This window comes from Bos grunniens, chromosome 13 (assembly GCF_055505025.1).
Source record: "Bos grunniens cultivar Pamir isolate PY7600 chromosome 13, Bosgru_T2T1.0, whole genome shotgun sequence".
Classification (NCBI taxonomy): Eukaryota; Metazoa; Chordata; class Mammalia; order Artiodactyla; family Bovidae; genus Bos; species Bos grunniens.
The window spans coordinates 1,926,886-2,070,586 of record NC_141177.1 but is presented as its reverse complement, the minus strand read 5'-3'; the positions used below and the strand labels follow the sequence as shown (position 1 = coordinate 2,070,586).

The window sequence follows — 143,701 nt, the reverse complement described above, 5'->3', positions numbered from 1 at the left end:
GAGGACCTTCTTGGGGAGCTGGGAGTGGTTCAAAAGGTATGGGATATATTTGAACAGTGAGAATTCCAGAGTGAGATCTCAAGAGGAAACTTCCTTGTGGGTGTCTGCAGGCTTAATCTATGGAGGAAATGATAGAATTCCTTCCCAAGAGTTAGTAGGTGAAACAGGAAGAGAAATGCAAGCCAAACAGATGATGTGATTTTGTTCTTCAGTGAGTGTTGCATGAGAACTTAATAGAGTGGGTCAGCTTCTCCCTGCCCTGGGGTGAGAAAGTGTCTGCTCTAAACCACACTGTAGGGGGGACCTTGATTTGAAGGGAAGGGAATTCACATTGTATCTGAGGCTAACCAACAACAACGACATCATGTAGAGTAAGGGTTGGCAAATTTTCCACAAAGAGACCGATTGTAAATATTCTGGGGCGTGTTGGTCTGTGTCAACTGCTGAACTCTGCCTTGGTAGGTTGGAGGCAGTCACAGACAATATGTAAATAATGTGCATGGCTGTGTTTCAATAAAACTTTATTTATATAAACAGAGCCCAGGAAGCCTGGGAGAGTCTGAGAGGTCTGAGCTGGCTGTGTGACCCCAGACCAGTTAATTAACCCTTCTGAACATCAACTCTGAAAGAGGAGTACTGGAGTGCCCACCATGTGAGTCTGCTCTCTGAATCAAATAGAACCATGCCTGAGTAGCGTTCAGCATAGGACTCGGCACATGTAAGTACTGTAATAGAAGAAAGGCGGTAAAAAGGAAGGCAGGTGTTGTTACAATTCTTATCTCATTGTGTGTGGGTTTATGTAACTCCAGTTTCCTCCAGTTTCTTTCTCCTCAAGTTCAAGGACCTGCTGCTTTGGCACATAGTGGGTCTCTAGAAGCAGAAGTAGGGAGGTAGATTTGGATGCCCGGGATTTAGCCGGGCGAGGTGGGGCAGGGCAGCCGGACAGGACAGGGAGGGGTTTAAGCCGAGGTTGTCTTAGCTGCGGTCCACCTTCCTCCCTATCCCGCTGGAACCTCGGAGCCCCCCATGGCACCACAGTGTCACCTGGAGGCAGAGGGGCTGTCCCTTCACACCCTGAGCTGCTCAGTTGGTTACTGGCTGTGAGCCAGTTGGTGGGGGGACAGTCCCCCAGGTGAGCTAGCACCTTTCGCGCTGATGGCAGCTCCAAGGAGGAGCAGCTGAAGCTGCCGTGAGCAACACAGCGGCTGGGCAGGTGCTCTGCCTGTTGGGAGCTGGGAGGCGACAGCTCCAGCCTTGTACACCGTGCCTGGTGATGCTCTGAGGTTGTGCCCTAACCACCCACGAGACTAGGCTGCTTACAGGAACAGGGAGAGGCGCAGAGCCGAGGTGACTAACTCGTCATCTGTCAGTTCAAGGATAAGTCATTTAGCTTAGAGGCTGGACCCAGGGATGGCGAGGACCTTGACGGGGCTGTTTTCGTTCTGCAGGGACAGGAAGTGGCTTCTTTCCCAGTGACTCGTGGCATTTCCTTTGCCCAGAGGAGTGACTGGCATCACCCCGACGACCTAATCCTGAGCGTGGCACAAGCGCCGATGACACCACCGTTAGCATCTGCCCGGGCTTCTGGGGTCTAGTGGGTCTTAGCCTGGTCCCTGGGGCCAGGCCACCGTGAGCCGGTCGCTTGGTGTTCCTAAGCCTCAGTTTCCTCATCTGTAAATTGGGGATAAAAAATATTTTTTAATTCATAGGGTTTTTGTGAGTATTAGAGTTAATGCTCATAAGATATTTTACAAACATCAAGTGTCTGGCTCCCTTTAAGGAAAGTTGAATGTATGGTAAATTTTTTTTCTTTTTTACTTTCTTCATGGTGGTGGTATGTTCTGTTTTGTTTTCATTTTGAGAAGTGGTGTTGTCCAGTTCACCGTTTCTCCATTGTCATTTGCATATTACTTTGGATTTTTGTCATACCTCTCACCACCTAATATTCGTTAACTGACTCTTTAAAAACAGCCTTAAACACTGTAGACTCGCAGGTCAGACCAGTACGAGAACGGTACAGATGAACCAGTGCCTGGCACAGGGCGAGTCTGCCATGGTGAGAGTCATGGTCATCATCAACATTGACATTAAATGGCGTGTTTTGCCCCATCTCAGACCTTTCTTTTAGAATCAGCTCTCTTGCATTCCTTCCACTGAATGAGGTCACATCTTTGCTCCTGCATGAGCTCACGGATACGTTCTTATAGTGACTGGCCGAGCTAGGAATTCTGTGCATAGTATCAGGGGATTTTCTCTTCCTGTTAAATGACTTGGACTCTGACAGATTCTAAGGAAGTGGTTACTCAGGGCAGAGTGTTCATGGCTGATTAGAGGGAGGAGTGGAAATTCCCCTTCTTTGCCTAAAATAACTGGAACTGGACCATGACAATATGAGCTTTGTCCAGGCTTGAGATGGTATCCTTTCCAAGTGAACTTGGTACGGAACTACTTACCAATATATGCTGATGGTTCTCACTGGCAGGCTAGAAAAAGGTTAGTCCTTCTGTGTTTGCAGTTAAAAAGGGCCATTGTTAGGAGCAACGAGTCCCAGAGGAGAGAACTAGAAGTAGGTGGACCTGGTAATATTGGATTCACCTGACTTCTCTCTGCTCCTTATCCCCTTGGGTTTCTTTCCTAGCATACAAAAATTCAAATTCCAGAAATGGACCTGCTCTCCATTTATTTGATTATTTTTATGACAAGTTTGTTTGTAACAACCTTCTCCCGGACACTCCCAAGCAGATTCTGAGGAAATGAGAGAAGGAAATGCCCAGATTGTTCGAGTGGAGCAGAGTTCAGACTCCAAAGCAGCTTTAATCCTATGCCTGGAGCTGGGTCAGAAAGTTCATAATTAGAACAAGGGCGGGGGTTCAGCCTGGGTCTGACCTAGGATGAAAAGAGCTGAGATTTGGTTTGGATGAATATCCTAACCCTCAACTGTGATTCTGACTACTGTAAACTTAAAAAAAAAAAAAAAAAAAAAGGACTGGGCAGGATCTCCAGGAGGGCTTCACTCTCTGTTTTTTAAAAAATTTTATCATCATTTACAAAAATGTATTAAAGGCTAAGAGGAGGGGGGGGTGCAGGAATGAAAGTGGGAATTCATACATCAAAGTTTTTTGGGGGCTCCAAGAAATTCTGTTATTGCTGGTCAAGTTAGCCAGTGCTAAGATTTTCTCAAGGCCTGAAGTCTACTGCATATGACTCATTAAGATGAAGCACCCACGTCAGGGACAGTTTCCTTCTAAAGGAAGAAGGCAGAGTAGAAACGTCATTTTGACTCTTTTTCCTGGCCTAGTGCTGGATCTGTTGGCTCCCTGGACTCAGGACTGCCAGCAGGATCCCCTGGCCTCCAGCTTCAGGAACCAAGTGCTCAGGGCAAGGATTGGTTTTACCCACAAAAGGAGGCTCTGTGTTGCTGGCATGGAGCAGAGTTGTTGCTGCTGCTGCTAAGTCTCGTCAGTTGTGTCCGACTCTGTGCGACCCCATAGATGGCAGCCCACCAGGCTCCTCTGTCGCTGGGTCTCTCCAGGCAAGAACACTGGAGTGGGTTGCCATTTCCTTCTCCAATGCATGAAAGTGAAAAGTGAAAGTGAAGTCACTCAGTCGTGTCTGACTCCTAGTGACCCCATGGACTGCAGCCCAGCAGGCTCCATGGGATTTTCCAGGCAAGAGTACTGGAGTGGAGTGCCATTGCCTTCTCCTGGAGCAGAGTGGCAGGTAGAAATTCAGAGTTCACTCAAGCCTTTTCCCCTCTCTTACTTCTCTCACAGTCTTCTCCTCAATGTAGCGGCGTTGCATCATTCTGCTCATTGAACACATCCGTTACTCAAACTCTGACCCCAGCTTGGCCAGGGATAGTCACAGGGGGAGCAAATGACAGTGTGTGTGATGCTGGAGATGGTGGTTCCAGCTCAAGGGAACTTGCGCTGGGAGGACATGCCTGTTCTTCCCAGAGGAAGGGAGAGCCCCCTGGCTCCTTGGGGTATAAACACGGTCTACAGATTCATAGTGTTTTCTTAGACAGTGGCTCCTAGAGATAAGCCAACTATAGTGCATCTGGTGTTCAAAGACATAGTCACCTCTCTACTCCAGAGTAACCTTACATGAATGTCTAAGGAGACCTAGAAAAGAACTGACTTGTCAGTCTGCTTTAAAAAGGGCTTCCCTGGTGACTCAGTCATAAAGAATCTGCCTGCAGTGCAGGAGACCTGGGTTCGCTCTCTGGGTGGGGAAGATCCCCTGGAGAAGGGAATGGCTACCCACTCGGGTACTCTAGCCTGGAGAATCCCATGAACAGAGGAGCCTGGTGGGCTACAGTCCATGGGGTCATAAAGAGTTGGACACTACTGAGCAGCTAACACTCACATTTTTTTTCCTGGTTTGTAATGCTAAACAACTGGATATGCATGGAATGGCCAGCTAAGAAAGCATGCGTTCTGGATTGTGTATGTGCCTCAAGCATGTGGTCAGTCAGATTCGCACCTGGGACTTTTGTTAGAGGTCTTAGGACAGGTGTGTGTTCACACGTGTTTACTTTGGACTCGCCAGCCATGAGGATCGTTTAGGCCTGAAGCTAGAGATGACCACTGTCCAGTCCAATGGAAGGAGTCTACCTGAAGATGACAACAACGTAGAGGAAAAGAGAGCCGAGAAATGCAGAATGGCGTGCGCCTGCTGACCACACTGGATGCCTGGACCCAGCTGTGCCCGAAGTCAGAAGTCAATCTGGATGTGTCAGTGACGACAACAATGAATTCCTTTTTATTCCTAAAGCAGATTGACAGATGCTGCTGTTGCTTGCGGCTGCAGTGGTCTTGCTATTACACCCTCCTCCATCTGATCTGAACTCCAAATGGAGAGGTAAATGCTTATCTTGGTTAATAACCAAATTCTGCAACAGAGGAAATCCACAAGAATTAAGTGCTAAGGACAGACTTTCATTCTAAGAAATTGGGCTGCTTCAGCCATATTTTGTTCAAGGGGAAACGGAACGGTATTCTGACTGCTACTGACAGTCATTTTTGGCGTAAGTTGGGACCAGTCAGTGCTGTCAAACACTGATATCTGTGATGACTACAAAGACTTTCTTAAACAATCAGTTTTCATCCCAGAAATACACACTCACCCTTTGAGTCACTGGTTGGCTAATCATTCTTTCTGCCACTTTGGGCTGGCTGTTCACCCAGATTTTGAGTTTATGACACACACACACTCCCAAATATCTATCCCCAGTGGGCCTCTACGTAATGCTCTGACATGTGGGATGTTGCCTTGTGATCTAGAGGCCTGAGCATAACCGGCACCCACTTCCCACAGCTGCCCACTGAGGGAGTGCTGGTTTCGTCACCAGGGGAACAGGCCTTGTTTTTCTTGTAAAGATAATGCTTTACGCCAAGTCATCCACAGCGCACAACCAGGGACGAGGCTGAGATGTCTAGAGATACAAAAGGGAAATTGTGTAAGCCAGTTGCATAACCATCACCTCCTGTTAGAGCTTGTGCCTGAGAAGACTGTCTGTCTTTTGAAGCCTTCCAGAGAGCTGTGTGTCCCCCAGGAGTGAGTTTGATGAGAATCTATCTTGAAGAATGTGGACACTAAAGAGGTATGGGACTTGGGACCACAGAGAGTCTGGGAGAGGCCCAGCCCGTGCCTGTTTGATGAGACTTCCAGCATCTCAAGAAATAAAAATGAAGAACTGACAAAGGCCACCAAAAATTAGGGAATATTTTCAATGTCTACAGTGAATGAAATAAGAACTTGAATACTAATTATGTATTAGTATTAGTAACAAACACACTAATTACTGTCCACCACAATGACGTTGCGTTGTGTACAGCATTACAGGGTTTATAAGACACCATATCTTAGAATGAACTACAGCCAGCATGGTCTCTGGATGGGGCACAGGTGGTGGTGTTCAAATGTCCCTTAGACACCTCGCTCCAGCCCTCCATCTCACTCTCATCGTTTTTAAATTATTAAAATAATTTTAAAAACTAAGATTAAGAATGACTCAGTTGTGTCTTGTGCCTCTTGCCTTCTTAGCCCTGGAGGTGAGAGCAGGGAGGAGCAGCCGAACCGCCACTCGATGGGAACCCAGAGGAACCCAACGCTTGCTCTGTGGCTTTGTTCCAACCAGCTGTGTGGTCTTGGGGAAGTCATTTAACCTCTCTGGATTTCCCCATCTATGAAAAAGCACTGGATGAGGGCCTTACAAGTTCCTTCTAAAGTTTTATGATTACACCAGTTTCTTGTGAAGAATCTAAGTACTAGGGGCAGGAGAAAAAAAAAAACAACATTCCACACAGATTCAGCCTTTGCCAGCGGGGTGGGTGATAAGGATCAGGAAGTGTGTGTGTGTGTGTGTGTGTGTGTGTGTGTGTGTGTTGACAGCCTGCAAAAAAGATACTATGCAAAACTGACACTATACTGAGAGGGTAAATGCGATGACGAAACACAGCAGTGAAAGGACATGGAGAGAGGTCTGGGAAGGCTCTTTGAATGACCACTGCTTCCCAGCTAATTTGATGTTCTTTTAGCAAGACACTAAGAAAGGATGTGCCATAGAGGTGGGCAGAGGACTCAGTGGCCAGAGAGGTCATTGGAGGATCTAATGATACAGGACTACTTGGTGAGTCAAGAACAGAAGCTAAAGAAGAGAAAGAGAGCAGCGATGATCAGAACTGGATTCCTGCAGAACTTCTGAGCGTGCCATCAGGCAGGTCTGGATTTGAATCCCAACTCTAATCACTTATCAGCTGTGTAACCTTTTATCCCCTCTCTGCTCTGATCTTCCGTCTGATCTGTAAGAGGAAACTCAGAAGAAGCCCTGCCCTGTGAGGGTGAAATGGAATCATGTCTCCAAAGAGCTTAAGTCCAGGACCGGGCACATTAATATTAATATGTGCCCAGCCTATAATTAGTACGGTGCTTGCTAATATTTGCTGAGCATCAACCAAGTCATACTTAATACGATGACTTCCTCTCACCTTCCTCCAAACAAGCCGATGGGGCAGGCACTGCAACGATCCCATTTTACGGATGAGGAGGCCAGCCTCAGCGCCTGGGTCACCACGGGAACATTAGTCATCGTTATTATCTGTCCTCTGGCAACACCAGAGGAGGTTATGGTGACCCAGCAGCTCCACAAGAATGTGGACGCAGACAGGCAGCGGCTGCTGAGGCTGGCACTTTCTGGAGGTGGAAAGTGAAGAAATATCACACTTGATAGTAATACGTTGCTTTCTTCATCCAGCATGCTTGTGTTTTACTGGGGCATCACACACAGAATGCAATGCACCTGTGTTAATCATTGATTTGAATTCTGACCAAGACATACGACCCTCCAATCACCACTACAGCCTTTAGCCAGCACTGATCTGCTTTCTGTTTCCAAAGCTTTGCCTGCCCTAGAATTTCACATAAACGAATTACATACTTTCACTGAACACGTTTTTGAGATTCACCCTTGTTCTTGAGTGTATTAGTAATCCCTCCCCTTATTCTGCTGTGTAATATTCCATTATAGGGAGGTACGACGATTTGTTTATTCACTCATCAGTAAATGGACACTGGGTTATTTCCACTTCGGGGCTATTATAAAGAGAACGGCTATGAAAGATTGAGCACACGTTTTTGTATAGACGCATGATTTTATTTCTCCTTGGTAACACCTTGGAGTGGGATTGCTGGGTCCCAAGCTAAGAGTACGTTTCACTTTAAAGAATCAGTAAACCATTAGACGATGTGGCCGCACCATTTTGCATTCCTATCGGCCCTGTAGGGAATGTCCAACTGCTCTGCATCTTTGCCGGCCACTGGATTATCAATCTTTAACTTTTAACCATTATAGCAGGTGTGTGGTAATGTGCATTGTGGTTTCAATGTGTATTTCCCAATGACGAATGATGCTTAGTATCTGTACATGTGCTTCTTTGATGTTGTTATTCCTTCTTTGGTGAAGCGTCTGCTTAAACATTTTTCCCATTGGGGAAAAAATGTCTTCTTACTACTCCTATATCTAGAATACAGGCATTCTTTATGTGTTCTAGATTCAAGTCTTTCCTCAGATATATGTTTTGCAAATATTTTCCCCACGTGTGGCTTGTTTTTCATTTTCTTAATAGGGTCTTTTTCTGCTTTATGCCAAAGCCTTTGTGTGCATCACAATAAACCGTGGAAAATTCTGAAAGAGATGGGCATACCACACCACCTAACCTGCCTCTTGACAAACCTGTATGCAGGTCAGGAAGCAACAGTTAGAACTGGACATGGAACAACAGACTGGTTCCAAATAGGAAAAGGAGTACGTCAAGGCTGTATATTGTCACCCTGCTTATTTAACTTATATGCAGAGTACATAATGAGAAACGCTGGGCTGGAGGAAGCACAAGCTGGAATCGAGATGGCTGGGAAAAATATCAATAACCTCAGATATGCAGATGACACCACACTTATGGCAGAAAGTGAAGAAGAACTTAAGAGCCTGTTTATGAAAGTGAAAGAGGAGAGTGAAAAAGTTGGCTTAAAGCTCAACATTCAGAAAACGAAGATCATGGCATCTGGTGCCATCACTTCATGGCAGATAGATGGGGAAACAGTGGAAACAGTGACTGACTTTATTTTTCTGGGCTCCAAAATCACTGTGGATGGTGATTGCAGCCATGAAATTAAAAGACACTTACTCCTTGGAAGGAAACTTATGACCAACCTAGATAGCATATTCAAAAGCAGAGACATTACTTTGCCAACAAAGGTCCGACTAGTCAAGGCGATGGTTTTTCCAGTGGTCATATATGGATGTGAGAGTTGGACTATAAAGAAAGCTGAGTGCCAAAGAATTGATGCTTTTGAACTGTGGTGTTGGAGAAGACTCTTGAGAGTCCCTTGGACTGCAAGGAGATCCAACCAGTCCATTCTGAAGGAGGTCAGCCCTGGGATTTCTTTGGAAGGAATGATGCTGAAGCTGAAACTCCAATACTTTGGCTACCTGATGCAGAGAGCTGACTCACTGGAAAAGACCCTGATTCTGGGTAAGATTGAGGGCAGGAGAAGGGGACGACAGAGGATGACATGGCTGGATGGCATCACTGACTCAATGGACATGGGTTTGGGTGGACTCTGGGAGTTGGTGATGGACAGGGAGGCCTGGCGTGCTGTGGTTCATGGGGTCACAAAGAGTAGGACACGACTGAGTGACTGAACTGAACTGAATAGGGTCTTTTGAAGATCAAGTTTTTAATTTTTATGATGATTAATTTATCACTTTTTTTCTTTTATATGAAAGATTTTGTACCTCAAGGAATATTTGCCAAATTAAAAGATGCTTACTCCTTGGAAGGAAAGTTATGACCAACCTAGATAGCATATTCAAAAGCAGAGACATTACTTTGGCAACAAAGGTTCGTCTAATCAAGGCTATGGTTTTTCCTGTGATCATGTATGGATGTGAGAGTTGGACTGTGAAGAAGGCTGAGCACCGAAGAATTGATGCTTTTGAACTGTGGTGTTGGAGAAGACTCTTGAGAGTCCCTTGGACTGCAAGGAGATCCAACCAGTCCATTCTGAAGGAGATCAGCCCTGGGATTTCTTTGGAAGGAAGGATGCTAAAGCTGAAACTCCAGTACTTTGGCCACCTCATGCGAAGAGTTGACTCATTGGAAAAGACTCTGATGCTGGGAGGGATTGGGGGCAAGAGGAGAAGGGGAGGACAGAAGATGAGATGGCTGGATGGCATCACCGACTCGATGGACGTGAGTCTGGGTAAACTCCGGGAGTTGGTGATGGACAGGGAGGCCTGGTGTGCTGCGATTCATGGGGTCGCAAAGAGTCGGACATGACTGAGCGACTGAACTGAACTGAACTGAAGGTTGTAAAGACTTTTCTCCTAAAAGTTTTATAAATTTCTCTCTCATGTTTAGGTCCATTAGCTCTTTGGTCCATTTTAAACTAATTTTTCATGTATACTCTGAGGAAAGGTCAAGGTTCATTGTTATTTTCATGTGGATATCCAATAGCATCGTTTGTCAAAAAGCCTATCACCTCTCCATTAAATTAAGTTGATGCCTTTTTATAAATCAACTGACCATATTTTTGTGGGCATTTCTCTGGATGTTCCATTAATCTACAAATCTCTTCTTACATCAATAAAAACCTTGTCTTGGTTACTGTAGCTTTAATATTAAGTCTTGAATTCAGGCACTTGGACTCTTTCACTTTTCTTCTTCTTTTCTACACTCACTTATTTTTTTTCCTACTTTTTTTTTTTTTCCACATTCACTTATGGAGTGCCAGCTCTGTATCCAGTCCTGCTCGTTTGTTCACCGATTTATTCAAGAAAAATTTTAGAGTGACCATTATACCAGGCTTGCTTTAGCTCCTGGGATTTAGTGGTGATAAAAAACACACAAACTTTCTGCCCTCATGGAGTTTACAGTCCATTGGAGGCTTGGGGTTGGCAAGTTGTACTGATAAGCAGAAAAATATGTAGATTATATTTGTCAGATATATACGCTGTGTGTGTGGTCAGACAGTAATAAATGCTATGAAGAAAAATAAAGCAGGATGAACTTGTGCACATGGTGGGCGAGGGGAGAAGAGGGCGGGAGGAATTGAAAGAGCAGGACTGACATGAACACTATCATAATCCGTCTGCAGCGCAGGAGGCCCAGGTTCGATCCCTGGGTCGGGAAGATCCCCTGGAGAAGGGAAAGGCTGCCCACTCCAAGATTCTGGCCTGGAGAAGTCCACGGACTGAGTCGGACAGGACTGAGCAGCTTTCACTTTCACTTCAGTTCATGATAACTAGACAGCTAGTGGGACGCTGCTCTATAACGCAGGGAGCTCGGCTCTGTGCTCTGTGATGACGCGGAGGGGTGGGATCGGCGGAATAACGGAAGGGAGGCCCAAGAGGGAGCAGATATGTGTACTTAGAGCTGATTCACGTTGTTGCCCAGCAGAAATTAACACAACACTGTAAAGCAATTATACTCCAATTAAATAAATCATAAATATTTAAAATAGAGAAAAACATAAAGCAAAGGAAAGAACAGTGATGGGAGAACTCTCTGAGGAGGTGATAACCCCAAAGAAGTGAGGGCTTGAGTCATTTAACACGGTCTCTTTGGGGCAGAAGAGAAAAGAAGTGCCCAGAGACTGAGCAGAGTGGGGAATGTTTGGGTGAGTTTTCTCTAGTATGTTTGTAAGGATTTTAAAGTCAACGCACTTAGTGGTCATTTCCATGGTAAATAGAGAGAGCTGGGCGACAGCTGAGTTGAGACTGAAACGGTCTTAGAAGATGGATGCTGTTCTGTGAAGAACTGGATAAGAGTTTTCTAGGAACAGGAACAGCGGGTGCAATGGCCCTGAGGTCAGAAAGCCCTCAGCATGTTCTAGAAATCAGGTTAATATGGGGGAGTCTTTGAGATGAAGCCTGACAAATAAAAGAGACCAGGGAATTCCCTGGTGATTCAGTGGTTAAGACTCCACATTTCCACTGCTGGGGGCCTGTGTTTCATCCCTGGTTGGGGAACTAAGATTCTGGAAGCTGAGTGGTACCACCAAAAAAATAAATAAAGACAAGATACCTATAGGTGTAGGTGTAGGTGCCTGTGTGTGTGCACTAAGCTGCTGCAGTCGTGTCCGACTTTTTGCTTCCCTGTGGGCTGTAGCCCACCAGGCTCCTCTGTCCATGGGATTCTCCAGGCAAGAACACTGGGGTCAGGTGCCGTTCCCTCCTCCCAGGATCAAATCCACGTCTCTCTCGTCTCCTGCATTGGGAGGAGGATTCTTTCTGCTAGCGCCACCTGGGAAGCCCGTAGGGCTTCATGAGCCAGAGGTTAAGAGTTTGGATTTTACTCTGTAGGGCAGTGAATACCATTGGGGAGCTTTAAATAGAAGGAGTATTTCTGTATGTCATTCAGTGTAACTTCAGTTCAGTTCAGTTCAGTCGCTCAGTCGTGTCTGACTCTTTGCAACCCCATGAATCGCAGCACGCCAGGCCTCCCTGTCCATCACCAACTCCCAGAGTTCACTCAAACTCACGTCCATTGAGTCAGTGATGCCATCCAGCCATCTCATCCTCTGTTGTCCCCTTCTCCTCCTGCCCCCAATCCCTCCCAGCATCAGAGTCTTTTCCAATGAGTCAACTCTTCACATGAGATGACCAAAGTACTGGAGTTTCAGCTTTAGCATCATTTCTTCCAAAGAACACCCAGGGCTGATCTTTAGAATGGACTGGTTGGATCTCCTTGCAGTCCAAGGGACTTTCAAGAGTCTGTATTTCAGAAACTTCAAGTCCTGAGAAACCGTTGGGGTGTGGCTGTACCATCTGGCAGCTTCCGGTAAACCCCGTAATCTAGGAGTTTATGAAAATGTTTAGGAAGGAACCTCACATTTTGACTATCGAATTATCATGGGTGCACGCAGGGACGCTTCATTTTATTAGTACGAGGTGTGAGCTTTGATATATGGGGTGTGCATGTGTGTGTGCGTGTGTGCGTGTGTTTGGAATTCTTAATCTTCATGAGTCATGAAGTGTATTTCCACATTTCAACTAAATGAATGCTGTTTATTTTTATAGTTTTTCTGTCTCCAGCTTTTAAACTACCTTTAATTTGAAAATAATTTAAATTTATTCACCAAGTTGCAAATAGAGAAATAATGTAGATTACCTTTTTCCCTTTATGTATTTACCTATTAACATTATTAACATTTTACTCTATTTGCTTGTTTGGTCTCTCTCCACACACACATACACACACAATTTCTTCCTAAGCCATTCGTGACTGTTACACTCATCATGGCCCTTGACTCTCAAATACTCCATGTATATATTTGCTAAGAATGGGGATTCTCTCTTACGTAGCCACAATAGATTTCAAAACTCAATACATTTATCCTGATGTAACAGTTTAACTTACCATCCAGATTCCAGTTTTTATCAGTCAGCCTTGTACTGTTCCTTTTGACATTCCGCCTCCAGCACAGGCTCCTGTCTAGGGCCAGGGTGTGCACTTAATTGTCATGTTTGTTTAGCTTCCTTGGACCTGGAACATTTCCACAGCTTCTCTTTGTCTTTTGTGAGATTAGCATTTTTGAAGACCGCAGTCCTTCCCCTGCCCTCTGCCCCACTGTAACAGAATGTTCCTCTGATTGTGATTGTCCAATTAGGTGTAAGTTGTGCATTCTTGGCTGCAGTGAGGCACGGAGAGGACACTGTATCCTTCTCAGGATACTGTCCCTGGAGACAGAGGACGTCCACCCATCTGTCTTGGTGATGTCAAATACCCACAACTTTTCATCCGGTGTTTACATGAAGTAGGGGAGAGGGGAAGAAAGTTGAAATAACAAAGAGGCGGATGACTCAGCATTTGTTAAGTTCCTATCTGTGTTGCTGATTTAACCACCCAAAGCAAGGCTTTGTATAATCACAAAGGACACACACACACACTCACACATTCACACACTCACACACACACTCACACACCGAAGTCATGATCCACTTTGCATTTTTTTAGCTGCCACCAAAGTCCTGTTTCAGCAGATGGGGCATTGGAAGAAATAATGTGAAGGTATTTTCAAATTCTGCATTGAAGAGTCACATATAATCATTACTTATATATATAAAATTATATAACAATTCCTTGGGTCTTAAACCAAGGAGGTGGTGCCATGGTTATGAGCTTTGTGGGCACCAGCCAAGCATATGGATTAGCTTAAAGCAGCAGTTTTCAGCCCCATACATTAAGTTCTCCTGGGTGCGTTTAACACCCAGTGCTGGGCACACCCCCACTCCAATCAACTGAATCAGAAGTTCTAAAAGTGTGGTTCATGGATGGAAGAATTTTAAGATAAAGAACCACCAGCTTAACGGTATGATTCTGGAGCTTCAATAATCCCCAAAGGTCTCTAACTTTTGGTCAAGGGCTCCCTTTAATAGCTGAAGTATATTGAGCACCTACTGTGTGTCACAGACAGCCACAGATTTTGTTTACAGAGCATCCACCTTCCTTCTATGGGAAAAAGCCCCCTGGTTCTCCTTTGGCCAATACCACCACCACTGGCAGCTCACGTCGTTTCGGGGTTATTGTTGTTTAGTCGCTCGGTCATGTCTGACTCTTTGAGACTTCATGGACTGCAGCATGCCAGGCTTCCTTCCCCGTCTTTCACCATCTCCTGGAGTTTGCTCAAACTCATGTCTGTTGGTTGGTGATGGCATCCAACCACCTCATCCTCTGTCATCCCCTTCTCCTCCTGCCCTCAATCTTTCCCAGCAACAAGGTCTTTTCCAATGAGGCAGTTCTACACATCAGGTGGCCAAAGTATTGGAGTTTCAGCTTTAGCATCAGTCCTTCCAATGAACACCCAGGACTAATCTCCTTTAGGATGGACTGGTTGGATCTCCTTGCAGTCCAAGGGACTCTCAAGAGTCTTCTCCAACACCATAGTTCAAAAGCATCAATTCTTTGGCACTCAGCTTTCTTTATAGTCCAACTCTGACATCCATACATGACCACTGGGAAAACCATAGCCTTGACTAGACGGACCTTTATAGGCAAAGTAATGTCTCTGCTTTTCAATATGCTATCTAGGTTGGTCATAACTTTTCTTCCAGGGAGCAAGCATCTTTTAATTTCATGGCTTCAGTCACTATTCACAGTGATCTTGGAGCCCCAAAAAATAGTGTCTCACTATTTCCACTGTTTCCCCATCTATTTGCCATGAAGTGATGGGATCAGATGCTATGATCTTAGTTTTTTGAATGAATTTTAAGCCCGCTTTTTCACTCTCCTCTTTCACTTTCATCAAGAGGCTCTTTAATTCCTCTTCACTTTCTGCCATAAGGTTGGTGTCATCTGCGTATTTGAGGTTATAGCTATTTCTCTTGGTAATCTTGATTCCAGCTTGTGCTTCATTCAGCCCGACATTTCACATGATGTACTCTGCACAGAAATTAAATAAGCAGGGTGACAATATACAGCCTTGACGTACTCCTTTCCCAATTTGGAATCAGTCCATTGTTCCATGTCCAGTTCTAACTGTTGCTTCCTGACCTGCATACAGATTTCTCAGGAGGCAGGTCAGGTAGTCTGGTATTCCTGTCTCTTGAAGAATTGTCCACAGTTTACTGTGATCCACACAGTCAAAGGTTTTTGCATAGTCAATAAAGCAGTAGATGTTTTTCTGGAACTCTCTTACTTTTTCTGTGATCCAATAGATGTTGGCAACTTGATTTCTGGTTCCTCTGCCTTTTCTAAATCCAGCTTGAAAGTCTGGAAGTTCTTGGTTCATATAGTGTTGAAGCCTGGCTTGGAGAATTTTGAGCATTACTTTACTAGCATGTGGGATGAGTGCAATTGTGCAGTAATTTGAACATTATTTAGCACTGCCCTTCTTTGGGTTTGGAGTAAAATCCGACCTTTTTCAGTCCTGTGGCCACTGCTGTTTTCCAAATTTGCTGGCATATTGAGTGCAGCACTTTCACAGCATCATCTTTTAGGACTTGAAATAGCTTACCTGGAATTCCATCACCTCCACTAGTTTTGTTCATAGTGATGCTTCCTAAGGCCCACTTGACTTCAGTCTCTAGGATGTCTGGCTCTAGGTAAGCGATCACAGCATCGTGGTTATCTGGGTCATGGAGATCTTTTTTGCATAGTTCTTTTGTGTATTCTTGCCACCTCTTCTTAATATCTTTTGCTTCTGTTAGGTCCATTCCATTTCTGTCCTTTATTGAGCCCATCCTTGCATGAAATGTTCCCTTGGTATCTCTAATTTTCTTGAAAAGATCTCTAGTTTTTCCATCCTATTGTTTTGGGGGGCTGACCCTGAATCCTGACTTAATGGATGGACATTATTTCCTAGGTTTGGCCACTTGATCTGTTCATGAATGGTCTAAGTTGGTCAGATAAGACCTGAGTTAAGACTTTTGTTGGAATCATTGGCAAAAAGGTGCTTTAATTCCACTAGGGCTTAAAACTAAGAGAATGTTAATGTGAAGTTACCAGGGACTACTACAGAAAGGGTACCTGTCTAAGAGTGAAGCCAACATAAAGTAAAGCAGAAAAAGAGATGAACTTGGTGGATAATAGTTTGAGCCCCTGTCCTGGATCCAGCCATGCGTGAACTCCTAGATTTTTTTAACTATCAGTTCAGTTGCTCAGTCATGTCCGACTCTTCGCGACCCCATGAATCACAGCACGCCAGGCCTCCCTGTCCATCACCAACTCCCGGAATTCACTCAGACTCACGTCCATCAAGTCAGTGATGCCATCCAGCCATCTCATCCTCTGTCGTCCCCTTCTCCTCCTGCCCCCAATCCCTCCCAGCATCAGAGTCTTTTCCAATGAGTCAACTCTTCGCATGAGGTGGCCAAAGTACTGGAGTTTCAGCTTTAGCATCAGTCCTTCCAAAGAAATCCCAGGGCTGATGTCCTTCAGAATGGACTGGTTGGATCTCCTTGCAGTCCAAGGGACTCTGAAGAGTCTTCTCCAACACCACAGTTTATGAGCCAATAAATTCCTACTTTGCTTAAGTCAGTTTGAGTTCAGGTTCAAGAAGCAGGCAAGACAAATCTCAGCCATAAGGACCTGATAATTTGACCTAAGGTGAAAAGTAATCAGATGTAGAAAGGCCTTAGAGAAGGAGGGACGTTCAAACGCTGGTCCTCTGGCCTGTGGCTGTGGATGTCACGATCACCCAGCCTCCCTGGACTCCAGCTTCCTCTCCAGTGTAGCAGGGGTGGGCTAATAAAATTCAAGAATGCATTTGTGGAGTTGGTAGAGCCAAACCCTCCTGCACAACTGCTTGGTTCAGATAATGCAAAGCTTCCTCCATCAAGCATGTGTGCTCAGAAGCCAAGCTCCTGAGTCCTGGAGGGAGCTCGTGGCAAAGAAAGGATAAACCAGTACTCGCTAGTATTTACTGAATCCATGCCACGTGCCTTCTGAAGCCCTTTACCTGCACTGTCTTGCTTATTCCTTACAGAAGAGGCAGATACTATAGAGAAGGAAACTGAGGATACAGCCGACCAATCACTGGCTGTTACAAGAGCCCAGGAGTCCAGCCGCAGGCTTGTCTTTTTCCCAAAAGATGCAACAAACTGGTCCTAGGGGTTTGCCACCAAGAAACCCCTTCCAAAATGTTTCCGGGAATTTTACAAAGAGTAGTGGACATCCATTTGGACAGGAGTTTTTTAACCTCATAAATATGTTCAGGGCACCAGAAGAGGCAAAAATAAGCCAAACACAAACTTTCCTCAGCATCTTTCCCTTAGATACAGAAAAACAAATCATAAACTATGCTCAGTAATGAATTGGTAGCCTTGAGGGGTCCCAGAGCAGACCTCGAATCAGCTGGGATTTCAGTCCCCGTCCGTGGTGGGGAGGGGAAGACTCCTGCAGAGAATGTGCCGGAAGAATGAGGAAGAGAGAGATGGGGGGCGAGGCGAGAGATGAGGGGGCAAGGGGAGAGATGGGGGAGAGGTGGGGGGGAGAGAAAGGCTGAGAGATGCTGGACGGACAGGTAGATGCTGCGCTGTAGGCGGGCGGTCTGGGAGGGCCGCTAAGCACTGCCCGGCCCTGGTCCCTGCAGCCGCCCCTGGCGTCCCCACCATTTTGTTCCCCGGCAGGTGTGTGAGACCAAGGCTGGGCTCAGGGCGCCTCCAAAGAGCGGACCCGGTGTTGGGGGAGGAGCTCCCGGGGGCGGCCCGCTGGCCCCAGGCCGGCTCGCTCGGCGGCGCGGACGCAGGGAGCAGGGCTCGGGCCTCCCTCCTCAGTTCTGCAAAATGGTGTCCGCTCGCGGGCCCCGGAGGCTGAGGCGCTGCGCGCCGCGGGGGTGCGGCTCCCCGCACGCCCCCTGCGCCCCGCGGCTCTCGTCTCCACGCTCGGACGCCGTGTCCTCAGAGCGACCTGTGCTATCTGGGGCCTCGGACTGCTGCTCACAAAGAAGTCACACTGAAAGGAAGAGTGTCCCTCACGCTTGTGTAGCCTTTACGGAGAAGAGGAAACGCAGGTGCCCTCTGCTGGGCGGGACTGGCGGGGCCGAGGCGGGGAGTGGAGGGGGCTGAGGGCGGGGCCTGGGCGCCGCTCCACGAGATGGAGGCGGGGCCTGGGCGGGATGGGCGGGGAGTGGGGGAGGCTGGGGGCGGGGCCCGGGCGCCGGTCCCGAGATGGAGGCGGGGCCTGGACGCGACGGGCGGGGCCTGGACGCCTCTCTCCCCGAGATAGAGGCGGAGCCTGAGCGCTGAAGTCCCTGAAATAGAGGCGGGGCCTGGGCCCAGTGGGCGGGGCCTTGGCGTCAGTCCCCGAGTTAAAGGCGGGACCTGGGCCTCGGTCCCCGAGATAGAGGCGGGGCCTGTGCGCGATGAGCGGGGCCTCCCCACCCCTCACCTTCTTGTGTGACCGGCTCCCACCCTTCAGGGCAAAGGGAGTCAAGCTGAGTTCTTTCTGCAAGGGGAACTAAAAACCAAAACTGAAACTGCTTTACAAGTAAATCATTCACTTTGAGAGAACTGAAATTTCTTTACTGGGATTTTTTTTTTTTTCCTGTCAATAAATGTTGAATTTCACAGGTGCCAGAGAAACAGGGAGAAGGCAGGGGTCTTGCGGGACACTGCCAACTTGTTCATCAAAGAGAAGGGTTTGGGGTCTCAGGGACGGCCTGGCAAAGACTGTGGCTGCGCCAGGCTGGCGGGGGCGGGGGCTTCAAGGAGATGGTGGCCAATTTCCTGTCCATTCATAAATTAGTATTGACACTTTGAGAGTAAAAGAGGTGCTGTTAATGATTACAACACATCAGTACAAGTAATTCTGGAGTGTGCCAGGCAAGGCAGACTCTTTAGCTCAGCAGTGTCTAAAAACAACTTTCCACGATGATAAAAATGTTCTAGATCTGTGCTGTCCAATAGGGTAACACCAGCCCTACGTGGCTACTGACCATTTGAAGTGTGGCAGATGCAACCTAGGAGATTACTTTGTCCTTCAGTTTTTGTTAATTTAAATTTATTTATTTACTTTTTAGCCCCACTTCAGGGCATACAGGACCTTAGTTCCCCCACCAGGGATCCTACCAGGGGCCCCCGGTAGTAGAAGGGGGAGTCTTAACCACTGGACTGCTGGGGAAAGTTATTTAAACTTAAACATGGTTGCACATGCCTAGTGGTGGTGCTATGGTAAAGAACCCATCTCCCAATGCAGGAGACATGGGAGACACAAGTTCAATCCCTAGGTTGGGAAGATCTCCTGGAGGAAGGCATGGCAACCCACTCCAATATTCTTGCCTGGAGAATCTCTTGGACAGAGGAGCCTGGAAGGCTACAGTCCATAGGGTCGAAAAGAGTTGGACATGACTAAAGTGACTTAGCACACACTCACAGTGCCTAATGGTTTTCCTGGGAGCTCAGCCGGTGAAGAATCCGCCTGCCAATGCAGGAGGCCCAGGTTCTGTCCCTGGGTCATTAAGATCCCCTGGATGAAGGAAATGGCAATCCACTCCAGTATTCTTGCCTGGGAAATCCATGGACAGAGGAGCCTGGTGGGCTACAGTCCATGGGGCCATAAGAGTCAGACATGACTTGGCAGCTACACCACCCCCAGCAGTGGCTACCATACTAGACAGCAGAGCTCTGGTCATGCTACTCGTAGCCGAAGACCAGACCCTGGTGACAGCAGCCAAGTCCTCGGCACAAGACTTGTAAGACAGGCTCTCTGTAAGAACTGGTTGAATTAATAGGTGGCGCTGCCTCCCAGTGCAGGAGGCATAAGCGATGCAGGTTCGATCCCTGGGTTGGGAAGATCCCCTGGAGGAGAGCATGGCAACCCACTCCAGTATTCTTGCCTGGAAAAATCCCATGGACAGAGGAGCCTGGTGGGCTACAGTTCATGGGATCACAAAGAGTCAGACATGACTGAAGTGACTTAGCATAATAAGAATTGGCTGAACAAATAAAAGCTCAATCATCAAGTCACTGTGCCCCATGTCTGCAGTGGCATAAACTCAGAACACTTCTCAGAGACTTCCAGGAACTTGGAGAAACAGCTTCGCCTGGGAGAGCCGAGATCCCAGTGACATTTCCTGTGCAGTGTCCAAGGCTAACCCCAGGTCTTGAGAGTCCGCCTTGGCATATGGCACTACCATCAGCACTTGGAAGGGTTGCTGCCTGTTCCAACACTTTCCTGGTAGCGTCCTAAAAGCTGGCAGAGTGTCCATGTGATCAGAAAAGACCTTTTACCTTTGAGGTTTCACCAACAGCTTTTAAAATCTCTCCAGTTGTCTCCTGGTGTTACAGATTTGGAAAGCAACATTGTTGTTTCTAATTATAAATTCCTAGGTGATGTCATTCAGTCCCCAAACACCCACTGGGGCAAGGCTCGATAGAAAAAGACAGTATGCTAACAAGTTATCTGGAGGTGTCAGAAAGAAATGAGGAAAAACAGTACAGTTTAGGGAAATGTTTTCCAGACTGCTTTCTGGTTTTAGCAACTGCATTGGAAGAGATAAGATACACATGGCCTTTATAAGGAGGCAGCGGGATCCCCAGGGGACATGAGGCAGGAAAAAAGAATCAGGCTGAAAGCATCCGATCATCACATATTCACTGAGAAACAGATTACAATATAGCAAAAGAAGCTTTTCAAGGAAGGGCTCCTATGGGGACCTCTGGGGCCAAGATTCAGTGCGCTCTGGGACAACTTGACTTCAACTCGATGGTATTTAAATAATCTGCCAGGGAGAAAGCAGATATAGTGCACACGGTCACATTGAGCATTGAAACTCTCAGTTTGACAATGAGTAATGATCAGCCATGCCCAGAGGCCAGGCTGACACTCTCTCAGAAACAAGCAGGGAATTGAAGCAATTATTCAGTTATCCATGGACATAGCTACTGGCCAGGGCTGCATCCCTGATTTAGTCCAGAAACAGTAACACTATTATAAGCTGTTTGCAATGTGTGGGTCTATCTTGAATTTATTAAGGAAAGGAGATTACAGAAAAATCCAGAATGTCATTGGGAGTGCAGTAAGACTGAGTCACACAGCCGGTGAAGTGGGAGGTGGACAGCCTCTTACCACTGAAAGGAACATCTTGCTTTCGGCCAAAATGGAAATAAAGATTTGGGTTTAGATATTTCAGATGGTCATTTCTTCATGTCACCATTTATTATATGCGTGGTTGCTAAATTTCACATTGGATTGCATTTGTGGCCAAAAAGACAAAATGTTGAAACAGGACATTGTTCAGTTGTTTAATCACTAAGTTGTGTCCAGCTCTTTGCGACCCCATGGACTGCAGCAAGCCAGGCTTCCCTGTCCTTCATTGTCTCCCAGAGTTTGCTCAAAGTCCTGTTCTTTGAGTTAGTGATGCCATCCAGCCATCTCATCCTCTGTCATCCCCTTCTCCTCCTGCCCTCAATCGTTCCCAGTTTCAGGGTCTTTTCCAATGAGTCAGTTCTTTGCATTAGGTGGCCAAAGTATTGGAGTTTCAGCTTCAGCATCAGTCCTTCCAATGAATATTCAGGGTTCATTTCCTTTAAGATTGACTGGTTTGATCTCCCTGCTGTCCAAGGGACTCTCAAGAGTCTTCTCCAGCACCATAGTTCAAAGGCATCAATTGTTCGGCTCTCAGCTTTCTTTATGGTCCAACTCTCACATCCGTACATGACTACTGGAAAAAACCATAGCTTTGACTATCTATACCGACTTTTATTGGCAAAGGGATGTCTCTGCTTTTTAATTCACTGTCTAGGAGAAGGCAATGGCACCCCACTCCAGTACTCTAGCCTGGAAAATCCCATGGACGGAAGGGCCTGGTGGGCTGCAGTCCATGGGGTCGAGAAGAGTCGGACACGACTGAGTGACTTCCCTTTCACTTTTCACTTTCCTGCATTGGAGAAGGAAATGGCGACCCACTCCAGTGTTCTTGCCTGGAGAATCCCGGGGACGGGGAGCCTGGTGGGCTGCCGTCTGTGGGGTCGCACAGAGTCGGACACGACTGAAGCGACTCAGCAGCAGCAGCAGCAGCAGGTTTGTCATAGCTTTCCTTCCAAGGAGCAGCACCTTTTAATTTCATGGCTGCAGTCACCATCTGCAGTGATTTGGGGGCCCAAGAAAATAAAATCTGTCACTGTGTCCACTTTCCCATCTATTTGCCATAAAGTGATGGGATCTGGGGCTTCCCAGGTGGTGCTAGTGGTAAAGAACCCTCCTGCCAATGCAGGAGACAAAAGAGACGTGATTTCAGTCCCTGGGTTGGAAAGATTCCTCAGGAGGAGAGCATGACACCCCACTCCAGTACTCTTGCATGGAGAATTCCATGGACAGAGGAGCCTGGTGGGCTACAGTCCATAGGGTTGCAAAGCGTCAGACACGACTGAAGTGACTTAACACTCATGCACACATGATGGGACCAGACGATCTTAAGTTTTTTAATTTTGAGTTTTAAGCCAACTTGTTTTCTCTCCTCTTTCACCCTCATCAAGAAGCTCTCTAGTTTCTCTTTGCTTTCTGCCACTTAGAAATCATCTGCATGTCTGAGGTTGTTGATATTTCTCCCAGCAATCTTGATTCCAGCTTGTGATTCATCCAGCCAGGTATTTCTCATGATGTCCTCTGCATATAAGTTAATGGGAAGCCTGGCGTGCTGCAGTCCATGGGGTCACAGAGTCAGACCCAACTTAGCACCTGAACAACAGCAAAGCGGGGTGACAATGTACAGCCTCGATGGACTTCTCTCCCAATTTTGAACCAGTCCCTTGTTCCATGTCCGGTTCTGCCTGTTGCTTCTTGACCTGCATACAGGTTTCTCAGGATATAGGTAAGGTGGTGTGGTATTGCCACATCTACGAATTTTCCGGTTTGTTGTGATCCACATAGTCAAAGCTTCAGTGTAGTCAATAAATCAGAAGTAGATGTTTTTCTGGAATTCTCTTGCATTTTCTGTCATCCAATGAATGTTGGCAGTTTGATTTCTGATTCCTCTGTCTTTTCTAAATTTTTAAAATACTATGAATACAGTAATATTATTTCAGCTGTTCCTTTATTAGCCCCTTCTGGTGACTTTTGGTGGACTAGAAAGAGGGAGAAATGTTTTACTCCTCCGTTTATTTCCTCCCTTCAAAGTATCTTTGCATGTCACTCAGTTGTGTCTGACATTTTGAAACCCCATGGACTGTAGCCCACCAGGCTCCTCTCTCCATGGAATTCTCCAGGCAAGAATATTGGAGTGGGTTGCCATTCCCTTCTCCAAGGGATCTTCCTGACCCAGGGATTGAACCCAGGTCTCCCACATTGCAGGCAGATTCTTTACCGTCTAAGCCACCAGGGAAGCCCCAGAATATAGTTTACCTACCTATCGAAGAAAACCCAAATATCAACAGCTTAAATAAGGTTTATTTTTTCCATTTAGTAAGAAATTCAGAGGCAAAATTTGGGTCTTATTCTCCTAGTCACATAGTTTTTCAGGTGGCAGAAAAGGAGAATGGAAAAGAGATCAGCTGAGACTTGACCGCTCCTCCCTATCCCATCCCCCAACTTTAAGGAACTTTTTAGGAAGTATACCCAATGACTTCTGACATTTCATTGCAAGTGAAAAGTGAAAGTGAAAGTGGCTCAGTTGTGTCCGATTCTTTGTGATCCCATGGAGGAATTCTCCAGGCCAGAATACTGCAGTGGGTCAGATCAGATCAGATCAGATCAGTCGCTCAGTCGTGTCTGACTCTTTGAGACCCCATGAACCACAGCACGCCAGGCCTCCCTGTCCATCACCAACTCCCAGAGTTCACTCAGACTCACGTCCATCGAGTCAGCGATGCCATCCAGCCATCTCATCCTCTGTCGTCCCCTTCTCCTCCTGCCCCCAATCCCTCCCAGCATCAGAGTCTTTTCCAATGAGTCAACTCTTCGCATGAGGTGGCCAAAGTACTGGAGTTTCAGCTTCCCCATCAGTCCTTCCAAAGAAATCCCAGGGCTGATGTCCTTCAGAATGGACTGGTTGGATCTCCTTGCAGTCCAAGGGACTCTCAAGAGTCTTCTCCAACACCACAGTTCAAAAGCATCAATTCTTCAATGCTCAGCCTTCTTCACAGTCCAATTCTCGCATTCATACATGACCACAGGAAAAACCATAGCCTGGACTAGATGGACCTTTGTTGGCAAAGTAATGTCTCTGCTTTTCAATATGCTATCTAGGTTGGTCATAACTTTCCTTCCAAGGAGTAAGCGTCTTTTAATTTCACGGCTGCAGTCACCATTTGCAGTGATTTTGGAGCCCAGAAAAATAAAGTCTGACACTGTTTCCACTGTTTCCCCATCTGTTTCCCGTGAAGTGGTGGGACCGGATGCCATGATCTTAGTTTTCTGAATGTTGAGTTTTAAGCCAACTTTTTCACTCTCCACTTTCACTTTCATCAAGAGGCTTTTGAGTTCCTCTTCACTTTCTGCCATAAGGGTGGTGTCATCTGCATATCTGAGGTTATTGATATTTCTCCCGGCAATCTTGATTCCAGCTTCTTCCAGTCCAGCGTTTCTCATGATGTACTCTGCATAGAAGTTAAATAAGCAGGGTGACAATATACAGCCTTGACGTACTCCTTTTCCTATTTGGAACCAGTCTGTTGTTTCATGTCCAGTTCTAACTGTTGCTTCCTGACCTGCATACAAATTTCTCAAGAGGCAGATCAGGTGGTCTGGTATTCCCGTCTCTTGAAGAATTGTCCACAGTTTACTGTGATGCACACAGTCAAAGGCTTTGGCATAGTCAATAAAGCAGAAATAGATGTTTTTCTGGAACTCTCTTGCTTTTTCCATGATCCAGTGGATGTTGGCAATTTGATCTCTGGTTCCTCTGCCTTTTCTAAAACCAGCCTGAAGGCTACTGCAGTGGGTAGCCTTCCCTTTCTCCAGGGGATCTTCCCAACCCAGGGATCAAACCCAGGTTTCCTGCATTGCAGGTGGATTCTTTACCAGCTGAGCTACAGGGGAAGCCCAAGTGGGTAGCCTATCCCTTCTCCAGCAGATCTTCCCGGCCTAGGAATCAAACTCAGGTCTCCTACCTAGCAGGCGGATTCTTTACCAACTGAGCTTTCATTGGCCAGCACAAATGAAGTGTTAAAAGGCCAGGTCTACTTGATAAGGAAGCTGGGAAATGTAGTTTTTAAAGCTGAAGTTTTTAAAGCCTCCCTTCCCATTAAAGTTGATATTCTGTTAATAAGAATATTATTAACAGAATAATATGGATAGGCATTGAGTAGGCTTCACCACTTCAAAGCATCTTAAAACAAATTAAAAAAACCTTTTTATCTAGTTTTGCAAAAGTAATACTGATTGTCTTTATGAATGGCATTTATAAGTCCCACATAGAAAGACAAGGCTCATGCCTACTGTTAATACTTAAATCAAGGAAGAAAAGCAGTTAGTTAAGACGAGTGTGTGTGTGTGTCTCCCTGAAGGTGGCTGCATTCTTGCCGTGTGACGGCCTTCAGGACGTGCTCCTGGGGCTCTACGTGAAGACGAGTGTGTGTGTGTGTCTCCCTGAAGGTGGCTGCACTCTTGCCGCGTGACGGCCTTCAGGACGTGCTCCTGGGGCTCTACGTGAAGACGAGCGTGTGTGTGTGTCTCCCTGAAGGTGGCTGCATGCTTGCCGTGTGACAGGCTTCAGGACGTGCTCCTGGGGCTCTACGTGAAGTCGCTGTGGCTTGTCTGTCAGCCCCTCTGTCTCCTTCCGTTAGGACCTGACCTGAATGGGGTCCTCCTGAGAACTAGCTTCCGTAGGAGTTTCTTAAGCCTGAAGCACACCGTCTAGAGGAAGTTCAACTTCATTAGTGATTTGAGGAGAGATTTATTGAGCCAGAGGGAAGACGTCTGTGAATAGAGTGTGTCTACGCTGGTTAAGTAACTAAAACAGTCACAGTGTGTGAGTGGTTTTTAGGTTCCGGTCTTCAAAAGCATCAGTTCTTCGGGGCTCAGCCTTCTTCACAGTCCAACTCTCACATCCATACATGACCACTGGAAAAACCATAGCCTGGACTAGACGGACCTTTGTTGGCAAAGTAATGTCTCTGCTTTTGAATATCTATCTAGGTTGGACATAACTTTCCTTCCAAGAAGTAAGCATCTTTTAATTTCATGGCTGCAGTCGCCATCTGCAGTGATTTTGGAGCCCGCAAAAATAAAGTCTGACACTGTTTCCACTGTTTCCCCATCTGTTTCCCATGAAGTGGTGGGACCGGATGCCATGATCTTTGTTTTCTGAATGTTGAGCTTTAAGCCAACTTTTTCACTCTCCACTTTCACTTTCATCAAGAGGCTTTTGAGTTCCTCTTCACTTTCTGCCATAAGGGTATTGTCATCTGCATATCTGAGGTTATTGATATTTCTCTCGGCAATCTTGATTCCAGCTTGTGTTTCTTCCAGTCCAGCGTTTCTCATGATTAGGTGGACCTAAAGAATATCATACTAAGTGAAGGAAGTCAGACAGAGAAAGACAAATACTATATGCTATCACTGATACGTGGAATCTAAAACATAATACAAATGAATCTGCATTCAAAGCAGACTCACAGACGTAGAAAACAAACTCACGGTTACCAGAGGGAAGGGCAGGGGTGGAGGGGTAAATTAGGAGTATGGGGTTAACAGACACAAACTCCTGTACGTAAGAGAGACAAGTGACTGTTTACTTAACTAGTTATTTTTATGGAAGTAAAAATACATAAGGATTTACTGTATAGTTCAGGGAACTATATTCAGTATCTGGCGATAACTGTAATAGGAAATCATCTGAAAAAATATATAACTGAATCACTTAGCTATAAACCTGAAACTAACACAATACTGTAAATCAACTATATTTCAGGTTTTGAAACAGCAGTAGAAGGGGTGGTATTGCCGCACGATGTTACTGAAGAACTCCGTGTAGAAGGACTGATGTAGACACATGCTCGTGTTGGTTGCTGCTGCCACCTTGGGAGAGGTGTTAGTCAACGTGTGTGAACATAAACGGGAAGAAGGACTCACCCAGTGGTCTGGATCGACTGGTTTTAACCAGTCCATCCTAAAGGAAATCAACCCTGAATATTCATTGGAAGGACTGATGCTGAAGCTGAAGCTCCAGTACTTTGGCCACCTGATGCAAAGAGTCAACTTATGGGAAAAGACCCTGATGGTGGGAAAGACTGAAGGAAGAAGGAGAAGGGGCAACAGAGGATGGGATAGTTAGACAGCATCACTGACTCAGTGGACAGGAATTCGAGCAACTCTGGGAGTTAGTGGAGGACAGAGGAGCCTGGCGTGCTGCCGTTCTCGGGGTCGCAAAGAGCTGGACGCCTGTTAGCAACTGAACAGCCACAACAACCAAGTGGCCTGGAGGCCGCGTTCTCGGTATTTCCCCTAGAGGGGCAAAGTCGCGCTCTAGTGCCCAGACAGATAGACTCAGGAGTGTTCTCTGTCGCCTCCTTGTTTGTGATGATAAGGAACCAGAAGCCAGCTAATAATGTCCATCAGCAGAGTTACAGGTAAATAAACTCTGGTCCATGGTGTATCTGAGCTGTGGAGACACAAGAAACACTCAGAAAGATAAGACACACTAAAACACTTCCACACAAAGCCACACCCGGCCTCTTCTCTCTTCCTCTCGCGCATTCTCTGTCTCTGCGGGCGCAGGTGGAGGACCCAAAGGTGCCCCTACCCTTCCCTCAGCATTCGCAACACTGGATACCTTTGTTGAAGGAGAAAGTTTCCAAGATGAGGGATAAGTGGTCACCAGGGGATCTATATTTAAATTGTTAATTATTTTAACTGGGAAAATGCCTTTCTGGATCTCTTGTGTAGTGAGAAATTAAATGAAAGTGGAGGAAGATGCATCTGGCATTTTGCAAGGACTGTTGTAGCGGGGAGTCGCAAAGAGATGACAGGATCTTGAGGGGTAAATGTTTAAGGGGCAGAAATCAAAGCAAAGGGAAAGAGCTGTGTTAAGGCTACCCAAAGGCCTGGTGGGGGCGGTGGGTGGGGGAGATGAGAGAAAGTTCTTTGTTGGTTGGCTTTTAACGGGGGTGACTGAAAACCTCAATAAAATGGTATTTTGATTTCCTTTCACATGGGGTTTGCTTCTCATTCAACATCACTCCTATGACCAGCATCCCAACTCTTCTGATGTAGAGAAGTCTAGAAAGATTTTGATAGGAAATTAAAATTGATTGGTAGGATAGACCAGAATATCTGTATAAAGGCAACACACTCCTGGGGAGAAAATGTTGCTTGAAATAGGAAACAAAGGAAGGTCTGCCAGCGGAGAGATGGTTAAGTATGTTCGTGTAAGAGTCTGTGGGGTAGGCTCTTATGTGGTTATTAAAAATCACATTTTCCAAGTTTTTAAATTGGAAAACATGCAGAAATGCTAGTAATCCAATGTTTGATTTTAAAAATGCTTGCCACAAAACTTTATGTGCAGTTGAGTCCAGTTGCAGTTTACAAAAATAAGTCTATCTGCATGAGGGGAAAAAAGAAGGAAGCGTTCATTTGGCAACAGTGTTTTTCCCTGGGTGATGGGGAAATTGGTGATTTTATTTTTCATGCATTTCTGTTGAAACGACAATTTTCTATTGAAAACAGGACTGCTTTTTTAATTCCCCAAAAGAACTGTTTTTAAAAACCGTCGTTGGAAAATCATCTCTGAGGGACGACAGCCAAGGGAGGATTCCTGTTTGGCGAAGAAGCAGACAGGCAGGTCCCAAGCAGCCTTTGGGGGACTTTCCCCCACTTTTGCCCAAATGTCAAATGTCGGGCATTCACACGGTTAAAAACGACCTAAAATGAGCAACTTCCCCACTGCTGGATGACAAGCGTCAAGCCCTCTGCCCCTCCCATCCCAGGGGGCTGTTGTGAGTTCTTATATTTATAAGAGAAAACACGGAACTTGAGTGGGCTGAAGCCACAGGCTGGCAGCAGAGATCTGGTCCTTGTCTCCTTGGACAGACCCTGGAATCCTTCTGGAACACGCAGGATACGTATGAACATGATGGAGCAGAACACAGTTCTCTCCCTCCTGCAGAATCCCACTTCTTCCCACCAACATGGCAGGAAGCAAAACAACCTCACGGTTAAGCCTGTAAACTTTGGAATCAAGCAAACCTGTGTGCAATCTTTGCGTGTTTTTTTTTTTTTAACCTAACCGTTCTGCGGCTTCCAACAAATTCTGCAACTTCTTTGTACTTTTGTTTACTCCTGTGCAAAATGGTGAGAAGATCACCACCACATTGGGTTCCTTTGAAGATGAAATAGGATAAAATACAGAGAGTGGACATGTGCAACCCTATGGACTGTAGATTTTTATTCTCGGATTACCTGTTTTCTTCTCACCCTACCTTAGGGCCGTCATTCATGGGATGAAATAAGAAAGGATGGTTTGGGGAGAAAGATACTCTTGGTGACCTGCAGATTTTCTTGTGAAAAGTGAAACCTCCCAGTTCCAGGTTGGCGTCCGTTGTTGGTAGCCAGGTTGGCTCCAGCCAATGAACCAATTTACTGAGCACTGTTACTTGCTAGGATGGCTTCCCTGATGGCTCAGGCGGTAAAGAATCCTCAGGCAATGTGGGAGGCCTGAGTTTGATTCCTGGGCTGGGAAGAACTCCTGGAGGAGGGAATGGCAACCCACTCCAGTATTCTTGTCTGGAAAATTCCATGGACAGAGTAGTCTGGAGGGCTACAGACCATGGGGTCGCAAACAGTCAGACACGACTAAGTGACTAACACCTGCTAGGCAGTGAGCTTGAGCCCTCTTATGGGTGTATGACTGGCGTCCACATAGATGATATTATCCCGTTATGTTTTATTCAAATAAGTCCTTTGAATAAGCCACTTCTCACCACCTCTTCAGCAATGACGCTAGTCTCAGTTACCATCTTCTCCCAAGAAGTCACAGCAGGAGCCTTCTCCTTGGCCTCCCCTCTTGCACTCTTTCCATTTCCAGTGAACTTTGGAGTCAACCAGAACAGGAGAACAACCAATCTGGAGAGAGAGTACTGTTACATAGCGGGGCCCAGGGACTCTGGAATCAGGGACTGGATCCTGCCTTGCTCAGTTAGTTGCTAACATACCTTCAGTCACAAGGTAGCCCCTGACAAAGGTGCTTTCCACGCCCCTGGTTGCGGGCCCCGAGGACACCAGACTCGCCTTCACCCATCACCCGTCACCCGTCACTGCTGAGACAAGCGGATGTCGAGTGCAGCTGGCTGTCTCTGATCGCTAGGGAAGTGCCTTCACTTAAGCAGACTGCTGTCATTGCTCCTTCCTCTCTGTTCCACCAGCTCAACGAGAGAGAAATTCACCCACCCAACACACCCTAAGATTTGAGGGGGCTTCTGCTTCAGGAAACGTACTATATAGCCGAGAATCTCGCTCTGCAGCCTGTTAAAGCCAGCCTTTGGGTTAACCAGATGTCTGATGAGCATTTTTAAAAAAACACGTGTCTGCTTAAAGTGGAAGTACTGTTGCTTTTGTTTACAAATACATCAAAACACTCATATCTTTTATTGATCTGTGCGGAGGGAGTTGTGGGTTTTCAATGTTTTCTGAAAGAGTGAAAAGCGAATACCTCAAAACGAAAATAGGATCACACATGGTTTAATCATCTTGTGCAGTTCATTTTATTACAACCTGATCTTATAGAAGGAATCCCATTTTGGCTTAATCTTTTGGGGCTTCCTGCTCAGCTAACTTGAAGGTTTAGCTTGGGATGTTTAATTCCATAGTCTATGATCATTTTAGGAAATTTACAAAAAAGGCAAAACACGATATATACAACGACTCACTGTGGTGGAGTTCAAAGCAGAGTGATCTGTAGTAATTCTACGCACGACAGTACAGCAAAGAAAAGTGGCTCAGCCAAGCTCGCACACTGACACGAGAAGTCCTAGCGCCATAGAGCTTAGAGCCACGCATCTTATGAAAAAACATAAGTGGAATGTACACGCGATGATTATAACATCACATCATATCATAGAGCTTGCGTGTACAAAGCATGGGCTTCCCCGGTGGGCTTCCCCGTTAGAGAAGCTGCCTGCCAATGCAGGAGACATAAGAGAGGTGAGTTCAATCCCTGGGTTGGGAAGGCTCCCTGGAGAAGGGAATGATAACCCACTCCAGTATTGCCTGGATAAATCCCATGGACAGAGGAGCCTCGTGGGCTACAGTCCACAGGGTCGCAAAGAGTTGGACACAACTGAAGTGACTTGGCCACGTGAACAAAGCATAATATAAAATAGTTTGCATTGAACTGGATAGTCAGGCAGTCAATATGCATTTTATTAATCACCTGCTGTTTGCAAGGTACTTTCATAACTATGAAATAATCTATATAAAAAAAATCTGAAGGGAGTATGTAAAAATAAGGCTGAGTCAGGAAGATGGGATTATCATGGGTTCTTTGTCTTTATTCTCCCATAATATTGAAACATATATGATTTCAAATGGTGCCTTATTAAACTTAGAAGTTTGCACAGCAAGGGAAACCATCAACAAAACAAAAAGACAACCTACTTTTCCTGAATGGGAAAAAAATATTTGCAAATGATATGATTGATAAGGGGTTAATATCCAAAATATATATAAATGGCTCATGTGACTCAACATAAAAAAACAACCATATTAAAAGTGGGCAGAAGGCCTGAGTAGACATTTTTCTAAAGAAGACATGCACATGGCTAAGAGGCACATGAAAAAACGCTCACTAATCATCTGAGAAAATGCGACTCAAAACCACAATGAGAGATCACCCCCTACCTGTCAGAATGTCTGTTATCAAAAAGAACAGAATTAACAAACGTTGGCAAGGATATGGGGGAAAGGGAGCCCTCATACACCGGTGGTGGGAATGGAAACGTAAATTGGTGTAGCCACTACGGAAAGCGCATGGAAGTTTCCCAAAAAACTAAAAGTAGAGTTACCAGCAATCCCACTCCTGGGTGTATATCTGAAACACACACACACACACTAGTTTGAAAAGATAGATGAGTCCCAGTGCAAGATTTATAATTACAAGCATGATTTACAAATGCCAAGATACGGAAGCAAGCTAAGTGTCCAAAAGAGGTGGATAAAGAAGACGCAGGACATAAACAGACACAATGAAATACGACTCAGTCAGAATAAAGCGCGAAGTTTTGTCTTCTGCAACAACATGGATGGATTTAGAGAGCATTATGCTAAATGAAATAAGCCAGACAGAGAAGGACAAATATATATGGTGCATAGGGCATATTTGCATATATACACATATATACACACCCCCACCTATACTTGGATCTAGAAATAAACTAGTGACTCTAGCAAAAAAGCAACAGACTCAGAGAAACAGAGAACAAGGCAGTGACTGCCAGCAGGGAGAGGGAAGGGCAGAGGGCCGTCCAGGCGTGGGGAGTAAGAGTTCCAAACCACTACGTACAGAGTGAGCTATAAGGAAATGTTGTGCAACACAGGGGATCTTTAAAGAATATTTGATTTCAGTATTTTTTTTTAAAGGATAAAAATATTTGAAGCAGCATAATGATAAGAGTTGAAAACGCTGATTTTGTGCTAACTTAGTCTCAGGCACTGCCCTGAGCAGGCTGTGAATTTGATCTGGTACTTCTACAGTGATGGTATTATCAGTAACATCACTGCCATTTTACAGTGAAGAGACTGAGATAAGATGTTTTTTGTAAGCCCAATGTCTCAGAGATGGTTCATAGGAGAACTGAGTCCCAGAGTGTCCTTGATGACTACTTCAAACCTATCCACAAGGGGCTGGAACACAACTGGGCACGTGAGAGTTCCTGGATATCTGGCCTTGCAAGGGCTCTGCTTTTCTTACCACTCTCCCAGACCCAGACTCACAACTGATACTCAATTGGTCAATGAATAAACCAATCCCTCTTTGAAAAAGGAGGCCAGGAATTGGGTCACCCACTTCATTTTTTTCAGAAGTGTTTGTCAACACCATGGAACTTGTAAAGAGTTATTTCTTTGTGTCCACCATTCCAAACTGAAACAGATAATGCCTACTCAGTTCACAAGACAAGCAAATACTTAAACTGAGAAGACAGTGATAAAACCAGGGGCTTGTTTCACTCTGGGAATATTCCAGAAACCAAGTTTGAATAATTGCTTCATGTTCAGGTGGACACAGGTTCATTCCCACCTTGATTCACACATAGAAATACTCCTATCTTATGAGTGCTACACACACACACACTCCTATCTTTCCAAAATGCTAATTATGCGTGAACCAGTCATTCTTGACTTCAGAACGCCGATCCTTCCATGTTAGCCCTGACTCCAGCCTTTCTCTGATCTTCACATCCAATCCAACAGCAAACCCTGCCCACCCCTCCTTCTAAATCTGAGACCTACTCAATAGGCCAGCACATGTCAATTTTGGTAAATATTCCATGTGTACTTTAAAAAGAATATATATTTTGCCGTTATTGATTGCTTTGTTCTATAAACTGATTAAACCAAGTGTATAAAGAGTGCTGGCCATTTTTTTTTAATTGCTACTAACTTGCCTTTGTTGGTTTGTTTTTTAGTTACTAACAGAAGGAAGGTGAAACTTACAACTACGACCGTGAATTTATTTCTCCTTCTAGATGTGGGGGTTTCTGCTTTATATACATCACAGCTATATTAGCAAGAGTGTAGAGTTAAAATTGTTCTTCCTCCTCATATCTGTAAATGACAAGGATAGAATAGGCTCTCAACAAGTGTTTGCTGCTTGGATCACATAAAGGGTCGTGCACATGTGCTCAGGCATGTCCTAGTCTTTGTCACTCTATGGACTGTAGCCCGCCAGGCTCCTCTGTCCATGAGATTTCCCAGGCAATACTGGAGTTGCCACTTCCTCCTCCAGGAGATCTTCCTGACTCAGAGATCAAATCCACGTCTCAAGTCTCCTGCATGGGCAGGCAAATTCTTTACAACCAAGCCACCTGGGAAACTCCAAATAAAGGGCAGATGGGGACAACCCAGAGTCTTCTTGGCTCTGATGATCTCCATTCATCCCCTGAATGAAGATGCCCGCATTTCCCTCTGAGTCAGAGTCAACAGCAAAAAAATAAAAATCTCCTATTCTGGTCATTTTTCCAGAGTTGCTCTCGGAGACTGCTGTGGCACCGAGGAATGAAAGAAACGTCACCACCACCACCCCCATTCCAGAATTTCCTGTCTTGTCTTGTGGTTGACTTCAAACATTTCACCTCCCGCCTCCCTCTTTCTCACCATCTCTTCTTCGTGGCTAAAGAAGTTACACATTTGCAAAGGAAATGATTAAGCAAATCCAGAGATCTCGGCCAGGGGGCCTGATTTTTTCAAGGCCCTCGTTTTCTGAGAGCTGAAGAAATCAGTGCGATGAAGGGTTTGCTCAAGCGTTTTTAGCTTTAGTCAGGACTGGTGCACAATTTCCTGTTTTTGTATCCTCAAAACTGCTAAGCTACTTGTGAACAAGTGGCCGAGAGAGGGAGGGGCGGGGGCTGCGAGGGAGGGTTGTGAGCCAAGACGGGTGGGGAAGGGCTGCTCCTTCCCCGGTCCTGGCAGGACTTCTGTGAAAGTGGAAACGTTTTTCGGTGTTTTATTTTTGTCGTTTAATGGCGGCGCAGTCGAGACTGGAGGCAGAGTCTCGGTTTCTAGACTTAAAGCTGGGGGCTGGAGTGGTAAAGGGAAGAAGAAACAAGTTCGAGCAGGAATTTTAATGGGTGTCCAAATGCCCAAACGACAGTTCAAACTCACAGTGTGCTGATAAGTGTGAACCTTTATCAGGCCCTTACGACGCGCCAGGCGCATCTGCAGGGAGGGTGTCTCCTTAAAGCCCGCGCAACCCGCGAGGGGCCTCCACCACCAGCCCCGCTCTACGCGCGGGCAGCGAGGCGGGGAGGGAAGTGCCTTTGCATTCCAACCCGGCCTTTGGACCCAGAGCCTGCATCCTTAACGTCGACTCTGTCCTGAAGGTAACGAAGGGGGCCGGGTTGTCACAGGGACCGCAACATACATGTTCACGTATGTAGATCCAGGGAGAGGGTGGGGCCCTAGCCAAAGCCGCGCCCTGGTGGTGGTGGTTTTTTTTCTCTCTCTCAAAGCAGGACCTCAGGTTGTGCTGGGCATTTGCCTGTTCGCTCTTACGTCCTCCTTCCAGGCTTGCCTTCAAACTACCTTTCCCAGGATCCATAGAACCAAGTGGCTTCTCGTTCAGGTCAGCCAGTGGGAGGCACTGGCACCAAGACAGTTTTTCCTCCCATCAGCACAAAAGCGGCGGCTCTGCAGAGCAGCCCTCCGAACCTGCTCTCCCCTCCCACGCTCTCCCGCCCCTCTCCTCCCCCTCGCAGGCTCCACCCCCTCTCCCACCCCCACCCCTCCCCTCCCCCCCACCCCCTCCCCCCCACCCCACCCCTCCCCCCCCACCCCACCCCTCCCCCCCCACCCCAGCCGCCCTCAGGCAGTCCTCCCCTCCCCCAACAGGGCTCTCCGTTTCCCACAGGACCACAGGTTCCCTGGTCTGGTAACCAAACCTCCCCCTGTTATCTGTCTGGCCCTAATGGTAGCTGTGGCTTCCTTCTGGGTCTCATCTCTGCGTGGTCTCCTTGTCACATGGTTGCCTTGTCAGCTCTTCCAGCACCTTTGAAACCAGTGCCGTATTAACCCCCTTTCTGTTAAACTACTTGGCCCAAAGCTAGATCCCCTGACGAAAGCCTAAGGGAGACACAGATGTTTGTGCTTAGATACAGACCCCGAGACGAGAGGTTGCGTGCAAGTCGTTTATTTGAGAATGGGTCCCAGGGAGCACGAACGAGGGAGGGTGTATTTATGAGTGTGTTACTACTGTGGGCTCTTGCTGGGGACCTCTGTGGAAACATGTAGAAGATCCCCCAAATATGGAGAAGCTGACCTATTTATGTGTCATCTTCCATGTCTCCTTGGTTGAGGGTGCCCCTGGAAACGTGAACTTTCAGGCATTTCCAGGAATCCTGCATGTGCACTGAACAAGTTCCCACAGCCCATGGAGGAAGCCATCAAGAAGAAAAGCAAATCATGGAGGGACCATGGACGTGAACGTTATCAGGGCTGTGGGTGAACTCAGAGCTGGGCTGAGGACCAATGGGGCGTCCACAGCATCTGCTACTATGGCAACATGGCTAATAAGCAGATACAACCAAGGAAGATTAAAGGGAGACCTGAGTCCCCTCCCCTCAATTCTACTTTACTTTCGAATGGAGCGGACACCAGGGAAAATGAACATGTTTTCTCTCCCTTCTTTCTCTTTTCTTGGATGAGCCAGACAATCAGGTTACCAGAACAGGGAGAGACAAGGATGCAGCTTAAGGGTGTCCTAAGGACTGGGTGGACTTGGAGCCCTTGAAAGAGAAGACATGCCTTCTGCCTCAGGCAGGTGTCCTGGGCATCCTCATCAGTGTGCTTTCTGAGCGCTTATTTGCCAGGCACTCTACTGACAAGCTACGAATGTGTTGTCTCATCTCCCTGGTGGCTCAGACAGTAAAGAATCTGACTGCAGTGCAGGAGATCTGGGCTCCATTCCTGGGTCAGGAAGATCCCCTGGAGAGGGAAATGGCAACCCACTCCAGTATTCTTGCCTGGAGAATCCCAAGGACAAAGGAGCTTGGTGAACTACAGTCAGCGGAGCCGCAGAGAGTCGGACCTAACTGAGCAACTAACACACTATACTAACAAGCTACAAATGGTTGTCTTATTACTCTTCTCATCAAGTCTAAGTTCCCCGATTATTTCCATTCTACAGAGAAGCAAGCTAGGGTAAAGTAACTAAAGATCTCACAACCTAAGGTCATAGATGTGGGTAATCAGCTGGACGATGGGGCTAAATTCCAAACTCACATATATGACACTTGGAAATAAGCATTCAAGCATCCTTTCAAGGACCAAAGCCATTTAGAGGTCTTGTCTGAGTATTTCTTATATTCTGTGAAGAGGTTTAAAGTAAAATGATGACACTTTATGGTGTCTGGTAGTTGAGGTCACTCAAGGGATCCAGGGAATATTAGTTGAATTGAGTTTGCATTAGATCCACCTGCAACCAAAGTACACATCTGATTCTGTAACCCTCCAGCTCAGAGCTCTTCCCTGGCTCCTTGCTGCCCACAGGAGAAGGTTTAAGCTTCTCACTGCGGGCTCCTTTCTGCATGTCCCTGTGGATGTGGTCTTGCCTCCTCTCCAGCCTTCACCATCTGTCTTCCCCACAGCCTCACTCCAGCCATGCTGACCTACTTGCCACTCCCTCTGTAAACGCTGGCCTTTTGCACTTCCGTTCTGTTGGGAGCCCCTTTGGCCATTCTTTATGAGTGAGTTCAGCCGTCACCTCCTGAATCGGCCAAGCTCCGTGCCCGTTAGCCTGAGGCAGAGTCTTCCTCTGAGCACCACCGTGCCCTGCGTTACTGATATTCCAGTTAGTGAGTTCAGCCGTCACCTCCTGAATCGGCCAAGCTCCGTCCCCGTTAGCCTGAGGCAGAGTCTTCCTCTGAGCACCACCGTGCCCTGCGTTACTGATATTCCAGTTAGTGAGTTCAGCCGTCACCTCCTGAATCGGCCAAGCTCCGTGCCCGTTAGTCCTGAGGCAGAGTCTTCCTCTGAGCACCACCGTGCCCTGCGTTACTGATATTCCGGTTGTCTTTGTGTCTGTCTGTGTCTCTCACAGACGCAAAAATACGCCTTTAAGAAGAGCTTAGTTGGGTTGCAGCCTTGGCTCTGACCTGTGTGTCCGCAGGCTAAGTTGCTTCTCCTCTCTAAACCTTGTTTTCCTCACCTGTAAAATGGGCAGTAAACAAGGGACTTCTTGTGAAGCACAATACCTGACCTGTATAGTAAATTCCAAGGTTAGCTGTGATTATCTTTGCATGTTCAGAACTGGTCTTTTTTTGGTTGACACTCAGTGAAGTTAGAGCTCAACCTTGACCAGTGGTTTTTAATTTTCCCTGCATCAGAACCACCTGGAGGGCTTGTGAGAGCACAGGGTGCGAGGCTCCACCCTGGGTCTGGAGGGGGCTGGACAATTTGCATTTCTAATTGGTTCTCAGCTGCCGCTGATTGTTATGGAACCACACTTTGAGGACCACTCAGCTGGGCACCTGAGGAGGGGAGACTGATGAGAGTGATCCAACACTTGGAGTTAAAGTCAAGCCAGAGCATAAGGCAACCCTCTCTCCAATAGACATGGCCTTAAAATACTTAGCTGTCAACTTACACATGCAGGCGCTATTTATTTGGTATTTACTGTGCCCAGGTATTGTTCACTGATGATAGAGCAGTGAATGAGACAAGAAGGTGCCTGATGTTGACGGGCTCACAGTCTAACGACCCTGGTCTGCAGGGCAGGCGTCATAATTGCTCAAGTCCCATCAGGAGCTTGAAGGGGCCTGGCCGGCTTGGGGAATGGCTAACTCTAAAAATCCTGATATCCACAGTTGCTTTATTGCTTACTGCATCATCATAGTCACCTTCTCAACATCAGTTTTCACGGAAATGGTGAATCAAAACTGATGACGCTGATCCTGTACTTCCCTTGTCTCGCACTGCTGAAGTCAACTCATTTGGGACATGGCAGAGCTGAGTCCCAGAAGATCAGAGCCAGGTTGTAACAAAACACCTATCACACAGAATGATAAACATCCCTACTGCTGTTGTCGTTATAACTAGCCAACTTGAGGACGAGTTTTCAGGGACTTGGTGCTAACATTCCCTGCGCTCTAACAGCCCTCCGGTACTGGTTTTTTTTGTTTCTAATGTACCAGCTATTGCACAAAGGGTTTGCCTTGCTCCATCTCAGTGCATGCTCACAGCAGCTCCACGAGTTATGCACTGTTTTTACTCTCCTGTTCAGGGAGGAAACTGACAGGGTAAGTCACTTGCCGTCTCCTCTCGTTGGGTGTGAGGGTGACTTCCACGCTTGGCAGTGACACCAACTTAACCGTTTACAATCACACTACCCTTAACTATTTACAATCACACTACCCTTCTCAAGCTTCTTCTAAGTCTGAGCTGATAAAAATGGAAAAACCAACCAATAACCATCCTTCCCTTTGTTCGGGGGACTGAGAATCACAGGGAGCAACGGACTCAGCAGGCTGGCCCTCCTACCCTAGTTCTCATCGTGAAACTTAACCACTTTCTAGGAGTTACCCAACAAACACACTCTTAAGAGTTGTTTCAGCCCAACCTCCTGGTCAGCGGTCAGAGAAAAGGGCCAGGCTAGAGATCTGGGATCCAGGTCTTGGAACTCCCTCCTGTGGCCAGATTTAAATAGAAAACCTTCAAGGAGAAGAAATCGCATGCAATCATGGCCAGATCCTGCTGGGGGCCATTTTGTTAAGGAGCGCACCTTCGGGAGGGGAGGAAGCCATAGAGTGCACACCATTCCCTCTCATTGTGAAATACAACAGAGGATGCTGTAAAGTCCAGTTAGGGCACACGGCTTTAACTTAGATAACTTAGTCAAAAAGCAGCCTGCAAACCATAAAGTGTGACAATGTGCCTTTGGTAAAAGTGAAAGTGTTAGCTGCTCAGTTGTGCCCCCATGGACCATGGCCCGCCAGGCCCCTCTGTCCATGGGATTCTCCAGGCAAGAATGCTGCAGTGGGTTGCCATTTCCCTTCTCCAGGGGATCTTCTCAACCCAGGGATGGAACTCAGGTCTCCTGCATCTCAGGCTGATTCTTTGCCATTTGAGCCACCAGGGAAGCCCAACTGTTAGCCTTACTTTCATAAAATTGCCCTGATTTGCTATCCAGGCACTGGAAATGGCTAGTTTAAGGGCCAGGGGGTGAAGAGGCTCCAGTGAGTGGCTTTCCAAGAGAGGGAAACAAAAGAGTTAAGCTCCTCTGAAAACCAATTTATGCCAAGGACTGGATTCTGACAGGCTTTCAGGCCAGTGCTAGAGATCTCAATTACAAATTTACAGAATTTGCTGCTCTGTAAATTCCTTTTCTTCCTAATGGAGCCTGTAATTTCCGGGATTGGGGTGGGGGATGGCTGGTGTCACTTGATTTCCACTGATAGAATGAACAAGGTCTAGACCAGAGAGGAGCTAAATTCTACTCACCGTGCGAACTGCCTTTTTATTAATAAAAGGCCGAGAGAGGGCTTGAGAGGATAGTTAAAAGCTGGTAAGGATCATTTTAGATTTCTGCAAAGCGCATTCCCTGCATTTGCAACTTGGGTGAGTTAATACTGGCAATCACCTTCCTTTCCTCCTCTTTCAGGCAGCGTGGGGAGCTGGTTCTGGTTTGTAAGGCTTAAGATCAGTTTGCGATTCTTTGACAAAAGAAATGGTGCTCGCCAGGCCTGCTCTCTTCCAGGCACTTTGAGAAGCAGCCAGCAAGGCGCAGATTCGAACCTGTTGGAGTCTCATTAAATGGGACCCCAGTGCATCTGTTTGCACACAAACAACAGCAATGCAGCTAGAGAGTCTGTGTGTGTGTGTGTGTGTGTGTGCGCGTGTGTGCAAATCCCTGATGATTTGTTTAAAGGGCAGGGGGCGCAACAAAACCACAAGGACTTCGCTCTCTTTCTCTTTTCCTTCCCTTTTTGGCATTTTCCTTGGGTGGCATGTGCCTCTCTCCCCAGCATGAATTCATGAGAGACCTCAGGGGCTGCTGAGAACAACTGTGGTTTGAATGAATTCTTTTACGGATATCAGTCCGGAGGTCGCCGTTGGCTGGAGCTGGCAAGCAGCATTTCCCTGTTGGTGGTGGTGGTGGTTTTCCCTGATGGTGGCCCGTTCAGCTCAACAGCCCAAGTCTTGGAAAGGCCACGCTTTGACACAGGAGAAGACACGTCCATGTACCCCTGAAAATAAATAATAAGTTAACGAGCATGTCAGCTTCAAAAAGGCACCTGTGGCCCCTCCCCCAGGTGTTAATTTCTTTCTATTTTGGGGTGTTCTTAACATTTTACTGTGGGTGGTTTTGGTATCCCAAGGGCATTCCTGGGTGCTGCCCTTTTAAGAACTTCAGCCCCTCTGTGAATCTGTGTCCCCGGAGCTTTCCCCACTCACTTGGGGAGTGGCCACTCTTTTCACCCCTAACCCAACAGGAAGCATGGAAATTAGTATTTATTGCAAATGTGTCAGGAATGGGCTCTCCAATTAAAACCAAACAAACCCCACCAAACTAAAAAAATGGAATTTTAACTTGCTTTTCAGGTTACAACTGGCTTTAGAATCTCCCCAATAATTTTTAGAGTCCTCTCTGGCTTAAGTTTTCTTAGAAACAGAACAAGCAATTTCATTCAAAGATGGCTTTCTTTTTTTGGCCAGGAGGATGGGAAACCAGTTACGGAAACTGTTGGCATGCTCTGCAGCAAGATTCTCAGCAGATAACTTCTTTTTAAAAGTTTGAAACTTTTTTCCCAGGGTGGGAGGGCTCCTTTGGCGTGAGTGAGTCAGTTTCGCCCTGGAGACATTTCTCATCAGGGCAAAAAGCCCCTGTGTGCAGTGAGGTGAAACTTGCAAATAACACTGCCACCTTTCTCAACAGACTGGCATGGCCAGAGCTCAAAGGTCATACCAGGCAACCCCCGCGGTGTTTAGAGACAAAGCAGTGACCGGCTGCCTGTTTGCCTTGAATCATCCCATGTGCTGTGATGGGGATGATGGAGGGAAAGTCATCCCCCACTGAGGTCTTCCCCAGAGGGTTTTTTCCCCTGATTTGGGCCAAGTTAAGCATGCAGACATGAAGCAGCATGAGGTCATTCTCCGCTGGGTGAGTCACAGACAGAGGAATCTCCAGGTTCAGGCGGGAGGGCTGGAGAAGCCAAACCCACCCCAAGGAAAAAGCCTCTGGTCTTTTCTGGGAGCTGGGCTCTCAGGCGCAGCCAGTCCAAGCTGGTAGCCGGCGGGTCCTAGGAGCCAAGGGCCTCCCAAACTTTTTTTGGGGAAATATTTTTGTCCTGAACACATTTTCCAAAAGCCTTTCTGCTCAAGCCAAAGTTTTCTTTGCCTAAGGTACGGACTTCTCAGGAGCAGGTGTTGACGCTATTTCTAGCCACAGTGCGGTGGACTGTACACACAGTGGCCTTGTCAGAGCCGCGGGGCCCGTGGTTCTGGGTCCGTCACGTGTGTCCGTTTGCCTGTGTAAGACTGAACGTGTGCGTGCGTCCATCTATCCCTGTATGGAAACACGTCCCTGAGTGTGTGTGTGCATCTGTGGGTGTAAATACGGAATATAAATATGGAAACACGTCCCTGAGTGTGTGTGTGCATCTGTGGGTGTAAATACGGAATATAAATATGGAAACACGTCCCTGAGTGTGTGTGTGCATCTGTGCGTGTAAATACACACCTGCTGTATGTGTCACTTGTGGGCACTCCGACTGACTCTTAACCTCCAGCCCGAGGGATCCCAGCTTCTCAGCTCAACTGTAGGAGCGTGCCTGGCCCAACACCTCCCAGGGTGGTCCATGGCTCTCCAACAAGGGGACAGAGGCCAGCCTCCTTGCCTGTAGTAGAACCAACTTTGCGGTACGAATCACACTCCAGGGCCCCCTGGGAGACCGAACGAAACTCCGCTCCAGCTGAGACCAGACCCTGCGCTGTCTTCCTCTTCCTCCCTTTCCTCTGGGAGCCTGCCTTCAGGCTCGCACCTGCACTGAGTCTCTGTGTCAGGCTCTGCTCTGTCAGTGTGGCCAGAGGCAGTGTGTATATGTTACACATCTGTGTGTGCACATGCATATGTGCAAATATACACGTGTACACATCTGTGTGCACATGCCCACGTATGAGGAAATCGAGGAAGATCTGGGAGAGGAAATAAGACGGGGAAGCATCGATTTTCTGACATGCAAGATAAAGCCATCTCAGACAGAGAGACGAGACCTGCTTTAAAAGCTGAACATTAAAAGATCGTTCAGATGTCAACGTATTTTTTTTTATTAAATCAGAAAAAGATACAGTATACATGATATCAGTCAATCATATGGCTAGGTTTTGAACTACATTTTAATACACCATGGTCCTATGTACTCCTCTGTACAAGTATTAAAAAAAACTCAGGTATTTGAATAATCTTCTGTAAATTTTTATTATTAACTGGGGTTATGGGAGGGTTTTATCAGAGCACATCCTGAGAACATTAGGAAATTACAGACAGACTTGAGATAAGTGTCAGACAGAACAGATGAAGCAAGCCCCTCAGCCATCTGAGAAACATTAATAATGTAAGATTGCAGAGACCAAATCTTTGTTAGGGACACGGATGCAGGAGGAAAACGGAGACCTTGGCGCCCCCTAGTGTTGCAAAAATAAACTCGCAACGTATTTTATTTGGTTTGGTTTGGGTTTTGTTTTTTTTTTTTGAAATTGTAATCCTCGCCCTTGTCACTGAGCCTCAAAAAGCAACTGTTTTTCCAAATCATGTCAAGTCCTCTCCAGTCAATCTTTTCCCTCTCGTCCATAACGTTCAAGGACCCTATTTGAAAAACAACTCTTATTCATTCCTTTGTCATTCCCCACACATTCCATTCCAGAAAATTGGCAACCTCCCAACAACACACAGCCCACGGTCTCCCTCCTTGAAACGTGAACTTAAACAAACGGATTTTCGCCTCTCCTCTTCAAGCCGAGAGGATGAGCACGCCTTGACTACAAAGCTTAATTCCTTCCAGCAGTCTTTTCCCTTCTGCAACTTACTTGCCCCTCGCCATTTTTCATAACTTAACCAGAATGCAGTCCTCTCTGCCCCTCCCCAAACCTGCTTGGGACCCATCTTCAGACCTGGCTAGTTAACCTGCTAAGCCATCTTTTCAGTTATTTACCAGGGAAGACTGGACCAGAGACGTAAATAATACACCTCAATATACAACAGCTCAGGCTTAATTCGGAGACAGACTTTCATGGGATGGCCATCAGAAGAAAAAATATACAGATGGAGAGGGTTTGGGGGGAAACAGAGTCGGGAGGAGACATCTCGGTGGCGGAACCTGATGGGAGCCGTGAAGATTTGTTTACTTGGATTTGCCTGCTGGTCCGATGGACACGGGGTCTGTTTGCACTTGAGCATCCAACATCCGCTTCGGTCCCTGGAGGAAATAACAAAAGAACGTGAAGATCTGTCATGTCAACAATAGCAATCACCAGTTATTTAGCATTTTATGCCAGGTGCTGTCCTAAATAAATACGCCGTATTCGTGGGTGGTGGGTAAGAGAATGGTCTCCGGTGAGCTGCCCGAGTTCCATGCCTGTGTATATTCCTTTCTAGCTTTGTGAAATCTTGGACAAATGACTGAACTCTCTGTGCTTCAGTTTCCTCATCTTTAGAATAAAAGGGATGACATTTATCTCAACGAAGGTGATGACATGTATCTCAGAGAGCTGTTCTAAGACAAGGCGAGTCCTGGCTTATGATGTGCTAAGAACAGTACCTGGGGATGTGGGGGTAGTGTAGAAAACCGTCCCCAGGTAGATCTAATTTCCATCAACCCTCTGTTCACTTTCTAACCGTATTGGCTGTTTACTTTGCTTACAAAACGTATCTCTGCAAAGTTCTCATGTAACACCAAGCAGGCTGCTTTCTATCTGAATCCGAGCAGGTAAAGAAGGACGAGAGAGGGGCCAGAATGAAGGCCGCCACCAGGAGGGCAAAGGTCACGTGGGGAGCGGCTGGCGCTGTAGCTTCTGGGGAGGGAGGCTGGGCTGGGAGGGGCCGAGGGCAGCTGGAGGCTCCTTTTCCGTAGGTGACGAGGTGGCAGTGGTTCCCTGACTGGTGACGGGCCTGCTGCTAGCATTGCCCTCTCAGGAGAGGGGTCAGGCAACCCCCGGGGAAACGTGCCCAGCCTGGAAGCCCTCGGGGCTGGACTGGATCCTTGCAAAGTGGCAGGAAAGCCCTCCCTTCTTCACCACTGTTGGAGTCTCGTGACAACAGGAAGATGGAGGGATTAAGGAAGAAGCGTTTCTACCCCAAAGGGATGTTGCCATCATTAAAGAGGTGACGAATGCAAGGAAGCCTGGCCTCAGACAAAGGGCTCGGTGGCGTGAACAAGACTTAGTGTCTACCCACCGCTCACCATCTCTGCGGGCATCACGGTGCCAAAGCGCCATCAGCGCTCCCAGGCGGTCCGAGAAGCGTGCTGCCTGACTGTCTCTTCTGCTGCGGCCCCTCTTTGGCCATTTCTGCACTGTAGCAGCAAACCAGCCCAGGAAGGCTATAAGCAAGGGTCCAGCGTTTCCTGGCTGAACAGCTGGAATAGCTTCCCTGCTCAAGTGGGAGCGGGCCAGTACTCTGCGCAGCCCGCACAGCTGGCTGAGCTGCCCACGGCCCGAAACGGAGCTCCTGTTTTCCGCCCTGCGCCAGCACCTCACGCACCTGCACGCACCGGGTTCTCTGCCCCTGGCCCCCAGCAGGCGCTCAGGGTTTGTCTGGCAAAGGTCTGGCCACCTGGTGGCCAGCCAGCTGGTCGCCTTTGGAGGCGGGACCCACAGCCGGGGCCCAAAAGCCCCGAGAGGGGAGGCGCCCCGACTACCCACCAGGCCCTTGAAGAAGCCCCCGAGGGACTGCCGCCGCTTCTCGGGTCTCTTCTGGGGCTTGTCCCCGTTCGGCAGCGAGTTCGCCTCTGCGGCAGCCGGCTCCACGCCCAGGGCCGGCTCTTTGGCTTCCTGCCTGTTGCCCTTCTGCTTGTTGGTCTCCGCGGCTGCCTTCTTGTCCTTGGACGGGCCCTCTTTGCCTTTCTGGCCTGCAGCTGCAGCTGCCGCTTCCGGCTGTGGCGGAGCGACCACCTTCTCCGTGGGGTCCGAGGTCTAGAGCAAGTTCAAACAAAGTGCATTTTTAGTGGCGGCAAGACAACACTCAGGAGCAGGTGAATAAATACGTTCAGACAGAGATGTTCAAAGGTTGGATGGTGTCTGTGTACTTGTGAGTCCTGGATGAGATGGAAAAAAATAAGAAAAGATGTGTAAATACTTTCATGGTATGAAATCACAGAGGGGACATTTATTTACCAATCTGATCATTCATTCACTGATGAATGCTTCCCTGGCAAGCATTTTTTACTCCTTCTAGAACTACAAGCTGGGTTTTCCTTGGAGAACCACTCTTCCCTCTGGTTTATTCCCTGTGGTTTTCACACCTAATTTCATCCTTGGACAAGGACACGTGACCCAGACCTGGCCAACCAGAGCATTGTGTATGACGGAGCTGCTGGGATTGGTTCGGACTGGCCAAACACAGCTAAACCTGAGCTGATCTCAAAGCTTTGCCAAAACAAGCGAGAGAGAGGTCTGTTCCCTTTCCTTTGAGCCGGAAGCTGTGAAGATAAAAGCCTGGAGCTTCAGGAACCGTCAACACTTCTAGGAAAAAAATCTGCTTGAAAAAGAAACCCGGGGACACAGAGGAAAAGCAGAGATGAGAGCTGAAGAGCGAGAAAGGGAGAAAGACCCCACGTAGCGCTGCCATCGCATATGCCCCGATCTAGCTGTTCCTGAAGCCCCCTTTTCGCATGAGCCGGCTGTGAGAGGCTTTCTCCCACTTGCACCACGTGTGCCTTTCCTTGGGTACGCCTCCTCTTCTCTACATGATTGTCTCCCTTAATCTCTGGTGTGACACTGCCACTTCATAAAACAGCAGTAAAAGAAGGCAATTGTTTTATTTGTAGTTTTGAATGGACATATTTTCATGGTAAAACGCAATGTTCGCAATCCTACTTGGTTCCTATGGTTTGGAGGACTGAGGCTGCAAAATCCAAAATTCTAGGTAAATTACAGACGACCAAAAATCTGTTAGGAGGTCAAAGCCTTTTCCCCACAGTTCACTTGAACTGAAATGACACTGGGGGCCATACAGATAAAATAAAAATGTGAAAGAGGCTAAGGGTTGGGATAATCAGTGCTGACCTTATCTCCCCACTTGTAAAAGGCTGACTTTATTTTTGGGGGCTCCAAAATCACTGCAGATGGTGACTGCAGCCATGAAATTAAAAGACGCTTACTCCTTGGAAGGAAAGTTATGACCAACCTAGACAGCATATTAAAAAGCAGAGACATTACTTTGCCAACAAAGGTCCGTCTAGTCAAGGCTATGGTTTTTCCTGTGGTCATGTATGGATGTGAGAGTTGGACTGTAAAGAAAGCTGAGTGCTGAAGAATTGATGCTTTTAAACTGTGGTGTTGGAGAAGACTCTTGAGAGTCCCTTGTACTGCAAGGAGATCCAACCAGTCCATCCTAAAGGAGATCAGTCCTGGGTGTTCATTGGAAGGACTGATGTTGAAGCTAAAACTCCATTACTTTGGCCACCTGATTCGAAGAGCTGACTCACTGGAAAAGACTCTGATACTGGGAAAGATTGACGGCAGGAGGGGAAGGGGACGACAGAGGATGAGATGGCTGGATGGTATCACCGACTCAATGGACATGAGTTTGAGCAAGCTCCGGGAGTTGGTGATGGACAGGGAGGCCTGGCGTGCTGCGGCTCTTGGGGTCGCAAAGAGTCGGACACAACTGAGCGACTGAACTGAACTGAAAAGCCACCTAAGGCCAAAGAAATATTTCTCTAGTGTAAGAAAAACAGTTCAAGCAATGCTGGCCTAGATGTTGGGGAGACAGATCGGAGCAGGGGAGACTGTGGTGAGCTGAAGATCAGATGCCTTGTTTAAAAGGGCAACAGCTGCTCAGATCCACCAAAGATATGATTAGATTATAGCTCGGCACTGTCAGATCTTCTGTTGTTTTTCAGTGGAAACTTGAACTCGAATTACAGTAAATGCAAAATATGTTTATTTAAAAATACTGACAGCAGAAGCTTTAAAGCCCTGTTGACAGCAAACAACCACAGCGCAATTATTGCTGCGGCTGCATTTGGCCCACTGGGTCCACATTCACAACTTGTGACTCATAAAACTTGGGTCACAGAGCTTCTACGGCAATGTGGGAGTTTTGATTCAGAAGGTAGAGAGTAATCATTTCACATCAGTGGATCGATCAAACACACCTCTTAGACATGAGCAAGAAGACAGAGAAAAATTTCCAGGTCCTGAAGCCTTCCCCAGACTGCAGCACCCTGGAGGAAGGGATTCCTCGGAGCAAAGCCTCAGGCATCCAGGGCTCCCCAAGCAGCTGCTGTACCAGCACACCTCCTGAGCGTTTCTGTCGGATCCCAGCTGCCTAAGTTGTAGCAGATGCTCAGATGTCAAGTATGACAGGCACCCAGAGCAGACACTCGCCTTACAAGGAGGCAGACACCCCCAGCACGCTGCTCTGCAGAAAGGCAGAAAGCAGCAACCCTGCCACCCATGTTCCCACACCCCGTTAACTGGCTTTGCCCCACAGAGGATTTTAAGACACAGCGAGTAACTGAGAGCTCAGTGTCTGGAGTCAACAGAACATGGGGTGGCTCTGGTTCATCACATCCTTGCTGAGTGACCGGGAATAAACGGTGTGACCTCTCAGCTTCCTCTTCTGGATAGGAGTAACAATAGAGCAACGGAATCGTACCTCATGACGCTGTGAGGACTGCAGCAGCTGGTGATGGAAAGCCCACGGAGGACGTGGTGCCTGGGTGCCCAACACAAAGGGGGCAACTGTCTTGGCCTCTCTGGGCGTGAGGGCGTTCCAGGACATGGAACTTACAGCTTTAAAACCAGGAAGTTAAGTGTGCTCGGTTGTGTCCGACTCTGCGACCGCATGGACTGTAGCCCGCTGGGCTCCTCCGTCCGTGGGATTCTGCAGGCAGGAATACTGGAGTGGGTTGCCATTTCCTCCTCCAGGGAAACTTCCCGACTCAGGGATCGAACCCATGTCTCTTGAGTCTCCTTCGTTGCAGGTGGATTCTTTACCGCTAGCTCCACCTGGGAAGCCCCCACACCAGGAAAGTCCTGGGCAAACTGGGACGAATTGGTCCTCCTGGCTTAACACTCATTGGTGGCTTTGAGGGATGGGAGGTCCCAGTGCCGGGTACAGAGGAGGTGCTCAGGGAATACTTGCTGGATCGGGTGCCCCTGTGCCTCACTGGCCTCGTCCTGGCCCTGTTCATTCTGCTACAGCCACCAGGGGCTTTTCTCCCTTGCAGAAGCTGACTCTGAAAGCGGAGCCTCCTCCTGGCTACGCTGCTGCTCGGGGTGTCTCAGGGCTTCAGGGGCCGCGTCTTTTCCATCAGGTCTCAGCTTAGCTGTGCTCCTTGGAGACGCAGCCCCAGCTGAGAGAGTCTGAGGAAGCCTGACCCCCTTCTTGGGGAACACTGCTGAGTTTTCTTTATGTTTGGGATTTCTTTGCTCATGTGGAAGTGTTCTGACTCCCTCTGATGGAAGGGAAGCTCTAGAGGATAAGACTCCTCTGAGTTTCTTCTATCGCTCTATATCCAGCACCTCGCCTGACACATGGTAAGTCTGGAATGAATGGCCAGCAACTGGCCTTCCCAATGTTTCCAAAACATTTCCCTTAGCTCATCACTCAGGTGTGAAGTGGGGCGTCCCCACAAACAGCTCTCCTTTGATACTGTGTTTTTTTTTTTTAAGAAAGGAGCCTTCAGTGGGTCATGTCTATTTACCACATGGTTACGCCATCCCTATTAGCTTAATTAAAAAAAAATAGCTTAGAAGCTAAATTTGGAAACAATACATGGCTGAGTCCTTTCCTTCAAAATGAGCTAAGAGTCTGAACAGTGTATGATTGCTTTGTCATGAAATGCAGAAGATTTAGAATCTTTGCTTGGGGTTTGACCCTATACATTCTGAAAATTTATAACAAAACTTATTCACATCTGAATCATCTGAGTGCGTCCCCTCCTAGAACCCAGGGACGTTGGCAGGAAGCTGGAGGACAAGATCATCAGAAGGTCCCATTTGATTCAGACACTGGAAGCCAAGCCAGGCTGGGAATTCCTTGTGCTTTCTCTTTGTGGAAGCATCAGTTAAGGCTTTTATACCTCAGAGAGGGAGAATCTAAAAGGAGCAGAGACTGTCTACCCCTCCTCCTAAAATTAAACTAAACATTTGTCATCTCCCAATACTACACACAAATCTTCTCATGTCTGTATCCAAGACCCTGGAAAACAGAACTCTCGAAACATTCCTAGATGAGTGTAAATAGAATGACATTTCCAGCTCGTTCAGATCTCCAGTGACTACAGTCAGATTGTAGAATCAAAATGATGGGCATAACTGATTCACTGTCAGATTCCAGACAAAATGTACAAACACATGTAAATATTCCATAGTGAACAACAGAAGTTTATCATGTTTCCAAGACAGTACCCTTTGGGATTTTTAGTTCCAAAGGGGTCTAGAATATAGGTTTGGAGGAAGGGTGGGTATAGTAGTCAGTTAAAAAAGAAAGATAAAAACAATGTGAATGCTGTAAAAGGCAATATATTACATGTTGAAATGTGTAAGAGAAACCAACTATTATGGAAGTATAAATAATAAATTATTTAGTAATTGCTAGAATGTGTGTTTGTGTATGAACAACATTACAGGGTAGTAATTTATCGTCAGAAGCCATAATAGTAATGAAACAGCAGCAGAGGGTGTGACTTTATAAGCTGAAGTCCTAACCAGTGTGAAAGTGTGTGGAGTAAGGAAGAATTGGGTTGGCCAAACATTCGTTCAGGTTCTTCTGTAAGATATTACAGCAACTACAATCCAGTGACTCCTCTCCACCAGGAATGTTCTACGTGCTCCACACGTATAGATCCATCCAAATATGACAGCCCTATAAAGCAGTGCGTTTCCTAGCCCCATTATACAGATGAGGAAACTGAGGCCTGGAGGGATTGGTAACTTGCCTTTAGTCACACAACCAAAAAACAGCTGAGCCAGGATTCAAACCCAGGCAGTCTGAAGCCTGCAGCCCATACACTTAACCATGTCTCCGTATCACCAAAATTAGAAGAAGAATATTAATGACATTTTTTTGGAGGTATATTTCTAAGTTAAGAAAGAGTACAGATTATAAAATAGGATGTTGAGCGTGAAATGATTCCCACTGGGGAAAAAAAGGATATGTACAGTTATACAAACATAACTGTTTCTCCAGGATAGAGAAAATGATAGAAACAGCCCGCATGACCCCACGTCTTCCGCTCATCTATTCCAGAAGTAGCTGCTACTGTGTACCAGGCACCATGCAGTGTGATAAAAAAAACAGAACAGGTCCCTGGTCCCTTCCTTGCTCCACAAGCGCCCCAGACAGGGGTGGGAAGGGGAAGGGAGACAGACGACTAGCGGACAGACGACTTCCTGCAACGTGTGACGAGTGCCATGGAGTAAAAGAACGAGGTGCAGAGACGATGGGTGGGAAGGGAACAGGTTTTTGAGGAGGTGACGTTTAAGCCAAGATGTGAAGGACGAGGAGGAATTATCCATGTGCAGAGAGGGAAGAGCGTGTGTGAGACTTTACAGTAAGAAATAGCTGAGGAAAGCCAGCTTGTCCTTGAGAGTATTTGGAGTAAAGACTTAAGGCTAATTAATGTCATAAAGATGGGGCCCTCAACTAGTAGGAACAGTGTCTTTATAAGAAGAAAAATCAAAACACTCATTTTCTCTCCTCTCTATGGTACCGTACGGTAGCTCATGCTGATAAACACAGTAATGAACATTTATTGCGTCTTCCAAGTCCAAGACGGTGCCTGGTATACAGTAGGTGCCCGACCTAGAGATGTCAGATGTGTTGGCTGCGGTTGAGAACTGACTGGGCATGAGGCTCGAAAGAACCAAGAACATAGCAGCTAAACCCACCACCGAACCGAGGTTACAGATCACTTACTTGGTAGCTGGAGTCTTTCTCATTTATTTCTTCAGAGTGGGTGATCCCTCCATCCCCTTTCACTGACTAAAATAACAAACAGACAATGGCCTTTCAGCGACCAGAAGCACAGCAACAGGGAAAATGCAAGGGAAGTTCTGAAATGGATGACCTCAGTCATTCACTGCTGAGGTGCAAGGCCAAGAAAATGGAAGACCAACGAGAAACGCGCTGCTCATGAGACAGAATTCCCGTGCGGTCTGTAACCAGAGTCTGGCTAAATTCAAGTGTTGGTTTCCAAAAACAACAATAAAGGTCTTAAATCCTGAGATTATGTTATTCTGGGGTAAATAAGTGATGATGAAAATACTGATGTTGGAACCAGGACATCAGAGAACACACAGAATGTATGAGTTAGTAAATGAAGAGTAAACCGCTGGTAGCGTTTAGGTGGTGGGTGTTTTGTTGTAGTCCGTTTTGCCCCTTGTAGAGAGATGGGTTATGTTGAACATTCTCTTTTCCGATGCTTAGCACCCCCGCCGTGGCCAGTGGCATCAGGACGTGCTGAATGGGGTTGAAGTCACAGCTTTGGCTCCTTACACTGACAATCTAAGCTAGAGGCTCTACCAGCGTGATACTGGCGCCAGCCGCTTTAGCCTCTCCTGAGAGCTGTCCAGCCCAAAGGCAATCGAGGATCTGTTCTCTGCAGGTTAGACCCGTTCAGGTGGAAACTGGCTGTCTCCTCCCTCTAGGCTTCCTGCATTGCTCTACAAGGCCCGTCTTCTTGAGAACAGTTAGCAGGGAAAAGGGTTCTTGGTTATTATTTTGTTCCCTACAACCAGCTCCTTCAGGTCTCACCTAAAAGTTTGACCTCTTTGGGGTTCCTGGGGCCTCTAAAATTCGGGCTGTGTTGTCACTGACTCTCCTACTCAAACACGCTCTATAGTGTCCTTTAGAACACAGGGCCCTGCCCTCATGAGCTGGCCGTTAGGGAATGCTGAAAGGCAGAAACCAACCAAAGTGATTTTGTAAGGAAAAGCCGAATGGACATTAGGAGTCATGTTACATCCCCCTCGGACAGAGATTTTTAACTTCCCTAAGTTTAATTGTTCCAATGTGCTAGTGCTGGGTACCTGCCACTTTAAGACTGAGATCTGCCTTCTTCTGTCTTCCCTCTGTTGCTAGCCTTTGGTGGGAGTTGGGGGAGGGCGGCTTGGATTGAATCTGCAGATTCCCTGGGCAGTAGTGGATCTAGGCTACAATCTTGAAAAGAGACCCTCAGGATGCCAGGGAAATCACTGCAAAGAAGTTCAAAGTCTTTACAAAAAGTAAAGGAGACTGCCTTGAGCTTTTTCGTGATTCTTCCCTGCTGTTCGTTTTGAGGTACAGTTTAGTAACTGCCTTGAGCTTTTTCGTGACTATTCTCTGCTGTTCGTTTTGAGGTACAGTTTAGTAACTGCCTTGAGCTTTTTCGTGACTATTCTCTGCTGTTCGTTTTGAGGTACAGTTTAGTAACTGCCTTGAGCTTTTTCGTGATTATTCTCTGCGTTCGTTTTGAGGTATAGTTTAGTAGTTGAGTTGCTAAGTCGTGTTGGGCCCTTTCGACCTGTCCATGGGATTTCCCAGGCAAGAATACTGCAGTGGGTTGCCATTTCCTTCTCCAGAGGGTCTTCCCAACCCAAGGATCAAACCTGGGTCTCCTGCATCGACTGAGCTACCAAGCTGCACTTGTGGAAAGGTGACTATACGTGAGTTTAGACAGAGTCTTGTTAAGTCTGTCTGCTGTCTCTTCAACATCAGCAGGTACTGACAGTTACTTCCCTGCTTCCTCCCTCCCTCCCTTCTTCTTTCCTCTCTCCCTCTCTCTCACATTCTTTCCACCCCTTCTCTTTCCTCTCTGCAGAGCCCTCTTTCAGTGATAAATTAAAATAGTTCCTGTTGGGCTTTGTACTCAAAGGACTATAACCACAGCAGCTTATTTTTCCCCCAGCTGTCAAAAATAACAGACTTGGTGTTTAAAGAGATGAAAAAATCCTTTCAGAGACTATTTAGTACTTTAAAGAACAGTCTGAAGACTATTAAGTAATTTCGGAGATTTCCCAGTGTGATATTATTGAGCAACTTTCTTTACAGAGTTTATTTTTATTCATGGGAATCAAAGACGAAGCATCTCAGGGCTTGGATTCGCAACCAAGCCTTGCATGTTAATAAAATCACTTTTTAAATGTCTTTCATTGTGCCATGCATGACTATAGCTTCATTCCCAAAGAATGTTTGAAGCATCTCCAATATACATCACTTATTCAAAATCCTAGTGGAAATGTTTGGTGGTCAGTTCCCATCTCTTTGAAAGGAATGCAAATGTATTTTGATAGAGATCTACTTCAACTGAAGTTGATATTTAAAAGAAGAATTGGGATGACATTTTATTTTAGCGAGTACAATAGCCTGGTTGTTTACTAAATCAGCCCCATTACAACAGATTCCAGGAACTGGATCTGCTAGAAAGCTCCAAGATAAACAAAGGTTTTGAGTCCAACCTTTGTGTTTTACCAAGAGGCTCACTTGAAACGGAATTGGACAATTCAGACAAAATGAAACAGCCAACATAAATCTTATTTTAGTGGCAAGTACATTCAGAAAACTTGTGTCCAAGCTTTACGAAAGTCATGGATTAATTCTCCTATCTTTTGCTTGGTCGTATTTTCAGGTAAGTGTCATTTCAGGTAAGCCCAACACATAAACATGATGTTTCCACAGAGAACATGAATAAGAAAATCACAAAAGTGGACCTTTGGCTGTTCTATCTGCTTTTAAATTAAACAGCTCCCGGAAGCACAGGAAGCATCACTAACACGCGAGTGCCAGGGTGAGCTTTAGAGGCAACGAAAGCCCGAGTGTGCGTTCTGCCTCTGCTGGTCACAACTCCGTGACCTTGGGCAGGTCGCTTAAACGCCGAGTCTTCAATACCCGCATTTGCACAGTGGGGCAGTAAGAGGGTTTGCGGGCGGGGACTTTGGGTTATAAACGAGTTGATGCACGCGCTGTGCTCGGCACAGGACTGGCCACGTAATTTGCATGCGATAAACAAACGGTAGCTATTATTATTACTATTAATAGCTGAGACCCGCCAAATGACTATAGAGTCCCCTTTCAGGGTGGGAAGGAATGCCAAATCTCTGGTGAAGCCAGGAATTGCCCCAAACAAATGCTACTTTAAAAAGCCTTTCCTTAAAGAACAACTTGGTATTCATATTTTAATACTCGGGAGGAATCCAAGATTAAAAACTTTGGCTAAAAGACTCCCGTGTTTTGTTTAAGAGTTAACCTTACAAACAAGTCTCTTTTTTTCCATGAGACAGTCCATGTCAGCAGGTTTTCTTGGACTTACTAGATTGATGCAATTAACAAAACCCCTCTGATTTCATGGCTGTCTCATTTGGGCATTTAATTTCCCCAGTATTAAAGTTTAAGAGTCTTTCTTATCTAAGCCTGAGATGGTTATTCCAACAAAGAGTTTCTTACAAAATCAACGGTCCAAAGAAAGAGACAGGAGGAGGATTAAAGGAAGCGCTGTGCAACAGTTTGCAGGAGAAAGCACTTCTCAAGAGTAAGGTGTTATTAATATTGACAGAGTGAAAATCTACGCCTTTATGCTTCCATCCACCACCTTTCTGCTTTCATCTGCCCACCTGGTTTGTGGGTACCCGAATACAGGTCTCTACCCACTCACTTTGTAAAAAGACACGAGTGCTTCAAACAGCCAATTTCTGACACACCGTTGAATGAATACACGTAGGTATCGCTTTCTATTTAGGGTGGACAGATGTCTTAGCCATTCCTCGTAATTGTTTCCAAAGTCTGCAGGAGCCCATGGGATGTTTGTAAAGTGCTACATCTACACGTGGTCAATGTGATCCTAGGACTTATATGACTCTGCTTTCTTTTCCTGGAAATATAATTATTTGAAAAATGATTTTTATGAAAGAATAATTTCTGGGAAAAAAGATCTCTTTAGAAATCAACTGGGCAATGCATTTATTAAAAAAAAATTCAGCCAAGAGGTACTTTGCCATGAGATAGTAAAATACGCTATCTGAAAGAAATTTAAGGGAAGTGAAGACTAGAAAGTAGAAAATCAATGGTCAGATGAATTGAAACCCTGATTACAAAATGAGGGTGATGTATTTGCAATTGAGTTTTCTCTTCTATTAAAGTCAATTATTTTTAAAAATTTATTTATTTGTAATTAAAGGGATGATTAAATTAAATTAAATTTACAATATTGGCTCATTACTAAATAAAAATATACTGTTTTACAATATACAATATTGTAAAACTTTACAATATTGTATATTTTATAATATTGGCTCATTACAACATTGGCTCATTACTAAAGTCAATTAATATTAAAAACTATATTCTGCTAAAAATATCTGAAGTCAGTTTAAAATATTTACTTATTCAATTATAATGCTTAAGCACATACTCAAAAAAGAAAAAAGAAAAACCCCATAGTGATGGGCTAGATGCTGTCTATCTTCAAGCTCTTAGACAAGATTTTTATTTTTCCTACAAAAATCCAAAGACTTTGTTTGGAAGCCATGAAATGTTAACTGGAAGTGTTTCCTGAAATTAATTGCTAATTGCCATCTTGCAGGAGTATACTCCATGGGGATATTAACACCTGTGCAGAAAATAGGTTATAAAGAGGTTCATGCAGTTTGGTGAAGCAGCTGAGGTTGTGAGTCGAAAATACATGGTGTGTGCTCACTGAATGTGGCATAGACTTCAAAACAAATCTGTTTTCTTTGCTAGGTTTTGTTCTCCATGAGGACGGGGACCACATCTGTTTATGCTCATCGTTCATCTCTGCTGCCTGCAACATAGTGGGAGCTTAGTGATATTTGTTGAGTAAGTGAGTAAATGAAATGCAGAAAGTCGGAAACAAACCAAACGTCCATCAGTAGAGCAAAGGTTCATCAGAACATGATAATGTAATGATAATTTAGTATATTTCTATGTAATGATAAGTCAGCATGTTTATATATATTCAGTATAATCAGGATAATTCAGTAATGTCAATGAATAATTAGGATATCTGGAATTTTAGGGGAAACCCCAACCATCATGGAAGCATAGGGGTTTGAACATTAATAGGAGGCACTAATATTCAAATCCCAGGTCTAAGCTTTTTAATGGGAAAGAGGAAATAAGAGTAATGGACACTGTGAGCCCTGATGCTGTGAACTGACTGCAGGTTACTTGGGGAAATTATGTCCTTTTCCACCTCATCCGTATCCTGCAGAAAATCGATTCTAAGGGACTCTTATTTCCAATTTGTTGGCCTAACAGTTCAGACTTACAGTTTTTACTGCTGTAAAACATCCCCAAACATCACCCAGTGGATGACTCTGGAGGATGCGTTTAAACAGGGGACCTCACTTGAATTCAAGGATGTGTTTGGAATGGATGCAGTGGGTGGTTGAGAGGCCTTTCCATGCTTTATCTGGAGTCGCTCATATCTTTCTCTCTTTTAAAGGAAGAAGTCTCATGTCAATTATTTGGAAGACAAAGTCATTCTGTTTGCCTTTTCTTTTTTTTTGTATCTCTCAGCTCCATCCAGAAATGAGAAAGCTGGATCACCCTCAGCGTTGTGATGAGTTATTTGGGGATCCCATTTGTAATTCAGATGGGTTGCCAGAGAGAGGCCAAATGTTCTTTTCCTTCCTGACGTAAAAATTGATTTAAAAACTCAAATCTCGAGGCCTGTTTTCAGTGCCAAACTGCAGAATGACTGGCCAGGAAGATGGATGGGGTCCCGGTCATGCAGACTGCCTACCGCTTCTTACTCCATGAGGATTCAGCAATAAAAGAAAATGATTCCCATCAACAATCTCTGACAGTGATTTTTAATATGCCTCATCTCCCACTGGCAAGGGTTTTGTTCTGTTTTGTTTTGTGGACTAGAAAGAATTCCTTAACAGGTTGAGCTTGTGAAATTAGAGAGTTGTTTTCTCAAAGGATTAAATTCCCAAATACTCCTGGAAATAAAGGCACACTATAATGAAATTCTTGCTTTTCATTAAAAGAGAATTAAACCAATGACCTTTTACATGTTTTTGTTTTTTGTTTTGTATTCCAAACGATTGGGGTTTGATTGCAATGTATTATTTAAGTTCCCGGATGTTTAAATATTTAATATACATAACTCTTCATAGACACCCAAAGATGTCTGCCCACATTCTTTCAATGCTATAGAAGTTAAGAAGGGCAAATTCACCAGCTAAATTACACACGCTATTAGGAAATTGTCATTTCCTTTCATATCATATCCTGTCTGGAATTGTCTTTAAACAGGCTTTGCCCAAATTTGTGTCACCCACACATCCCCTTCAAAAGTTTTCCAACATCAAAATATAAATTGAACCATTTATTACTCAATCCTTTAAAAACGCCTTATGTTCTTTATGGAAGGGAGTTTCCTTTATTTTCAAAGGAAACTGCATATTATTACCATAACGAGGAAAGCAGAACCGCTTGCCAAAAACAGAAGGAAACTTTTAAAAATAAATAAAATTAAAACTAAATAACACAATTTCCAGGTGGTTACTGTTGGCTGCCACGGCTCAGGAGCCTAGGCGACCTCTTCCTTTGTTGAGAAGGAAGTTAGCAGGGGTTAAGGGTTACTGGATGGCATCACTGACTCGATGGACGTGAGTCTGAGTGAACTCCGGGAGTTGGTGATGGACAGGGAGGCCTGGCGTGCTGCGATTCATGGGGTCGCAAAGAGTTGGACGTGACTGAGCGACCGAACTGAACTGAACTGAAGGGTTAAGGAAAATAAACAACGAGGAGACATTCTCTGTGACTGAGTCAGCAGGATGAAAGGGATTTTTGGTGTTTAGTTGGTATTCCTTCCATGCTACCTAGAGCCCTGGCTGACCACCTGCCTTGGGCTCTTGGGTCTCAGAAGCTGGCGCGGGCATCTCAGCCGCCCTGAGCCGGAAGCAGAGCTTACCATCTGTCTGAGGAGCGCCATCAGGGAGGGCCTCGGGGCTTTGCGTTCTTCTCTCCTGGGTGCTTCTTCTGCCGGCTCGGGTGTGCGCTCTCCTTCTTCGCCGAGATCCACTGTTTGTAAGGCTGACTCTACTTCCTCAGACTTTACAGCCTCTACTGGCGACTCACACACCACCTGGATTGTTCGGCCAGGTGATAAGACAGTGGGGGAAAAAAACCATCCCCAGACATGCTTTATACAGTGGGTCCTGGCTGTCCCCTCACCCACATGGTTGCTGCAGTTTGGAGCCTGGAGCCCTTTCTACACGGGCACGTCGTCAGGAAGTACCCGCCACACCACGTGCTCTCCAAAGACACGGATTCAGAAGAGGCAAACGTCCTGCGCGGTGAAGCCACACGCTCCGGCTGAGGACGCCCTTTTAGGAAAGGCGCGTCACCGCGCATTCGGTACCTCTTCACTCTATTAGACGCTATTAGACCCTATTAGATTTGGGCTCCCGTAGAGGAGAGTCACACTCGGCTTACGGGCACATTCGGTACCTTTTCACTCTATTAGACGCTATTAGACCCTATTAGATTTGGGCTCCCGTAGAGGAGAGTCACACTCGGCTTACGGGAAAATCGGGCGTCACCATTGGCTTGAGAGTCCGAAGCTGAGACGGTGGCAGGACGGTTCCCACCGCACAGCCTAGCTCCCCACCGCGGAGAGAAACCCCCGCCTCGCGGAAAGGATGGCGGGACGCCCTCTCTTCCATGGCCTCGACTTCTCAGTACCACTTCCCACTCCTCCTCAGACGAGCCACTTGCTCCTGTTGCTTCACTGGAGTCCCTGCTCTCAGAAGCAGGGAGAACTCGGCAAAGGCACGCTAAGCCCCGCACGGTCCTCAGTGAGCTGTCTGAGCGGTTGCTGACGCGGGGCTGAGACAGGAGCCCTGCCCTTAGACAACTCACCTGAGCCCCGACTCCAGACCTGTCTGTCTGCATCGCCTCACTCCCTCTGCGCTGTGCTCGCTACACCTGGGGCGGCTTTTGTGTTTGCATTTGTCCTGGCAACAGGACATCTGGCCTGGAGAGAGTTTTATAGCTTCCTTTTTGTTTCCGCAGGCAGGGGTTGGCAAACTTCTACCAAATTCTTTCCAGAGTCTGCTTGGGGATGGCCCCTGAGCTAAGAATAGATTCTACATTTTTAAAGGGTTGGAAAAATTGTTTAAAAAGATGGAAAAATTGGCAACAGAAACCCTATGTAGCCAGCAAAATCTGAAACATTCACTATCTGGCCATTTCCACAAACGCTTGCCGTCTCTGCCTCAGAGAGAAGTCTCTAGAGTCAATGGCCTCTCTGCATTTGTTTTGGCTGGTACCAGACCCCTAGCCTCCTCCAAATTCTTTTCTTGCTGTTAGAGTTGAGGGGAGGGGAACAGAGTCATTTCCAGAAACACAGCATGATTGTGGAGAAAATATTTTCCTTTCTTCATGCAGAAAATATCACTGGTTTGTAAATAACCCAAATGATCTGAATTGAGAAGGACCCTTCATTCTATACTGTCAGTTGAAGCAAGAAGGCATCCATCAACAAACCAACATACACACATCCTAAAATACGGCAATTAAATCATAGCACTCTCTCCCCACCTTCCGTTTCTTAGGGTATTGACGAGTTCCAGCATTTCCTCTTCGTAATCTAAGATCTAGGTTGGGGAATTATGAAGTCAAAAGTCCCAGAATGCAAGGTAGGTGGCGTCAGCATGGACTGACCAGGCCTAAGACAAAAAGGAGGGGACTGTGGCAAACGAAAGTAAGTTGTCCCATCAAAAGATGTGAAGAGGCTAAAAGTACTGCACTGGCCAACAAAGCATGTTTGTAATGAGGTTTCTGCTGCTGGGATGCTGAGCTTTGACCCAGGCCTGTCTTTAGGAAACCAGGCATTGACTAGGGCCAACTAAGAGACTGGATTGGCGGTCAAGTGTGGTCCTGGATTTCTATATCCGGGACTGACTTAATTCAATTTCATTTCTGTAAAATAAATTCCAGCCGAAGAGTTGGCAGTCTGCTACAGTGACTGTGAGTGCGGCGTCCAGCGCCAGCCAGCCTGGGCCTAAATCCAGACTCTGCCCCTCCCAGGGGCTCTAAGCCAAGGTCCCCACTCAACGTCCCTGCACCTTGGTTTTCTCATTTCTTGATGGGGATAGTACGACACATCAGAAAGTTGTTTTGAGAATTACATCAGGCAACATATTTAAAGTTCTTAGAACTGTGCCTGACACACAGGAAGCATTCAGTTAATACCAGTGGTTGTCACTTTGAGAGTGTGGGCATGAATTATCTGGAATCGCCCACCATGCACGACTCCACTGTTTAGGAAAGATATCAACAATTATGTCTTATTATGTCAGATGCGCAAGGTATTTTTAATATGTTACCTCAGTAAAGGACTACTGAGTTACTCAAGCAAGCTCAGTCTAGTCTACAGATGAAGCATCTGAATGAGTGAATGACATACCAACAGGTAATTAGCCATTTCAATGAGGATGGAGCTGTTTACCAGTAACCAAATATCTAATAGTGTCTTAACAAATAACAGTATGGAACAGGACGTTATGGGGTTGGCTTGGTGGCTCCACAAAATTTCTAAGAACCCGGGCTCTTGCTACCCTCCGACTCTGCCATTCTTGGCTTTCCACCCTTTTATTTGCTACCTTATGGGCATAAAGTAGCTGCCACAGCCTCAGGTATCACATCCTAAACCCAATGTCCTAAGAAGGAAGGAAGGTCACAACTAAAAATTTTCTCCAAGTGAATTTCTGTATTTTGATCCTCTAACTCAGAGTACATCTCATTGGCCAAACATAGGTCACAATCTTATCCCTAGATTAATTATTGCTGAAGAAAATGGGATTTGGTTTAGACAAATCACAACCAAATACTTGGGGCTGTGGTAGTGACCAAGCTTACCTAAGATCAAGGGGAAAAGGGTACAAGAATGAGAAATGGCCGTTAGGTAGGTAATGAACAGAGACTAACTCACTGTCTGGGTTTAGAATTTTTGTGTGGTTGAACCAGCAAGTTACCTCTGTGTGTGTGTGTGTGTGTGGTGTAGGGACAAGAGGGCAATTACTCATATGATAAAATGACCGTATGGCAATAACTTTGTAAATCAACTTTGAGTGGCAATGGTTTCTTGCTGGGCCTTTCCAAATGTCAAGAGGTGTCACCTTATAAATCCTAGCCCACAGTCCATTCTTTGAAACACAACTGTTTCAATAGGGAAAAAAAAGAGACTTCTGGAGACTCTCATTAGCTTTGAAGTCAGGCCAAGAAGTTGGCTTGCAGCAGCCAAGGGGAAAAAAAAGATCCATTAACATCCAGTGTGGAAATCTAGAAGGATTTGAGCTAAGTGAGGATCTTATTTACATATACAGACATGAGAATTTGATTTTTATTTGGATAGTTTTCTGATTTCTTTCCAGGCCAGAGCTTTGGAAAAAATGCTATTCCTTATTCAGAATATATGACTGCCTCTGAACATTTTAACTGGGTGTGATGGGCATAGTGAAACCCAGATTTGCACTCTATTTTAGAATTAAATCTCTTTTGCTTGATTTCAACTGTCTTTCAGTTGCTAAGTCATGTCCAATGTTTTGCAACCCCATAGTCTGTAGCTCACCAGGCTTCTCTGTCCATAGGGTCATGTCCAGGCAGGCATACTGGTGTGGGTTGCCATTTCCTTTTGCACGGGATCTTCCCAGACCAGGGACTGAACCCTCATCATCTGCATTGGCAGGTGGATTCTTCACCACTGAGCTACCAGGGAGGCCCTTGGTTTCAGTAGGGCATGTTATATGTTGCAGGAAGATGGCTAGTGCAATTCACACCAACAATACACATTTCAGCAAAACGCTTCACTTTTGCCTCTAATATTATACCATATTTACTCTTGAAATTTGGTTTATATAGTTTTTACTAGAGCTATGAGTTTCAGAAAGTGATTTATAGCAAAATTGGTTTCCTCCACTTAAACTTCACCTATGCCATGATAATATTGACAATTTTTATTTTAGACTTTTTTTAGATTCTTTCTGATTTGATTTATAACCTGTCATTTATAACCTGTTACTTGACTGCAAAGATATTGTAGTGATTTTACTTTTATACCCAACTCACAGCTGATACACAGCATAAGTGAAGGGGGAAAAAGGATTTTTACTACTGAAAACCCCTGGGGCTGGGGCTTGGGTGTTACTGCAATACAACCCGGCCGATGCTGACTAATAAAGCATGCAAACCCATTTAAGTCAATGAAAAAGAACAAATTCCAGGCCATGTAGGGTTGCTGCTGGACGAGTCTCTCCTTTATTCTGCACTGACCGACGTGCTGTTGAAAATCTGAGAAAGTAGCCAGGCCAGAAGGCTAAGCCAAGGGAGAGCGTGAGGGCCAACAGATTTCACTTTCTTTTTCTCCAGGTAGAGCTGGGTGTTCTCTCACTTACAACTGACAACTTCCTAAGAAAAACAACCGAACTACCTGTTCCCCTGATGGCAGAGCTTCTTGGGAAGGAAAGCTCTTCTCCCCTCATGAGTTAGAACACGACCTCAGGTTAACCAGTGTTCCAGATGTTTTCAGATTATAATGAAAGGATTCAATATTCTCTGTAATTGGGATAAATAAAAACTTGCCCCTGATAGAACCAGAGGTTTATTCTATGAAAAGAGTTCATTGGTTTAAAAAAACCTTACTTTTCTTTTCATGAAAAAATTTGAAATCACTCTGCTCTTTGATTTGGGCTGGTTGATAGGTCAGTTTGGGGAACTCATGGTAGAGATATTTTTTTAAAGTAAATTCAACCACATTTTAGACATAAGAAGTTGCGAGTGAAAGGGCTCTTGTAATGTGGTTAACGACACCTATTTGTCCCGTTCTGAAAGTTTAGAGTACAGTCCATTGCTTTGACTACCACCACCTCTTTTGCTCAGGAGAAGGAAATTAAACCAATTAATTGTTTTTCATACATCTTCACTCCATGTAGACACTGAGTCAGCTGGGAGGTGTGTAATTTCCCAAGGAAGTAGAAACCCTGATCCCTGGGAAGCGCCCACTTCCTGGTGTTACACCGCACGTGCACTGACGTTCCTGCAGGGGGCGGTAGACTTCCTGCAAAAGGCCCTGAGCTGACTCCACTCTGCCCTCGCGGCAGCAGCCATAGACTGGGCAAAGGAAGGAAGGTGTCTGTGTTCTAATAAAACTTTATCTATAAACGCTGAAATTTGAATTTTGTATAATTTTCATATATCACAAAATATTATTCTTCTTTTGATTTTTTTTTCCAACCATTCAAAATGTAAGACCCATTCTTTCTTAGCCTGTGGGTCACACAAACACAGGTGATGGGCTAGATTTGGCCCGTGAACTGCAGTTTGCCAACCCCTGAATTACTGAGTTCTTTTGTGTTTCAGGCATTATTCATGTAATTCTCACAAGAATAAGGATTCTTACAAGCGGTAAGTCATATTATTACGGCCATTTAAGAGATGAGGAAACTGAGGTCCAAAAGGTGGCACAGCCTGGGGGTGATGGGCCCAAGATCACAACGCACTTACCGTATTCTTTTCAACTAGTTGTCAATTAGGAGATGAAATGTGGAATCTTAAAATGAGAACATTACGGGTAGGGCTAAGCAATTTAAAGCATTTTAAAATGCTTCTTTATTTTCTTGACAAAATATTTTGCGTTCGCTTGCATCTCGATCTGATTTTGTGTTATCTTTTGGTATCAATCATTTAACTCTAATTCATGTTATTTTTGTGTTCTAAATTTCACAGTAGAAAATAAGACGCTTTATATTTGCCAGTTAGAGATCTGCTCTGCACTTGCATATGCAAGCTGCAAGAGACACGGGATTCCTCAGGATTCCTACACACAGGCATACAAAAAGACGTTCCACTTCAAAAAACATGGAACCTGGAAGCTAACAGATGCTTTGGATTTAACATGCAGCTTTTAAATTTAAAGTTCCTGGGAAGAAGACTCAAAGAGTTCCCCCTTGTAGGGTGCTGAAATGGAGAGTTAGAGTCTCTAGAAAATAGCCAGTAATACTCTTGAGAATTTTCTGGAGTTACAAGAGTCCTGAGGTTTACAAGCTAGTAAGTTTGGCTCCAAAAAGGGGGAGGGAGAAGGGGAATAGAGGGAGAGAGAAGGAAGGAAGAAGGAAGACAGGAAGGAGGGAGGGAGGAAAGAGAAAGAAGCAACAACAGGACAAAGCAGATTCCAAAGCTCTCTCTCCCAGCAAGAATTACGACACAGCCATTCCAATTTTCACTCCACACCACAGACAACATTTCTGGACATATCTGGATTTCCGACTTCTGCTCAGTTCCAGCAATTAAATAAAAGTGAAAACACAAGCCCCGGCCATGGCAAGCAAACAAGAGACATCTCGGAAGAGCCAAACATATTTTGCTTTGGCAAAATGGTAACAATCAGTTTCTATCTTAAGGAGTTGTGAGCCCACTTTTAACATTTTTTCCAAAGACTGCACTTCTTTTAGAGCAGACAGCTGCTGCTTTGGGTCTGACACTCCCGAGGCCAATTTGTTCATCTCCCTGGAACATGTTTTGGAATGATACATTTGTGTGATGGCTTACAGGGAGCCATCTTCTTAGACATGAATGCACTGTCTTGAAAGTCTTGACCATCACTCTTGGAAATTAAAGCCCCCAAAGAGAGTGAGGCTCAACTTGTGTCTGTCAAGTGTAGACCCATGGAGTCAGCTCTCCTGCCCAAGAGAATGTCTCACAGCATCTAGTGCAGCAGTATGCTCTGATGCCTGGGTACCTGTCCTGGGTACCACCCACGGTTAGTAGAGAATCTAGGTTGCCATGGAAATAAAAGCGAAAGAGCAATCCAAGTAAAATGAAGCAGAGGGTGCAGTATCATGTCCCTTAAGGAAGGAGCAAGATGTTCTTGGCTTGAGTAGACTCTTTCAGCCCCTAAATGGTAACAAATGCTAAATGCATGCTCTGATTCTGCATTTTATCTGCATTGATTCAATGGGCGTTACAACTATTGATCCAAAGTCATTCCCCCATAGTCACTAATCACGTGAAAGGGTGAAAGAGTCTACAGCGGATGAATCACACTTGGAGCAAGCGAGAACCCACAACCCCAGAGCTGACGTGCCCAGGGGTCCCTCATGCCAGAGGTGAACATGGAATGATTCTGTCATTTCGTGTGTAACTTACATTCTCCTCTGCACCTGTGGGGACTGAATCCTCTTTAACTGACTAAAGGGAAGATAAAAACAAAAGCAAGAGTTAGGATGTTACCAAACAGGGCCAACGGCTTTCTGGTGCCATTTTTGGGTACTGCTTGTGCACACCTTGTTCCAAGAAGAACTCAAACGAGGCTAATACAAATATAAACAGCGTAAATTAAAGGATGTATTTTAAAATGCAATGAAGGAACAATAAACATACAGACGCAGCCTGACTACAAATGGGGTGACGAGGGGATGCTACAGAAAACACAAAGGGCGGCCTTGGCTGCGGGCCAGTATTAATAACACGCGTGCCTTGACAGTTCCTGCTAGCTGTTGAAGAGAGGGACCTACGGTCTGTCACACGAGATAGTCACTGTTGGGTAAGATGCATGAGCTGCTCCGGAAAATTCTGGTAATATGTCCAGAGCAATCCATCCCGCGATCCTCTTAGAGGAAGCAGGCGCTGATGTCATTAGCAGGGTCCTCAGCCTTATCCTGATGGTCGGGCGGTGGCCAGCATCTGAAGCTGCTTCTTACCAGCCTTCGATGTGGGCCAAGGTCATTGCGCCAAAGAACAACCTGGTTAAAATATTTCTACGGAGGGCCAGAGGGCTGGGGTCCAACATATCGAGCTTCAAACCCTGTTAATCCCTGCAGTAATTCTAGCATCTCAGTCCTGCCCCAGATAGGAGAGGTATTACCAAATTCTCTCCAAGGTCAATGTCACAATCATCCTATCGGTTTGACAAGCTCCAACCTGAGAGTTCGTCTTTGCATACTTCTTGCAGTTGTTCTGACACATTGAGGTGGGCGGGTGGTGGCTACAGGCCACTGCGAGACTCACTTGTCAGAGCTGGATTCTCTTCCCAGAAAAGTAAGCTTGAACAAAATATTTTACAAATAACTCCAGGGTGTTCATAGACCCTTGCATCTCTTCTCTTGGACGCCAGGGCAAGAACTCTTTCTATGTCGGTGTTTATTTATTTATTTCTCTTTGCCTTTGCTGGGTCTCTGTTGCTGCCCCCAGCTTCTCTCCAGTCGTGGCGAGCAGGGGCTGCTCTCGAGTTGTGGGGCCAGGACTTCTCACTGCGGTGGCTTCTCTGTTGCGGATCGTGAGCTTCAGCAGCTGTGGGACGTGGGCTCAGAGGCTTGGCTCCTGGGCTCTAGATCACAGGCTCAACAGTTGTGACGCACAGGCTTAGTTGCTCCGAGGCATGTGAGATCTTCAGGGATTGAACCCGTGTCTCCTGCATTGGCAGGAGGATTCTTTACCACTGAGCCATCAAGGAAGCCCCATCTATGTCGATTTTGTCCCAAGCCCTGCCTTTATTTTTACCTAGAAAACATGCAGCGTGCAAGAGAGAAGGGACCTGACATTTACAAACATATCCTCTTTATCTGGCGCTTGGTAAACATCATCTGACTTAAAGCAGTCCCAAGCGGTCAGTATGCTGATCTTCACTTACACAGCAAGAAACAAAGTACAGAGAGCTGGAGTCACTTGTTTAGATGATAAAACTAGAAAATGATGGAAATGGTTCCAGAAGCCAGTTTTTCCCCCTGTCATGATGATTTGAAGGATCAGACATTTTTTGGTAACTGTGTGAGCTTCTCTTCTACCAGAGCTTTCTCTCTAGATGAGATCTTCAGATTTGACCACTAATTTCTACTTATCTTCTTCTCACACTGAAGCTTACCTGAGCACAGAAAAATATCCCTAAAATGGATTGTGGGTTTTCTGGAAGCTTCTGATTGTTGGAAAATCATAGAACATTCAGAAGCAATTGCAAGTAGTGTAGCTGTCTTGGAACCACACCCCTTCTTCCCGAGACCACTCGGGTACTGTTTAATCCTATGGAAAGGCAAAGAATTATATGATATTTTAAGCAGACTGCCTTAAAGCTGACCCAAAAAAGTTTCAAGAGTCAACATCCTGTGCACACTGAGCTGAAAAAACCCTCCCACCACATGAGAACAGCCCTGCTGGCTTTCCAGGCGCTCTCTGCTGCGCGGGGGGCTGGAAGGAGACTGGTTTGTGCGCTGGGTTCCTGTGTTGGGAAAGTTCTTGGCCGTTGACGGCTCACTGTTTTCCAGAGGAAGCTGAAAGCTGGGTGCAGGTGAGGCTGAGATGTGAAGGGACGCCTCCAGACAGCGAGGCTTTCGTCATCTTCATCACGGCTCCGCTCCTCCTGATCCTGCTAATGTTTCGGGAGTTGGCGTTGTAAGTATCGTCTGTTCCTAAAGATATGGCTGTCTCCTACTTTAAAGCTATACTACCCAGGAAAACACTCCTTATGTTGGGAATTAGTCCAGTGGACCATTTCTCAAAGTAATCTGCATACTGTTTTCACAATTCTTGACCTGTCCGTGTACCATCTATATTTACTTGATATTTTTCTTTAAGTTGACTATCTTTTCATTTAAACAAATGTATTTAAAAAGAAAACAGCTTAACATGAACATCATATGAACGTCCTCCCCGTAACCAGAAGAACGTATTAAAACCACTGCAATGTGTAACGGTGCTCATCAAATTCTAATTATTTTTAAGTCTTTGTTAAAAAGAGAGATCATCAAGTGTAAACGCAGTTAAAAAATGCTTCTTAATACCAAGAAGAGATCTTATAATTAATGTCACCAGAGGAAATGGAGTAGAATGGAAAGAAGATAACTTTGCATCCCATGATGGATTAAATGTTTAGAGTTGTCTCCTGGAGCCATTCAAAACCATCTTGCACTCTCCATTTGCACACTGGCTTACGGGCATAACCTTCAAGATGGGGAAAGTTGAAATATCCGGTTAGAAGGACCCCAAATCGGGTAATGAGACACGAGGGTCTTGTTGCCCTTTAGGGTTTGACACACGTACGGCAACCTGCTCAGAATCCAAGTCCTGAGCGTCTTGGACGGTGGGGTCAGGTTCAAATTCACTGCTGCAGCTGTGCAGCCTCGGGCAAGTCAACCGCGTCTCTCTGAACCTCAGTTCACACACCAAAAGTGGGTGATTAGACGGTTGTTCTGAGGAAACACACAATAAAGCCTGTGAAGGGAGAGTCATGCCCGAGGCAGAGCTGAGACTCATCTGCGTCTGCGGGCTGGGGTCCGGCCACAAGGCAGCTCCTCCCAGTGCAGATGTCGGGACCTTCCTTTCCGCGGGTGAAGGAGATGCCGCGAGGTGCATGTAGGGCGGTAAGAACAACTCGAACTATGTTGCAATGAGGGTTCAGGTGTGTGCAGTCTTTTCTAGAAGTCAGGGGGTACGGGAGGAGCAGAAATAAAAATTTTCAGAAATGGGAAGAGAACTCATCTGTGGAAGTAAGGACTCTGGGGGAGCCAGCGTCCTGCAGGAGTAGTTTTGGGGAGGACGCCGGTGGTTGGAGAGCCCCTTACCCAACCCAGCTCAGCTGCCCTCGAGCTGGGTGTGCCCTGGGGAGAAGCAGGCTGCATGGGTGCCAAGGGTCTCTCTCTTCCCTGAGCAGCTGCTCCCGGAGCTGAGCTTCACACAGAGAGTTTTCTCCACCGCCTCTCGAGTGGCAGGGGGGCGGCGGCAGGCTCCGAGGACATCAGCAAAGCATCGGGTCAGTTGGCGTGGACCTTCTCCTTGGTGGCTCTGGGGGCAGTGGTGCGGTTAGTGAGTGATCACCAGGAGGAGCACAGAAGAGGCCTCAGCTGAGTCATGATCACCTTTCTTACAGTCCTAGAACTATCTGAATGGGTGAGTAGGCGTGCGGATTTACGTGCTTCAGTGTGTGGAAATGGCTGGTGTGACGGTGAGGTGTGTGAGGCGCCTAGCACAGCGCTTGCACAGAGTATGCGCTCAACGAATGGAAGGGATTTTTGCACGTGCTGGGGAGAAGTGGCATGATCTCAGCCTGTCTGACCTACTTAAGGCTTTTCTTAGGGAACCCCCTACATGGTTGATGGGAATGTATACTGGTTACTGGCGCAGCCATTATGGCAGATAGTGCAGAGCTCCCTCAAAAACTAAAAACAGGGTTGCTGTATGATCCAGGAATCCCGCTCCTGGGCATATATGCAGACAAAATTCTAATTCAAAAGCATACGTGCACCCTATATTCACAGAAGCAGTATTCACAATAGTCAAGACGTGGAAGAAATCTAAATGTCCATCAACAGACGAATGGATAAAGAAGATGCAGTACACACACACACACATCCACGCTGAAATGCCACTCAGTCATAAAAAGAATGAAATACCGCCATTTGCAACAAGATAGATGGACCTAGAGATGAGCGACTAAGTGAGGGAGGCAGACGAGGATAAACATCACGTGACGTCACTTACACGTGGAGATGAGCGACTAAGTGAGGGAGTCAGACGAAGATAAACATCACATGACGTCACTTACACGTGGAGATGACCACACTAAGTGAAGGAGGCAGACGAGGATAAACATCACATGACATCACTTACACGTGGAGATGACCACACTAAGTGAGGGAGGCAGACGAGGATAAACATCACATGACGTCACTTACACGTGGAATCTGAATATGACACAAACGAACTTGTCAGTGAAACAGACAGACTCACAGACACAGAGGACAATCTGTGGTCGCCAAGAGCGAAGAGGGGTGGGGAGGGATGGAGAAGAAGTTTGGGATTAGCAGACGGAAACGATCACACAGAGACCAGACAAGCAATGAGGTCCTACTGTATAGCACACGGGACTATGTTCTATGTCCTGTGATGAACCAGAAAAGAATATGATACAGAATGTATAACGTGAAAGTGAAAATGCTAGTCGCTCAGCTGCGTCCAGCTCCTTGCAACCCACGGACTGTAGCCCACCAGGCTCCTTGGTCCATGGGATTCTCCAGGCAAGAATACTGGGGTGGGCTGCATTCCCTTCCCCAGGGGATCTTTCTGACCCAGGGATTGAACCTGGGTTCAGATTGTAGGCAGATTCTTTACCATCTGAGCCACCAAGGACTTTGCCGTTTAGCAGAAATTAACTTTAATAAAATACATTTAAAAAAACGTTGCTTGATTAATATCATGTTGCTTTTAAAACTCCCTTGTATCTGGTCCAGACATATGGTTGTTCCTGAATCCCTTTGGAAAAGACATTTCTAACACTGCTCTTGGGTTATATTAAGTTCTAGCGCTGGAACGGGTAACCGGATGGCGTGGCTCTGTTAAAATATGTGACGACCTGCTCCCATCAGGACGGTGGCACATTGAACTGCATTAAACAAAAAGCCCAGGACATCCTAACTTCCGCCCCTCGTGCCAGTATTTTGAGATTCTTATTGCTTATATTTTAGATTGCATTAATGAGCCCACCCAGCTCATAAACTTGATCAATGTGCTTCACAGTTTATTGACCAAGTTGCAAATAAAAACTCTGAATAAACAGGCCTGAGGCCAGATCCAGACGCGGCCCCAAAGACAGCTTCTTACGTGTGGTTCTCATCCTCTAATAAACATTCTTTGTCAGCCTGCTTCTCCCCATCTTGTGAACATGCCTCAGATGCAACTCTACAGAACTGGAGAAAAATAGTAATACTAACAAAGATAATAATAAAACCCCACATTATTGGGCTATGTGTTAGGCAGCAGGCTAATATATATTTTTTTACATTAGTATTCCATGTCAGTTTGCAAAGCGGACACAGACCCCCTGTAATTTATAGGTCTCTGTTCCAATACCCATTAAACTGTAGCTTTTATTCTAAAACCGTGCCTCCCTTTGAAGTTTGAGGTGTGTCTCTAATTCTCCTTCAAAGCTGACATCCCGGAGCTCACATTTAATGTATATCTGTTACCAGCATGGTTTCCGTGCTGAATACACGATGACAAAGTCATCCAACAACTTCTGCTTTTTCTCCTCCTCTTTCCCACATGGCAAAAGCCCACGAGCTGAGGACCCAGCAGGACCAGATTCCAATTCGTCATTTCCACTGCCAGGGAGTACGCTCTGGTGGCTAATCTTTGAGGAAGAGGAGAGACGACTAACTCTTCCACATCGGGAATAGGTGCGGGGAGGGAATTCAGACAGGAAGGAGAGTCGGAGGGCACCACCACTCACTTCAAAAGGAAAGAAGACAGAATGATTCTAGAACGCAAGGTTGATCTCGGCACAGCAGGGTTGTCTAGTCCCTCAGTCACAGGAACACGATAAGGTGTGGCAAGCACACACACCGAGGATGGGATTCTCATTCAAACCTCAAAACCAGAAACGCTTCAATCCTCTTCAACCAACTGGACATCTGGCTGTTATCTAGCGAGTTTAAAGTTGTCCAGCTTTGTTAACAACGACAAATACCCAGTTTGAAATCTAAAGGATCTGGTTTGGACATTTATATTGCTGAGAATACCGATCTAAATGGCACATGTACTTCTCATATAAACTCGATTTACAAGAGCACCTCTCCTTTAGAGGGTAGTGCAGTTCTTAAAGGAATGTTTCTTTAAAATGCTGTCACATGGCAGCCCTTCAGCCAGCAGACACCCTGTTGCTACCAGGTCTTCCAGAAGCACCAGCTGGATCATGTGGCAGCTGCTCTGCGTTCACTGACTTCACCGTGGATCTTAAGGAAGACCTTTTCTATCAGGTCTGAACGCTTAAGCCCGTCGTTCAAGTGCTCCCATAGTTATCCAGACCTAGGCCAGCCTTTTCCTGGTTTACTTACGTATTTTGTGGCTGCACCATACAAGCAGGCGGGATCTTAGTTCCCGGACCAGGGATCAAACCCCTGCCCCTGGCATTGGGAGTGTGGTCTTAGCCACCAGACCACCAAGGAAGTGCCCATGCTGGGCTGTCTAAAGGGATCCCAGTGGACTCTGGGATTCCCTTTCTGAGACAAATAAGCCATACGATCAGAGGGATGTTTCCCTTCTCTTAGTCCACTCTGACGCCATGCGATCAGAGGGATGTTTACCTTCTCTTAGTCCACTCTGACGCCATACGATCAGAGGGATGTTTACGCTCTTAGTCCACTCTGACGCCATGCGATCAGAGGGATGTTTCCCTTCTCTTACTCCACTCTGACGCCATGCGATCAGAGGGATGTTTACCTTCTCTTAGTCCACTCTGACGCCATACGATCAGAGGGATGTTTACGCTCTTAGTCCACTCTGACGCCATGCGATCAGAGGGATGTTTCCCTTCTCTTAGTCCACTCTGACGACCCTGGCTGCTCCCTCGTCTAAGCACCCGCGGCACTGGTAACCTGCGCTCCACGGATTAATGTCAGACTCCACACTTGACTATTTGGGAACGAAGCTGTCACTCCTCAAATGCCAGCCACTTTGTACCCATTTTCCGACTCCTCTCCCAGGTCATGAAAGGTAGGTATCACTTCCTATTTTCAGAGTTGAGGAAAGTGAGGCTTAGAGGGTTTAAATTCTTTGCTCATATTCAAATAGACAGTCACTGTCAGAGCTGAGATTTGATTATGTGTCTCTTTGGCTTCAGAGCTCACATTGTTTTTCTACTTCATCATTTGTCTCCCCCAAAGGAAAGTAGGAAAAGAGCCATTTTGAAGATACTCCAAATAAATGCATCATTTACCAACCGCATAGGCACGCACACACACAGGCGTGCATGTGTTCAGACATATGCTGTCCCTCCTAGTGGATTTCAGTCTCTCCATGGCAGCAGATGAGCCTGACGTTCCCTTAGCACCTCACGTGCTGTGGGCTCCAGAAGCTGCACTTGGATATTTAGGTTGTAACCAGCGATGTCCTACTTGAAGAAATGAGAGGAGCACTGTTCACTGAGCACTTACTACGTCTCAGATGCTCTCCGTGTAAATGACGGCCTCTCGTAACAACAGCATGAGACAGACATGGTCCGTATACTACAGGTAAGAAAATAAACGCTCAGAGGGGCCAAATCATTTGCCTAAAGTTACAGAACCCCATCTTTCTGATTCTGGCTGTTATGCCAACTTGCCATCCCCAGGGTTTTTTAAGATCAGCTATTCTGATCTTTTCACTCAACAAATGAGGAAAAAGAAACCCAAACAGAGTAAGTAACTTTTGCGAGGTCACAGAGCAAATGGTACTCCAATTACTCTGAAAGGGTGCAGTTAGTCCACATAACTGGGCTTAAACATCTTTTTGGCAAGCATAACAAAATGTGAAATTAATTTTCTCAAAGGTTATTGTTGTTTATAATAAGAACTACTTTCGCAATCAAGACTATAAATCAAAATAATGTATAATTTCATATTGACAGCCTGTAGGGGAAAACTTCATTTCTGATGTTCCTAATTGCAGACTCAGAGACTTCGAAATTTGTTTATTTAAGAGCTTCTCAATTAAAAGAAAGCGAGCTTAGAGTTAGTGAAAATATCAGAATTTTCTAGTGTTTCTCTTTGCTCTCAAAAATTTTACAAGAATGGTTTTATAACCAAATCTTATTCTAATTTAAAAAAGACAAAGACTGCCATTTTGCTTCCTAGAAGAAATAAGCTCCTCCAAGAGAATGGAAGCTGCTAGAGGGCAGCGATCTGTTCCCTGATATTTTTTCAGGGCCTAGGACCTGCACACACACACACACACACACACACACACACTAAAAAAAAATACTCAGCACAAAGAGAGTGATTAAAACTGCTGTGGGATGAGTGAACCTCCCCCTCACTTCCATACAGATCTGTTTTCTCTGCATGCAAGAAGACAAGACAGGATTAGAGGTGACTGGTTTTCAGTTTCTCTTAACTTCATTGTTTGTGTGACCTCCTAGAGAAATAAAGCAGACGCTGGTGAAAGAACCAGCGAGACTAAAATAAGTGAGTACCTGAGCACCAAGTGCTCCTGACTTCTATTTTCAACAGGAAGAGCCGAAATTTCAAAGAGGAACTGACACGTCTGTCATAGATGCCGATGATCAGGAAAGATAAAGCACGGGAGGTTTTTACATTTAGAAGCTTCCCCAGACTGGCTGGCACAGAGAAATGTCACAGTGGCCTGACTCACGCCGCACCCCTCCGAGCACGTGTGCGAGACGCAGGCGCCTCGGCCGCTGCTGTGTGACCCACAGGGCAGGGGTTTCACCCACGTTCCTTAGTCCTCACTCATTTCCATGACACGGGACTATTACTGTCTGCATTTCACAGATGAGGAAGCCGAGGCTCATGGAGGTGGACCGGGACTCAGAGTCTGATCTGACTCCAGATTTCAACCTGTACGTCAGTGCTCCTCAAACTTCCAATGTTTGCCAACCTCCTGTGTAGTTTCAGCCACATTGCACGTTCCATGTGGGGCTTCCCTGGTGGCTCAACGGTAAAGAAGCTGCCTCCCAGGGCAGGAGATGCAGGTTCGATCCCTGGGTCTGGGAAGATCCCCTGGAGGAGGAAATGGCATCCCACTCCTGTATTCTTCCCTGGGAAATCTCACGGACAGAGGAGCCTGGCGGGCTACAGTCCCCTGGGTCACAAGAGTCGGACACGACTGAGCTACTGAACAACGCCCCACCGGTGGCAGCTGTGGCCGAGAGCGGCTCCCGTCTCCCTGTGCGCGGGGCAGCCTCTGAGGGTCACGACTTCAGCGCCCACGACCTCTGCACTCCCCCGCTGCTCCTTGGCGGTGACCGAGTGCAGAGCGCTGGGAGCCTGACACAGGACCCCCTGTGCGAGCTCTGCTTGGGCCCCGCTCAGCAGCACCCCCAGCCAGAGGCCCTCGTGCCGCTCTGCCCCTCCCAGGCCCCGTAGCCTCTCCCCTCCCACACCTCCCCATGCCCTTTATCCTCCACAGTGGTTTTCCTCCAAGAGATATTCTACACATCAGCTCTGTCTTCATGTCAGCCTCCTGGGGGGACCCCAGTTTACCACTATTTACTCAGCACTGTTAGCTGTTCAGTCGCTAAGTCATGTCCATCTCTGTGACCCCACGGACTGCAGCACGCCAGGCCTCCCTGTCCGTCACCATCTCCCGGAGCTTGCTCAAACTCATGTCCATCGAGTTGGTGATGCCATCCAACCATCTCATCCTCTGTTATCGCCTTCTCCTCCTGCCTTCAATCTTTCCCAGCATCAGGGTTTTTCTTTCCAGAGTTGGCTCTTCCCATCAGGTGGCCAAAGTATTGGAGCTTCAGCATCAGTCCTTCCAAATAATATTCAGGGTTGATTTCCTTATTAGCATTAGTACCATTATCTACATAACTGTTTCCTTGGATAACTTTTTTTTCCCCCAGCTGCAGCCCGTGGCACGTGGGATCTTTATTCCCTGACCAGGTATTGAACCCTCACCCCTGCAACTGGAAGTGCAGAGTCTTAACCACTGGGCGCCAGAGAGGGCCCCCTCCTTGGATTACTTTTTTAAACTAAATACATGTAACCTCACCTTGAGAAAAATATGTGTTAAATCTTGAGCTTATTTAATGTGCTAGTTTTATTTTCCTAATACATTTTGAATAACACATACGATTATTGAAGTAAAAATGTTTGAATATGAGCCACTTAAATCTATCCCTTGCCACCAGTATATGGATGTAACTTACTTGGAAACTGTTCCCTTCATTATAGTGCTAATAAAATATTTTGTTAAAGAAAAAAAATAGAGAAATGGATGAGGAAGGAGAATTAGGATGGATCTGCCAAGTGACATCGCCCAAGGTTTTCATTAAATATTAGTGCTTCTGTTCCGGGAAGAACCCAGAAGGGAGATTTCTGTACAATGGAAAATAAACAGGAAAAGGTTTCAGAAATCCTGCTGGATTCTGGACAAGAGAAGAAACCGAACACCCGCGGCATCTGTGTCCACCGCCTTCCTGGCACCGTGCACCAAGACGCACGGATGTGCCACTGGAATTGCTCAATTGGCGCTACCAGCTCTATTTTACACTCCCCCTCCCCCGACTTCTTGCTCGTCTTTGGCCACATTTAAAGCAGGCAAGAGGTCTAAACACGTGTGGCAGCTGAGGTTTGCTCGGCAGGAGGATCATGGAATAGCTCTCAGTGTCAGTCAGCGTGCCCACCTTGCTTCTTCGCTCGGCACCTTCACTCTACAGGGAAAACTCAGCGGTTTGCATGTTCCCCTCACATGGCGCGCTGTGTGCTGCCCTGGTGGTGAACTGGTTGACGGCTGTGGTTCTCCACCAGGAGAGCAAGGTCTCAGGGCTGCTGCCACCGAGCCTCTGCGGCTGGGGGAGGAGGGACAGAGCAGCCCGAGGCGGTCCACAGCGCCAGGGTGGGAGGAACCCGAGGACCCCCCTGTGTAGAAAGCAGACGACTCATGGAACACCACCGCCCTCTGTCCTGAACCAGAGTAATTCCACAAAGGAAAATTCCACTTGTTCATTTCCTTTCTTTCCCACAAAACACATGCTTGCAACACAACAGACATTGCATTTTTCTCACGGGGTGAGTTACAAGTCTTCAGCTCAGTGGTGAGTTGAGTCAGCTTGAAGAAGAAACTCCATGCATCATTGAATACCGTGGCTGGCCCACCAGAAACCATTTCTCAAGTCATCCTGGCCCCAGGGACTCTCCAAATCTGGAGACTAGGACTTACCTTTTTCCAGAACAGTTTGCCCAGAGGCAGAGAGCTGGGGCCCCCTTTTTCCTTGGCTGTTTCAGTGGGTGTAGAATTCTTGGCGGCCCCCTGGGGCTCCTGGAGCGTAACGTTGGCTGTGTCTGACTTGAGGTTGGCTGAAGGGGCGGCTGACTTTTCCTCGCCCTATAAAAGTCACAAAAAATGTTAATCGTTGCAGGATTTCAAAAGCGAAAGGGCTCTTCTTTACACATGTGGGCTGAGATTATGCATGTTAAGTTTTCCTTTTACAACTTTCTATATTTTCCAAATATACTGTGTGGTTGTGGATTTATGTTAAAATCTTGGGAAAAGTCCAGATACTTCTTTTGCAAAAATATATAGAAGCATTATGTATCATATTTATGTAAGGAACACATTAGGGCTCAAGGTGACAGAAAGGGGCACTTGGCTGTTAGAATGTTAGTTTGTGCTGAGGCCATGGGTCTTCTTTAGACTGTGGTCTCCGCAGAAAAGTGTTCTGAACGTGCATCTCCAACACACTCGTGTTTGTTAACATGATAAAGATGTACTGTCTTACTGATCCAAAATCTGCAATCAAAGATGGGTTCTAATACATCTGCTTTAGAAGAGAAGGGCTGACGATCTGCTCTCACTCTGCCTGAGAGGTCACTGCAGTCAGTGGCTCCCAACCTCATGGGCCCCACGCACTGGTTCGTGGAAGACAATTTTCCCGTAGACCGGGGTTGAGGGAAGGGTTTCGGGATGGTTCCGGTGCGTTACATTTACTCTGCGCTTCATTTCTATTGTTATTATATTGTGATATATGATGAAATAATTATACAGCTCGCTTGTTACTCACTCACAGGGTTTTGATATGAGTCTGCAAGTAACTGATCTGTTGCGGTCGCTGCACAGCCAGACCTCTCTGTTAAGGATCGTGGATCTGCAGCTGCTCCGCTGGCTCAGCTCCCTGGCTCAGCCCCTCCTCAGGCCATCGCGCATTAGGCTCTCTCTCACAAGGAGCACCCCACCTGGACCCTTGCGGGCTCGGTTCACAGCAGGGCTCTAGCTTCCATGAGAGTCTCGTGCCGCTGCTGAGCTGAGAAGAGGCAGAGCTCAGGCAGCTGTGCATGCGACGGGAGCCGCTGTAAGTACAGGTGAAGCTTCACTCGCCCGCCGCCGCCCACCTCCTGTTGTGTGGCTCGGTTCTTAACAGGCCACGGACGGGTCCCGGCCCTCGGCCTGGCGGCTAGGGACCCCTGACTACGGGGATCTGCAGTCTACAGAGATCTAAAGATCTAACATCTCTAGACTTTGCGTGAGGCACTCGGGACAGAGGTTTGGGTCTGACGAGCCATCCACAAGCCCCACGTCTCCACTTGTAGACGCAGCCTCCTCGTCTAAAGTAGATGCGGGTGAGTGGCACGGAAGCGCACACGCCGCTCACTCAGGCTGGGCCCCCTGCCTCCTCGTCTCCCCAGCCCTCCTCCTCCTCCCCGCACTCTGAGCAGCCAGGCCGAGCAGCGCGGGGCCATCGGTCCTCCCCAGCGACGGCGCTGCTCCTCCCAGGCTCTCGCCGGGCAGGGGAGGAGCTGGGAGACCTGCAGTCTCTCTGTGTCTCTACACAAGTGAGCGCCGTGTGGAAAATTCTAACACTGGGCTCGTCTGGCCTAACCTCGTCATCTTACGTGTCTCCATTTTAACGATCCTTGGTCCAGGGACTCGTGACACAGCCCTTTAAATCCCCAGGGATGTCGGATCTGACTACATTTTCTGATTAAAAGGGAAAAAAAGTCTGAGAGTGAAAACAGTGTGGAAACACTCAAACCTTTCAGAGTATTTCTGATGTTGGAAAGAGTCTTAGAGGCCGTCTAGCCCCATGCCTGAATTTTCACGAAGGGGGACACTGAGGTCTGTGACCCGCCGACACTAGCCAGGGGCACAGCCTGGCCTCAGACCCGGACTCTCCTCTCCGACCTGGCGCTCTCCCTACACTGCACATTACCTCTCTGAAGGAAGCTCACGGATCACTGAACTTTACTGTCTGATGCAAGACACAGTATCTTCTGTGCTGACTTTTTTGATACTAAAAGGGAATCATTTACGGAGCAGATTCTACATTTGAATCAGGAGCTAAAGGGCCAATGTATAGAAATGACTTCTGTGACAGGTGATCCTGGAATAATCCCAGTTCCATTTAAAAATGTATAAAACCGCATAATGCTGGGGTTTAAAATAACCTCTGCCTTGTATCAACAGCGCGATCAAACTGGTTGGGCTCAGACGGTTCTGCATTTATGCATGTTCCTAACGGTCTGGGACACTTGGTGCTGTTTTAACTCTAAATGGCAATTAAATTAAAGAGGACTGGTTGAAGGGGAAGTGCCCTCCACCAACTAGCTTGCTGTCTTTTTCAGAAAATAGGAGGGAGGTATGATGATGTATGCATTTACTTGTGAAAAATGCGATCAACTGCCTTCCATGACCTGTGACGGATACTGAGTGCTGGGGTGACGCGTTCTCATGAAGAGACAGAGACACCAAACAAATAATTCCACAGGCGAACGCAAAATTCCAGCTATGATAAGTGCTCCAGGGTAGAGCGGAGGATTTGGTGCTAAAAAAAAGGAGGGGGTGCTAAACTAGATCTACCATGACAGTCAGGAAGGCTTGACAGAGGAAGGAGACTGTGCTGTGATCTGAAGGGCAACTAGAAGTTAACTGGGGGAGAGGGGAAGAGGCCCCTGGCCCAGGGAATGGCGTATGCCCAGAGCCCTCAGCAAGCGCCAGAGGCCAGGACAGAAGCAGGAACAGCAGGAGTGGCCGGGCGCGGTCCCCAACATCAGCTTCACTTCTGCTCTCCCAGGAAAATCCCCATTTGCTCAAGGGGTCCGTTTTAGACCAAGAATCTGGGCTGGGGGCGGGGCTGACCTCACTCCCATCTCTTAGCAAGCACTGTTTTTGGCTTAAGTAAGTCATCGGTCCTGCTCACGTCATTACAGGAAATGCTCCATTACTCACTGGGTCCCACACTGTTTTCATTTAAATTCTGCTGCTTTGCTTCCTCTCCTGAGAGGCTGTGTTACCAGCTCAGGGCTGTCCCTTCACAGGTGCTCAGCCCGCTCAGTCAAAGCTGCATGGGAGTTACAAGAAGAAGCTTGGTTCTGGAGTTCTAGCCTTCCACCAGGGCAGGTCCAGTTGCCAAGCCCACAAGACACCTCTGGTTTGGCTGGTTTTGCCTCCTCCCCTCAGCCTCCTGTCTCCCTCAGCCCCTTGAAGAGGGGACTATGGTCCTAGGGAACTGGGCAAAGAGATGTCTAACTTTTAACTCTGATGTAACAGCGATAGAAGGCACCAGTGCCCAGCACCATTGTAAGCCACTGAATGTTGTAACAACGGTCTGATGAGGACGGAATGAATGACTGTGTCCCTACTAGTGGTAAAGAATCCGCTTGCTGATGTGGGAGACACAGGAGATGCAGGTTCGATCCCTGAGTCAGGAAGATCCCCTGGAAAAGGAAATGGCAACCCACTCCAATATTCTTGCCTGGGAAATTCCATGGACAGAGGAGGCTGGGGGGCTACAGTCCATAGGGCTGCAACAGCTGGGCGTGACTAAGCAACGAGCATGCATGCGTTACAGTTAGGGAAGTTTTGGTCCCGGCTGGTTAAACAAGGTGCTTGCGATTCCACTGATAAGGGGACAGAGTTGACTTCTGAATCCAGGGTGGGTGATACTCAAACCTGGACATTCAGTCCCGTGTCTCCTGCATTGTAGACAGATTCTTTACCACTGAGCCACCAGGGAAGCTCATAATAGGTGCATAGAAATATAACTAATGTATTGATGCAATTGTTGACTACGCATCTCTCTGGCCAGACTGAGCTCTGTAAAGGTACGAGCTGTTATGTCTTTGTCATCATTACATCCCTATATCCCATTAGATCCTGTGTGTGGCTCAAAATGGGTATTAAATAAATACCAAATTAATTGATGATGGAGACCACAGGGAGAGACCCACGCAGGATGCTGCCGTGTCGTGTTTCTGCCCATCCACCCCCTCGTGCAGGGCTGTGGAGTCACAGATTGCCATGAGTCGTCCTCTCCCTGCCCACACACCTCCTTGCTTCCCAGAGAAGCGTTCCAAATGGTGTTCTGCCAGCATCAACTGAATTCATACTCTTTGTTTGTGTTACGGTGGAGACTACGCAAGTTCTATCCATGTTTTTTGGAGAAAATCTCCTGAGTAGGGTTGCCAGATTTAGCAAATAACAGTGAGACCACAGGATGTCCTGTTAAATCTGAATTTCAGATCAACAAAGGACAATTTTTTTGCCTAAGGATGTCCCAAATATTGCCTGGGACATACTTATTTTTATACTAAAAAATTAGTTGCCGTTTATATGAAACTGAGTTGAACTGGGTACCTGTTATTTATCTGACAAACCTACCCGTGAAAGTCTAGTGTATTAGAATTGGAGGTTGCATATCAGAGGATCTTACCTTCCTCCGCAGTAAGTTTTCATCTTCTTTTCACATTTGGGTGTGGAAGAGGGGAAGTGTTAGTAAGATGTAAACACTGTACCAAGAACCAAAAAACAATGAATGTGTGGCAGAAGCTTATGAATCCCGTGAGGTAGCTGCTGATATTTTACTGTCTAACCCACAGAGGAGGCACTGAGCAAACCAGAGTGGGGAAGGGAGCGTTTCTGGGTGTAGCAAAGACACTCTAAATCCACATCCTTTGCGTTCAATGTCTGCAGGATGTGTGACAACATTTTATGCTGAAGCATCATGTGTGGTTAAGCCAAGAGAAAAAAGATTCAGATTCAGCAAAGAAATGCTGACCTCCTTATTATTCATAACAATAAACGTATTCCATTGATTAACTCCAGGATTCTCCATTCTTTTACACTAAGAAAATCCTTTTTATAAGAAGGAAAATTGATCTATAAAGAAACGAACCTAGGAGTTAACCAGGATTGGTAGCCCTTATATTCTTTTAGAGCAAAACTAGAAGACAATGTTTTATCCTTGAATTTGCTTGGATGAGGTCTCCTTTTCGGTCCTGGGTCACAACGAACTCAAGGAGGAAGAATATCACAACTCCCAGAATCAGGCACCAAGGTTCACTGATAGACTCTGGCTGGTCTGTTTTAATGGCCCTTTTTTCCTATCTTTTTGGACGACCGAACAATCAACTGAAGAAAAGATGAACACTTTCCGAGGCAGGAAGGTAAAAGCCAACGAGGCCCACCAAACTGCTGTATAAATGAGAGTAAAGAATGTCTGGGACTTGTCCCCTTAAATGACGTAAAACAAGAGACAGAATATGACTCAAGGCAAAACCTTTGGTCTGCTATACAGAACCCCAGGAAGGGTCACTTCCACATCACCCAGGAGTCCCAGAGTCCTCTCCTTTCCCCACAGGCACCTGAGGGGCAGGAAGCGAGACCAAGGTTTGGGGAAGCCCTGGGAATACGGAACTTGGGTGGTCCACTTGTGGGAGGGGAAGAGACTCTGGAACTTAGCATGAAATGAATGTCATGAGACATGCAGATCTGCCGGTGGTGGGCGGTCATACGCGTCGTAAACTTCCAAAGCTCCCTCCTCACAGGAGCTCCCTGTTCGGGAATTCTGCTAGACTCCTTTGCCCCAGTCTCTGACCCCTTCCACCAGCAGTTACCAAATCGTCTACTGCATCGGGTAGAACCGCCTTTTAATTTCCCCTCCCCCACTGCAGAATCTCTCATCCGCCCCTTCTCTCTTTGCAGAACAAAATAACTCTGTAGGGAAATCAAAGGGTGGCTCCATAATAGTTTGTTTATGCCAATATAGATTCAGCCAGGAGAGCTTTCTGTGGAGCTTTTATTTGCATACACAGTCCAGGGACTCTCATACCCAGCTGGGGATGTTTTTAAAATAAGTTCATTCAACTTAGTGGAGAATGGTGGACATTTCGAGCAACTTTAGAAGCATGCTGGCCCAAGTCAGGGGTCCTTTTAATTGATGATGGTTTTAGACAAATACTGGCTATTTCTTAGACACAAGAAGAATGAAATCTCTGAAACTGACTTCTCTGTTGTCTTTGCTTGTCAAGAACGTGGAGGCAGAGTTTGTTCCGCCTTCATTCATTGTTTTGCGGTGCCTGGGCTTCCGTTTGGGTTCAGTATAAGTTTAGTTAATACAGGGAAGAGATGGAGCAGAGCACAAGGCGATAAAATCTTGAGGTTAGAAAAGTGTTTCCCAAAGTGCAGAAAGCAGACCATTGGTGGGATGAGAGATGGCTTTGGGTTGAGCCAAGATATGATATTAAATAATATTAAAACCGTGAAAATACTCATCCTTTTTCAATTCTCATCTTTGTAAGACAATTCAGGAGGAAATCTCAGTCTGGTTTTGGTAGAGAAATCTTTAACATTTCCCTACCGTTGGCTAAGTGCCTTTCCATAAAGCTAGAAAGGCCAACAGTTCAGAGCTTAACATGAGCCAGGTAGCTAGAAGGTAGTATCTTTTTTATTGCTTATATAATGGTACCTTCTTCTTATGAAAAGTGATTCTGCTTTACAAGTGTGACGTAATGTCAAGTTTCTTTTCAAGATAACCTTAAATAAGGAGTAAGTCAATTTCAATATAGAAATATTTAATAAATATGAAAGTCTTTCAGTCGTGTCTGACTCTTTGCAACCCCATGGACTATATGGTCCATGGAATTCTCCAGGCTAGAACACTGGAGCGGGTAGCCATTCCCTTCTTCAGGGGATCTTCCCAACCCAAGGATCAAACCCAGGTCTCCCACATTGCAGGTGGATTCTTTACCAGCTGAGCCACCGGGGAAGCCCCAAGTAAATAGTGATATATCTCAAAAATGATGGAGCAGGTACGCAAACATCCAACATTTGGGAAACACTGGGTTAGAAGAATCTTAGAACCCTGGTCCACACTAGTAATCTGAGACATTTAAAACTATGAGGACTTAAAAAAAATCACTGAAAATTGTCTCACATAATATTTAATTTCCCTCTAATGAGACCCACCACCCAAGGCTCTTTCTTCACTGAAGAGGAGCTGGGTGGACACAGGATGTGCAGGTAAGCCACAGAATGAAGACCAGGGTTCTGTTTTTTTCCCTCCTAGTTTAACGAGATACAGACCTTATGCCTAAAGAGTTTTCTGAAGGCGAGTCCTAGCCTGGGGCTATGCAGGTGCTTTTTCTTGGCGCCTTTAGCCTGGACCTCGGATGTCTTCTGCCCGGCTTGTCCATCAGAGACACTTTCTCCCTTAGACGCCTTTCGGGCAACAGCAGTCACAGCTCAGAACTTTGTTTTTAAACAAAATCCATTTTTCTCTTTTGTTTTAAAGTGCGGTACTCCTGGTTGTCAATTATCTACTGATACATCACCCTCATCTTCCAATCACAAGGAATCATGTGAACACTCTGTCAAACTCTCAGACATGGTTAAAGAGCATTGTCACCGTCTATTTTTGTTACACGTTGATTTTCAACACGGTAACCTATTTAAATGACCCAGATTAGCGCAACTCTATCTGCTAAAGACAATGACAAGATTTTTAAGCTTTGTCTATAGGTCATGAAATAACCAGGTGAAAAAACTTTAAAAATGAAGAAGAGAATGCAGTCCCTACTGGATGGCTTTAAATATCTAAATGCTATTGTCATGTGAAAAAAAAAATATATATATATATACCTGAAGGTAAGCAACTTATTTTTGCATCCTGGACTCAAGGCAAATCCTGCCACTGAGTGGCCTTCATTCTCAAACTGATCTCCCCTTTTTTGGTATTAGAAACCTCAGGGGAACAGTATTATCCACAAAGATTCAACTGACTTCTAGATGGGCAGATCTCCTAGGCAAAAGATGTTTCTAGAATGAGCCAGTCCTCTGAGCCAAAATGAGACAAAATTGGGACTAAAATAGCCCAGCTACAATTATTCAGAATTGCTGACTCAAGTCACAAATGCTGGGGGATTTTGAGTGTGCTAAAAATTGCCCAGGGCCAAATGAGAAGATGGACAAAGGTTTCAAAGGCATAAATCTAAGAACTTCAGTAGAAAACATGTCCAGGAGGCAAGCGTGAGAATCAGGTTGGAAAGTCTGTTTGTGGGTGTCACAAGCAACCTACATTCACAAAACCCTCTTTTGAGATCCAGTTGCCTCAGTAATGAACCCAGCCCTCTCTGGACAGAAGCATGAGATTTTTATCTCTAGGTACTTTCTGCTGGGACCACATTCTAGGTGAGGCAGGAGCAGCTGATGAGAGGGAGGGCCCCAGGTCACTCAGAAAGCCACATGTCACACCCACACACCTTACTGTTTCAAACAATGCAAGACGCAGAACCCAAAGAGAAACCCGTGGACCCAACCATTCACTGAACTTGACCCTAGCAGCCTTGTAGCAAATAAATAACTTCATAGGAAAATGCACGTAGATGCCTCAGATATATCTTTTTTTTTCCAATGGAAAAAGAAAATTCTAGAGGAACCAATCAATACAAGGCAAATGTAATCCTGGTGTTCAATCTGTCCTGCAGGGATTAGGGAAATAGGGATCACCTACATTTGAATAGAACTCCCTGGGTTTAGCAGGCATGGTCACACATTCACTCCTGGGGGTGGGGAGACAGAAGTTTTATTGCCTCGGTTTTACAGATGTGGAAATTTGGGTTCAGACAGGTTAGGATCACACAGCCTTCAAGTAGCAGGACTGTGGCTTGAACACAGGTCTTCTGAGACAAATTCTAGGATCTTTTTCATAGCTCAGCCCCTTCAAATATGGGAAGCAGATGGACCAAGTTGGCCAAGCCGTTTGTTTGGTCCCAGTGGCTTTCAAAGCACTTTCAGTCACCAAAAGGAGGACAGAAGACACCTCTCTGTCACCAGGGTCAGTTATCCTCGTGATTCCCGGGAAATTCAAACCATGTGTCCTACTGAAGAAAACCGGCTCTGTCCAGTGTAAAGGGAAAACATCTCTAGAAAGTCGCCGTTGCAGACAAAATGTACTTTGAGAGGAACCAGCTGAATTTCTAGGATGACAGTGAAAAAGGGCATGCTCTCCAGGGCATCCTAACCCCTCCATTTGGCAAATGTCAACTCGTGGCTGTTTCGTGCCACCAAGCAATTGCCATGGCAGTAGAGATTATTTTTTTTTTCAAATGACATGAAAAACCAAGCAGGACATAGTTTTTGAAAACCAAAAGCCCAGAGGCTTACATCTGCTTTAAATTGAGTCCCACCGCTTTCTCATTTCCAGTGGCTTTTACTCTATTCCCTGGGTCTCTCCACACACGACGAAAAAGTCTAAGATGCTATATAATTATTAGTAGTCTGTTCTAATTCTGTGCAAGAAACTGGTTTTTGTGACATTATTTAGCCACAATTGGCACATATTTCAAGTTTTCCACCAAAATTTTCATTCAAATACCATTAACATAAATGGAACATTTTAAGGACGACCTAATGGCAGTATTAAATTGCTAAATATGTATATATGTATCTACACACACACACACAATTCAAAAAACAAAGAGGACAGAAACCCAAATCCAGTTCCACACACAAACCCAAATATAAACACACTTCAGGCTACCTACCGTGTCTTCTGGATCTTTTTTAGTTTCGGCTTTGTGAGGCGAAACCTTAAAAGTTTGAAAAAAACAGATGTTACAAACCACAGCTCTTTAGGGTGATTTTATTTATTTATTTTCTCTCTCTCTCTCTCTTTCCTTTCTTTTTTTGGCCTTGCTGCAGAATCATAGTTCCCCAACCAGGTACTGAACCCAGGGGCCCACAGTGAAAGCATCAAGTCCTAAACGCTGGGCCCCCAGGGAAGTCCTTATTTCATATTTTTCTTTAACACAGTCCAGTTTACTCTACAGGTAAGGAATATAATAAGAAATCCTGTTAATGCCTAGGTATAGAAAAGTTAATGAAGTTAATATTTTATAGTGAAATGCATCAGATCTTATACATTCACCCAGAGCTTGACTGCATTCAAGTGTGTCTCCTGGAAGGCCAGACTTTCCAGCAAGGCTCCCACTGATCCAAACAAACATACAGCCCTTTGGTGTTTGTCGCACACTCTGTTGATTTTTTTCTGTTTTATCTTTCAAAGCTGGTCTTTGTCTTTGGAAATAGCCCAAATGCTTGAAGCTCTCTGTTTAATTATGCATGCACTCACTCAGCCCTTTTCTGAGTGTCTGGCACGTGCCAAGCTGTGGGTCCTGAAGAGTCAGAGATGAGCAAGCAATGGAAGGCGTGGGTCCCTGCCTCAACCCGATGACAGCTTTAGACGTAACAAGATAGAAAGTGACTTCTACAGTTCAATTTGCCATTTGAGTGGCAAAAACGCTTTGACAGGTCAGCAACTCAGGGAAGTTTTTTCCAATTATTTTTATAGTCAATGACCATAAGACACCAACTGCGGTAGAGTTCCATGACCACATGGCTCACGTGTACTGAAAGCAAAAGGAGAGGGGCAGCCGAGGATGAGATGGCTAAATAGCATCACTGACTCCACGGAGGTGAATCTGAGCAAACCCCAGGAGACAGTGAAGGACAGGGAGCCTGGCACCCTGCAGTCCACGGGGCCGCATGTAAGTTGGACACGACTTTGCCGCTGAACAACAGCGTGGCTATGGTTTGGTCACCTGCCATGCTTCTCACAGTTGCCAGCAGTAAAGGCTCCTTCGCTGAAAGTCAACTCCCTTACGAAACACCTTTCCCTGTTCTCCAGGGTCTGGCTACACCAAGATGACACCCCGTTTAGAGCAGTGCCATTCAAGCCCGTCATTCTTAGAGCTAGCAAAACTTTCTCAAATAAGACTTAGGAATAGAGTAGAAAAGGAGTTGAAATTACTTACCAGGGTTTTAAAGAAGCTCATGATGGAACTGTTCTCTGCCTGGGCGTCCTCCTTTGCAATCTCCAGTTGCTCAGGGTCCCCGGGGACAGAGCAGCTCACAGTTAGGACTTCCTGTCCTCCCTTTCCCTTGCCGTCAACTAAGTCCTAGGATCGAGACAGAGTTTTCACGGTTGCAACTTGTTGAATGTGGACTCTCAAAGCAATATTTTTGCTTCCCGCCTCTTTCTCCCTTACCCGCTAATTCCAGCCATACTTCTTCTGCCCACGGGGATGCAGAACAATCAGGGGCTTATGAGAGTCGCTCTTCCTTCCCCGCCCCCTCTTCTAACAGAATCAGCATCTGCAGTCAGTCGGAGGGACACTGTCCGGAGCCAGAGGCGAGCAAACACGGCAGGGCGCGTCCCAAACAAAACCCCTTTTCTCCCAGCTCTGCAGAAAGGCTGTGCAGGACGCCAGTGCCCTGTGCTCCCCCGGTCTGATTGTGGGAGATCCTTCTATGCGGTTTCCCACCGTACCCATGGTGGTGGATTGTATCAGCTAAGAAACGCACTGATGTTTTAGAATCATAATTCCGACTTCAGGATCTGGGAGTTTGTTGGTGAAAAGCTGGGGCACAGGGATGGACGTCCTCTTCTAACCCACCCAGGATGGCAGGATGCTTGCCAAAGCGGCCTTTTTTGTTTTCTTCACTCCCATGACCTTGGGCCAAGCCAGGTTACTTCCAACCCATGCATTCTGCAGGCTTGGGCTCAAGTTTTATCCTTCGCTGAAATCTCTCTGGGTCACAGCACCCACAGGACCTGTTTCCTTCTTTGGGTTTCTAGATCGCCTCCCCATGCCGAATCACTTGGCATATAGGTTAGCCTAGTGCCAAGGACCAAGCCAGAAGAGTCTGCATCAGAAATGGGGCTTTCTTTGGAACTTCCCTGGTGGCCCAGTGGTTAAGACTCAGCACTTCCAACACAGGGGGCGTGGGTTCGATTCCTGGTTGGGGAACTAAGATCCCACATGCTGCATGGCATGGCCAAAGAAAGAATGGGGCTGCTTTTTTTTGAACAGCTATGAAAATATATAAACACATTTTGGTGAATATTTTAAAAGGTAATAATAATGTGTGTATTCCACAGAGTTTTCCTCAGTTCCAGAGCTCTCTCTACATGGAGCAGAGCTTTTTGTGAAATGCCTCTGAAAGAGCTGGAACTTCATAAAACCCAACTCAGATCAGAGCCACAGCTCTAAGTTCTCAGCTTTTCTAGTTCATCCCAGGCAGAAGGAGTTTTACCTGGGGAGAGATGCCCCTTTAAACAGGTTCTAATATAACTTCTTGTTCATGCTGTGTGCTGTGCTCTGCTAAGTCCCTTCAGTCGTGTCCGACTCTTTGAGACCCCACGGACTGTAGCCCGCCAGGCTCCTCTGTCCATGGAATTCTCCAGGCAGAAATGCTAGAGTGGGTTGCCATGCCCTCCTCCAGGGGATCTTCCTGACCAGGGATTGAACCTGGGTCTCTTACATCTCCTGCATTGGCAGGGGGGTTATTTACCATTAGTGCCACCTGGGAAGCCCTTTCCTGTTCATATTCGAAGTCTAATATGAGTTGAATTTTTTGATAATTTCAAGGTGTAATTCGGATCCAGGTTGTGAAGTAGGTTGATAAAGAGGATGGTTGAAAATTTTGTGTCTAGCGGATGAGTGGCTTCGCAGATGCTAGTGGTGAGGAACCCACCTGCCAATGCAGGAGATGTGGGTTCAATCCCTGGGTCAGGAAGATCCCCTGGAAAAGGTAATGGCAACCCACTCCAGTATTCGTGCCTCGGAAAACCCATGGACAGGGAGCCTGGCGAGCTACAGTCCACGAGGTCTCAAAGAGGCGAACATGACTGAAGCACCATGGCGCTTAGCATGTGGTGCGCCTGTGTGGGCGATGATCTGATTTTAGGTGGTGCATACACATGGACACATACAGATGCATGAAGTTATTCTTTAGGAGTGTTTGTTTGGAAAGATACTTCTTTGGTACAATGAACAGTTTTGCTTGGGTAGAGTTGAGTAGAAAAACTTTAGATGAAATATTAAATCAAAAAAGTTACATAAATCATCAAACAGGTGTGTGTAAGATGAGCCAGCATGGATGTGATACCAGCACTAAATCTAATGAAGTGCCCCACCAGGGCTGCTGGAGCTGATCCTTGGAGAGAGTTGCTTATTTCCACCTACTCACTCATTCACCTTCGTTCAGTAACGTGGTGGGGGAATCCTGAGCACTTGCAAACTGTAGAGCAGCCCCACGGTGTGAGTGCCACCCGGAGCCAGCCCGCCCAGGCTCCGCCCTCTGCTCCGTTCACACCCCTGCCTTTTCGTGTTCCCTGATGTCTGTGTCTAGAGTGTTCATGGGCCGAAAGAGCAGCACCTGCCTCTGAGGGTCGCTGGGGTGTCAGTGGGATGGTCTGTCCAAGGGTTTAGCGCGTCTGTAGCACACAGTGTCGTTTTGCTGTTTAGTTGCCAAGTCGTGTCTGACTCTTCGTGACCCCACGGACGCAGCCCGCCAGGCTCCCCTGTCCTCCACTATTGCTCAAACTCACGTCCATCGAGTCGGTGATGCCATCCAACCATCTCATCCTCTGTCGTCCCCTTCTCCTCCTGCCCTCAATCCCTCCCAGCATCAGGGTTTTCTCAAATAAGTCAATTCTTTGCATCAGGTGGCCAAAGTATTGGAGTGCCAGCTTCAACATCAGTCTTCCTGATGAACATTCAGGACTGATTTCCTTTGGGATGGACTGGTTGGATCTCCCTGCAGTCCAAGGGGCTCTCAAGAATGTTCTCCAACACCACAGTTTGAAAGCATCAAGCACACAGCAAACAGTCAGTAAACGCTGTTACTGTCGTCATCACTGTTAGGTTACTGAGCCTCATCTTGAGCCTGGTGAGACTGACAAAGTTGAACCAGAGACGTTCCTGTCTCGAAGTGCTTCCAGTCTCACCGTGGATAAAGGCTGGCAAAGAAGAAGAACCTGGGTACAAGGAAACACGAGTCCCACGAGCCCACTTAGCTGCCATTCAGAATCCGCTGGGCAGCATTTTACACCAGCGTTAACACCCAGACACTCCCTGAACCAATCTGATCGAATGTCTGGAGGTGAGGCTCAGGCATCATCATTCTTAGAGCCTCTGGGTGATTCCAGTGTGCGTCAAGGATGAGAACAGCTGAGCTAGAGGGACGAGGAAGGGTTGAAGATGGAGCAGCATCTGCCCTCGGCCCTGGAGCCTGAGCTGCGGGTGGACACATGGGGTGGGGAGGGCTGGGGTGGAGAGGAGTTTCAGACGGCAGGAAGGACATGAAAGGAAAGGATGAGGTGGGAACCCAGGTGGGAAGGGCTTCAGGGGCAGGTTATTCAGTTCGACTGAGATCCAGGGGGCAAGACAGGCTTCCCAGGCAGCTCAATGGTAAAGAACCCGCCTGCAATGCAGGAGACCCCAGTTCAATTCCTGGGCTGGGAAGATCTGCTGGAAAAAGGATAGGCTACCCACTCCAGTATTCTGGCCTGGAGAATTCTATACAGTCCCTGGGGCTGCAAAGAGGCGGACTCTACTGAGCAACTTTCACTTTCTTTCACTGGTGGTCCAGTGGTTAAGAATCCACCTGCTGAACAGAAGGTACGGGTTTGACTGCTGGTCCAGGAAGACCCCATGCGCCACAAACACTGAGCCTGTGTGCCAGAGCCCCACGCTCGGTGACAAGAGAAGCCGCCGCAGTGAGAAGCCCGGGAACCAGAACTAGAGGCGCCCCCGCTCGCCACAACTAGAGGAGGCCTGCACGCAGCAGTGAAGACCCCGAGCGGCAGGAATAAAATAAATGAACAAAAAGTTTAAAAAGACTAAAAAGTTTATACAAGCATTACCGGAGAGGGCTGAAAAAGTAGGAATGAAGAACCACTCAAAAGTCCCCACAATCCTAGAACAATGAAGCAGCATGTCATAGTAACATGTGGAATTTACCTGTGGACCACGTGATGGGATATTTTGCAGCCATACATTCTTTGAGGAATGTGGATGAGAAGGAAAAATGTCCATGGTAATATCATTATAATGATAATGATCAACCTTTATATGTCAAGCCCAATGCTAAGCTAGTTAAAAAGATCTCATTTAGTTCTTATAACGATTTGTCACGCCATTTTTACTGATAAATAAATTGATTCATGAAAAGAATAAATAACTTGCCTTTGATCTTAGACTAAAGCTAGGATTTGACCCTAGGCCCAAATGATTTCAGCAGCAAAAAGCTTTTAAGTACACTGCCTCACACCTCCCTTCCTTCAGGGGTTTACCCAAATATCAACTTTGTACAAAGAGTTATCCTGTTTTAATTTCCCTTGTCTCTATTCCTCTTCCCTGCTATTTTCCCCACATTTGTCATCATTCACATATAACACAGGTTCGATCCCTGGGTCTGGGAAGATCCCCTGGAGTAGGAAATGGCAACCCACTCCAGTGTTCTTGCCTGGGAAATCTGGACAGAGGAGCCTGGCGGGATGGAGTCCATGGGGTCACAAAGAGTCAGGCACGACTGAGCACACAGAAGAACCACATGTAACACATTTCGACCAAAGACATATGCGAGTTTAGTGTGTGATACAGGCTTTTTATATTAAAGGGCTTTTTATATTGAAGACGTAGGGACAGGGGTGGCCATCTAAAAAGTTAACACAGCACCATAATACTGTGTGTGTGTGTTAGTTGCTCAGTCATGTTCGACTCTTTGCGACCCCGTGGACTGTAGCCCACCAGGCTCCTTTGTCCGTGGGATTCTCCAGGCAAGAATACTGGAGTGGGTTGCCAGTTCCTTCTCCAGTGCCATAATCCTACTCCGGGGAAAATCTAAATGGATAAACACACTAGTAGAGCACTCAGGAAACGCTTCCATAATTTTGGATTGACAGAGCTTTTGTAACTTTGACTGAAACTCCAGAAGTCGTGAAAGGAATGGTCGAAAGTCAAAAAGTCTGAATGTTTGAAGACGTTCTGTGAGGAGGCTGGGGTGAGAAGCAGGCGCCCTCGTGTTTTACTGAGTGAAGTAGCTTCAGTCCCGATGGAGGGAGGGTCGGAATTCTGGCACTACCAACTAAAATTAAACACACGTATATTCTTTCAAGAAGTCCCTGGTGGTCCAGTGGTTAAGAATCCATCTTGCAATGAAGGGGATGTGGGTCGATCCCTGATTGGGGAACTTGAGATCCCAAACACTGTGGAGCAACTAAACTCCTTGAGCGGAAACCAGTGAGGCCGTGCCCCGTGATGCAGACCCTGCGTGCTGCAGCCAAGCGGATGGCGGGTGAAGGGCACCATAGAAGCATATGTGCCTTTACCAGCGACTCCGCTCTCAAGAGTTGAGTTCACGTAAGTGTGAAATAACAAATGCACAAGCTTACTTACTACAGTGAGGTCATAGCAAATGCTGGGAAACATGCCAAACGTCATTAATAAAGTCCTGGGTAAATAACTCATGGTACATCCATTCACTGGAAAACTGTGTGTTCCAGATTTGGACGCTGTACAGATAAAGACAGTAGTGTCAGCTGGGGAAAGAAAGCACAGGCCAGAACACAGTGCATAGTAGATTAGCATTTGAGTAAACAAGAAGGAGCGTGAGTTTATGCTTGTCTTCTGCTTGCATATGCTCAGGAAAGATTCATTTAAAAATACAGTGATTATCTGGCGGGAGCGGAATTGCTAGACAAGTACGCCGTTTAATAATTTCGTATTTTGAGTCATGTGAACGCATTCTGTATTAAAAATTAAAATTAAAACAAAATGTGTGGCTTCCCTGCTGGCTCAGTGGTGAAGAGTCCGCCTGCAGGGGACGCAGTTTCGACTCCCGTCTGAGAAGATCCCACACCCGAGAAGCAGCTAAGGCCGTGGGCTCCAACTACCGAGCCGGCGCTCCGGAGCCGGGAGCCACAGGACTGAGCCCGCGCGTCCTGGAGCCCCGCTGCACAGCAAGGGGAGATGCCGCAGCGACAGAAGAGCCAGCACAGCAGCGGAGACCCAGCACGAACAAACTGAACAAACACGACAGAATGGGCCGACTGACGCCAGATCCACAGAAGCCGTCCAGAGAGCCCAACGGCACGCGGGGGACGGCGAGCCGGCCCACGGCCACCAGCGTGTGGCCTGTGCCTGGACTACTGGGTTATTTGTAGGAGCTTTGTCCTTAACTACAAATACATCTTCGCTATTTTCATCAGGCCTCCGGATCATTCTGAGCAAACAGAAATTTCAGACAGAAACACAGGCACTCTCCAGGAACTACCTGGAAACTTCTTTTTAAGCAAACAGGTGTGCATGGGGTCAGCGTGTTTTTCATCTGTGCGGAAGAGGCCTACATATATTCTTTCCCTTTCAGTCGGCTTCAAAGGGCAGACAGATTGAAACAGTAGTTACCGGACCACAATTTGTCATGTTGAAAAACCGTGCTGCCTTATCATACCTTGATTGTCTATGATCAAACCCACATGGGGCTTCTGGCACCTTCCTCCCACTGTAAATTGTCAGCTGGGTTCCTTCTCCCTCAAAGCAAGGTCTGCATTGTCCAAGTGAGAATATACGTGAAGGCAGGATGATCAAGGCTAAAAAAAAGCCTCGCCTGGAACTACTTGTAATGAACGTCTACCTCATCTAGAGGTCCCCACCAATCGGGCAGCACTGGGTTCATTGTGAGTTTTTGTACCAAGAATCACGGTCCAACACGCAGCTTAACACGGGAAGATTTGTCTAAGCAATGTCGACTGGTACAGAAACCCATTACCCGACTCTCTTCCATCTGTTAGAAATTCGAGCCACATGCTGTCTGGGATAAAAGGGAGAGCTCCGCTTCCTCTCCCACGCGGTTGCCCCAGACACACAAGGCCGTCACCGGCTCAGCAACAGCGGGCTCCAGACAAACGCCCAGGCCTCGCTGTTCTCCCTCCAGCAGCACACCGCCTGCACACGCCCACCATCACACCGACGGTGACAAATGGGATCCGTGCACGCTCAAAGCTAAACACGCATCCTTCAGTTTTCTTAGAAGGGCAAGAAATCAATCAAATAAGCAGGAAGGGGTTCCAAGACCAAAGTCTACTAAAAATGTTCAGTGGAAATTTAACATTTCTGAAGTAATTTGGGAATTTTTCTTTAACACCTCGTTTTACTACAAAGCTCAAAACCACCGAAGGAGGATCTATCCCGGGAGTTTATTTTGTATTTTTACTTTTTTTCCTCTATTCTAAGATTTATTTACATGTGTATTTTTGGCTGCTCTGGGCAAGCTTTCTCCGGTTTTGTGGAGCAGGGCTTCTCACTGCAGTGGCTTCTCTTGCTGCAGAGCTCAGGCTCCAGCGTGGCCGGGCTTCAGTAACTGTGGCCCCCAGGCTTACTTGCTCTGAGGCATGTGCGATCTTCCTGGACCAGGGATCAAACCTGTGTCCCCTGTATTCTGGATTCTCAACCACCGGACTACCAGGGAAGCCCTTTACCACTATTCTTGCCCAGTTCACATCAACGGATAGAAATGCATTCACATCTTTTAAGCTCATGGCAAAAATAAGGAAAGAAGTAGCACAACCGTAAAATAGTTACGAAAGGACTTGGAAAACTGCCCATCCGCAGCGTTTTCTCTTTCCAAAACACACATTGGCTGTGCGTTTTAAAAGCCAGTATTATTTCTGAACAAGAAATTGCCACGCAACCTCTGGATTGCACAGTTCCAGAATGACTGTAAGTGAAAATAACCCCTGTTAAACCTCTGGTTACTGCTGCAGTTTCTAATACAGCTCAGGACGGCGCAAGCTCCATAGCGCCGTCTAGTGGAGGAACTGGGAAACTACCTAGATTGCAATATTTTCCTTATACATAGGCAGTACTCCGTGCTTGCTTCATGCATAAAAAAGAGAAAATTTACATGAGCACAGAATAAAAGTATTAACTGCACCCATTATCCCATGACAGCAAATAACTACTGCCAACAATCTGCAGTTTTGCATTTCAAGTCCCTCTTTGGGTAGAAGGATGAATCTACATGTGGACAGGCAGGGCAAACGTTTATCCTAAAGGGATAAATACACTACAAAGTATACACTACTTTGAAACTTGATTTTCTTATTTAATGTTATGTTATAGCTATCTTCACAATCAATAATTCTATTTCTATGTCATCTTGTTCATGATCTCCAGTGTAAGGGTATACTAGAGTCAGTGCAAAGTCTAACTAGATCTTTTAGATCTTCCCAACTTGCAAAACTAAGACCAACCCAGACAGCGTATTAAAAAGCAGAGACATTACTTTGCTGACAAAAGTCTGTCTTGTCAAGGCTATGGTTTCTCCAGTGATCATGTATGGATGTGAGAGTTGGACTATAAAGAAAGCTGAGCTTTGATGCTTTTGAACTGTGGTGTTGGAGAGGACTCTTGAGAGTCCCTTGGACTGCAAGGAGATCCAACCAGTCCATCCTAAAGTCCTGGGTGTTCACTGGAAGGACTGATGCTGAAGCTGAAACTCCAATACTTTGGCCACATGACAAGTATTGGCCAAATACTGACTCATTGGAAAAGACCCTGATACTGGGAAAGATTGATGGCAAGAGGAGAAGGGGATGACAGAGGATGAGATGGTTGGATGGAATCACTGACTCAATAGACATGGGTTTGAGTAAACTCTGGGAGATGGTGATGGACAGGGAGGCCTGGCGTGCTGCAGTCCATGGGGTCACAAAGAGTGGGACATGACTGAGTGACTGAACTTTTCTCTTACAAATAATGTGGGACTTCAAAAAACACAAAACCTTATGGATAAATGTTACACATTTTCTCAATAAATTCCCAGATGTCATATCGTCCTTTCAAATTTCGTAAGACTTAAAAATTGTGTACTGCCAGAGTGCCACAGTTGAAATAAACTTCCTAGTGAGCCAAGTAGTTGATTAAGAAATTACCAGACACTTCAGAGGGCAATAAAATAACATAAAAATATGAAGTGTAAAATCTAGATTAAAAAAAAAACTCACATTGGTAACTTTAAAAAGTTTATGTATTTGTAAAATGTATTTAGGACTTAGTTGCAGCACACGTGACCTTCGCCGTGTCTCGTAGGGTCTTTGTTGCTGTACTCAGGCCCTCCAGGATGGCATGTGGGCTTAGCTGCTCTGCAGCATCGGATGTGGGATCTTAGTTCCCCAACCAGGGACTGAGCCTCTGTCCCCTGTACTGGAAGGCAGGCTCTTAACCGCTGGACCACCAGGGAAGCTCCTGAAATCTAGACTTTTCATCGTCTTCTGGCGTGTTTTCTAGGTGGGAGAATCTTCACGACACAGATCTAAAAATGCTCCACTGACCCATTTTCTCTTTTTTTTTGGAAGGAGAGCGGCAACCCTGTTCATTTTAGCTGCTTAACCTGATTGAATCAAGCCAGGTTGGACCAATTATCCCGTATGATATACTTTATTACAAATCACAAGCTCACCACCTGTTTTAATACTCTGTAGACATAACCTCAGGTTATTAATAGCTCATCTTATACCTTGGCAGCAGAAGTGTAACACAGCACCTTGACATGATACAGCCTCGTTAGCCCACGGTATTGACCGAGGCAGAGATGTTATATTTATGAGATTAAACAAACCAGCTGTCCATGTTAGTCATAGGTGGAAGGTGGAAAGAAATCTATCAGAGAAAGCAATTCACACTTTCTTCCTATAAATAAGGGTTTTCCATTTTCTCTCTCAGCAACTCCTGCACTTGAGGGGTAAGTGAATTTTTCAACTTGATTTCCGATGGCAAGTGAAATGCGGGTAGAGAATTAAGCAATAAAACGTTCTTTCCTTGCTTCTTTTTCTGGCAGCAGTAATTACTTTGGGGATATTCCTAAGGACACAGGAGTTGGCATATCCTTAAATAAAGTCCGCTATGTATGATATAAAATTGAAAAATACGATTACAGTGGGTAAAGAGTGGGCACAGAGTAATTCCAGGTCATGTCGGGCAAAAAATAATCTGTGGAAGGCGCTTCTGTCCTGTGATTAGTTCTAACATGGACAACCCCCAGGCTGATAACGATATTTTACATTTATTAGAGAGAAAAAAGATCCAACATTAAAAAAAAAAACTTTAAAATACAAAAACAGATAACCCATAGCCTGGAACAAGTTCGTCATCTGTTTAACAAACACTTCCCGAAAGTGAGAAAATGGTTTTGAATGCTGCAAAATTAGGCTGCATATTTTCTAAGAATTGTTTGGACTTATTCAGGAAAAGAAAAATGACATCTTTTTTCCTGAATTTTTGCATTAGACCGAATATTTCCTGACCCCACCCTCTATCCAATCCTAATTATCAGCTTCCTCTCTCCTCTGCTTTCTATCTCAAAACTCTGTTTATTTCATTCGTGACCCTTTTCATACACTGGAACTGCTTATTTTCTTGGTTATTGGTCTTCTCCTTCACGGATCATAGCCTTGACAGCATAAAAAGCAGAGACATCACTTTGCCAACAAAGGTCCGTACTGTCAAAGCTATGGTTTTTCCAGTAGTCATGTACAGATATGAGAGTTGGACCATAAAGAAGGCTGAGCGCCGAAGAATTGGTGCCTTTGAATTTGGTGCTGGAGAAGACGCTTGAGAGTCCCTTGGACTGCAAGGAGATCAAACCAGTCAATCCTAAAGGAAATGAACCCTGAATATTCATTGGAAGGATTGATGCTGCAGCTGAAGCTCCAATTCTTTGGCCACCTAATGCGAAGAGGAGACTCACTGGAAAAGACCCTGATGCTGGGAAAGATTGGGGGCAAAAGGAGAAGAGGGCAGCAGAGGATGAGATGGCTGGATGGCATCATTAACTTAATGGACATGAATCTGAGTAAACTCTGGGAGATGGTGATGGACAGGGAGGCCTGGTGTGCTGAGGTCCATGGGGTTGTAAAGAGTCGGATACGACTGAGCGAATGAACAACAACAAAATTGTTGATCTTTATGCTATAATGAAAGCTCGCACGGGGTATAACATTCTGTTCATCCTAAAATCATTCCTGGCACAAAGAAAGCACTCAGATGTTTGATGAATGAATAAACGAAAAGTACTGATCCTTCCGATTCACTGTTCAACACCTGCTTACGAACTGACCCTAAGGCTGGATTTATTATTAGCCTACATTGCTTCAAATTGTCTTACAGGCTACGAAGGATGAAAAATGATCTCTGTTGGGGATTTTTTCTGTACTCCCAACTCTGCCATGAGAACAGAGCAGCGCAAAGAGCAGCTCAGGAGCTGCGCTCTGGGGGCCGACGGGGGAGGCGGGTGTGCGGGCAAACTGGAGGAGTGCCCCTCCGGAGGGCAGGCACAGCGCATACCCGACCGCCGAGGGACGTTCCTACTTTCAGAAACACGCGAAATAGGGATTCTACTGAAATCTCACACTTCAAAACTGCGGTCAACTTTGTCAATTGCAAAATGTTATCAATGGACTAAAATATTATTATAAAACACTGTATATGCCAAATGGGCTTCCCTGATGGCTCAGACAGTGAAGAATCTGCCTGCAATGCAGGAGACCTGGGTTCTATCCCTGGGTCGCGAAGGTCCCCTGGAGAAGAGAAGGGCTACCACTCCAGTATTCTGGCCTGGAGAATTCCGTGGACAGAGGTCAAATAAAACCTGTGTGCAGCTTCATACATCCCATGAGAGCCCATTTTTCAACTTTGGTCTATGTGCCTAGCTCAGCATCTTCTAGAAGAACCATTCCTTGGGAGATATACCCAACTGGCTGGACAAATGATCGCTCTATGCAGACTGAAGCCTGAGAAACACTCAGATAAACAAAGCAGAGCAGGGGTGCCTGCTGAGGACTTCTCAGAGCCTTTAGTGGCCGATGTCCACTGAGAACCTTCTCGAGAGAGGACAGACCAACTGCTATTTCCCAAAACTGTTTGATGCTGGTACTCTATTTCCAGGCTGATCCCACTGAAAGGATGAGTCTACAGAACATCAGTTTGGGAAATGCTAGCTTCAGGAATTTAAACAAGATATAAGATGTTTCTAAAAGTCCGAAATGTTCCCTCTTTTTGAGCTCATGTACACAGTGGTCAACCACGTAGCTGACAGACCGGAATCCGCCACTTTCCAGCCGTGTGATCTCAGCCAAGTTGTTTCACGCCTCTGAGTGCTGTTCTGTGTTAGTCAGTCAGTTGCCTCTGGCTCTTCTGAGTTAGTAAATGCTCACCGAATCAGGGCTGCTCTGATAGCCTTGAAGAAGAGAATAAGACTGGATAATGCCAAAGGGTAAGCAAACTCAAAACGTAGTTTGCAAGTTCATTGCAAAATACAATTCAATTAATATTCAACCATGGGGATTAGCACCATAACATGTTAAAGACTGAATGAAAATATCAAATAAATAGGAGAGATATATGATTCTGCAGTTTGTTAAAGCATCTGTAGCATACATATTGCTCCCCTAGTGGCTCAGTTCAGTTCAGTCGCTCAGTCATGTCTGACTCTTTGTGATCCCATGGTCTGCAGCATGCCAGGCCTCCCTGTCCATCACCAACTCCCGGAGCTTGCTCAAACTCATGTCCATTGCATTGGTGATGCCATCCAGCCATCTCATCCTCTGTGATCCCCTTCTCCTCCTGCCCCCAATCCCTCCCAGCATCAGGGTCTTTTCCAATGAGTTAGCTCTTTGCATCAGGTGGCCAAAGTATTGGAGCTTCAGCTTCAGCACAGTTCTTCCAACGAATAGTCAGGATGGATTTCCTTTAGGATGGACTGGTGGATCTCCTGCAGTCCAGGGGACTCGGTGGCTCAGTGGTAAAGAATCTGCCTGCCAATGCCTGGGATGTTGATTCAGTCCCTGGGTTGGAGAAGGAAATGGCAGCCGGCTCCAGTACTCTTGCCTGGGAAATCCCAAGGACAGAAGGGCCTGGCGGATCACAGTCACAAAAGAGTCGGACATGACTCAGCAACTAAATACAACAACAACACAGCATATAAATGTTTTGAAACCATTTTTCTTGAAAGTTGTGTTCGGCAGAGCTATCATGAGATTACAGCAACATCCTCTAACACGCTTTGAGAAATTGGAACATGATGGGTACCATCTTTATCCTTGTCAGATTCATCTAAGGAACATTACTGCCTGCCGAGGTGTGCCAGGCAGGACCACCTGCAGACACCCAGTTGCATAGGAAGCAGTCACACCCTTCAGGATCACTGTCTCCCTGTGTGAAAAGGACGATGGTGATAGAAGAGTCCTTCCAACTTCAGATTGTGACTATGTGGGGAATGGAACACAAGTCAGTGGGTCAAAACCAGCATTGTTGCTGTGTAATTACTAAATTGTGTCTGAGTCTTTGCAACCCCATGGACTGTGGCCCGCCAGGCTCCTGTGTCCACGGATTTCCCAGGAAAGAAAACTGGAGTGGGTTGCCTGGCCCTCCTCCAGGGGATCTTCCTGACCCACGGATGGAACCTGCATCTCCTGCATTGGCAGGTGGATTCCTTACTGCTGAGACACCAGGGAAGCCCAGAATTAGCATTAAAAACTATCAAATGAAATAGGCTAGAAAGAGTAGAAAATGCCAGCCCATGCTACTTGCTGTAAGAATGGCACTTTCTGTGGATTCTTCTCTCATCCATCTTTTTCTGTGGGTCACAGTCAAGTTAAAGAGCCAGTGCAACGAGTGTATTTAAATAAATGACCGTCGGGAGATACTGCAGCATCTCATCCACTTAGTGAGTTTCTGACATGACGTTGGATAGAAAATAATGTATCTGCTTTCTACCTGTGGCTTATCACCTTTGCTGGCAGAGCCTGCTTTCTGTTGAAGGAACTTTCCACCCTTCCCCCACCTTGCACCTCCAACCAAACATGTGACTCAGCTCCTCCAATGGGTAAATTTTAGGAAACTCGTCTTTCATCTGGTAGGACATTATGACTCTACACACTGCTTAGAACTATGGCAGCCTTCTTAAAACCACAAAACCAGTATTTTATAGCAACTGTAAATGGAGTATAACCTTTAAAAATTGTGAATCACTGCGTTGTATGCCTGAAAGTGATAGGATATTGTACATTAACTATACCACAAAGAAAGAAAACGAACACCCACAAGGGATCAAGCCTGTGAACCAAGTTGATACCCAGAGGGTGCTGGAGACAGATGCTTCCTGGGGCCATGAAGATGCTCAACTGGACGGAACCCTTCACTTCTCGAATTCTTATTTATTTTGTACAAGAAATGTACATTTTCCACATGAACTAAGCTACTGTTGAGTCCGCAGTTTTATTTTTATTTTTTTTAATTGCAGCCAAAGTTACCCTAGATTATCTACTACTCCAACTCCATCATGCTGGAAGACCGTTTGCTCCAGCTCATGATTCTTTATCTCTAAGCTTCTGACCATTTAGCAAATACCACCCTTCTGTTTGGCCTCCTGACTGCTGACAGCTTATGTCACCTCTGTCCTCTCAGCAGCCTCGAGGGCAGGCAGTGTCTTCCTCTTGTGGATGAAACACAGGTTCTGAAATGACAGAGTGGTACAGGCTTTGCTCACTGCTGGGTCTTAATTCCAGCTCTGCCTGCAATTCACTTGTGTGGCCTTGAACCAGTAACTTGACTTCTCTGAGCCTGTTTCCTCATTTGTTAAAAGGCAACAAAAACGTCTACCTTGTGGTGTTGTTATAAGAATCAAAGCAGATAAGGTGTGCCAAATGCTTACTGTCTGGCCTAGGAATAACAAGCTATTAAAAACTGGGGCAACTGCTATTATTTAACTTTACCAAACAGCTAGTAAGTGGTAGAATCTGAACTCATTTCCATATCCATTCAGGCTCCTATCACTTACACATCACCTTGGCTACTATAAATGTTTCATATCAAATGTTTCTTAGTGCTAATTTATAAAGTTCATAAAATTACAGTGCTATAGCTAAAATTGTGTTATAGCTAAAATTTGAATTGTGGTGCTGTAGAAGACTCTTGAGAGGCCCTTGAACAGCAAGGATTAAACCAGTGACTCCTAAAGGAAATCAACCCTGAATATTCATTGGAAGGACGGCTGCTGAAGCTGAAACTGAAGTTCCAATACTTTGGCCACCTGATGCAAAAAAGCCAACTCATTGGAAAAGACCCTGATGCTGGGAAAGGGGGCAACAGAGGATGAGATGGTCGGGTGGCATCTCTGACTCCATGGACATGAGTCTGAGAAAACTCCATGAGATAGTGAAGGACAGGAAAGCCTGGCGTGCTGCAGTCCATGGGGTCGGAGTCGGACATGACTTAGCAACTGAACAACCACAGCTAAAAGACTTGCTTATTTCATAACTTGGTAATTAAAGATGAGTTTTCCCTCTGTTTTGACAAAGTCTTTTGGTTAGATACTTCTCTTAAGTCATGACCTTATCACCAGAGGTAAACAGCATGAAATAAAAACACACCTCATAATTTACTTGGCCTTTCTAATGTTGGAGATAGGTGGGGTTTTCTTGTTTGTTTGCTTTTGATTTGAGGTTAACTTGGAATTTCCATATTTGCATGTACTAACATTTTTGAACAGCACTTCCTCTCATTATCATTCAGTTTTCCATACTCACGGTGTTATTGCAGTTTCCAATAATTGGTAAAAATATAACATTGAGAATGAGAAGCATGGGTTTTGGAGATGGACAATTGTTTTTTGCTGCATAATTGGGGTAAGTGGCTTGGTTTCACTAAAGTTTTGATTTCTTAATCTGTAAAATGATAAAGATATTAAAATTCTCTTGGACATTTTGATGTTTCAATGAGATGATTCCTTCAAAGAGATTTTATCGCAGAATTTCACTGAATATATAGAATACCCCCAGAATACTAGAGGAATTCATGTCCTCAGAAACCACCCAGGATGGGGGACATCTGGTCAGCTTCATGGAGAATTTGGCCCTTGAAGGTAAAGTTAATTTCTGATAAACAGAGAGAGAAGGAGATGAAGGCAGAGAGAGGCCTGGGGAGCAGATGGTGTCTGCTCAGGTCACATGTTGGCAATTTTGACCAGATGAATTTAAGGGAATAGGAGAAAATACGGTTAGGAAGACAGACAGAAGAGAGCTGGTAGAGACCTCGAGTGTCAGACTAGGAAACTGAGGCTCGTGTGTATAAGCACTGAAGTTCTATTCTTTCTAAAATAATTTCACCACTTCTGCATCTTTTTTTTCCAGCCCAGATTAGGACATAGGCCTCAGCGTATGCAGTTTTCAAGTCGGATTCAATTGTGCTATCTCTGCAAGTTTTAGTTGAAGACTATGGAAGGGAAGAGTAAAAAGACTAAAATTGTGAAGTAACAGGAAGAAAAACCATGATAGTAGTTAAATTTTATTTTTCTCAAAATGCAATATCTCTGTGTTAAGTACCTCAAAGACTTAGCTCTCATAGGTGTGAAAACTGTAAAAACGTGCCTGATAGGATTATTATCCCCATTGTACAGATGAAGAGACTGAGGCTCAGGGTAGTTGTGTGACTCGCCCAGGGTCGCACAGCCGACAGGTGAGGGAGGCAGGCCTGAAGCCCGTGTCGCCTGACGGAAACGCGTATGTGTTAGCTCACTGCTTTGTGCCACACAGAGGACTCCGGGGACCTTGGTTCTTCCGTTCCAACCCCACCACTAAAGAGCGGTGCTGTGAGATGGAGTTGCCATCACCTGAGACGAGACGCCTATGGATTAAATGAGTGGGCATTTTGCTGTAATCGCTGTGGGGTGTGGATGAACAGTTCAGTTTGGGGCATATTGAGACTGAGATGATCAGCGCATCTCTTAATATCTGTAGCTTAATATCCGACGCTCTCTTAATATCTGTAGCCTGAACAAATTTGTGGATCAGTGCCTTTATCACAGCCTCCCTTAAAAATGTGTGTCTCTTACTAGATTATACAGTCTTTGAGGGTCCAGGACCATAATTTTTCATTTAGATGCCTTGCACAGATTTGGTGTTTAAATAACAATCGCAAAATTTACTTCAACTTTAAAAGAAAAAGAATATCCTTGTTTCAATCTGCATCTGTGTTTGGCTTAACACTTAAAACACCCCTTTACCCCCCACACAAAGACACCTCTGGAATTGCCAGTGACAACAGAAATTTAGTGTTTTTCTTTTTTTAACCAAAAAAGTTTCCATGATGTGATCAGTTTTCAGAGGAATGAAGTTCCTAAATAAATGCTTATCTTAAAGTTCTGGTCCAATTGTTGGAGAGAGGAGAAAAAAAAAAATGCCCCCCTGCCAACACATTGGTTTGTTGAATCACAGCTCAGTGAAACCTTTCAGGCATATAATTTATCTTTTCTTTGGCCTATGTAGTAAATGCTTCATTTGTTCATGAATTCTGGCCTTGTTTTAATTATGCTATGCTCTGAATGTAGTTTTATGAGGCACAAAAATAAGATTGTCGTTCTGAAAACACAGAAGATTTGTGTGTTTCCCCTAGAATGAAATGGTGGTATCTTTTTCCCAGTTCACAGCTCTGTGGGTTTGTGGTTGGAATTCCAATCCAGCAAGGGACACAGCAGTGAAACTGGGGGGAAGGGTTTGTGTGGGCTGGCGGGGAGGGACAGCTGAGCCCAGGGCATAATTTACCCTCAGAATTCTGAATCGATACATTGATGGCCGCGGATGCATAATGTGCTCTTCCCACCAAGAAAGCCATTGATTGAGAAGTTTTATTCCTGTTACTTTCTGAAGGCCATCCTCTTTCATTCCACTTCCAAGACAATTGATTTTTCCCCCTAAATACAGGCTGTACAGCCAGAGAGCAGGTCAGAACTCTTAATAATAAGGCTGTTCTGTTGTTGTTAAAAATCTTTGCAAACATATGTATCTGAATATCCACAAGTTAACGGACTAGCAGAGACATCAGCAGCTCTTTCATAACTTTTCCATTTTTATCAGCACATAGGCCAGTGCAGGTTTGATCCCTGGGTCGGGAAGATCCCCTGGAGGAGGGCATGGCAACCCACTCCAGCATTCTTGCCTGGAGAATCCATGGACAGAGGAGCCTGGCGGGCTACAGTCCATGGGGTCGCAAAGGACAGGACTGAGCATGCATGCAGGCAGACAGGCAGAGCGGGCACTCCATATTTCAAATTCCAGTGATACAACCAACCAAAAATGGAAATTTTCTGTGTAACAAACACAGATGCAAATTTCGTGGCTGAGTCTAAGGAAACAAATGCACTTAATTCCACATGGACGATGAGTGGCGATTTTTAGATCTTCTGAGAGGTTACTGTAACTTCCAAATATCACCCACGGGCCTGGCTATATTAAATACCTGCCATGTTGCCAACACAGACCCCCACCTCCTGGATCAAACTTGATTTTGGAACTCATTCCACTCCAGCTGAGGTGCTGTCCCAAAGAGCGTGCAATTAAAAAAAATAGAGTTGATAAAGCACAATTCTTAAACCTTCCTGCCCATTTTTTAGGATAGGAATGGATTGACTGCCTTAAGTTTTTATGGTTAAATATGTTCAAGGGTCGGTTATCAGAGACGGAACTGGTTTACTTGACTACTTTGGGGGTTTGGATGTGTCAAGAGACTTCTATTCAGAGATGGGATACTCAGTCCTTCATTCTCTTCCCATAAATAACGCAGTCTTTTCTCAATTCGGGCAATGGGCTGGCTTTGGAAGCCCATGGAAATGAAACGTGACCATGCAAAACTCAGAATGGCCTGGGGAGCCCATGGCCAATAACAGGAAGCCACAAGGCTCAAGTAAAACAGTCAGTAGTTTTTCAAATATTCATGAATATTGATGTCCTTGACCCAAGACAAGGACTCTGGGCTCCGGGTGCAAATATTTGATGGACGCTTCCCTGGGCCACCTAGACTGATTCTCCTTGAGTCTGGACAACTTCCCCAATACTTGGCCTCCCCCACCAGAGCCCTGGGTGCTTGCATCGTAACTGTGGATTTTTTGCATCTCTTCTCTCGCTAGACCACAGACTCCCTGAGGCCAGCGACCTTATGCTGTCCACCACCGTGGTCGTGCCTCACCTGTGTCTGGTAGCGTCACACTCAGTAAAGATCTGATGTGTGCATGCACGCTAAGTTGCTTCTGCCATATGCGACTCTGTTGACCCCATGGACGGTAGCCCGCCAGCCTCCTCTGTCCGTGGGATTCTCCAGGCAGGAACACTGGAGTGGGGTGCCATTCCCTTCTCCAGGGGACCTTTCCAACCCAGAGGTTGAACCTGAGTCTCCTGAACTGCAGGCAGATTCTTTTACCATCTGAGCCACCAGGAAAGGCCAAAGATTTGATGCCAGCATACATTTGAAGACTCACTTTGAATTAAACAGAAAGTTTATTCAGTAGGCTCCTGAACTGTTGCATTTAGGGAAGGGGCATTTAAAGGGCAATTTTTCTAACTTTCGAAAGAAAATTGAAAAAGCAGTCCTTGGAATAAAAACTTACAGAAAGGAGAAGAACGCTGATAGCATGAGCCTTAACGTACGGACCTTATGATCTTTCCCAACTCGGTCTACAGTTTTCAGCTACTGTCTAGTATTTACAGTGTCATTCCTGACACCACCTGTTGGTGTCAGATTAATGCGATACTTATTTTCCTGAATAAAAATAACATCCGGACAGTGCCTGGCACATTGTAAATGCTAAATAAACGACAGTCAGAGTTGCTATTAGCAGCTTGGCAGGGAAGCTAGCTGTCATTAAGACAATTATATTGACAACCATGTAATAATAATCAGCCCACCTAATTTTCTCCTGGCTCTAATCTCAACTAGAGATTCTTGACTCCCAAATTTTGAAAAATACTGTTGCTTAAAAATCCATTAACTACAGGAATAAGTGCCTTAAAATACAATGTATCTACTTTTATTTCCTTCTTCACTCAAAGAGTTCTTTTCTGGGTCCCCAATACAAACAAACTCTCAAAGTTAAAAGTAAATGCTCTTTTTTAAGATCAAAAGAACTCGCCTTTTTCTGCACAGGAAAGAAAGCAACTGATTTGGATGCCTCTTAAAAGAAAAAAAAAATCTTGTTTTTACAAAGGGATTACCCCAGCTTGTTGGAAAATAATTTGTACACAAAAGAGTTGGCCCAGAGTTGTAAAAGCCCTTTACACACACTTTAGTGCAAAAGATAGTTAAAGATTAGCCCAGGCTATTAAAAGTACGAAATGCAATGCATTTCAAAAAAAAGCCCATAGACACACTGCATACGAAGCCAGCTACTCAGACAGGCAGACATTTCAGTCTTTTGGAAACCGTCTTTATTCTGCTCATGCCTTTCCTCCAGACTCCACTGATCATAAATGCAACCTGTCCAGCTCTGCCTTTGATAAATGGAAGGACGGATTCATCCGTATGTTAGTCACCTCCTCTTTTCTGTTACATAAAACAGATGCCACAGCTGTTATTGTTCTGGCAACAGATGTTTCTGCCGCAGAAACAAGGGCAGGCACCGGGCTCCAATGTGCTGGTTGTTCTAGAGGGACCTACGGCTCGTCACCTCGTCAGGACCCCTCAGTGATGGCAGAGCAAGACACGCGCGATCGTCCTGCCCCACAAGGACCCCTCAGTGATGGCAGAGCAAGACGCGCGATCGTCCTGCCCCACAAGGACCCCTCAGTGATGGCAGAGCAAGACGCGCGATCGTCCTGCCCCACAAGTGCCCCCGACACCCCACCCCGAGCCTGCAGCAAGAGCAAAACAGATTGTCTCACCCTCTCTGCAGGGCCATCCTCGGACTGCGTGGATAACCCAGGAGCTTCGGCGGCCGGGTGAGGATGTTCTGTGCTCTCAGCCTCCAGCGGGAGGTCCACGGGGGCTTTGTCCCGTCCCTTGTCCAGCTTGAAGAGTTTGTCAAAGAAGCTGGAGTCCTTGGGCTTGGCGGGGGCTGCTGCCCCGGGCTCAGACGGAGGGTGCTCCGGCCCAGGGGTGGCAGGGAGGCCCTCCGCCTGGGCCGGGGTCTGCCCGGGGGTTTTATCCGGGCCATGCCCGGGTGCAGCTGCCACCGGAAGGGCCATGGGCTCACTCGGGTCTTTGTTTCCTGGAGCTTTATCGGAGCTGACATCAAGCCTCACGGATCCACTGGATGAATCTGTGGCTTGGTCTCCGGTACGCCCTGGTACAGGCCGAGAGAGTGTCAAGAAAAAACGAGATTTAGCAGCTGGTGCCTGGGGTTTGGCGTCCTTCCCAAGACTCTCGCCGTTGGCCTCCGCAGCCGCGCTGGTCTCCATTGTCTTGGGGGAAGAAGCGGCCACATTATCCTCCTGGATGCTGATTCCCAGATCGACTGTAAAGGCAAACATGAGCAGCGGTCATTCACCCCAGAGAGGACATCCGAGGGTCGCGGACGGACTCCCCGCATTTCACACGCAGAGGCGGGGGAGATGGGCTGGGGACCCTACTGGGCCCTGACTCCTCTGCGGGGCAGAGGTCAGCTGTCCAGGCGTCTTCCGACCGAGGCGAGGGGGAGGAAGCCAAGCAGGAAAGCACCTGCCGGGGCCGTTTGAGGGACACACCAACTGTCAGCTTTAACCCCAGGGATCCTGCAAGAAGCAGGGCATCGCGATTTCACCTGGGAGGCAGGCCAGCTGCCACAGGCTTAGGGGAACAATCTCCCGACCTCGGCCCCCTGTCTGGGTCGGGAGAATTCTTTGTCGGGTCCACCTTGTGCCCCACAGGGTGTTGGGTAGCACCCCACGAGACACTGAGCACCCCAGAATGCCCCAACACCCCAGAGCATCCTGACTGGGGACCCCAGAAATATCTCTGGGTGTTGCCGAAACATGCATTTGAGAAGCGCAAAGCTGGACTGTCTATTTGACTCTGAGTTACTGAGCTTTTCTCTGCCTCAGTTTTCTGGTAAAATGAGGAAAACAGTGGAACCTACCCCTGTAATTTTGTTACGGAGATTCCATGGGTTAATATTCTCAAAGCACATCAAGCGGTGCCTGGAATATAGCAAGTGCTCAATGAACAGCATAAACATAAGTCATCATCGTTGCTGCTGAGGGAGAGAAGTGACAGCCAGGGAAGCTGGGGCAGCCTCTCCCGGCCGCCCAGCGAGCACAGCTTATTCCAGAGGTCACTCGCTCTCCGTCTCTCCTGCACTAGCGTCAGCTGCCGAGAATACAGGCAGATTTTAAAAAGGACTACTCAGATGCTGCCATTCTGACATCTGGAAGGGCAGGCGTCTACACAAGCTGGTGGGTTAGACCCCCAGCCACAAGACTGCACATGGGTTCTGCCTCCTTCAGGGAGGGGCTCTGCTCCCAGAATCCACCTGTTTCTGCTTTGAACTCTGCACAGACCTCACTGAACCGCCTCACTTTCTGGGTCGCTGTTATAAAGCAGTGTGATATTCAGGAGAAAGATACACTGCAAAACTGGGTATCACAGGTGAAGACCAAGCTCCTCGGGCTGCCCTGGAGGTCCAGGGGTGGAGAGCCCACCTGCCGGCGCGGGGGACGCAGGTTCAACCCCTGACCTGGGAAGATCCCACAGGCCACAAGGCAACCCTCAGGCTGCAGCTACTGAAGCCCGTGCACCCTAGAGCCCGTGCTCAGCAACAAGAAAGGCCCTGGCAGCGAGGCTGAGCCCCGCACGGAGGCAGCAGCCCCTGCCCGCCACAACCAGGGGAGGCACGAGTGTGCATGCAAAGATGCAGGGCAGCCAAAATCAATCAAGCGTATTTTAAAAGATCAGGATTCTCTACCCACAAGCCGAGTGACCTTGGGCAAGTCACTGCAAATCTCTGAGTTTCTTTATATGTAAAATGGGAGAAACAGAAGCTCCCATGTAGTGCAGTTGTGATGTTTCAAGGACAAAATTCATACAAAGTATCAGGAACCCTGCCTTTCGATAGCAGCTGCTTAATAATTGACAGGTAGCTGTGATTGTGTAGTTTGGAGTGAACTCGTCTTAGTATCTGTGGGAAAAGTGAACTCGTCTTAGTATCTGTGGGAAAAGTGAACTCGTCTTAGTATCTGTGGGAAAAGAGAAAGAAGAGAAGCTACAGACTTCCCTGGTGGCCCAGTGGCTACGACTGCACGTTCCCACTGCAGGGAGGCCGGGTTCGATCCCTGGTCAGGGAACCAGATGCCACCTGCCACAGTGAAAAGATTCTCACACGTCGTAACTACATAATGCCCCAACAAGGTCAAAGACCCCACACATTGCAACTAAGACCTGGAGCAGCCAAATAAGTAAGTTATTTTTTAAAAAGAAGAGCACTGAGGTTTCTTTAGGTCATACATTGCTCATAACTAGTGAGAGATACATACATTTAGCAATTATTTTTGCCAAACTCTAGTATCTCCCAGCGTCTAAAGTCAGGAACAAACAGTAAAGGAGAGAGAGAGACAGAAACAGAGAGCGAGCGTGCACACCGGACTCCTGGGCAGATGGTGGCCTCCTCTTCAAGCTTTGAGAGCAGAGAAGAAACGGCCAGAGGACCAGTGCCAAGCACTAGCTGCTGCTGCTGCTGCTAAGTCGCTTCAGTCCTGTCCGACTCTGCGACCCCATAGACGGCAGCCCACCAGGCTCCCCCGTCCCTGGGATTCTCCAGGCAAGAACACTGGAGTGGGTTGCCATCTCCTTCTCCAATGCATGAAAGTGAAAAGTGAAAGTGAAGTCGCTCAGTCGTGTCCAACTCCCAGCGACCCCATGGACTGCAGCCCACCAGGCCCCTCCGTCCATGGGATGCTCCAGGCACGAGCACTGGAGTGGGGTGCCACTGCCTTCTCCGCCAAGCACTAGGGGCCGCCATAAACTCGGGGTGCAGGGACACCACTTTGCGTGCACTGGATTTGTCTTCCAGCTCATGTTTATCATTTTTCTGTGGTCCTGGACTTCATAACTGTGGTAAACATTATACTCAGAAGGGAAGAGGGAGGGAGGGAGAGGGAACAAGGAAGTGACGGAGGGACGTGTCAGGATGCCAAGTACGCACGTCAAGTAGCCCAAGTGTCAGAGTGAATGTGAATGACTTGTGGGGACACCCCACGCCAGGAAAAGAGGACACAGCTGACAAGAAAGGGGAGCCGAAGAGTCAGAACAACGGAGGGCTTTTCAAACGCCGAGAACGTGGACGGACCTCTGAGTCTTTTGCCTGTCTTCCTTACTCTCTGGCCGGGAACCCAAGGAGCTAGTGCTAAGTAAGAGCATTTTGGTCGGAGAAAAAGTGTTTGGAAAAAACCTTTGCCGGGACAGACTTTTAAAAAGTGCCAGTGCATTGCTTTGATAAAGGATCCATCCTTACACCAAGAACCTAGAGTGAACTTCAAGGCACCAAGGGCTACAGCAGACGCCAGCCACAAGTGCTGGTATCAGAGGGTGGGCTGAGTGTTTCGGTGACTTGTGGGACTGAGGGCTTCTTAGACAGGGCAGCCCGTAACTACGAAGCTCCGCCCACCCCCCAAACTGGGGTGAGCATGTGTCCAGTCCCATCACTTGCAGCTTCTACTTCTCTTGCTAAGATGCTCACCTCTCAGGTGGCCACATGACCTAAGCTGGACTAACAAAAGTAAATCTTATGATTTTTGCTGAGCCTACTAGAACAGAGTTGTGATCTTTGTGCTGCAGTAGTCAAGCCAGTAAGGGGGTACATCTGGAGTTGGTGGCCTCGGCTATCACATTCGAGAGCGCTTGCCTGAGAATCAACACAGATAAAAGCCCTACGAGATCCGTGGTTGCATTTGGACACCTGGATCCAGCTGTCCCTGAAGCTGGTTTACCATTCCACAGCCGGTAGAGCTTCGTTTTTTTGTTTTGTTTTTCCACTTATGCCAGTTTTAAATTAAGTACATACTCTGTGACTTGGAGAGAATTTCAGCGACTTAGTCAGTACCTATTTCACTTGTTAATTAATAGCAGTCAACCTTCTCCTTGAGAAGTTGTCTCCAGGCTCTTCAAATATATCTAGGAGGCATTTAATACAGGATGAAGGAGAGGAAAGAAAATGAAATGCAATAAAAAGTGAGTCATAAGGAGCTGGATAGATACAAACAGAAAAACAAAACAAACCCACCAACACTTTGCTTTCTCAGTAAAAAGGAAGGAAAAAAATTCACGTGGGGAAAAATATTACAGTCACTTGAGACCTTGGATAAGCATTAAAAAGCAAATAAATTATATTCTGAAACAGTAACTTACACATGCACAATCCTTGTGAACGACTAGGAAGAAAACCCACTGGAGTTTCAGGGTTTATAGTCTTGCAAACATGGGGATGACCTCCACGCCTTCCTCACATTATTATGGAAAGAATAAAAAGTTCCTTCTGGGTGACCGGAACGAAGCTTTTCATTCCTATGAAAACCTTGGGAAAAGTCCATCTGGAATCTGGTTTCAATAAAAAGTTTTCTCACAAAGCAGACAGATGACATAGCAAAGAGCTTTTACTTCCCCTGCAATAAATGCGTAAGAGTTTAAGGAAAACAAGAAGAAATCAAGTAAGACTGCAAATGGTGGCTCCCAACTATTTAGGAGAGCCGAAAATGTTGATCTCCTTAGTGCAGAAAAGACATTTTGTATTGTGTGCGTGTGTATGTGTGTGTGTCTTACTTAAGAAAGTCATTTTATCTAGACACGTGATGCAGAACTTACTTCTGGTGGCACCTTAGTGTCACTGAAAAGTACTTAGATTGTGGATCAGAGGAACCTGATTAACTCTAAAAATGAAATATGTGACCCGGATAAGTTCCTTTATATCATGTTTCCTCAATTTTCTTTAATTAAAAAAAAAATGGACAGGAAAATAATTGTCCTCTTCAAAAGGTAATTGTGAGGACTAAGCAAAATGCTTCCTACAAGGTACTTAACACAGGTGGGTACTGGATAAACATTAGTTGTTTTGTGACATTTATATGTTATTAATCTAATGACCGTGTCATTTCCTAAATAGAAGCCTAAGGAAAGGAATTATTCCAATGATTTAACCTATACACTTGGGGGGTCTGGAAAGACTTTAAAATAGTAACGATATGGGCTTCCCTGGTGGCTCAATGGTGAAGAATCCACCTACCAGTGGAGGAGACATGGGTTCGGTCCCCGATTCAGGAAGATCCCACATGCTGAGCGGCAACGAAGCCCGCCTGTCACAGCTACTGAGCCTGTGCTCTGGAGCCCGGGAGCCACGGCCACTGAAGCCTGAGCGCCCTCCAGCCCAGGCTCCGCAACAAGAGGAGCCGCGGCACTGGGGGCCCACACACCCCAGCTGGACGGCAGCCCCGTGGGCGGCAGCCAGGGAAAAGCCTGAGCAGCAGTGAAGACCCCGCACAGCCCAAACCAATAAATGCACTTTAAAGGGCAATGATACGAATTCACTGATCTTCAGAAATCTGAGAACCTGGGCCGTGGAAGGTTCAAGGATGCTTTTTCCAAGCACCAAGTATTCTTAGTCAAGACAAGCTGCTTCGTCAGCAATCTGTTACCTATTTAACACACACACGTACAAGCTCATATGGCACTATTCAGAATCTCTGAGTAAGGGCTACCTTTTATTTGCCTTTTTCGTGAGCCAAGGCTACAATCTTCACTTGATACAGCTGTAAACACAATAGCTGATATTCACTGAATGCTTCCTGCATGTCAGGCGGTAAAGGAAATGCTGAATGTGACAAGAAATGTTTTGTTTCTGTATTACAGCAATCCATGCCAGGTACCATGGTCCCTCCCATTTTACAGGCGTAGAAACTGCAGCTCTGAGAATAAAGTCACTTTTTAAAAAACATTTGGCTGCACCAGGTCTTGGTTGGGGCGTGTGGGTCTGGGTCCCCGAGCAGGGGTTGAACCCAGGGCCCTGCGTTGGAAGCTCGAGTTATTTGCCACTGGGCCACCAGGGCAGTCCCTAGAATTCTTTTCTCTTAAGAACTCAATATCCAAACATTTCTAGGGCTGAAGGTTAAAGAGGGAACTAGAAACTGTCGTCATAATTTTATTCATGAACGAAGCGTCCACTTACAACTCCCCACTCCTACACGGTCATATGCGTCACTACGGTGACCAGTCAGGACAAAAGCTAAGAGGAAATACAACGCACACGAATCGCAAAGGGAAATTGCAAATGATGGTGGAGTTCACAGAGCCGTGTAAAGATCACACACATGGTTATTGTTGGATGAGGACCCGAGGGAGTTGGAATAGCTCACCAAAGGAGAAGGAAAAGTAGATGATGGCACACTAAGTCTTCAAAGGCGAACTCTAGTCGAATATCAAAGGATTACCACGGACCCTGGGGCAGACGGATGAAGACCTCAGTTTTGCAAAAATGACCCCTCTGCGGTCAGGCTGCGGGAGTCAAATGACACTTCAAACAACCGAGGCTTTATGTGTTGTATAAATGCGTTTGTTGTTTTAAAGATCTTGAAATAAGGATTCACGGGTCAGCTGCTTGTGGCTTGAAGGAAGATGTTAGATTTGAAACCTTCACCGAATGATCAGATTTCATGCTTTCCATCTCCATATTAACAGGGCAGGATGTCCTCTCCAAGAGTGCAGCAAAAGTAAAAGAAAGGGATAGGTTTGGGGGGCAGGAGGGAAGAACTCTGAACTCTCAGCTGAATACGATGTGTCTGAACATTTGGTGACAAAAATGCTGGGTTCAGCGTTACGTGGGCAAAAGCTGACTTACCCCACACTCTCTCTCGAAAGCATCCTCTGAAGCCAGCCATCTCTGTTAGTCGCTGTAGGGGCCAGACTGCACCAGCGACTCTCAGAATTTTCCCTCCCCTCTATTCTTTTGTTTATTTTTGGCTGTTGGGTCTCCACTGCCGTGTGGGCTTTTCTGCAGTTGTGCTGAGCGGGGGCGACTCCCTACTTGCAGCACCGGAGCTTCTCTCATTGCGGAGCCTGCGCTCCAGAGCAATTGCGGGGCACGGGCTTAGTCGTCCCGAGGCATGTGGGATATTCCTGGATCGCAGATCAAACCCGTGTCTCCTGCACTGGCAGGCGGATTCTTCACCACTGTCCCACCAGGGGAGCCTCCCTCCCGCCTTTGCATGCATCTCCTGTCAGTCATACGCTTATAAAAGTCTGGAACACGCAAAGATTACCTATTGCAGAACCAGTCTTTGCTCCAACATGAGCAGATACTGTCACTCAAAGACAGATGTTTCATTGTCTCTCAATTTACTAGTAGCACGCGCGTAACACGTCTTACCTCCCGTATGGTCAGCCTCCCAGTGCTTCCCTTTCCCCGCCGCTGTCCCTCACCTTCACCGCAGTAGAACGAGTCTTTCAGCCTGGTGTACCTTATCAGACGTCGTTCATGCTCAGACAAATATATACAAGCACCCCAGATACAAGTTCTAGGAGGCTGTATTTGTCCTTGTTGGTTTTTACAAAAATAGATTGATATTAGATATCATTTTTAATTGCTTTTATGTATCATTGTTATGGATTGAATGTTTGTGTCCCCCACAGTTCATATGCTGAAATCCTAACTTCCACTGTGATGGTATTAGGAGGTGGAGCTTTTGGGAGGGGATTAGGTTTCAAATCCTGAAAGATGATGCTGTGAAAGTGCTGCACTCAATATGCCAGCAAAGTTGGAAAACTCAGCAGTGGCCACAGGACTGGAAAAGGTCAGTTTTCATTCCAATCCCAAAGAAAGGCAATGCCAAAGAATGCTCAAACTACCGCACAATTGCAGTCATCTCACATGCTAGTACAGTAAGGCTCAAAATTCTCCAAGCCAGACTTCAGCAATACGTGAACCGTGAACTTCCAGATGTTCAAGCTGGTTTTAGTAAAAGGCAGAGGAACCAGAGATCAAATTGCCAACATCCGCTGAATCATGGAAACAGCAAGAGAGTTCCAGAAAAACATCTATTTCTGCTTTATTGACTATGCCAAAGCCTCTGACTGTGTGGATCACAATAAACTGTGGACAATTCTGAAAGAGATGGGAATACCAGACCACCTGACCTGCCTCTTGAGAAATCTGTATGCAGGTCAGGAAGCAACAGTTAGAACTGGACATGGAACAACAGACTGGTTCCAAATAGGAAAAGGAGTACGTCAAGGCTGTATATTGTCACCCTGCTTATTTAACTTATATGCAGAGTCCATCATGAGAAATGCTGGGCTGGAAGAACCACAAGCTGGAATCAAGATTGCCAGGAGAAATATCAATAACCTCAGATATGCAGATGACACCACCGTTATGGCAGAAAGTGAAGAGGAACTCAAAAGCCTCTTGATGAAAGTGAAAGTGGAGAGTGAAAAAGTTGGCTTAAAGCTCAACATTCAGAAAACTAAGATCATGGCATCTGGTCCCATCACTTCATGGGAAATAGATGGGGAAACAGTGGAAACAGTGTCAGACTTTATTTTTTGGGCTCCAAAATCACTGCAGATGGTGACTGCAGCCATGAAATTAAAAGATGCTTACTCGTTGGAAGGAAAGTTATGACCAACCTAGATAACATATTCAAAAGCAGAGACATTACTTTGCCAACAAAGGTCTGTCTACTCAAGGCTATGGTTTTTCCTGTGGTCATGTATGGATGTGAGAATTGGACTGTGAAGAAGGCTGAGCGCTGAAGAATTGATGCTTTTAAACTGTGGTGTTGGAGAAGACTCTTGAGAGTCCCTTGGACTGCAAAGAGATCCAACCAGTCCATTCTGAAGGACATCAGCCCTGGGATTTCTTTGGAAGGAATGATGCTAAAGCTGAAACTCCAGTACTTTGGCCACCTCATGCGAAGAGTTGACTCATTGGAAAAGACTCTGATGCTGGGAGGGATTGTGGGCAGGAGGAGAAGGGGACAACAGAGGATGAGATGGCTGGATGGCATCACTGACTCAATGGACATGAGTCTGAGTAAACTCTGGGAGTTGGTGATGGACAGGGAGGCCTGGCGTGCTGTGATTCATGGCATTGCAAAGAGTCGGACATGACTGAGTGACTGAACTGAACTGAACTAGGTTATGAGGATGGAGCCCTCATCAATGGGATTAGTGTCCTTATAAAGGAGGTCCCACCTCCACCACGTGAGGATACAGTGAAGAGATGACTGACTGTGAACCAGGACCTGGTCCCTCCCCAGGCAAGGAGTCCACTGGCACCTTGAGCTTGGACTTCTCAGCCTCTAGAATCATGAGAAATAAATGGGTATTGTTTAAGCCTCCAGGTCTCTGGTATTTTTGTTCAGTTCAGCTCAGTTCAGTCACTCAGTCATGTCCAACTCTTTGTGACCCCATGAATCACAGCACGCCAGGCCTCCCTGTCCATCACCAACTCCCGGAGTTCACTCAGACTCATGTCCATCGAGTCAGTGATGCCATCCAGCCATCTCATCCTCTGTTGTCCCCTTCTCCTCCTGCCCACAATCCCTCCCAGCATCAGAGTCTTTTCCAATGAGTCAACTCTTCGCACGAGGTGGCCAAAGTACTGGAGTGTCAGCTTTAGCATCATTCCTTCTAAAGAAATCCCAGGGATGATCTCCGTCAGAATGGACTGGTTGGATAGCTGCCCAAATGGACTGAGATAACCTCAGTTCTCCCCTTCCTCAATCAATACATCCCGAATCTATCTTATCTTTTAAAAATAGCTGTAAAACATTCCTTAATATGAATATACCAAAAGAGATTTATGTCACTGGCTGATCAATGAACATTATGATAGTTTCCAAATAATTTTTTTTCCACGTTCATTACAAACAGTGCTGGGGAAAACTTCTATGATCGAAGGTCCTAAGCCAGTGCTTTATTTCTATAGAATAGAGGTACAGATGTAGAATCGCTGCACCCAAATTAATGTGCATTTAATTTTTAAAAATAGACACTGCCAGATTAATTCCCAAAAAGAGGCTCCAGAGATTCACATTTCCGACAGCAATATGGTAAGTGTCTCTCACCCCCAAGGGTGGCAGGGAAGATACGTAGCAGGAACGCGGATCACGCACACAGTATTAAACACCTTTAAATGCGAAAAGAAAGAGACTTACCAGCGAAAATCACACAGCGTTCCCTTGATGCTCTCAGCTGTCAGGACAGGAAGGCTAAACTCTGGAGATGGCAGGTGGGAGCAGGTTGAATTCAGCCTACGCTGAACACTGCTGAACAGCGGCAAGTACTCGTGTGGACACTGAGAACAGCCAGCCAGAAAGCAATAGGAGACAAGGGGCTCAGAGGAAAAGGGCGGGGAAAAGAGCCAGGTCGGGAAGACGCTACAGGGGCTTCTCCGGTGGCCCAGCGGTAAAGAATCCACCTTGCAATGCAGAGGCCATGGGTTCGATCCCTGGTTGGGGAGCTAAGATCCCACACATGTAGAGCCACTGAGCCCACATGCCACAACCACTGAGCCCATCTGCTGCAACCACTGAACCCGAGCGCCCCAACTAGAGGGTCCGGAGGCTGCACGGAAGGATCCCACACGATGCAACCCAGATCCCTTGTGGCACAGGTAAGATCCAGCACAGCCAAGTACATGGATAAATTCTTTAAAAAAGACGACGTATTCTCCAGAGTGGGAGATGCAAATGATCAATGAGCACGATAGAAGATGTTCATTATGCTCAGTCATCAGGGAAAGGCAATCAAAACCACACCGTGTGACCACCTCACACCCACCAAGATAACCATAATCAAAGACACTCCAACCCAGGTGAACCTTGAAAACGTTACGCTCGGTGAAAGGATCCAAATACAAAATGCCACCTATGGTATGACTCTCTGTGTATAAACTGTCCAGGGCAGGCGAATCCAAAGGCAGGAAGCACGTTCACGGTGGCCTGGGTGGGGGAGGGGAGTAGAGATTAACTGCTCAAGGGATTTGTTTGATGAAATTTCTTTGATGAAATGTGGAATCAGACAGAGGAGACGGCTGTAGTACCTTGTGAATATAGTAAAGAGGACTACATCGCATAATACACTTGAAAAGGGCGAATTATACGGTATGTGAGTTATAGCTCAGTTTTCAAAATGAAGACCCTGTGCTAACAAACCAGCGCAGCTCTGGGGCGGGGCGTGAACGCTGAGGATGAACAGAGGATTCACAGTCAGGGCAGGTGACTTTCAAGCCAACGAGAAGAAATGGATGGGCTACGTCTATCAAACGGAAATTCTCCAGGAGAATTTCTAACGAGAAAAAGCGCTAAGAGGTGGAGAAGCATGAGATTTCACAGAGGACGTGCCTGCCGCAAGGAGGGGCACGGAGCCTGCCGCAAGGAGGGGCACGGAGCTGGGCCCTCTGGCGGCCCGTTTTCAGAACCGTCTGTAACAGCTTGAAGCAGCGGGCTGGAGCCGCAGGGTCTGTGTGGGTGGCGTGTCCAGCGGGGCCGCAGGGCGCAGAGCTGAGGGTCAGGAGACTGTCTACTGAGGGAGGTGTATCCAGGGAGCGCGGAAGGGCAGAGAGGGCGGCGCCCAGGAAAGGCGCCAGCGCCCGGGGAAACGCGCGCTGCTCTCTGCGGTCCAGCTGCGTCCTTGGGAGCCCGCGCTGGCGGACAGTCCAGGGCCCGGCCCGCGCCTCCTCTTCGCCCAGAGCGGCCCCCGACCTCCCAGAAGCCCTGCAACTAGCGTGGGCTCGTGCCCTCCTGCTGGCCCGTGAGGTTTAAGCGGACGCCTGCTTGGGGCATGGGCTTCCGGCGAGGACCCTCCTTTCGTTCCCAATAAAGGGAGAAAAAACAGCGGCGCACGGTGGCCTTTCCTGCTCTTGGGTCCCATCGCCCGAGGACGGGACGCGTGGGTAGGGCCAGCTTGGAGCCGCGGTGCGTATTTACAACACGCGCCTGGTATCTGACAATGCTGGCGAACCGCCGCACCGCACTTGGAAGGGCTGACCCCCACACTCCTTTTCATAACTAAAAGTGCCTTCACTTAGGGCTGCATTACTTGCAGAGGATCCATCAGGATCTAGGACTTGCTCTTCAGCTGCTTCTCTTGCCCCTCTACTGCTGCTGGTCTGATGTGTCCCGGCTCATTAATCTATCCGTCCTCAGCAAGCTTTCTGTGCATCTCCGAGCCTGTGCTAAACTCTGGGGTTACTGCAACAACAAACGAAATGTTTTGTTCTCAGGAACTTTTATCCAAGTAGGGGAAACATTTTAAAAGCCAGCCAACTGGGGGAAGACCGTGAGTGCCAAGCACACAGACCTATTTGCCCCTTCCCAGCCAGCGACGCTGGTCCCAGGTTGTCCCTCTATCAGGAGGCTGAGTTTCGGGTTGGGTCTCCCAGCACACTTTGCCCAGGCATCCTGACTGGCTTCTCTTCTCACTCGTTATGGCACAGCATTGGCAGGCGGATCGTTTATGCAAGTCAGGATTTTCAGTCCAAAAATTATTCCACTTACTTCTCTTAAAAAAAAAATTAAAATTAGGCAGTTTTTCTTTTTAGGAAAAAATTGACTACAAACAAAAATGAAAGACAAATTTTTTTAGAAACTTCTTATCCAGGTGAAACAGAAACAGGTCTTCTGTTTCTGAAAAATGATGTTTTCTGACAGATAAATCATGCTTTAGTCTCTGCCATTCATTAGCAGTGAGAACAGCTTTCTTAAAAGGGTGAACAATTGTGATAAATTTGATAGAAATCAAAGAAGGAGGAAAACGAGGTACTTACATTTCCCTAAAAACTGGTGAGGTTTTAGGTATATACACAGGTGGAAAGTTTGGTCAGGCCATACAGCAGGGGAGAGGCCATTGGTAAAGGACACTCGTGACTGTGGACCCTGGTGTGGTTTTCCCCTGTCGTGTTTATTTCTTCACTTATCCTATGCCAGTCGCTCTATACAGCTCGTGTTATTATTATTTCCACTTTCCAGAAGAGTCTCTGAGAGGACACATTTCTTGCCAAGGTTACATAGCTACTGAGTGACAGAGCCGGGATTCCCAGGAGGCACAAGCGATAAAGGATGTGCCTGTAAATGCAGGGGACGTAAGAGACGTAGGTTCGATCCCTGGGTTGGGAAGATCCCTCGGAGGAGGGCAGAGCAACCCACTCCAGTATCCTTGCCTGGAGAGTCCCATGCACAGAGGAGCCTGGCAGGCTACGGTCCACGGGGTCACACAGAGTCAGACAGGACGGAAGCGGCTTAGCGCGCACGCGTGACAGAGCCAGCACGCGGTCTGCGAACCTCCAGGTCTTCAGGGCACTCGTATTAGTTTCTTGTTGCCATTCTAACAAACTACCCCCACTTCTGTGCCTTAAAACAACACAAGTATCATATCACAACCACCAGCGCCATGACCGTTGACAACTGCCATGGCAACAGCTGAAAGACTGTCTACAAGGACTGAAAAGGGGTGCCCGCCCAGCCCCGGGCGTAGCATACCCCTGTGCGCAGGTGAGTCATGAATACCCCTCCCTCTCTTCACTCAGCCCCCGCCCTTTTGCCTTGACCTTCCGTATATACATTGTGTCCCAGGCCAAGTCAGGGTGAGAAGTTGATTTTCGAACCAAGTCCCCGCTTTTCCATTCTCTGGCCGTTGAGTAAAGCTTGTGCTGTTTTAGGCTCAGCATAAGTTTCTTTTCTGATTGTGCGAATCTGAATTAAAAAAGAACCTTCCCCACCGAGGAAGAGGGCTTCAGTCTGGCTAGGACCTAAGTGGAGATGCTGCTGCTCAGTTGCTAAGTCGTGTCTGACTTTTTGTAACCCCAAGAACCGCAGGCTCCTCTGTCCTTCACTGTCTTCCAGAGTTTGCTCTAATTCATGTCCATTGAGTCGGTGATGACATCCAACCATTTCATCCTCTGTCGTCCCCTTCCCCTTCTCCTCCCGCCTTCAATCTTTCCCAGCATCGGGGTCTTTTCTTTGCATCAGGTGGCCAAAGTATTGGAGTTTCAGCTTCAGCATCAGTCCCTCCAATGAATATTCAGGACTGATTTCCTTTAGGATGGACGGGTTGGATCTCCTTGCTGTCCAAGGGACTCTCAAGAGTCTTCTCCAACACCACAGTTCAAAAGCAGCAATTTTTCAGCACTCAGCCTTCTTTATGGTTCAACTCTCACATCCATATGTGACTACTGGAAAAACCATAGCCTTGACTAGATGGACCTTTGTCCACAAAATGATGACTATACATCTCTTTGCCTACAACCAATTTGGTAATACCCCTCTTAAAAGGACCCTATGGTCCTTTTATTGGGTCTACCTGAATAATCCAGGCTCAGCTCCCCACCTCAAGATCCTTAATTTAATCCCATCACAAAACCTGCTTTTGACATGTGAAGTGACATTCCCAGGCCCTGGAGATTCGGACGTGGACATCTGGCCTCCTGTTCTGGCATGATAGTTTTGTAGTCGGGGGTGGTTCATTCCTATCTCTGCACAGGGGTATAGCATCGTGTGAATCTGCTCTAACTGATGCAGCCACCCTCCTGATGGACATGTAGCTCTTTGGGAAGTGCTTCCCCGGCTACTCTGGATTTCAAATCAACATGTATTGGAAAAAGAAAGGGAAGAACTGAAGAAACGAATTTAAACAACCACCTTTTGACAGAGCAAACACATTAGCCTCTGACCCAAAGGTGCAAGAAACGGGGTTGTGCACAGCAGTAAGTCACACTGCCCGTGGCGTTGGCACCATTACCAGCTTCCCTGAAACAAGACTTTCAAACGGCATCTGAAATTGGCAACTGAAGTTAGAAATATAATACGGAAATAAACATGAGACATTTTGATTTTCTGAGATATTGTTTTTGAAGATGAAGTATAATGCTAAGCTTTGGAGAGAAAGCCCTCATCTACATGAGTTGTACTACTTGATGTTGGTTTGATATCAAGATCCCTAGTCTCTTACTCTCACTAAGAAAAAATACTATGCAAGATAAATTTATTTCTACAAGGAAATAGAATGTAATTTCATGGATTGATTGTAAAGAAGGTTGTGCCTGATTGATCTCTCCCACAGTGTGTCCGGAAGACAAAAAATAAAACACTGAAAAAGTATAAGGGATGCAGGGGGAAAAAGTTTCAAGGTTATATTTTAAATTTGCAAGAGCTATCTAGATGAGCTAATCAGTTAACTTCATACCCGAATGATGGCCTTTATTAACATTAAATCCAAAACAGAAAAATAAACTTTCCTCACACGTTGACCACATGTTAGACACGCTTCCAAGCACTGCAGGTGTATCAACTCACTTAAGCTTCCCAACAATCTTCAAAGCTTTGTCCTACTGTTACTGCGATTCCCATTTTACAGATGTGAGACCAGAGAGGCTCAGCAACTGGCCTAAGGTCGCACAGCAAAGCCACGACGTGAGTTTAGGACCCTGCTCCCTAGGCTGTGTGCTCAGGCGCTGCTTCTCAGTAGGTCTTCATGGGAGATGTTCCCGCCTGGCAGTGAACGTCTTCAATAGGAGAAAAAAGGAGAGGAAAAGTATAGATAAAAAGAAGGAAAACAGTCACCCAAGGGCCCATGTATCTATTTTTCTAGTCACTTTTCTCTGTTTTTGTTCAGTCACTCAGTCATGCCCAGCGCTTTGTGACCCCGTGGACTGTAGCCCACCAGGCTCTCTGTCCACGGGATTTTTCAGGGAAGAGCACTGGGCGGGATGCCATGCCCTCCTCCAGGGGATCTTCCCGACCCAGGGATCGAAGCTGTGTCTCTTGCATTGGCAAGCGGATTCTTTACCACTGAGCCAGCAGGGAAGCCTGACTTTCTCTCTGCATACACACACGCATACACCAAATGAACCAAACATGCACCAAAAGACATGGCCAAAGAATTCTGTCCAAAGGATTAAAAAAAAAAAATCACCCAGGATCCCACTTGTGTAGCCCTCTAAAAACTGCACTGAAAGTGATAAATAACCTGGAGAAAACAGCTCAAGGATAATAAGCTGCTTTCCCCATTCAAAGGGATCATCAGTCCAAAGAGAGTTGCAGAGGGCACAGTGTCAGTGGACGCAGGCGGAGGTTTTGGCCTCAGAGGATTAACTTAAACTTGCTACAGATTCTTCAGCGGTGCTGATGCAAGGCTGCGTCGCACGTAAGCTGGTACAACCAAGCACGGGTCACTCAAACGAGATTTTTTTTCTCCTCGGTATGTAGGTACCCACAGCAACACACTGTCCCAGATTGTCACCCTGTATTTCGTTACCTGTTTTCCTCTTTACAGGAAGACCTGCCAATTACATATATACACACACACATTACATGTAATATATACACACATTACGTATGTATATACTATATATATAATTGCTGGGAGCAGAGAGGAAAGTACGGAAAGGGGGAGAAACAAGGAGAGGGAGAAGACGAGGGGGCCGTCTCGATTTCCACCGTTTTGCTCCCATGTTCTGCTTCCGACGCTCTCCTCACCCTTGTGCCCCATATTAAAAATAGGGGCATAACCTCAGCAACAACAGTGATGGAAAGACGACAAAGAACCACTTCTGAAGGACACATTAGGTTGTCAGGGCCTCTAGATCAGTCGAGAATGTCGACAGTTTGCAAATGATAAAAACGACACGAGCTCCTGTCCAAGTGGGTGCGTCTCAGCCGCCAGCTTTACGCCGCTCTCACCAAAGCTGCTGCCGCCAGTTCAGTCCATTCCACCCACATCAGAGCAGAAATCTGACTCACAGGTTGAAAGGCAGGAAGAGACTTGTGACTTTAATCTCATCCTGTGGTTGCCAATCCTGCCTGTGCCTCTGAACCCTCTAGAAAACGTTCAGCAGTTCAGACCCCCAGGGCTCAACTGGAGGGTATTCTGGAAAGATGGGACCTGGGCATCTACGCTTTTAATAAGCAACCAAGGTAAGATCCTGGGACATCATATAATAAGAAATATATGCTTGGTCTTCATCCCTGTTCCTGGCACAGAGCTCCTAAAACTTACCTTTAAGAGTCAAGAAGATGACCTTTGTTATTGATAACAAGCCAGCCCCTTTTAACCACATTTGAGTTTATGTTAATGAGGTGATTTTGGAAAAGCCCCTCTAAGGATGGGGTTCCCGGTTGCCAGAGAAACAAGACATGTGATCAGAGGGCTAGGATTTCAGCTTCACCACCCGGCCAATCTTCCAGGAGGGGAGAGCAGCTGAAAATTGAGGTCTACCATCAATAGCCAGCGATCTAATCAATCATGCCTACGTAGTGAAACCTTCACAAACGTCTGTGAAGACAGGGTTCAGATTGCTTCTGGGTTGATAAGCACGTGGAGGTTCTGGACGGGTGGCTTGTCCAGAGAAAGCGTGGACGCTCCCCACCCCAGGGTCCCTCCCATCACCTCTCCCATCACCTCCTCCATCGGCCGTCATCGCCGAGTTGTATCTGCTTAGAATGAACTGGTGACCTGCTAAGGGGCTTCCCTGGTACCTGAGCATAAAGAATCTGCCTGCCAATGCAGAAGACATGGGTGCAATCCCTGGGTCAGGAAGATCCGCTGGAGAAGAGACTGGCAACCCAGTCCAGTATTTTTGCCTGGGAAATGCCATGGACAGAGGAGCCTGGGGGGCTACAGTCCAGGGGGTCGCAGAAGGATTGGACATGACTGAGTGACTGAACAGCAACCATCTAGCAAGCACACAGCTCTCCTGTGCTCTGTGAGCTGTTCTGGCAAATGATTGAACCTGAGGGGGAAGTCGTGGGAACCTCTGCTCTGTAGCCGAGCAGGAGAGAAGTTGTGGGTAAGCCGGGGACTCCCCACTTGCCATTGGCAACTTTAGTGGGAGGTAGTCTTATGATACCGAGCCCATAAGGAGTGCGAGCCGATGCTAACTCTTGGTAAACGGTGTCAGAACTGAACTGAACTGTGGGATACCCAGCTGGTGTCACAGATCCCCTTGGTATGGAAAACCCACATAACTGCTGTCAGATGTGCTGTGAGCAGCAGAGCGTAGACGGGGGAAACAGAGAGCAGCGTCTTCTCTTACACTGGGAAATTCTAGAGCTTCTGGACCAGTGCTGTGATTCATCTCCTCACTGTGCAGGGAAGGGCACTGAAGCCCAGAAACTCTCGTGCAAGTGACAGGGACCGTAACCATCATACAGTCACACAGCCAACACGCACAGGGCACTTACTACGTGCCCTGAAATGTGTGCTTTTATTACATCTGATACTTATGCTTAGGTACTGTTGTTATCCCACTTCATTGACAAGGAGGCTGAGGTTCCGAGAGGTTAAGTAACTGGCTCAAGGTCACACAGCTGGCAGGTGGCAAAACCAGCAGTCTGATTCCAGAGTTCTTACCCTCAACCACTGGGACACCCTGCTCTCATATGATTTACTGATAATTTTCACATAGTAGAACTCAGTCAATTTTGACGCTTGGAATTTATAGCCTTGCTGTCGTTTAGGTGCTAAGTTGTGTCCAACTCTTTGTGACCCTATGGACTGTAGCCTACCAGCCTCCTGTCTATAGAATTTCCCAGGCAAGAATATTGGAGTGGATTGCCATTTCCTTCTCCAGGGATCTTCCTGACCCAGGGATCAAACCTGCATCTCCTGCCTCTCCTGCATTGGCAGATCTTTACCACTGAGTCACCAGGGAAGCCCTTATAGCCTTATGCTGCTGCTGCTAAGTCACTTCAGTCGTGTCCGACTCTGTGTGACCCCATAGACGGCAGCCCACCAGGCTCCCCCATTATAGCCTTATACTCCAGAATAAAATCAAATAGATAAGCACATTGTCCAGTTTCAACACCGCCCTCCGCTGTCTTCTGTATTTCACTTGTCTGTTTGGAATTCCTAAGTGCTGGGTAATAAGTAAGACGCTTGATCTCCTCAAGTTCTCTCATCAATTCTACGAGATAGGTATCATTATCCCCACTTTACAGATGAGAAAACTGAGGCTTAGAAAGCCACGTGGCTCACTCCAGGTCCCACAGCCAGTAAGTTCCAGGGCAGGGGTTTTAACTTTGGTCTGTTGGACTCCAAAGAACCCAGCCTCCCAGTGTTTCTATTCTGTTGGTTTTCACTTATTGCTGTAAATCCTCAGACTCTTGCAGACATCATACACACCCCAGAGAGTGCTGTTACGAGTTGAATTGCTGAGATGACGGAGTCCTAACCCCAGTTCCTACGGCCCCATTTGGAAGTAGGGTCTCTGCTGAGGATCAAGTCAAGAAGAGGCCGGGGCTGTGCACAGCCCCACGTGCCTGTGTCTGTACAGAAGAGAGAGGCTTGGACCCAGAGACAGATGCTCATAGAAGGAAGATGCTGGGAAAACCAAAGAGGAGCACTGTGTCGAAGCCAAAGAGTCTGAGGCCCCCGGGAGTCAAAGCAGAGGCAGGGGACAGTCCTTTTTTTCAAGACTATTTTTTGTTTGTTTGATGTGGACCAATTTTTTAAGTCTTTATTGAATTTGTTACAGTATTGCTTCTGTTTTTTGTTTTGGTTTTTTGGTCATGAGGCATGGGGGAGTCTTAGCTCCCTGACCAGGGATTGAACCTGCCACGCCTGCGTTGGAAGGCGGAGTCTTAACTGCTGGACCACCAGGGAAGTCCCCAGGGAACAGATTTTTTCACACACAGGTCTCTCAGAAGATCCTGACCTTGCCCACGCCCTGAATTCCCTTCCAGCCCCAGCACAGACAATACACTGCTGTTGCTTGAGCCGTCCACTGTGTGGCGCTGTGTTTGCAGCCCCAGGAGCGACACGCGTGCCTTCCGCGCGGCTTCAGCCCCGGCATCTGCCTCACCGTGAGCAGGGCCAGCAGCCCTTCCCCATCCTCATCCCCACCCTCAGGACGAGCAGCCCGCCGGGACACTCACCTTCATCGTAGAGTTGAACAGTGCGGGCGGACGTGATGACCGGCAGGCCGTTTTGACCACACGCGTCCCCAGACGTGACCTGGAACAGAATGTGTGGCAGTATTAGCCAAGTCTTGGATGAGAAAAATCAGAAAAACTCAGGAAAGAAACTCAAGGCTACAAGGGCGCCTCACAAATTAAAGTCTCCACTTCTAGAAACCACCCTGATTTCTGTGACGCCTCAGAGAAACCAATACCCCGATCTAAAGGACAGGATGCCCGGGTTGACAAGAGCTTTGCACAGTCTATGCCTGTTCTCAGCAAGCCCCGTGAGCCCAGGCAGGACAGACCCCTCCGTACAGATGGGACTCCCGGGCAAAGCGGGGGGCAGGGGGGGGCGCTGGTGCGCCTGGTGAGGGGACAAGAGCATGACGGGCTGGGAGGTTAACCACACCCCAGGGTCCCGCACACAAGCACAGCCTCCAGGCCACACTCTCCTCAGATTCAGGAAGTCGCCCGTTGCTACTTTTCTGCTCCATGCCCACTCCCTTCATCGAGCTGTTGCAACCCCTTTCCAATTTTAGGTCACTGCTGAATTATTTTTTTCTCTTCTGTTATTTATTGCTGACATTTAAAAAGGTTACACATATATACACATACAGATATACTCACATGGAAAGAAAAAAAGATTGCAAAAAAAAAATTTGTTACCCGATGTCATTTTCGTAATAAATGATCTCACTCATAGTTGGCATTAACTGAATATTGATTATATGCTAAGTACTTTGCATATATTGTCTTATTTTGCTAACACTATTAATAGTGTAATATATGTTAATAAGTGTAGAGAGGAAAAAAAAGCTAAAAGACTAAATACGCATCTTTTGGAAGACTTTATATTTTTGTAGCAGTTTTGTTTAAAAGAAGCTTGTGTTTGGAAGTTTCCTGGATACTAGAGTTGTGACAACCAAGAAACGTCTCCAGACACTGCCAGTGGTGAGGCAGAACCACCCACAGTTGAGAACCACTGGTCCAGACCCACTTGCACCTGTGCACCGATGGATGGGAATCAGTCACCATGGAGACTCAGGTTCCATGGGCCCCCTTCCCTGCGATTTCTGGATCCCTGGGCCTTGAGTGGGGCCCTAAGAGCCTGCACTTTTAACAGCTCCTCGATGGGTTCTCGAGGTTTGCGTCCCACTGAGCAACCCCCGAGAGCAGCAACCGCCGCACCGCTCGCCCGGAGAGCCTTGGGCAGGCTCCTCCTTCTGCCGTCACCCCGACCCTCCCGACCAATAGCTAACGACGCAGAGAGCGTAACGACACCACCTTGTGAGTGTCTGCTTCCGGGTCATTCTCTTGGTCTTCCAGTCTTTGGGGAACACTCATTTGGTTACCCATTGTTCCTGCAACAGAGAAAAAGAGAGACTCAGAAAATTAAAACCCAAGAGAAACGGGAGCCTCACTTCTGCATACAAAACTAAGATGCAGAGACCTGCCCAGTCACTGTGGGCGTATTAGCACAAGCGCAGGGAGACCAATTGCTCATGTCTGTTTTGAGGAATGAGGGAAGATTTGGGGCTCATGAATTCAACAGAATTAAAGTCAAATGCAGGAGCTTCACTGGTGGTGCAGCAGTTAGAACTCCACACTTGAGCTGCAGGGAGCACGGGTTCTGTCCCTGGTCGGGGAACTAAGATCCCACAAGCTGTGTGGCGTGGCTAAAAAAAAAAAAGTGTAGTAAAGAGTTTGGTGGTTTAGTCGCTAAGTCGTGTCTGACTCTTGCGACCTTATGGACTGTAGCCCGCCAGGCTCCTCTGTCCATGGGATTCTCCAGGCAAGAATATTGGAGTGGGTTGCCATTTCCTTCTCCAGAATAGAGTTTGGGAACCTAATAAAGAGTGGATACATGTGTATGTATAACTGATTCACTTTGCTGTACAGCAGGAGGTAACGCAACATTGTAAACCAACTATACGCCCATAAATTTTCTCAAAATCGATTTGTTTTTGGCTGTGCTGGGTCTCTGTTGCTGCACAGGCTTTCCTCTAGTTGTGGCTTCTCCCTGCACTGACTTCTCTGTGGCAAAGCGTGGGCTCTGGGGCATGCAGGCTTCGGCAGCTGTGGCTCATGGGCTCGGTACTTTCAGCTCCCTGTCTCTGGGGCCCGGGCTCAGTAGTTGTGGCACACGGGCTCAGCTGCTCTGGAGCGTGTGGGACCTTCCTGGACCAGGGATGGAACTTATGTTTCCTGCATTGGCAGGCGGGTTCTTTACCACTGAGCCACTAGGGAAGATCCCTAAGATTTCTTTAAAATGCAGTCCCAATTTTCAACTGTGTTTCATTTCTGGGGGATTATTATCATCGTGAAAAACATATTCCACATAGGTATCATTTTCGTCCTTCTTAGCCAGTCACAGCTATTAGATCAAGGAGATTTTAGAATGCAGACAGTTAAAATGATACTTCTAATTTTTAATATTCTCTGATCCTCAAACTAAATTAAGTCCTCTGTTAAAACCTCTTGTAGCACAGGCATTTTTTCATGGCACTTAGCACTACGTGTTACATATGTATCTATCATATATGATAGATACCTATATTTATATATATCTATTTGGCTATATTTTCATTCATTTACTGATTCACCAAATGTACGCTGAGTACCAGCTTTGCACCATATGCTGAAGCAGACACCAGGGTTGCAGCTGTGAATTAAACAGTTGAAATCTGTTGGGTGGACAGTCAGTAACAGACAGTAAATCCACACATCAGGCCACATCTGATAGCTCAAGGCAGGACGTGCAGTGGTGGTGAGCACAGACCAGGAACAGGACAACCTGGGCTTGAACGCTCTCCCTGCCCCTTGCTGCTGCGTGTCCTTGGATGAGTTAATTAGCCTCTCTGTGCCTCACAGGGCTGCTACAAGTACACAATGAGTTAATGCTTGTAAGGTGGTTAGAACAATGCATGGTTCTTTGTAAGCAATATAGAAGTGTTTGCTAATCCAAACACCTATGGTTCAATGCTATGAACAAGAAGGTAATAGGTAACATATCTATTATTATATATGAACATTAACGGGGGCACAGAAGAGGGCAGGAAGCGGCAACACTGGGTAGGATGGTTCTGAATGAAGTACAACTGATCCAGACTTAACTCTGAGGGCAATACAGAACACTTGACTTCCATCTCCCGTCCCCAGTAGCTGTAAGCACCGTGAGGGCAGGGACTGTCTCTCGTTACCCACCATTATAGCTCAGCAGTGCGTCTGCACTGATCAGGTGTCAAATTATAACTTATTAGTTGAGTGGAGGGAATAATTATTAGTAACAATCTCTCACCCCGAAGCACTGAACTAGGCCCTAACCCACGTTATCCCTAAGCCCTTCAAGAGCCTCACGACAACACTAATGACGAGAGTTCACAACTGTTCACACGTCCTCAGCTCCAAGTGCTGCTTTCCCAGAGCGCATCCCGCGGCGTCTCGCGTGGCCCCGCACGCCCGCGTGAACACGCGTCACCGTCATGTCACTCTAGCCGAGAGGAAGCTGAGTCACGAGGAGGTAAAATCGCCTTCCAAAGATCAGCTGGTTAAAGACGGCAGAGGGAGATTCCTGCACAGGCTGCCTCTGCTCCAGCCTCTGGAATGTTCCCTGCAGAATTCCCTTCCCCTGGAAAGGAGGGCACTGAGTCTCCCGAACGCGCCCAGGACGCACATCCAGAGAAGGGCCGCGTGAGGTCTTGACCCGGAGGACGTCTCTTCCGGAGGCGGGGCTCCTCCAGTCCCTCTGCTGCCTGACTAGTGAAAGCCGGTTTTTCACGCCCACAGTGATTCCAACGTAGCCCTTCTCCAAAGACCTGGCTGCCGACTCATCAGCCTGCTGGCTTTTGGAATAACAGCCAGGGATTTTAATTCCTGGCCAAACGCAGCCAATGCATCTCCAAGGATTTCCATGGGAGGAGACTTGAGTAATCAGAAATTTGGGAGGCCATAAAAGGGCTTTCTTGGGAGAACCTGGTAGATATCAGAATCGGGATTTTATGTATTAACCACAGATCATTACAACAGGTAATAAAGCTGGACAGTGCTAAAACGTACAGGACCCCAGTTATGTTGCAATATTTTCTGTTTATAAAATCCAAGATATCCATACTCCCAATAGGCCATCGCTTCATCTATAAATGGGATACTACGAAAATAATATTGAATATTCAAGGCCAGGGTCAGCAAATGACAGCTGGGGAACAAATCCAGTCCACCGCCTGTTTTAGGCTGGCCTGTGTGCTGAGAATGGATTTTACACTTATAAAGGGTTGGGGGAAAAAATCAGAAGAATCATAGATTGTGACACATGAGAATTATATGAAATTCAAATTGTGGTATCCATAAATAAAATTCTATTGGAAGACAGCCATGCCCATTCATTTATCTACAGTCTACCTACAGCTGCTTCATGTACTGAGGCAGAGTTGAGGCATTTCAACAGAGACCATATGGCTGCAAAGCCTAAGATATTTACTGCCTGGCCTTTTCTAGAAACTTTCTAGGTTTTGCTCAACATCAGCCTCGGTAACATATACTCATTTTGCAAATAATGAGATTGAAGCAGCTGAGAGATTAAGTGTTGCCCAAATTAAGACTGACCAGGAACTGAACCCACCGTGTATAAAAATAATGACAACTCTAACAACCATAGTAATGATGAGACAGTAATAGTAGGGGCTTCTCTGGTGGCTCAGCGGTAAAGAACCCGCCTGCCGGTACAGGAGACACGGATCTGATCCCTGGTCCAGGAAGATCCCACGTGCCTCGGAGCAGTTAAGCCTGTGCACCACCGCTGCTGCGGCGTGGGCTTTAGAGCCGGGGAGCAGCAACTCCTGGGCCCATGAGCTGCAGTGACTGGAGCCCTCACCCCGAGAGCCTCCGCTGCGAGAAGCGCCTGCGCCACATCTGGAGAGCAGGCCCCTCAGGCAACCTGAGAAAAGCTTCGCACAGCAAGAGACACCTGGCACAGCTTCAATAAATAATGTTACGTTTGAACGATAGTAATATTAATAAAAATAATGTAGTTTAGTTGCTAAGTCATGTGTTAGTCGCTCAGTCATATCTGACTCTTTGTAACCCCATGGACTGTAGCCCACCAGGCTCCTCTGTCCGTGGGATTCTCCAGGCAAGAATACTGGAGTGGGGTGCCATGCCCTTCTCCAGGGCATCTTCCCGACCCAGGGATCGAACCTGTGTCTTCTGCTTTGGCAGGCGGATCCTTTACTTCTGAGCCACCAAGGATGCCCTGATATAATAATAACAACAAATTTGGTGAGTGCTCATCACCTGCTGGGAAACTGTCCTGAGAGCTCCACGTGCCGTAAATGAATTTACTCCTCACAACAAACCCACAAGGCAGAGGCATCATCGCTCCAGTTTTACAGATGAGAAAACTGGAACTCGCAGGTGAAACGCCTCAGCTGACCAAGGCCATTTGCAAAAATGGATACACAGTAGATGATGTCTCCATCTAAATCTAGCTTTTTCAAAAGTAAAAATAATTTACTAATGGGCTTATAAACTTTCAAAGCTCTATTATTCAATTTATATTTAATCCAACTTGAGAGGTAACTTCAATTAAAATGTTTGAGATTATGAAAAATCTTTGCCCTGAGAGAGGTGTGTGCAGACAGGACAGAAACTTTCAACCCGAGAGCGTCTGAGTTCCATATCCCAACCGTTGCAGGTTTTAAGGCGCCTCTCCGGCAGTGTCGAGGCCAAATGGCCTGAAAGAAGGAAAATCCATTTGCACGTCTTTTGCAGGGACAACTTGGACTCAGATAACATTGGTTTCCGCCAGCAGTTACAGAATATGTGTTGTGAACTTGCTTCTGCCTTTCAAATTTTGCAAGGGGCCAGATTTCCATGAGACGAAAACAGGCGGTGACTGCCACCTATCGGTCAACGTCAGTATTGGCCGAAGCAAACGCTTTGGGCCTGCGGTGCATGTGCTCAGTCCTGTCGACTCCGCGACCCCATCGACCGCAGCCCGCCAGTAAGGCCAAAATGTCTGGGGACATCAAAGGAAATGCTTTCACGTTCAGCAATTAAACCTTTCGTTCAAGGTTTGCACGAGCACGGCAAGTCCTTTTGTACCCCAAAGATGTTGCTGCTGTTTTCAGTCGCTCAGTCGTGTCCGACTCTTGCGACCCCATGGACTGTAGCCCACCAGGCTCCTCTGTCCATGGGATTCTCCAGGCAAGATACTGGAGTGGGCTGCCATGCCCTCCTCCAGGGGATCTTCCTGATCCAGGGATCGAACCTGCGTCTCCCACACTGCAGGCAGATTCTTTACCGGCTGAGCCACCAGGGACAGCCACCCCAAAGACGGTACAACTAATAAGGTCGTAACGTTGATCACAGCTGACTGGGGATGTGCCAGTGCTGAGACCTCTAGGTGGAGAGCAGTGCCGTCAAATAAGGCTGTGGGCTCTGGGGACTAAACACCCAGGTGCGAGTCCCCACTCAGCCACCTACTGAATGAGTGACACCGGCAAGTTACCGGGCCTCCCGGGGCCTCAGCTTCCTCTTCTGTAAAATGGGGATCATCAGGGCACACACTCTAGAGGTCGCTGTGAGAGTTCAAGGCACTAATACATAGAAGGTGCCGCAAACAGGGTGTGGCACGTGGTGAAGGGGCGCCCTGAAGGTTCTTCATGATTAGAAGTATCACCTTGATCATCACTGATACTCCCAGAGTTGTCTGATACAAGCAACTAAAGAACTGGGCAGCACTTCTGATTCCCGTGATCACCTCACGGTCAGGCCGGGATCCTGGATCTGTATTTTCAGCAAGTGCACACAGGCATGGGGGCTGTGACAGAGAGCAACCCCCAGGATGTCCTGGGGATGAGGACATTCTGGGGAGGCGGACCTTTCCTGTTACAGCCAGGGAAGTCCTAGGCAAGCCAGGATGAGTCGATCACCCTGAAAGCCGTGTCAGGGACTCTGTGTGGCAGGAACCCTTTTTATCCCCATTTAGCAGATGGCAAAGCTGAGGTGCAGGTGGTCCAGACTGGACCATTCCTGTCTGTGATGAAGCTTCCTCCAGTCTCCAACAGAGGAGAAGAATAAATCAGATGATGAGTTTTATCCATCAAGAAAAACATATTCTTTGAAAGAGCTCAGTTTTTATTTTGGAAAAAAAAAATTGAAGGTGGTATCAAAACGCCCTTTAATGACCTGATGGTGTGCATAGTTTTGTTCTTATGAATGTTCTTTAATCTGATATTAAGCACGAGTCTCCATATGGCAGAGAGGCTTGTTTTTGAAATTAGACTCAAGGGCCTAGCATTTGGAGAACGTGGGCTAGGTCTTTGGCTGGGGGTCATTCAGATGAGAAAGTCTCCCTACTTCTCCATTTCCCAGCTCTATTACTGAGGCCAGTCTTCACACTGTTACACATTCCAACCCCATGGGAGATTTCAGTCCCTGTGTCCAGGCCCCGCCAGACCCATCCCATCGGAACCCCTGGCTGGGGCCCGGGCATCAGAATATTTTCAGGATCTCCGGGTGACTTCCATGATGGCAAGGGCTGAGAGGTGCCATCCTGGACATTTTGGGCCAGGGACTCCCCCAGATGCTGGCTCCCCTGGTACATAGAACCAAGGACCGGATTCTCAGAGAGAGGAAGGGCACTGGCTTTCAACGTCCACAAATCACAGCCATCTCAGCAAGTCTGAAGATGTTTGCAACCCTTTCAAAGCACTTTTTTTTTTTTGGCCAAACTGTCCACGTGGCATGTAGGATTTCAGTTTTCTGACCAAGGATCTGACCCAGGCCGCGGCAGCGATGGTGACAAATCCCAAGCACTAGGCCAGCAGGGAACTCCTGAGCTGGGTGTTCTTGTTGTCCCCACTTTAACGGATGCATCACATGGGTCCAGAGAGCCTGAATTCCTTGCCTAAGACCAGGCTATGAGCTGAATTATGCTCCCCTCCAAATTCACATGTAGAAACCCTAACCCAGCATGACTGTATTTAGAGACAGACTAGAGGAAGTTATAAGGGTGGGGCTCTAATCCTAAGGATTAGCAGCCTTATAAGAGAAAACACCCAAGAGCTTGTTTTCTCTCTCTACCACGTGAGGACCCCACAAGAGGTCAGAGGTGTGAGGGCTGCAAGTGAGGGAAAGAACTTCCACCAAAACCAGAATTAGTTAGGATCTTCATCTTGGATTTATTAGCCTCTAGGGTTGCGGGGAAACAAATATCTGTTGTTCAAGTCACCCAGTCTGTGGGTTGCTTTTTTTTTTTTTTTTTTGTTACACTGCTTGAGTTGACTAATACAGATCATCACCTAGTAAGAGGGAGCATCAGGACTTAACCCTTAGCAGCCCGGCTCCACAGTTCAAGCTCTAAACTTTTTCTTAGTCTTACTATCTCCTCTACCATATAAGTTATGCTAAATTTTATTAAGTATTTGCATATAATGTAATACAGCATAGACTATAAAATATTTATTGCATATCTGTTTTTGCAATGAGAAATCAAAATCATAACTAGTCAAGGAACATAGCCAGACCTAAAGTGAATAAAAAATTGAAAAGTCATCAATAATCTTCGGAAAGATTTAGCCCAAGGGCTTGGCAGCAGTCGGATGAGAAAACAGTTCTCACTGTTTATTTCACTTATTAGTGTTGTAATCCCTCTAGCTCTGTTTTGACCCACAAGTGAATTGGCCATTCAGGGAAGTTTCTTTTGCATCTCTCCTCCTTTACTCCAGGGATTGGTGTTCATGGGGCCTTCTTTAATGTCCTTAATCAATTAATCAATTTTAGAGGGTTTTAACTGAATGACTTTGACAAGTAACATTTATAAGTTTAAGGCGCAACATGTTTTACTTTGATACATTTATATATTGTAATATGGTTGCCAATACAATGATATTAACCATATGATGCAATTAAACGTCTATATTCATTTCCTGTGCCCTCAGTCTCTACTACTCCTTACACGTTCCTTCCCTTAAACACCTTTCCTCTTATCCCCGCCCACCCCTCCCACCACTGACTCTTCATTGAGTTACAAGTTAATGATATGTCCTCCTTCTCCAAACAGATCAAACACCAAACATGGTACCAGCTGCCCTAGAGAAAGAGCGTTTCTGCAGCGGCCACTGTCAGATGGAGGAGGAAGTCCTCAAAGGGTGCGCTGGTGACAGAGTTAGTCACTGGGTAAACGGGAACACCTTTGATCAGTGCAGTGGAACGTAGGTAAACTGGCGACCCTTCTCACCACCCACTGAGGGCAGTGCCAACAGGAGCAGGCTGGCATGCCCAGCAGAACAAGCCCTCTGCCCCCAGCTCCAAAGACAGCCTCAAGGTGAGTGACGAGAACAGACGTGCAGGGCCCCGTGGTCCTGCACCGTGACGCGGGCCGCTGTGTGCAGACAGGGCTGAAAGCCATTCCTCTCTGCGCCCCCAGCCCTGCGCCCAGAGCCCTGGTACGTGTGGGTTCAGGGCGAGGGCCTCCTTATCAAAGCGCTGCTGAGTGTTTGAGGAGATCTGGGAATTGAGATCCTGCTACTGGAATGCTTTCTTGTGTTCGCATCCCTTTACCCATCGCGGTTCCTAGAAGCCTCGGAGCTCAGTATCTTATCCTGAGTGTTGCCCCAAACATCTTTAGGCTAATAGTGATGGCAGGTAACATTAGCCGCAGCCTTACTATGAGCTTGGCAGGGTCAGGAGTAGGGTGGGGCAGGAGAGGCGTCAGGGCGCAAAATGCAAGGAGGCGACCCCTTCAAGGTTGGGCAGGTACCGTGGGCACCTCAGAGTGAGTGCCTCCCCGCGTTGCCCCTGCAAGGAGCCCAGCACCGGGCACTTGACTTCCACTGTTTGCGTTTTCTCTTACAGCAGCCCGTTATCCCCCCATTACACAGATGAAGAGACTGAGGCTTAATGATGCAAGCCCCTCACCCTGAGAATGTAAACTCCGTGGGGGCAGGTACCCCACTTATCCTGCTTGCACGAGTGTGCCCTCAAGTTATATCTGCTGATTTAATGGATAAAGGAGAGTAAAGTAACCCTGATCAGATAGGAAGCTCTGGTGAGGCAGAGCTAAGGTTGAACCTGGTTCCACAGGACTAAGGCATTCAGACCCTTCAGGCTGCCCAGCCCAGCTCTGGGCAGCAGGAGAGGCTACTGACACGGTGACTCTCCACCAATGTTTGAGCCGCCAGCGGCTCGGGTGGGCCTGCAGGAGCGGCCCCGCCCTCCCGGGCCTTTCCCAAACCTCCCTGTGCGTCCCCGTCGCCACCAGAAGCCAGACAGGATGGGTTCAGCCAGGCCCGGTTCTCTCCTGAAGCACATGCCTTTCCCTACAAAGACAACCCTTCCCGAGTTTCAGAACCCTTTGGGAAAAAACAGCCACCCTGATTTGGGACTCCTTCAGTTGAAATCCATGTTGGCAGGGCCCTCCCTTGGTTTTAATTTAGGGGCAGAGCAAGGATCTATATGGCTTCCCAGGTGGCTCATTGGTAAAGAATCTGCTTACCAACGCAGGAGACACAGGTTCAATCCCTGGGTCTGAGAGATTCCCCTGGAGAAGGAAATGGCAACCCACTCCAGTATTCTTGCCTGGGAAATCTCATGGACAGAGGAGCCTGGCGGGGTACAGTCCATGGGGTCACAAAGAGTCGGACAGGACTGAGTGATGGAGCATGCGTGTGCACGTGCGCACATACACACCTCCCCCGCACCCCCCACCCCCCCCAGGATCTATACACTCCTGGCCTCTAAGGCAGCTCAACTCTAGCAGGGCATGATGAGAGTGGGGTCAGATGCCTCCTGGTGAAAAATTTAAGGGGGTTCCAGAAAACTCAGCCATCAAGATTAAATAGTACATATATACATTTCAATAATATATTATCTTAAAAAAACAGAATTAATGCTGGGAGTGGTTCTTTACAAAATGTGTGGTTACTTGGTTCATTGTGGATGTTTTCACATTCATTGAGAAATTTAAAAATATTGCTTTAAAATATAATTTATCTCAAAGATGGAGTTTTTTGGTGTCTCTTAAATTCTGCCCCCAAGGAGAGGACAGAGCCTCACTCATTGTTGGGGGCCAGAGTGAGGTACTCCGCCCATGGCAAAGGTCATGAGGAAGGAGGCTCGACATACGCAAAGGCGGGATCGAGCCTCAGGAGTCCCCCTGGAAATCCTCGAGCATCTACCCCCATAACCAGAGCCTGCCTACTTTACTACTTTGTGCTCTCACCTACACCTCTGACTTTACGGGGGGCTGTCCCCCACCACCTCTTTCGGAGAAGGAGTTAACCTAGAGCTCCAGTTAATAAAAACTCCTGGGCGTGACAAGAGTGTTTTAACCTACAAACTCCTCTGAAGGTTCTCTAGCCTGCCTGACAGGCTTGTCCGGCCACATGTGATTGCTCACAGCCTCCCAACCGTGAGAGGCACGAGATGCTTTAAACCTTCTAAAAACAGGTTCCTTAGAAAAGTTAGAAAACTATTAGTATAAGTATAGTGGGCTGAATAGAAATTGTATTGGTGAAGGGTTTTTCACTTGTTGAGCCAATGTTTGTTGCTAAGTCTCCACATCCCCTGCCCTTACACACATTAATGAATATACAGAAGAAATAAGTATTAACCTTTGATATTAATCACGTTAGACCTTAGGCTAAGTAAATTCTTTCCTTAACTAAAACCCACTACACCCTCACCCTATAGGAATGTAACTTTATTTGGGTGGCATCTGTTTTAAGAATAATCACCCCTGGAGAAATAAGTGTCCTGGTTGACTGACCGTTGTCACAAGGAGAGGGTCGTAAATTCTCAGCAGGCCCCCCTGGCCAGAAGATGATGTAACACCCCTAAGACCTCTGTATACATTTGTATGAAGCACCTGACTTTGATAAAAGTCAGGACTGCTGACCCCGCGTGACTTCTGCATAACATCTCAGTGTATAAAAGTAGACCATGGAAAATAAAGAATTGGGATCAGTTTCTCGAAATACTGGTCTCCCCATGTCGCTCTCTCTCTCACTCTGGTTGAGTCTCCATCTGGAGCGCGGAACCCGCCATGCTTACTAATTTTGCCTGGGCTTCTAAGATCCGACCGGGGAGGCCTCAGTGTCTCCTCTCCTTTGGGAGAACGGAAGGACGCCTGCGGCCTACGTAAGTGGTGCAAGCTTCTTGTCTTGAAGTTTTATTGGTCTCCCGCGTAAACCAAGCTACTCAGCCTCTTTTCTCCACTGAATTTTCCTACTGAGCTATCCTCATTCTATTACTCTTTATATCTTTGATAAAATATTTAAATAAATAGGTCGCCGACGCCATCCCCGCTTCGAATACCCTGGATCAGCCGGGGCTGGACCCCGGCAACTCATCTCACTGAAGTCGGCTCTGACGGGAGCTCAGTTTCACAGCTTCCCTTCCGTGAGATCTAGGAGTCCCTGCCCACCCCTCCGCAACCTCATTTTCCTAATATCACATGGAGATGATGACAACAATAAAAACAACAGTTAATGCTCATTAAGCACATCGGTAGGTGTTCCCTGCCTTGGTCCCTCAGCCCTCGTGGACGTCACTTAGATCTCGAGACCATTAACTTCCTGTTTTACAGATGAAGACACTAAAGCTCAGAGAATGAAGTCACCCACCCCAGGGCACCCAGCCGGTCAGTGGTGGGATTGAGACTGGATTGGGCATCAGTCGGGCTCCAGACCACCTGCTCTCTCATCACCATGGCTGTTCAAGGCAGTAAATGGAGTTTCTGAAGGCAGTACAGATTTCTGGAGTCTGCTGCTGGGATCTGAATCCTGCAGGTGCCTCCAGGGGAGGTCTTGAATGTCAAATAAGAATTTATGTCAAGAGCCAGATTCACAAAAGTCCCTGGGGAAGTCCTTCTCCCCGTCTCCTTCACCTCCTTAGACTTCCCCTAGACACAGACTCAAAGTTGGCTCTGCACTGGGGGACTGTAGTTCTGATGGTGGTCCCCCAAGCACACAGCATGCCCCTCCATCCACTTGACTCTCCCCCTAAGGTTTACACTTGAAATGACACGCAACGGGTCCATGCAAATAGGAGTTATTCCTGCTGTTTTGAACTCAACACTACCCACATTATCATGTAGTCCTTGTATCCTTTTAGAAAGGGCTATCTTTGGGTCCATTTCACAGATGGTGAAACTGAGGCCCTCCCAGACCCAACACCACACAGTGACTTACTGGCAGAGCCAGGGTCAAGCTCAACCCTCTCTGGCCTCTGGCTTCCACAATTCATCGCCTGCAAATAACAAAAAGAACAAACTCTCCGGCCACGCTGAAAAGATCTGGAAGCAGTTACCTGCAAGCCCCGGTGGGAGTGTCTTCTGTCCTCGGGTATCTCCTGGAGCTGCTTCTGCGTGGAGTGCTGTGTGTCCCGCTGGTGCTGCCCAGTGCCAGGCTGTCAGCTGAGCCCAGCTCCTTGCCCTTTGCTTCCTCGTCCGGAGCCTGCTGGCTGAATACACAGAGCAGGGCAAACACAAGCCTGGGTGGAGCTCGCCTCTCCCGGACCGCCCTGCAGGAGCAGGTTCTCTTCCTGGCTCGGGGGCTGGCCTCGCCTCTCCCAGAGAACCTGAGCCCCCGATTGCTCTTGTGCTGACGCCTGCCTGGCCCCACGAGTCCTGTCCTCACCGGCCGCGTCCACTCAGGCTGACCCGGGCAGCTGGCTCCCTTCCCCAGTGACCACGGGGCCTGGGGAAAGCCGGGAAAACACGTCCTGTGAGGTTTTGCTGCTCTGCTTGCCTTTCACCTTCATTCTTTCTGGGACACCACGGAAGGGGGAGGAAACACCATCTCACCCCCCACAGCCTCCAGTCATGTAAACATCCCTCCCAAAGGCCTGTGGGTACTGGAAAGCAGGTAACATAAGGGTGGTTTACTGCTCTGGAGACAAGGCCTGGCACTGGAAAGGGCATTCTTCTTTTCTGCAAACTAGAAATTCAAGACAGGCCATTCGATGTACTTAATTCCAGCAAGGATATTTACTACAACATCTTGGAAAGACACATGCAATACAACAGGAGAGCATAAACAGAAAGATAACCAGGGACTTCCTCGGCGGTCCAGTGGTTAGGACTCCACACTCCCAAGGAAGGGGGCACAGGTTTGATCCCTGGTCCAGGAACTAAGATCCCATAGGCCACGTGGCCAAACAAAAACAAAACGCTAAGCTGATAGTTACACAACTCTGTAAATATACCAAAAATCACTGAATTATGCAAGTAAAGCAAGTGAATTGTGTGGTATGTAAGTTATAAGTCAATTTTTAAATTTTTTAAAAAGATAACCAAAGAAGGCATCACCAACTCAATGGACATGAGTTTGAGCAAGCTCCAGGAGTTGGTGATGGACAGGGAAGCCTGGCGTGCTGCAGTCCGTGGGGTCTCAAAGAGTCAGACACAACTGAGCAACTGAACTGAACTGAACTGAACAAAAGAAGATAGAAATATGAGAGTGGGTACGTTGAATGGGAGTAAGAGCACTGGCGAGTGTATGTCTGGGTTTATAAACTTGCTCAGATGTGGCTTTGAGCTTCCTAACAGCCAGTGCAAAAAGGGAAACATGGTGAGTTATGTTATTCAGTGTTCTTGAGAAAACACTCCAGAGAAATAAAACTAGTAATTACGTGGCTTTGTTCATTAATATATGCATCCCA

The 143,701-nt window shown here is 46.7% G+C and overlaps 1 protein-coding gene and 3 long non-coding RNA genes across 28 annotated transcripts; 3 read left to right on the top strand and 1 right to left on the bottom strand.

The window, feature by feature from the left end:
• The first annotated feature begins 81 nt into the window (after window positions 1-81).
• On the top strand, window positions 82-2,109 carry LOC147359954 (uncharacterized). The gene is made up of 2 exons (XR_015138571.1): window positions 82-718; window positions 1,449-2,109. It is a non-coding gene; the product is annotated as an uncharacterized LOC147359954 (long non-coding RNA).
• A 15,601-nt stretch (window positions 2,110-17,710) lies between these two features.
• LOC147359953 (uncharacterized) lies at window positions 17,711-28,091 on the top strand. Its single transcript, XR_015138813.1, has 2 exons — window positions 17,711-18,015; window positions 26,854-28,091. It is a non-coding gene; the product is annotated as an uncharacterized LOC147359953 (long non-coding RNA).
• A 14,796-nt stretch (window positions 28,092-42,887) lies between these two features.
• On the bottom strand, window positions 42,888-142,496 carry BCAS1 (brain enriched myelin associated protein 1). 23 transcript variants are annotated; one of them, XM_086331262.1, is made up of 13 exons: window positions 142,349-142,496; window positions 130,325-130,401; window positions 129,017-129,095; window positions 109,070-109,641; window positions 88,332-88,475; window positions 87,063-87,107; window positions 84,604-84,738; window positions 77,467-77,631; window positions 65,965-66,006; window positions 58,730-58,903; window positions 51,730-51,795; window positions 45,504-45,773; window positions 42,888-44,059 (listed from the first exon to the last, which is right to left on the bottom strand). In XM_086331262.1, the coding sequence occupies exons 2-13, from the start codon at window positions 130,394-130,396 to the stop codon at window positions 43,985-43,987; spliced, it is 1,839 nt and encodes a 612-aa protein (XP_086187388.1). In that variant the 5' UTR covers window positions 130,397-130,401; window positions 142,349-142,496; the 3' UTR covers window positions 42,888-43,984. The 23 variants fall into 23 exon arrangements, 22 of the variants coding, with proteins under 22 accessions (XP_086187388.1, XP_086187389.1, XP_086187391.1 ...); XR_015138809.1 differs by having other exon boundaries at window positions 43,320-44,059; window positions 45,504-45,895; XM_086331263.1 differs by lacking the exon at window positions 51,730-51,795.
• Window positions 54,191-57,813, top strand: LOC147359952 (uncharacterized). Of its 3 annotated transcripts, XR_015138811.1 has the most exons (3): window positions 54,191-54,418; window positions 56,527-56,622; window positions 57,251-57,813. It is a non-coding gene; the product is annotated as an uncharacterized LOC147359952 (long non-coding RNA). The 3 variants fall into 3 exon arrangements; XR_015138810.1 differs by lacking the exon at window positions 54,191-54,418 and having other exon boundaries at window positions 56,086-56,622; XR_015138812.1 differs by lacking the exon at window positions 54,191-54,418 and having other exon boundaries at window positions 56,239-56,622; window positions 57,325-57,604.
• Window positions 142,497-143,701: the final 1,205 nt, after the last annotated feature.

What these genes read in the sequence shown, in the direction of transcription:
- BCAS1 (XM_086331262.1), bottom strand. Translation starts at nt 130,396, where the DNA reads ATGGGTAACCAAATGAGTGTTCCCCAAAGACTGGAAGACCAAGAGAAT. An exon ending in AGGATGGCCCTGCAGAGAGG is followed by an intron (nt 88,476 to 109,069) that starts GTGAGACAATCT and finishes TCTCGATCCTAG; the next exon opens with GACTTAGTTGACGGCAAGGG. An exon ending in TGGCGCTCCTCAGACAGATG is followed by an intron (nt 51,796 to 58,729) that starts GTAAGCTCTGCT and finishes TTGTTATTTTAG; the next exon opens with TCAGTGAAAGGGGATGGAGG.